General features: G+C 45.3%; 1 protein-coding gene across 4 annotated transcripts; it reads right to left on the reverse strand.

The window, feature by feature from the left end:
• Positions 1-49,329: 49,329 nt before the first annotated feature.
• LOC103632580 (putative disease resistance protein RGA1) lies at positions 49,330-94,980 on the reverse strand. Of its 4 annotated transcripts, none has more exons than XR_556037.3 (6): positions 94,435-94,980; positions 92,040-93,191; positions 89,936-91,276; positions 89,686-89,848; positions 50,064-50,221; positions 49,330-49,639 (listed from the first exon to the last, which is right to left on the reverse strand). XR_556037.3 is itself a non-coding variant. In XM_020540874.2 (5 exons), exons 1-5 carry the CDS (start codon positions 94,747-94,749, stop codon positions 49,617-49,619), a joined length of 2,991 nt encoding a protein of 996 aa, XP_020396463.1. In that variant the 5' UTR covers positions 94,750-94,932; the 3' UTR covers positions 49,330-49,616. The 4 variants fall into 4 exon arrangements, 2 of the variants coding, with proteins under 2 accessions (XP_020396463.1, XP_008652568.1); XR_556038.3 differs by having other exon boundaries at positions 89,686-89,845; positions 94,435-94,932; XM_020540874.2 differs by lacking the exon at positions 50,064-50,221 and having other exon boundaries at positions 89,686-89,845; positions 94,435-94,932.
• Between the last annotated feature and the right edge of the window lie 49,199 nt (positions 94,981-144,179).

The raw sequence follows: 144,179 nt of genomic DNA on the forward strand, positions 1-144,179 counted from the left end.
ACTCCTCACACCGGGTAAGTCTAGCTGAGTATTAGTATACTCAGCCTTGCTTGTGGCATAATTTTACAGGTTCTCTGGTGGACATGGTTGCTGGAGTGACTTGGCCGTCCATCTTGCCACTGGGTTGGACAGTCGAGTGGGACCCTACCTCGGCTGAGGAGGATCATGAGGAGTGATGGGACGGGCTTCCCCATCCCTCCACTTGTTTATCGTTAGTTTGATTCCGCTGCATTCCGAACACTGATCACTACTTTTGAAAAAACTCCGATGATGTTGTAATAAATTTAATACTCCTTAATGTTGGTTTTATGTTTTATTATATTTTCTCTATGCCTCACCATCGAGTGAGTACGTGGTACTTGATCCTATTAGTGGCCTCGTCGGACTAGATCCGAGGGACTGACGTGTTATTCCTATTTAAGTGTGGTCTAGCCTCCAAGGTGGGACTTATGCACTTAAGTTGGAATAATTCGGGCGGTTCCGCCACAGCTGGTATCGGAGCTCGTACCACCATAGAGGAATCAATAAACCATAAATACCATCCTTTTCAAGAGTAAAACTTGTTAGAAATAAATGTTGGATAGATCGTCAGGACGATAAGGCTAGACCTAGGACGTGAAGCCTTAGAATAATAGAGGGGTAGCTAGGTGGCTAATTGAGTTAGCCCTACAGGCTACTATAAGGGATGATAGTTTTTCCCTATTCCCTCTAAGTTGAAATAAGATCGTTTAGGTCAAGCATGCATGCATCCTTTACTTAAACTACCTGATAATTAGGTAAAAACCTTAATACGAGATAATGACAGATTAAGTACATTCAGTGACCTTATCGTAACCTTCGAGAGGCCAAGCTCTGATTCCCTTTTTATTTTATAATTCTTTTTATTTTTCACTTACACTTAACCCTACACAAATGACTTCTCACAGATCCTCGGACGAAGGGAACGCACAGTCCCACACGGATGGACTTGCACGAGAGGGTTTTCCTCGTATCTTGTGAGAGGTACTTTAGGGAGCCGGTTACACGACGCCTCCCCAGTACACGGTGCAGCTGCTCGAGAAGCACCGAGTGCCCTGCTATAGGGTGAGGATGACCCTAGAGCCTCATCCCTTACAGCCAGGCTGGCGTTCATTGGACTCCGGGTCTTTCGGATACCGGGCTAAGGATACTATCGAGGCGATTGCTCTCCACGGGCTGACCACCTTCTATGGTTTTCACCCCTTGGAGCTGTCTACTCATCCCATTGGCTTATTCCCTGCTGAAAACGAGGATGACCCAATGTGGAAAGACTGAGTGGAGCATGCCAAGGATATATGGGCTCTTTACCCAGGGTAGACTGCGCACTTGACGGTGCGATGCATGGATGCTCTGTATCGTCTGCAGGTGAGGCGAGGAGAGGCAATGTCTCATCTGATGGCATTGTTGGAGGCTACCAAGATTACCTTGGATAACATAGAGGAACTTGTGGTAGATCTGTCCACTGAGATGGTGGAAAAGGACCTACACGTGGAACAGATGTCCAATGAGATCCAAGAGCTGGAGGAACTAGTGGGAACCAGGGAGAACACCATTGAGGTTCTTGAGGATCAGTTAATCAACACTCAGCAATAACTTGCGGAAGCTAACCAACATTTGGATATGCACCACCAGGAGATCTAGGACATGGAGGCCAACGAGGATGTTGACATCGAGGGAGGAGAGGAGCCGGAGCCTGCATCCAGCTTGGACACTGCTGGCTCAGGGAGACCACCTTCCCCCCAGTCGAGCGTTGCCTTGTTTGCTCACTAGGTTGCAGGGATAGAGTTAGAAGTGTGTGGCGGTAGAACTCCTCGAAGCTAGCTTAGCTTTTGCACCCTTGGGGTACTAGGCTAGATAGAGTTGAGTATTTTGGGTCACTGATGTAATCATAACAAACTCTTTTGGAAGTATGGATGATGAATGATGTCAGCTTTAATTTATGAAGAAAAGTTTTATGCCTTGTGGAATCTTTTATGAATTATGCAAGAAAATAGTGGTTTTACCCTTGCAAATCTTTCACCATGTATGAACCCTGACATCAGAAATGTGATATTGAGAGCATTCTTGATTTTTCAGATGGCTGGAAGAGCACGTCGTGGATAGAATGAACGCATTCCTACACCACCGCCTCCTACCCTGCAAGAACTGATGGCTCAGCAGAATGAGATTCTGCGACAGTTGGCTCAGCGTCAGCCGCCACCTCAGCATTATGGTGGTGGTGATCATCAGCGTCACCCAGCAGCAGCCACTTATCAGGAGTTCCTCAGTACGCAGCCGCCGTTGTTCACTCGGGCTGAGGATCCGCTGGATGCTGATGTATGGCTTAGGGTAGTGGAATCCAAATTCCCACTACTCAATGGAGTTTGTTCAGATGTGACTAAGGTCAGGTTCGCCACCCAGCAGCTTCGCGGACCCACGCGGACATGGTGGGACCACTTCCTTGCTATGCAGCCAGTTGACCATGAGGTGGAATGGAGAGAGTTCAAGGCAGCTTTCAGGGGGCATCATATACCAGCAGGCATTATGGACCGCAAGCTCAATGAGTTTTTGGCACTTACTCTAGGAAATCGCACTGTGTTGCAGTATGCTCAGGCCTTCAGTGACCTGTGTCAGTATACCGGGTACCACGCAGACACTGATGAGAAGAAGACGGACAGGTTCAGGAGGGGCTCAGCACTAAGCTCCGCGACCGTCTCAACACAGTGAGGGTCAACAGCTATAATGAGTTAGTCAACATGGCCATTTCTCAGGAGGACTGTATCACAGCCCGTCAGGCAGAAAAGAAGAGGAAGACCCCTGTGGCAGGATCATCAGCTCAGCCCCAGTGCTTCCGGATTGTATCTGATACTCAGAACAGGGGACCTCAGCAGCAGCAAGGACGTTGGGTGATCCGACCACAGCAGCAGCAGCAGCAGCAGGCAACCAACCGCTCTTAACCCCCAGTTCAAAGGAACAATCAGCCACAACAGCAATACCGTCAGGCCAATGACAATAGGTGTTTCACTTGTGGTAACACGGGGCACTATGCCAAGAATTGCCCCAGGAACCAGCAGAGGCAGGGACAGAATTCCAACCATAACCAAGGCAAGAGGAAGAAGGTGCAAGTGAGGCAGGGCAGGCTGAACTTCACCACCATGGCTGATATTCCAGAGGGAGCACCCGTCTTGACTAGTATCTTTTCAGTTTTGAATTATCCTGCAATTATTATTTTTGATTCTGGTGCATCACATAGTTTTATCAGTGCCAAATTTAGTGCCAAGTGATAGTTACCTTTTCACCACACCAATGGGGGTATTACGATTTCAACACCAGGAGGCAGGGTTGCCACCTATCAAATCAACAGGCAGGTGCCTATAAAATTTGGTAGTCTTATGGTTAGAACCACCCTCCTCATCTTAGGTTTGGATAGTGTGGACATCATATTGGGAACTGATTGGTTATCTAGGCATCAGGCAGTACTTGATATTGCAGCAAGGGCCATTGAGATTCATTCCCCTACTTGTGGCGAGACTACATTATATTTACCTAACCAGGGATGTACCCGATCCTGTGCCTTCACTATGATAGAGTCGCCTGTTGAGAAAATCCCAGTGGTCTGTGACTACCCAGATGTTTTTCCGGATGATTTACCAGGGATGCCACCCGACAGGGACATAGAGTTCGCAATTGAGTTGCAACCCGGGACTGCACCTACATCCAAGAGACCCTATAGGATGCCTCCGACAGATTTGGCGGAATTGAATAAGAAACTAAAAGAATTGTTGGACAAGGGATTCATTTGCCCAAGTACTTCTCCATGGGGATGTCCAGCCTTGTTCGTAAAGAAGAAGGATGAGAGTCTGAGGTTGTGTGTTGACTACCGCCCTCTCAATGCGGTGACCATCAAGAATAAGTATCTATTGCCCCGCATTGATGTATTGTTTGATCAGTTGGTGGGAGCCAAAGTATTCTCCAAGATAGATCTTCGCTCTGGGTACCATCAGATCAAGATACGGGCCAATGATATTCCGAAGACGGCCTTCTCTACCAGATATGGGCTTTATGAGTACTTGGTGATGTCTTTCGGGCTGACCAATGCCCCGGCTTATTTCATGTATTTGATGAATTCAGTCTTTATGCCAGAGCTGGACAAGTTTGTGGTGGTCTTCATTGATGACATTCTGGTTTATTCCAAGAATGAAGCCGAGCACACTAAACATTTGCATACCGTACTTCAGAGACTGCGCGACCATCAGTTATATGCTAAATTATCCAAATGTGATTTCTGGCTGAGGGAGATTAAATTTTTGGGTCACACCATTTCTCAGGATGGGGTATCAGTTGATCCTGAGAAGGTACAAGAAGTGATGGATTGGAAACCTCCTACCACAGTACGGCAGATCCATAGTTTGCTGGGATTGGCAGGGTATTATCAACGATTTATTTCAAATTTCTCTAGGATTGCCAAGCCAATGACTGAATTGTTGAAGAAAGGAGTCAAGTATGAATGGAGCTAGAAGTGTGAGGATGCCTTTCATACACTAAGGCAGCATTTGACAACAGCACCCGTGCTAGCTCAGCCTGACAACACCAAACTCTTTGAGGTTTATTGCGATGCTTCTGGTACTGGATTGGGATGTGTCTTGATGCAAGACAATAGAGTCATTGCTTATGCCTCCCAAGCACTCAGACCCCATGAGCAGAACTACCCCACGCATGACCTGGAGTTAGCAGCCGTAGTTCACGCTCTCAAGATTTGGAGACATTACTTGATGGGAGCTCATTGTAATATTTACACTGATCATAAGAGTCTCAAATATATCTTCGCCCAGGCTGATCTTAATATGAGGCAGAGAAGATGGTTAGAATTAATCAAGGACTATGATTTGGAAGTGCATTACCATCCTCGCAAAGCCAATGTTGTGGCAGATGCCTTAAGCAGGAAAGCCCAGTGCAACTGTGTGAATATGGATGCAAAAATCACCACCCTATGTGATGAGTTGTGCAAGCTGAACATAGAAGTCGTTTCCTCCGGTGCTTTAAGTTATATTTCAGTAGAGCCCACCTTACATGAGCAAATAGTCATGGCACAGATTGGTGACAAGGGTGTTCAAGTCATTAAGGAAATGATCGAACATAAGGTGGATAAATACAAATGTTTCTGTCAGGACAGCAAAGGGATTCTATGGTTTGGAGACCGATTGGTTGTTCCCAAGAACCCCGAGCTCAGAAAGAAAATATTGGATGAAGCTCACCTTTCAAAATTCCCAATGCACCCCGGCAGTAACAAGATGTATCATGACCTCAGATCCTTGTACTGGTGGACCAGAATGAAAAGGGAAATTGCTAAGTATATATCTGAATGCGACACTTGCTAGAGAGTCAAGGTCAGTCATTTGAAGGTAGCAGGCACCTTACAGCCCCTTCCCATACCATCTTGGAAATGGGAGGATATTTGCATGGATTTCATTGTGGGATTGCCCAATACCTCCCGGCACCACGATTCCATTTGGGTCATTGTGGATAGGTTGACCAAGACCGCTCATTTCTTGCCAGTGCGTACCACCCACAAGACAGAGAAATATGCAGAGATCTATGTTGATCAAATAGTGCGTTTGCATGGAATTCCGAAGACTATTGTATCTGACAGAGGAGCACTATTTGTGGCACGCTTTTGGGAGCAGCTCCAAAAGTCACTTGGGACCCATGTAATAAGAAGCTCAGCATACCATCCGCAGACTGATGGTCAGACAGAAAGAGTGAATCAAATTCTCGAAGACATGTTGCGAGCCTGTGTGCTACACTATGGTAAAAATTGGGACAAGTGCCTTTCCTTGGCGGAGTTTTCATATAACAACAACTACCAGTCCAGTCTAAAGATGGCACCTTTCGAGGCCTTATATGGGAGAAGGTGTAGGATACCGCTAAATTGGTCTCAAGCTAGAGAGAGGGAAATATTTGGGCCTGACTTGGTACTTGAAGCAGAGAAGAAGGTCAGAGTCATTAAGAAGAACCTAGAAGCTGCTCAGGCCAGGCAAAAGAGCTATCATGACAAGAGGAGGAAGCCAATACAGTTTGAAGTGGGAGATCATGTTTATCTTAAGGTGTCACCCACCAAAGGTGTTCAGAGGTTTGGAATCAAGGGCAAGTTAGCTCCTCGCTACATTGGGCCCTATGAGATCATAGAAACTTGTGGGCCTGTAGCATATCAATTGAAGTTGCCACCCCATATGTCAGCAATTCATGATGTATTCCACGTATCTCAGCTGTGAAAGTGTGTTCGCTTACCCACAGAAGTACTACCTGAACCAGAATTGGAGATAGAACCAGACTTGTCTTATCAAGAGCACCCCGTCAAGGTATTGGATCAATAGGAGAGATCAACGCGGGCAAGGTCGATCAGGATGTATAAGGTTCAGTGGAGTCACCATTCAGTGGAAGAGGTTACATGGGAGACTGAGGATTTTCTACGTTCTCGCTTCCCCGACTTTCTGCCCAAAGGAGTCGGTAAGTAATTCAAAACCCCACCCCCACCTGCCCTTTGAATCTAAATATAAGAAAAACTTAGATGTTAAAGGTATTGTAAGCTTTGAAAATGATTTTAAAAAGGGGTTCCTTTTGAAGTTGCAAAGAGAATGACATTCGAAGAGCAGTTAACTAGAGAAACTTGGATAAAGGAAAATGCAACACCCCAACACACCTCCATGGTACCTCTCTAAAGGACCTCTACCCAAAAATCTCGGGACGAGATTCCTTTAAGTGGGGAGGGCTGTAACACCCAGGTGTTACTTAGGGTTTTCACTCAAGCCTACACTATTGAACCCATCAACACATGTGGTTTAGTTTGAGCAAAAGACACCAAACTTGGGTGTCAAGATCCTAAGAAGGTGTAACCCATCTTAGAAGTCATGCCTTGGCCTTATCATGCACCTAAAGAGGAGAGAAGTGTAACACCCCAGGTGTTACCTTGGCTAGAGCCACCTTGACACTAGAAGCTATTTTCACAAAGGTAGAAACTTAGGGCACCACATGAGAACTTTGGAGCTCTTGTGCTAATCAAGTGGCCAATGACATAAGAAGCATTACCTTAATCCTTGCACACTTGCTAACCCTAAGTAAAAAGGGGGGGGAAGAGAGTGAACAAGGGTGCAAGTGTGTGTAACTTTTGCCCAAACCCTAAGCAACATTGTAACCATCAAGTATGGGAGGGAAATATTGCAAAAAGGCCCCTGGAGAAACCTCATTTCAAATCTCTAAGTGGAGAGAGAGCTAGAGCTCTCTATTTCCCTCTAAGTCACAATTTAGCCCTAACCCAAAGACCAGCCGTGTTCACTTTGAAGATGGCGCCAAAACCACTTGGGTTCTATACCAAAAATGTGCTATACCACTTAAGGCACCCCCTGGAAAAATTTGAGACCGAGACTCGGACGTTTGACAACACTTGACATCAGTTTTGTCGCTAAGCGGGCAGGGAGACAAGCCAGATTTGGCGCCCGTCTATCTCCCTATCTAGGGCGTATCATCCCTTGGAACTCACACATGTGAGATAGCCCTAGGTGCCAGGAGGAGGTCTGCGCCAGATTCATGGCGAGATTCGCACGTTTGCGATCTCTGGAAGCGTTTGAACATTGGAAGAAACTCACTGCCACGTGTTCGACGCCTTCTGCCCGCGCCAGAGCACGCTCGCGCGCGCCCTCGCATGCCCCGCGCCGTGGCCCGCGCCCGAGCTTATAAATCCCTCCCAGGCTTCCGCTACACCCTTCCGCACACCCTCCACACCTCACCGGAGTTAGCTCGTCGCCGTTTGCCCGTGCGCAGCGAGCCCGCGGCCGCTCAACCCCTCTGCCACCGTAGACCGGCTAGCAGAGCCATCCCCAACCCCGTCCTGCCCTCGGAGAAGCTTGTGCACACCTCTGTGAAGCTCCCCGAGCAAGGAATCGGAGTTCCCTTCGCCGGAGAAGCCAGTCCGCGCTCGCCGGAGCTCTCACCCCCGCCGGAGCACGTGGACCGGGTAAACCACTCCACCATCCTTCGATTCCTTGTGCACACAGTCGTTGCGTGACCCCGTGATGCTCACCGTGCCCTCGGATTGCGCCAGTTCGCCGTAGTTTGGCCGGTATACTCGCCGCCGACGAGGACACCCGCCTGCACGCGTGGACCGGGCGATTCCGGCCACCTCCGACGCCGAGCCGTACCTCGACGTGACCACCAGAGTCTCCCCAAGCCGACCCCACCCTTCGCCGGACCTCCCTCGCCGCCGGTAAGCCGCGCCGCCCTTTTCTTTCCCGCGGTTACTATTTCAGTGAGGGGAAGGACTGCGGGTGAGAGGGAAGAAAGGTCAGGGGGTTTTGTGTAATGTCAGCGACACAGGGGAATAGTGGCGTGGGGGTAGATTTGTGAAGGTGGATTTAGTTTAAACCCAGGGACCCCGGTGTAAACTGTTTTTCCAGAAAACCTTAATTAAATCTGTTTTAAATTGAACAGCAACTTTGAAAATGCATAACTTCTGTTTAAATCATCCAAATTTGGTCAAACCAATTTTGTCAGACTCAAATTAATGTAACCTATTTAAGAAAAATATAAAACCCCTTGGTACTGTGGAAAACTTAAAAGTTCTAATTTGATGTTAGTTTTGGCCAAAAGCTAAATAATAGTAAGAAAAATAGTTAGGCTATTTGACTAGGGTTAGGAAAATTTGGAGAAGTTTATATTTACCTACTAACCTGTTTAAAAATGTTAAACCTCTCTGTCCACTCCATTTAAGTTAGTTTTACCCCTTATTCTATAATATGCTTAAGGATAAGGAAAATAGAAAATGTGATTTAATTAATGAACCAGAGAGTACCTCTATTTTTGTTAGGTTACTTATTCAATATAGTTCACTGGAAAAATATATTATACCCTGTTTTAGTGTAAAATAAGTAAGATCCCTGTTGTTTTAATAAAACAAGTGAAACTTAGAAAAACTCTACAAAAATAACCCCAAGATAAAAACACCCCCACCCTTGGGATAACTATTGTTTTATTAGAGAGAACTTAAGAAAAATATGAAATCTGCTATTTGACATTTTTCAAATAATAATGTAGTAGAAAGTGCCTTTTTGGCATTAAACTTAAGAAAAGCATAACTAAATAACCACCCCTTAGTTTTCTGTGATTTTTAGCCCAGAGGCCTATTATTACCATAGGATGCCAACAAAAATAACCTTTAGGGCAGAACCTACCCCCAACTAAGAGGTGTAGTGTGAAGTGGCCCATTTTGCCTAACTTTTGTTATTTTTGTTTAAGCCTAACTTTTATACTTTAAGCCTCAAATTCTTAAAGCAAGCTAGAATAGCCAGTGGTAGCCCACTGTAATTTTTACAGAATTTTTGAAAATTATTAAAACCCTGTTGTAGTTCAAACCTACCCTAGAAACCCTAAATGGAAATCAAGGAAAGGAAAATGAGTAATGTGAATAAATGTTATCCCAAAACCCTTGTAATCTGTTCACTAAAATGTATCAAGGTAATACCAATCCACTATGTTATCCTCACTGAAAACCCAAGCCTAAGGAGTATTAAACCTAACCCACTGGAAGCCCCGCATAACTAAGAAAACCCTAAGTTACTTTTTAACTTAGTTTCTTTAGCTTATTGTTCTTAAATCCTGCATAATCATGACATACATGTTCATTGCATTTCGATAGACTGTAATCTTGCTGACGGAGAGTACATCCTCGTGCCGGAGCAAGGAGCTGCTCAGGAGGTAGCCCCAGATCCAGCACCCGAGCCTGCACCAGAGGACCTGCCTGCCACTGCTTTAGAAGGCAAGCCCCGGTTTTATGCATAACCGTTTATATATGCTATTTTACTTCACTCAATGATTGTAGGGTTGATTGTGCACTTAAGTGTAGGAGTTGTATGAAACCCTAGTTGCATGATCTCAGGAATCCCATGGAGATGAATACTAGTATGCTAGGTCGAGTAGCTGCTTATTTAATTAGGATCTCGGTAGAAGTCGAGTGATTTTTCTAGCACTCGCGCGAGGTCAGGACATTGATTGTACCCACTTTCATATCGTACTGATGCTGGTTTGTGGGCAACAATCCATGGGGATTGGTTGTTCACGGGATGAAAATTTGAATAAGGATTAAGGTGTGGTACCGTGAGTCAAGCGTTTGAACGTACTAAGCACATGCCGAGAAATATGGTAAATCGGTAAGCCTAGTACCTGAGTGAACCTGCCCGCAGATTGCCCTCCTCACGCGACCTGAGACGAGGTCTCCCATTCCGGTTATGGTGGGTACAAGTGCGGTCACTGCACGACGGCCAGTCGGGGTCAGTGAGGCATTGTACGCCAAGGCGGTGAGCCCCTTTCTGTTGCCAGGGAATCGATGGGGACGGTTGATGTGTGTGGGGATGGAGTGCGCCTGCATGTCGTGTGTTTAGGTTTACCTTGCAAGGATAAAAACTCGATTCGAATCGTCTGCTTCTCGCAGCTAATGAGACTGCTTGATCCATGCTGCTACATTGAGTAACAAGTGGAATGATTCGGAGATGATACAAGATGTTGATTGCTAAAATGTTTGCTACTTTGTATGAATAGATAGTACATCTTTAGCCTTAAGAGAGTCACACTTAACTTTGACTAAGTTAAAATCTTGATTTAGAAACTCAGCTAGTGCTTTTGGCAACCAAACCCCACAGCCAAACAGCTGCATGTCTAGAGGTAGAGGAGTAGACTCCTCACACCGGGTAAGTCTAGCTGAGTATTAGTATACTCAGCCTTGCTTGTGGCATAATTTTTACAGGTTCTCTGGAGGAGATGGTTGCTGGGATAACTTGGCCGACCACCCTGCCACCGGGTTGGACTGTCGAGTGGGACCCTGCCTCGGCTGAGGAGGAGCATGAGGAGTGATGGGACAGGCTTCCCCATCTCTCTGTTTAATTATCGTTAGTTTTATTCCGCTGCACTTCGAACAATGATGGTTACTTTTGCAAAAACTCCGATGATGATGATGGTGATGTAATAATTTAACATTGTGGCATGTATGGTTTTATGCTTTATTGTATTTGCTCTGTGACTCACCTTCGAGTGAGATTGTGGTACTTGATCCTGTCAGTGGCCATGTCGGACTAGATCCGAGGGATTGACGGGTTATTCCCATTTAAGTGTGGTCTAGCCTCTAAGGCGGGACTTGGACACTTAAGTTGGAATAATTCGGGCAGTTCCGCCACAGCTGGTATCGGAGCTTGTACCACCACAGAGGAATCAATAAAATGTAAATACCATCAATTTTCTAAATAAAACTTGATAGAAACAAGGTTGGATAGATAGTAGGACGAGCAGGATAGACCTAGGACGTGAAGCCTTAGGTTACTAGAAGGGTAGCTAGGTGGCTAAGTAACTAGGCCCTACAGGCCACTTTTACGGGATGGGAGTTCCTCCCTATTCCTTTTATCTTGTTGTGAGGCCGTTCAGGACGAGCATGCATGCATTCATAATTAAGCAATGGATAACTGAGTAAAGGACTTAAAAATAGGATAACAACCAATTAGGTCCCTAGTGCCTTTCTACTTAACTAGAGACAGGCTGAGTTTTACTTTTCCTTATTTTTTTTTATAATTCTTTTTCTTTTACTTACGCTTAACCGTACACAGATGACTTCCCACGGATCCTCCGATGATGGAAATGCACTGACCCACACTGACGGACTTGCACGAGAGGGCTTTCCCCGCATTTTGTGGGAGGTACTTCAGGGGGCTGGATACACGACACCCCCTCAGTACGCGGTGCAGCAGTTCGAGAAGCACCAGGTGCCCCGCTGTAGGGTGAGGATGACTTTGGAGCCTCATCCCCTGCAGCCAGGCTGGCGCTCCTTGGACTCAGAGTCTTTCGGGTACCGGGCAGAGGACACGATCGAGGCGATCGCTCTACATGGATTGACTACCTTCTGCGGATTCCATCCCTTGGAGCTGGCTACCCACCCCATTGGCTTGTTCCCCGCTGAGAAGGAGGACGACCCAATGTGGAAGGATCGGGTGGAGCATGCCAAGGATATCTGGGCCATCTACCCAGGTCAGACTGCGCATTTGACAGTACGGTGCATGAATGCTCTGTACCGTCTGCAGGTAATGCGCGGTGAGGCAATGTCCCACCTGATGGCACTGCTGGAGGCAACAAAGATCACGCTGGATAACAGAGAGGAGCTCGTGGTTGACCTATCTCAGGAAATGGTGGAGAAGGACTTGCAGGTGGAGCAGCTATCCACTGATATTCAGGAGTTGGAAGAGCTGGTAGGTACCAGGGAGAACACCATCGAGGTCCTCGAGGATCAGCTCATTAACACTCAGCAGCAGCTTGCTGAGGCTAACGAGCACCTGGACATGCATCACCAGGAGATCCAGGACCAGGAGGCCAACGAGGACGTCGACATTGAGGGAGGAGATGAGCCTGCCTCCAGTGTGGACACCGCTGGCTCGGGAAGACCACCTTCCCCCGAGTCAAGTGTTGCCTCGTTCGCTCACTAGGTGTCCAGGGTAGGCTTAGAAGTCGGATAGTCGGACTCCTCGCAGCTAGCTTAGCTTTTGCACCCTTGGGGTACTAGGCTAGATAGAGTTGAGTCATTTTGGAACAATTTGATGTAATCGTGTTAAACTTCTTGGGAGCTTGGTTGATGGATGCTTTTATCAGTTTAAAATTTGGAAGGAAGAATTTATGCCTCTTAAAATCCCTTTTGCTGAAGTCGGAATCTATCATGATGTATTAACCTTGTCCCCGTAATAAAAATCTTGAAATTTGGAACTGTGGTGTTAAGTAAGTATGTGGTTTTTCAGATGGCCGGGAGGCAGCGTCGTGGCCAGAACGAGCACGTTCCACCGCCGCCCCCACCTCCCACTCTGCAGGAGCTCATGGCTCAGCAGAATGAGATCCTGAGGCAGCTGGCTCAACGTCAGCCACCACCCCAGCATTATGGTGGTGGAGACCACCAGCGTCACCCCGCGGCGGCCACTTATCAGGAATTCCTCAGCACCCAGCCTCCACTGTTCACAAGGGCGGAGGACCCACTTGACGTAGATGTATGGCTGCGAGTGGTGGAATCCAAATTCCCACTACTCCATGGAGTTTGCTCAGAGGTCACCAAAGTCAGGTTCGCCACCCAGCAGCTTCGCGGACCTGCAAGGACTTGGTGGGATCATTTTCTTGCTATGCAGCCAGAGGACCGAGAGGTGGAGTGGAGGGAGTTCAAGGCAGCTTTTAGAGGACACCATATACCAGCCGGGATCATGGACAGGAAGCTCAATGAGTTCTTGGCACTCACTCAGGGCAACAGGACAGTGTTGCAGTACGCCCAGGCCTTTAATGACTTGTGCCAGTATACGGGATATCATGCAGATACAGATGAGAAGAAGAGGGACAGATTCAGAAGGGGGCTCATCACTAAGCTCCGGGATCGTCTCAACACCGTCAGGGCCAACAGCTACAATGAGTTGGTCAACATGGCTATCTCCCAAGAGGACTGCATTACAGCTAGGCAGGCAGAGAAGAAAAGGAAGACCCCTGTGGCAGGACCTTTAGCTCAGCCACAGCGCTTCAGAATTGTGTCCGACACCCAGGGCAGGGGACCCCAGCAGCAGCAAGGGCGATGGGTAATCCGACCTCAGCAGCAGCAGCAGCAGGTACCCAACCGCAACCAGTTTCCAGCACAGAGGAATAACCAGCAGCAGCAGTACCGCCAGGCAAATGACAATCGATGCTTCACATGTGGCAACACTGGGCATTATGCTAAGAATTGCCCCCGGAACCAGCAGAGGCAGGGGCAGAATGTCAATCAGAACCAAGGCAAGAGACAGAAGGTGCAAGTGAGGCAGGGCAGGCTGAATTTCACCACAATGGCTGACATTCCAGAGGGAGCACCCGTCATGACTGGTATCTTTACAGTTTTGAATTATCCTGCTATTGTTTTATTTGATTCGGGTGCATCGCATAGTTTTATCAGTGCCAAGTTTAGTGCCAAATGCCAGTTGCCCTTTCACCATACCGATGGGGGCATTACAATTTCAACACCGGGAGGCAGAGTTGCCACTTATCAAATCAACAGGCAAGTGCCTATAAAATTTGGTAGTCTGGTGATTAGAACCACCCTTCTCATCTTAGGATTGGATAGCGTGGATATTATTTTGGGAGCTGACTGGTTGACCAGGCATCAGGCAGTATTGGACATTGCAGCCAGAGCCATTGAAATCCATTCCCCTGCTTATGGCGAGACTGTGTTGTATTTACCCAACCAGGGTTGTACCCGATCTTGTGCCTTTGTTATGTTAGAGTCCCCAGTGAAAGAGATCCCAGTAGTCTGTGACTACCCGGATGTGTTTCCGGAAGAATTACCAGGGATGCCACCTGACCGAGACATTGAGTTCGCAATTGAGTTGCAACCCGGGACTGCTCCGATCTCCAAGAGACCCTATCGGATGCCTCCCGCGGAATTGGCAGAATTGAAGAAGCAATTGCAAGAGTTGTTGGACAAGGGGTTTATTCGTCCCAGCACTTCACCATGGGGATGTCCAGCATTATTTGTGAAGAAAAAGGACGAGAGTTTGAGGATGTGTGTTGATTACCGCCCTCTCAATGCGGTGACTATTAAGAACAAATACCCGCTGCCCCGCATTGATGTTCTGTTTGATCAGTTGGTTGGAGCCAAAGTCTTCTCCAAGATAGACCTTCGCTCGGGATACCATCAGATCAAGATCCGTGCCAGCGATATTCCCAAGACGGCTTTCTCTACCAGATATGGGCTGTATGAGTTTCTGGTGATGTCTTTTGGGCTGACCAATGCCCCGGCTTATTTTATGTACTTGATGAACTCAGTATTCATGCCAGAGTTAGACAAGTTTGTGGTCGTTTTCATTGATGATATTCTGGTTTATTCCAAGAATGAAGCCGAGCACACCAAACACTTGCATACTGTACTTCAGAGACTGCGTGACCATCAATTGTATGCTAAGTTATCTAAATGCGAATTTTGGCTGAAGGAGATCAAGTTTTTGGGTCATACAATTTCTCAGGATGGGATATCGGTTGATCCTGAGAAGGTGCAAGAGGTAATGGATTGGAAACCTCCGACCACAGTAAAGCAGATTCGGAGTTTTCTGGGATTGGCAGGGTATTATCGACGATTTATTCCGGATTTCTCCAGAATTGCCAAGCCAATGACTGAACTGTTGAAGAAGGGAGTCAAATTTGAGTGGAGCCAAAAGTGTGAAGGTGCATTCCATACCTTGAGGCAGCATTTGACAACAGCCCCAGTGCTAGCTCAACCTGACAACACCAAGCCATTTGAAGTTTATTGTGATGCTTCTGGTACTGGTTTGGGATGTGTCTTGATGCAAGAGAACAGAGTGATTGCTTATGCTTCCCGGGCACTCAGGCCCCATGAGCAGAACTACCCTACACATGATCTAGAATTGGCAGCTGTAGTTCATGCTCTTAAGATATGGAGACACTACCTGATGGGAGCTCACTGTAACATCTACACTGATCACAAGAGTCTCAAGTACATTTTCACTCAGGCAGATCTGAACATGAGACAAAGGAGATGGTTAGAGTTGATCAAGGATTATGATTTGGAGGTGCATTACCATCCAGGGAAGGCCAATGTTGTGGCAGATGCCTTGAGCAGAAAGGCCCAGTGTAATTGTATGAGCATGGATGTGGGAGTGACCACCCTGTGTGATGAGTTGTGCAAGCTGAACCTGGAAGTTGTTTCTTCAGGCAACCTAAGCTATATCTTGGTGGAGCCCTCATTGCAAGAACAGATAGTCAGGGCACAGGTTGAGGATAAGGGTGTTCAGGTTATCAAGGATATGATCAAGCAAAAGGCAGAGAAATACAAGTGTTTCCGACAGGACAGCAAGGGAATTCTATGGTTTTGAGATCGATTGGTTGTTCCTAAGGACCCTGAGCTCAGAAAGAAGATACTAGATGAAGCTCACCTTTCCAAATTCTCCATGCACCCTGGTAGCACCAAGATGTACCATGACCTCAGATCTTTATATTGGTGGACTAGAATGAAAAGAGAAATTGCCAAGTACATATCCGAGTGTGATACTTGCCAGAGAATAAAGGCTAGTCACTTGAAGGCAGCAGGCCCTTTGCAACCCCTTCCCATACCATCTTGGAAATGGGAGGACATTTGCATGGACTTTATAGTGGGATTACCCAATACTTCCAGGCACCATGATTCTATTTGGGTTATCGTGGACAGGTTGACCAAGACTGCTCATTTCTTGCCAGTGCATACCACCCACAGGGCAGAGAAGTACGCTGAAATTTATGTTGATCAAATAGTAAGGTTGCATGGTATTCCCAAGACCATTATATCTGACAGGGGAGCACCATTTGTGGCACGATTTTGGGAGCAATTGCAAGAGTCACTTGGGACCCATGTCATCCGAAGCTCAGCATATCACCCCCAAACAGATGGCCAGACAGAAAGGGTGAATCAAATTTTGGAAGACATGTTGCGAGCATGTGCACTACATTATGGAAAGGATTGGGACAAGTGTCTGTCTTTGGCGGAGTTTTCTTACAATAACAGCTATCAGTCCAGTTTGAAGATGGCACCTTTTGAGGCATTGTATGGGAGAAGGTGTAGGACCCCACTGAATTGGTCTCAAGCAGGAGAAAGGGAAATTTTTGGGCCAGACTTGGTACTCGAGGCAGAGGCAAAGGTCAGGGTTATTACCAAGAACTTAGAAGCTGCTCAGGCCAGGCAAAGGAGCTATCATGATAAGAGGCGGAAGCCTCTACAGTTTGAGGTGGGAGATCATGTCTACCTGAAGGTATCACCCACCAAGGGTGTTCAGAGATTCGGGATCAAGGGCAAGTTAGCTCCTCGCTATATTGGACCCTACGAGATCAAGGAAGCTTGTGGACCCGTAGCCTATCAAGTGGAATTGCCACCCCACATGTCAGCAGTTCATAATGTGTTCCATGTATCTCAGCTGCGGAAATGCGTTCGTCTACCCACTGAAGTACTCCCAGAACCAGACATTGAGATAGAACCAGATTTATCCTACCAAGAGTACCCCGTCAAGGTGCTAGATCAAAAGGAAAGATCAACTCGGGCAAGGTCGGTCAGGATGTATAAGGTTCAATGGAGTCACCATTCAGCAGAAGAAGCTACATGGGAGACTGAGGATTTTCTACGCTCTCGCTTCCCCGACTTTCTACCCAAAGGAGTCGGTATGTAACCCCAAAACCCCACCCCCACCTGCCCTTTGAATCCAATTATAAGAAAAACTTGGGTAACAAGGATAGTCTAAGTTGTGGATTTAACTTAAGAAGGGCTTCCTTCTGAAGTTGCAAAGAGGATGACATTCGAAGAGCAGTTAACAAGAGAAACTTGAGTGTAAAGGAAAAACAGCACCACCACACTTTCAAGCACCCTCCAAGGGACTCTACCTAAATCTTGGGACGAGATTCCTTTAAGGGGGGAGGGCTGTAACACCCCAGGTGTTACCTTGGCTAGAGCCACCTTGACACTAGAAGCTATTTTCACAAAGGTAGAAACTTAGGGCACCACATGAGAACTTTGGAGCTCTTGTGCTAATCAAGTGGCCAATGACATAAGAAGCATTACCTTAATCCTTGCACACTTGCTACCTTGGGTAATAAGGGGAGAAGAACCCTAGGCCTCTCAAAGGCCCTACCTTCCAAAACCCTAAGTAAAAAGGGGGGGGAAGAGAGTGAACAAGGGTGCAAGTGTGTGTAACTTTTGCCCAAACCCTAAGCAACATTGTAACCATCAAGTATGGGAGGGAAATATTGCAAAAAGGCCCCTGGAGAAACCTCAATTCAAATCTCCAAGTGGAGAGAGAGCTAGAGCTCTCTATTTCCCTCTAAGTCACAATTTAGCCCTAACCCAAAGACCAGCCGTGTTCACTTTGAAGATGGCGCCAAAACCACTTGGGTTCTATACCAAAAATGTGTTATACCACTTAAGGCACCCCCTGGAAAAATTTGAGACCGAGACTCGGACGTTTGACAACACTTGACATCAGTTTTGTCGCTAAGCGGGCAGGGAGACAAGCCAGATTTGGCGCCCGTCTATCTCCCTATCTAGGGCGTATCATCCCTTGGAACTCACACATGTGAGATAGCCCTAGGTGCCAGGAGGAGGTCTGCGCCGGATTCATGGCGAGATTCGCACGTTTGCGATCTCTGGAAGCGTTTGAACATTGGAAGAAACTCACTGCCACGTGTTCGACGCCTTCTGCCCGCGCCAGAGCACGCTCGCGCGCGCCCTCGCATGCCCCGCGCCGCGCCCGAGCCAAACCCGCGCCGTGGCCCGCGCCCGAGCTTATAAATCCCTCCCAGGCTTCCGCTACACCCTTCCGCACACCCTCCACACCTCACCGGAGTTAGCTCGTCGCCGTTTGCCCGTGCGCAGCGAGCCCGCGGCCGCTCAACCCCTCTGCCAGCATAGACCGGCTAGCAGAGCCATCCCCAACCCCGTCCTGCCCTCGGAGAAGCTTGTGCACACCTCTGTGAAGCTCCCCGAGCAAGGAATCGGAGTTCCCTTCGCCGGAGAAGCCAGTCCGCGCTCGCCGGAGCTCTCACCCCCGCCGGAGCACGTGGACCGGGTAAACCACTCCACCATCCTTCAATTCCTTGTGCACACAGTCGTTGCGTGACCCCGTGATGCTCACCGTGCCCTCGGATTGCGCCAGTTCGCCGTAGTTTGGCCGGTATACTCGCCGCCGACGAGGACACCCGCCTGCACGCGTGGACCGGGCGATTCCGGCCACCTCCGACGCCGAGCCGTACCTCGACGTGACCACCAGAGTCTCCCCAAGCCGACCCCACCCTTCGCCGGACCTCCCTCGCCGCCGGTAAGCCGCGCCGCCCTTTTCTTTCCCGCGGTTACTGTTTCAGTGAGGGGAAGGACTGCGGGTGAGAGGGAAGAAAGGTCAGGGGGTTTTGTGTAATGTCAGCGACACAGGGGAATAGTGGCGTGGGGGTAGATTTGTGAAGGTGGATTTAGTTTAAACCCAGGGACCCCGGTGTAAACTGTTTTTCCAGAAAACCTTAATTAAATCTGTTTTAAATTGAACAGCAACTTTAAAAATGCATAACTTCTGTTTAAATCATCCAAATTTGGTCAAACCAATTTTGTCAGACTCAAATTAATGTAACCTATTTAAGAAAAATATAAAACCCCTTGGTACTGTGGAAAACTTAAAAGTTCTAATTTGATGTTAGTTTTGGCCAAAAGCTAAATAATAGTAAGAAAAATAGTTAGGCTATTTGACTAGGGTTAGGAAAATTTGGAGAAGTTTATATTTACCTACTAACCTGTTTAAAAATGTTAAACCTCTCTGTCCACTCCATTTAAGTTAGTTTTACCCCTTATTCTATAATATGCTTAAGGATAAGGAAAATAGAAAATATGATTTAATTAATGAACCAGAGAGTACCTCTATTTTTGTTAGGTTACTTATTCAATATAGTTCACTGGAAAAATATATTATACCCTGTTTTAGTGTAAAATAAGTAAGATCCCTGTTGTTTTAATAAAACAAGTGAAACTTAGAAAAACTCTACAAAAATAACCCCAAGGTAAAAACACCCCCACCCTTGGGATAACTATTGTTTTATTAGAAAGAACTTAAGAAAAATATGAAATATGCTGTTTGACATTTTTCAAATAATAATGTAGTAGAAAGTGCCTTTTTGGCATTAAACTTAAGAAAAGCATAACTAAATAACCACCCCTTAGTTTTCTGTGATTTTTAGCCCAGAGGCCTATTATTACCATAGGATGCCAACAAAAATAACCTTTAGGGCAGAACCTACCCCCAACTAAGAGGTGTAGTGTGAAGTGGCCCATTTTGCCTAACTTTTGTTATTTTTGTTTAAGCCTAACTTTTATACTTTAAGCCTCAAATTCTTAAAGCAAGCTAGAATAGCCAGTGGTAGCCCACTGTAATTTTTACAGAATTTTTGAAAATTATTAAAACCATGTTGTAGTTCAAACCTACCCTAGAAACCCTAAATGGAAATCAAGGAAAGGAAAATGAGTAATGTGAATAAATGTTATCCCAAAACCCTTGTAATCTGTCCACTAAAATGTATCAAGGTAATACCAATCCACTATGTTATCCTCACTGAAAACCCAAGCCTAAGGAGTATTAAACCTAACCCACTGGAAGCCCCGCATAACTAAGAAAACCCTAAGTTACTTTTTAACTTAGTTTCTTTAGCTTATTGTTCTTAAATCCTGCATAATCATGACATACATGTTCATTGCATTTCGATAGACTGTAATCTTGCTGACGGAGAGTACATCCTCGTGCCGGAGCAAGGAGCTGCTCAGGAGGTAGCCCCAGATCCAGCACCCGAGCCTGCACCAGAGGACCTGCCTGCCACTGCTTTAGAAGGCAAGCCCCGGTTTTATGCATAACCGTTTATATATGCTATTTTACTTCACTCAATGATTGTAGGGTTGATTGTGCACTTAAGTGTAGGAGTTGTATGAAACCCTAGTTGCATGATCTCAGGAATCCCATGGAGATGAATACTAGTATGCTAGGTCGAGTAGCTGCTTATTTAATTAGGATCTCGGTAGAAGTCGAGTGATTTTTCTAGCACTCGCGCGAGGTCAGGACATTGATTGTACCCACTTTCATATCGTACTGATGCTGGTTTGTGGGCAACAATCCATGGGGATTGGTTGTTCACGGGATGAAAATTTGAATAAGGATTAAGGTGTGGTACCGTGAGTCAAGCGTTTGAACGTACTAAGCACATGCCGAGAAATATGGTAAATCGGTAAGCCTAGTACCTGAGTGAACCTGCCCGCAGATTGCCCTCCTCACGCGACCTGAGATGAGGTCTCCCATTCCGGTTATGGTGGGTACAAGTGCGGTCACTGCACGATGGCCAGTCGGGGTCAGTGAGGCATTGTACGCCAAGGCGGTGAGCCCCTTTCTGTTGCCAGGGAATCGATGGGGACGGTTGATGTGTGTGGGGACGGAGTGCCCCTGCATGTCGTGTGTTTAGGTTTACCTTGCAAGGATAAAAACTCGATTCGAATCGTCTGCTTCTCGCAGCTAATGAGACTGCTTGATCCATGCTGCTACATTGAGTAACAAGTGGAATGATTCGGAGATGATACAAGATGTTGATTGCTAAAATGTTTGCTACTTTGTATGAATAGATAGTACATCTTTAGCCTTAAGAGAGTCACACTTAACTTTGACTAAGTTAAAATCTTGATTTAGAAACTCAGCTAGTGCTTTTGGCAACCAAACCCCACAGCCAAACAGCTGCATGTCTAGAGGTAGAGGAGTAGACTCCTCACACCGGGTAAGTCTAGCTGAGTATTAGTATACTCAGCCTTGCTTGTGGCATAATTTTTACAGGTTCTCTGGAGGAGATGGTTGCTGGGATAACTTGGCCGACCACCCTGCCACCGGGTTGGACTGTCGAGTGGGACCCTGCCTCGGCTGAGGAGGAGCATGAGGAGTGATGGGACAGGCTTCCCCATCTCTCTGTTTAATTATCGTTAGTTATATTCCGCTGCACTTCGAACAATGATGGTTACTTTTGCAAAAACTCCGATGATGATGATGGTGATGTAATAATTTAACATTGTGGCATGTATGGTTTTATGCTTTATTGTATTTGCTCTGTGACTCACCTTCGAGTGAGATTGTGGTACTTGATCCTGTCAGTGGCCATGTCGGACTAGATCCGAGGGATTGACGGGTTATTCCCATTTAAGTGTGGTCTAGCCTCTCAGGCGGGACTTGGACACTTAAGTTGGAATAATTCGGGCAGTTCCGCCACAAGAAGGGCTCAAACCCTAATTCAAATCCCTTTAGGCAAATGGAGCCCTAGAGGGGATTCTAGAAAAAGGGCTATGTAAACCACATTAACATGACTTGGGCTAATTATAAAAGTTGTAGTACACTTAATACCCTACAAAAATTAGTAAGAGAGAGACCCCAAAAATAATTCAGAAAAACCCCAAAAAGGTCACCAAAGAGAAGGACATAAAAGAAAAATAAGATTTTTCTCACTTTCAAAACCAACCCTCTTTCAAAGATCAAACATGTTCACCTTTTTCCAAACCTCAAAACCATGGGGCCCAAATAACAAAATGGCGCATAAAGACCTCTAGAATACCCTAGAAAAATTTGAACCCAACCCTAAGTCGTTTGACACGACTTGGCACGATTTTAGTCTCGGTCTGGACAGCTCGGACAGAGCCAACTTCCCACTCCCATATCTCTCAACCCCGACCATATCTTTGCTTGGAAATCACATGGAAAAGATAGGATATGGTGCAGAGAAGAGACCGTACACGGGATTTTTGCTGAGATCTGCACGCTAAGGCGACCAAACAAGCCGTTGAACACTAGCAGAAGTAAACCACCATGTGTTCGACGTGGGCAGGCACTCGGGAACGCGCCCAGAGCATGCCCGCACGCGCAACCCCGCGTGCCCTTGGCCGCCCCCGTGCCCACGCCCGTGTCGTGCCCGCGAGTGGTTATAAAGCCCGCCCTCATGCACGGCCACCTTTCATGTTACCCCCTCCGCACCCCGCCTAACTTTCCCGAGCTCGCCCGCAGCTCCGGCGACCTCCCCGCGACCCACCAGAGCCGCCCGAGGACGCCCACCGTGATCAAACCACCCCCGCCCACCTCCGCTCGATCCGAGCCCTCGGATAGCTTCCTCAAGAGGTCGTGAAGCTTGCCCGAGCTTGAGCCGAGGACCACCCCCACCGGAACAGTGCAATCACGCTCGCCGGAGTTCGTGAACCCACCGGAGCACGTGAACCGGGTAAACCACTGGACCATTTTTCGATTCCTTGCGCGCATAGCCTCTACATCACCCCGTGGAGCTCCTTGTGCACTTTGATTCAACCCTACCGCCGTTTTGGCCGGAGCAGGAGCCGCCGACGACCTCCGCCGCCTGCGCTAATGGCCAGAGCAGCTCCGACCACCTCCGACGCCGACCCGCACACCGACGTGACCATTGTGACCTCCCCGACATCACTAACCAACCCACCGGAGCTCTCCTGTTGCCGGTAAGCCTCGCCGCCGTGATCTTTGCCTCGGTTACTGTTCCAGTCAGCCAAGGATCGCGGGTTAGATTTGGGATAAGTCTAGGGGGTTATGTGTAAGGTCAGTGACTCATGCAAATAGTGGACCAAGGGCTGATTTGTGAGAGAAAAGGGGGAAGAAAACCCAGGGACTTCAGCGCAAATCTGTTTTCTTTTCCCATTTCGAATTTACTTTTCTTTTAAATATTGCAGAGAACTTGATAAATACATAACTTGAAGAATAATCATCCAAATTTAGTCAAACCAATTTTGCTAGACTTTGTGAAATATAAACTATCAAGCAAAAATAGTAAACCCCATGGTTTCTGTAATGTTTTCTAGAGTTTTGATTTAAATAAGAAAACTGCCCAAAACTTAATAATAAAGGGAAAATTAGAAATGTTGTTAGACCAGGGTTGAGAAAAATAGTGGAGACACTAACCTAGTAGTTACACTGTTTAAAATTAATAAACACCCCAGTATACAAGGTTAAGGAAGGTTTATTCACTAAAACTTGTTTATGCTCAAACTTAGGAAAATGAAGATGAGGGATTGAAAATGGAAACCAGAGGGCAACCATATTTTTCCTAGCATGCCTAAGTTATGTAGTTCACAAGAAAAATATGTTGAACCATAGTCCAGTGAAAAGAAATTGCACTCACAATTATTCCTGAAAAACACAGAAAACTTTGAAAAGTCATAAGAAAATAATCCTAAGGAGAAAACACCCCTACCTTTGGAATGATTGTTCTTGTGCTAAGAAGAACCTAGGAAAAATACAAGTTTTGTTGTTTGATATTTTTCAAATAGCAAGTTAGTTATAAGTGTCTTTGTGGCATTAAACTTTAGAAAATCATAACTACATAACCACTAAATAACCCTCTGTGATTTTTGGCACCGAAGCATGTTATTACCCATAGATACCAGCAAAAATAACTCTTGGTACAGAACCCACACCTAGGTAAGAGATGTAGTGCAAAGTGACCCCTCTGCCCCAACTTTTGTTATTTTTGTCCAGGACATATTCTATTTATTTCGGACCTCAAATTTATAAGACAGACTAGAGTGACCAATGTTAACCCACTGTAATTTTTACAGAATTTTTGGAAAATTTAAAATCATTGTGTAGTTCACACCCACCTTAAGAGCATAAATAGAAAATAAAAAGGGGAATTAGTAGTGGAAATTAATGTTACCTAGACCAAAACAGCAAAACCCCTTGAGGACCTTGAAAGGATCACGATGCCCAAGAGGGGGGGTGAATTGGGCTTTTCTAAAAATCAACACTAATTAAAACCTAAGCAAGAGCTAAACAAGAGCCCAACTTCACCCCAACAACTAGCACTAAGAAAATAATACTAGAAATGAACAAGGCTAAAACAATGCTTCAAATACTTGCTAAACAAATACACAAAGTAAATAGCTTGAATTAAGTGCGGAATGTAAAGCAAAGTTTAGAAGACTCCTCCAATTTTTTCCCGAGGTATCGAAGAGTCGGCACTCTCCACTAGTCCTCGTTGGAGCACCCGCGCAAGGGTATCGCTCCCCCTTGGTCCTCGCAAGAACCAAGTGCTCACTACGAGATGATCCTTTGCCACTCCGGCGCGGTGGATCTCTCGAGACCGCTTACAAACTTGAGTCGGGTCACCAACAAGATCTTCACGGTGATCACCGAGCTCCCAACGCCACCAAGCCGTCTAGGTGATGCCGATCACCAAGAGTAACAAGCCATAGACTTTCGCTTGACCAAGAGAAGCCTAATGCAAGTGGTGTGTGCTCTAGGTGGCTCTCACTAGCGCTAATGAGGAACAAGCGCGGATTATGATTCTCTAATCTCCTCACTAGGCTTTTGGTGCTTGCAATACTCTACCAAGGTGCTGGAATAAATGTGGAGTGCAAGACATTGAATATGGTGGGTGGAAGGGGTATAAATAGCCCTCAATCACCAACTAGCCGTTACAGGAAACTTGTTGCGCGATGGCGCACCGGACAGTCCGGTGCGCCACCGGTGCGCCAACGGTCACTTCCAACGGCTAGTTCTGACACAGAGCCGTTGGACTCATGGCGCACCGGACAGTGAACAGTCCACTGTCCGGTGCACACCGGACAGTCCGGTGCGATGTCCGGTGTGCCACTAAAATTCATCTCCGAAGGCAGCGCTCTCGGGTTTCTGCGACTGGGAAGGCTCTGCTGTGAACCAGCCTGGTCCCACCTGGCAGAGGGTGCACCGGACAGTCCGGTGCACACCGGACAGTCCGGTGCCCCAAAGCCAGAAACCCTAAGTCTTGTTTTTCAGCTGATTTTCAAATCGGTTTTCGCTCTAACTTGTATGTGAGTTCTAGAGTGACACCTAGCACTGTGTATGAGTGTGATTGTGCACCAACACTACACTAGAACTCTCTTGGTCAAACTACTCATCGACAACCCCTCTTTATAGTACGGCTAAAAGATAATAAAAGACCTAACTAAATCGCGAGTGTCCACATCTCCTTGACACTCGGACTCCGTAGACCTTCACCTTTTGTTCCGTCGTTTTAGCCGTCGCTTCGAGTTCTTATCTCCGGGATTGCTTTCACATTGTAGTGCTTTTACCTGTCATGTGACCTAACTTACCATTTGTCTCTGCAAAATACACGTTAGTCACATATAATATTACGTTGTCATTAATCACTAAAACCAACCAGGGGCCTAGATGCTTTCAATCTCCCCCTTTTTGGTGATTGATGACAACCCTACAAGTTTTGTGAGAGCAGTTTGTTTTGAAGATTCTGTCAATAGAAAGAATGGTTAGTTATACTCAGTAATTTTTGACAGAAGAAATGTGTACCATAATAATAAGAGTGAGCGCATACACATCATAAGATTCTTGTTCATATAAAAGAGAAAGTAAATTAATGAAACAAGAGCTAGAAGACTGGTGATTTGAAATAAGGTGAAAACGTAATACACACAGTCAACCAAAAGCAACGAGAGTATATGACGAGTTTGTGAGCCAAAAACATAAAGCTAGTACAGAGAGTAGCAGGCACAAATATTACATCAAAAGAACACTGACTCTCTCTCTAACTCCCCCTAGCTCTCACAACTCATATCTCTCCCCCTTTGGCGTCAAACACCAAAAGGGACCTAAACATCGGATGCAGGAGGAGGCGACGGGGGCGCATCCGGTCGAGGTCGAGGTAGCAGAGCAAACGCCGACGGAGGGTCAGAGTCAGGCTCGGATCCAGGATCTGCGGTAGAAGCTGGAGCTGGTACTGACTCGGACACAGGCAGCGCTGCAGGAGCTACCGGAGCAGAAGCAGTCACAGATACTGCCACAGCGGTAGTGGAAACAGCAGATGCTGGTGGCACTGGCGGCTGCGGGCAGACAGAGCTGAGAACTGGTGAAGTGAACGCCAAGGTGACCGGCCGGAGCGGAGAGGTAACAGCAGGGGGTGCAGACAAGATCGAAGGCACTACTGGAGCGTGAAGCGAAGAAGGCGGAGCAGACTGAACTGGAGACGCTGAGATACCAGAGTGCTGAAGCATGAGGGCCATGAATGCCCTATTCTCTGCCCTATCCTGAATAAGCTGATGCTGAAGAGCATCCTGCCTGTCCTGCATGCTCTGAAACATCGAGAGCATACGGTCAGATAAACGGGCCTGCTCGGCTGCCAGGAGAGCCTGCTGCTGGGTGAGAGTCTGCTGCTGCTGGGTGAGAGTCTGCTGCTGCTGGGTGAGAGTCTGAAGAATCGAAGCAAGAGCAGGGTCCAAAGCTGGAGGAGCAGGGGCAGCACGGGAACTCCCAGCCTCATGATCATGTGAGCGTGGAGGCATAGGAGGCGGAGGCGGAAGAGGAACCCCAAAATCATCATCATCATCATCATCATCATCAGCTGCTGCACCCTGGGAGTCAAACTGTTGAAGTGCAGCATCCTCGGCCTGAGTGTCAAACACAGGAGCATAAGCTGGCACTGGAACCTCAGGAGCAGGACGGTAAGATCCAAATACAAGGCGTGAGGCCTCAAGGGTACTCTGAAAACGAGGTGGCTGGATCAGCTGCGCAAAGATGTGGCACAAGTAGTGAGCATAGGGCAGCTGTCGTCGAGCACGAATCCCATCCAGAACAGTGTCCTCAATCTCACAGATCAGAAAGTCCACAACATCAAACTCAGAGTGGGATACCAGGGCACCAAGGAGCCAAAGCTGAATATGAGTGGTAGCCTCCCTGTATCCCATCCTAGGCAGGAGTGTCCGTCTGACGAGCTCATATAAGTACTTCGCTGCAGTAGTGAAGTCTGCTGGAGAACGTCGCGACCCATCTGTGAAAGGCGGGCGGAACAGAGCCGCGACGTGAGCTGTCCCGGGAGCCACACCGCCGTGAGGGCGACGTGGAGGATCTGAAGTGCCATAGCAGAGACTGTGCAGGCGAGTCGTCGACACAGGGAAGCCAAATAGCTGTCGGATCTGATCGGCAGTGATTGTGACATCCTCGCGCTCAAAGCGGAACCTCATCCAATGATGATCCGGGTCAATCCAAACAGAGGCATAGAAGACGCGGACCCACTCCTCAACGTATCTGCCGCTGATAGTCAGAAAGGACAGAAGCCCTGGCAAATAGGTGAGATGAGCCTCAGACTCAGCACCGGCTGCTAGCAAGAAAGCTGGAAGATCCAATAGGCGGTGCACTCGCAGCGCAATCTGAGCTGACATCTGTGCCCTGAAGAAAGACTCCTGAATCCGAGTGCTGAAAAGAACTCCTGCTGCTGGGTCTCTCTGAGCTGGCAGCCAAGACTCCACGGGTACGTACCTGAACCGACGTACCCGGGCTGCAGTGGCACGCTGAAGATCAAATAGACGAGGATCCGAACCCAGTGGACGGACCTCAGTCTCATCGCGCTCCCGGAAGCGAGGTGGAGGGACAGGTGGAGCTGAAGCGGGAGCGGGGGCAGGGGAAGCAGTGGAAGCTGGCGTGGTGCTGGTAGTGGGTATGGCGGTGGAGGTGGATGGAGCAATAGGAGTGACTGGAGCAGGCAGAGTGGGTGGCGGAGTGGAAGCGGAGGTGTGAGTGGAGGAGCGAGACCGGGAGGCGAGACGACGAGCACGGAAAGCAATCTGATCTGATGGAATATCCGGCTGATCTCCAAGTGCTGCCTGTGCAGCGGCTGCGGCAGCTGCTGCTGCTGCGCGAGCCTCTCTGTCTGAACGCCGCTTCTTGCGGCCTTCCTGCTGCTCCAGATACACAGTCTTGCCCTTCACCTGCCTGAAGGGGCGACGAGGGTCCTCATCGTCGCCACCCCCTGATGCCGACGCATTCTTCGTGCGCGGCATCCTGAACTAAAGTCTGCAAACGAGATAGAGAGACTAAGCACAGAGCAAAAGTGACCGATATATTTAGCAAAGAGTGAGATGTCTACCTGGAAAGGTCACACGAGAGGTGACGATCCAGGCAGGACGGGAGACGGCACACGGTCACACAAGGTCACTGAAATGACAGAAGAGGTGAGCACGTATTAGTCACATAGTCATAAGCATATGAAATGTGAATAAATACATACACAAAGAGATATGGCACGAGATGGGACGATCGATAAGTCAAAAGCCGTGAAAACGACGTTTGACGGACAAATAGAGACATAGGATGATTGGAATTCAAATTAAGGCACAAAACGATATGGGATTGAGCCGATACTTCACGAATAGGTTTATATAGGTCAATATGAGTGAAGTGTGTGCTTGGTTTGAATTTAGGCGAAGAAATAGGGTTTTGGGCACTCGGCTCGGAAACGATCGTGCAAAACGAGAATTTTGGTTAAATTTAAGCCTGGGATCTCAGATTGGCGTGAAATTTGGCAAGTAGGTTACTGGAAGTGTGGTGAAGGTGCCTGAAAAATTTGGGTTCAATTGGAGCAAGTTTGGCTGGTTTGGGCATTTCACCGAGCACTTGGTGGGCGGGGATTTAGGGTTTTAGGTATATGGCCATTTGAGGTGGGAATGCCCTCCCGAAGGAGCTAAGAGTTTGCAGGGATACACAACAGAGACATTAGAGCACAAACCACCAATTGGATTCACAGGATTTCACAGAAATTTGAGTTAACCACAAAAGGAGAGAGGGAAGAGCTTTACTGCCCACCAAGAACAGAGAAGAACTGAGAGAAGGGGAGAGGAGAAGCTGCTCACCGAGGGGGAGATGGAGAGAGGCGAGGTCGCCGGCGATGATGGCCGGAGATGGTGGCCGCCGGAGAGGTCGCCGGACTACCGCAAAGCAGAGACGAGGCGCCTGGAGACAGAGAGCTTGCGGCTGGGAGAAGAAATGAGACAGAGCCCCTGGCTCGGTCGGGCTGGGGGCGATTTTTTAAAACGCGAGATGGGCACACCGGACAGTCTACAGTGGCTGTCCGGTGCACACCGGACAGCGCACAGTAGATGTCCGGTGAACCACCGGACAGCGCACAGAAAAAAAAAGGAACTTCGCGCGTGGCTGCCGGTGCACCGGACATTGCACAGTGTAGTGTCCGGTGCACACCGGACTGTCCGGTGAGCCCAGACAGAGGGGAGTTTGGAAAATTTTGAATTTTTCTATCTAACTCCTAACCAAACCAAATCCCAACTTATAATCACACAAAAGAACACTTGTTGGGACAGGTATTGGCACCCTCATATACTTTTCAAAATATTTTGCCATAGGCTAGATAATTTTTAGAGAAAATAGGCAAATGGTGAAATTTGCATTTTGGTTTGCACTAGGGGTTTTTCATGAGTGATTTGAGTTTTGAATACTCCCCCTAAGTGCAGTACCTCATGCATATTTCAAGAATCAATAATTGCTTGAAAGTAAGAATTTAAGTGCTAAAAGCTTAAAACTAAGACTTGTCAAGTTTGACCCGAGTTAAGCTTTTTCACTCGCTTTATTGGCGGTTATCTCAACTAGGTTAGACAAGCCCTAGATGCAATACAAGGAATTTAAATATGCAATGCAAGTGACAACACCATTTGACATTTCACATAAAATTTCTGAGATCAAGGATATTTAGTTCATTCCTCAACATGCAAAAGCGGGTCTTATCAAGTGGCTTAGTGAAAATATCCGCTAATTGATCTTCCGACCTCACTCCTTCTAAAATAATATCTCCTTTAGCAACATGATCTCTAAGGAAGTGATGACGGATATCAATGTGCTTGGTGCGAGAGTGTTGTACAGGATTATTAGCAATTTTAACAGCACTCTCATTATCACACAACAAAGGTACTTTTTCTAGAACTACACCATAGTCTAGAAGAGTTTGTTTCATATATAAAATCTGTGTGCAACAAGCACCTGCGGCAATGTATTCCGCTTCGGCAGTTGACAAGGCAACACTATTTTGCTTTTTGGATGTCCATGAAACTAGTGATCTGCCAAGCAGATGGCATCCCCCAGAAGTACTTTTCCTATCAATCTTGCAACCGGCATAATCCGAATCGGAATAGCCAATTAAATCAAAAGTAGCTCCTTTGGGATACCACAGACCAACGCTTGTGGTGTGCTTGAGATACCTAAGAATTCTCTTAACAGCGCGAAGATGAGCTTTCTTAGGATTCGATTGAAATCTAGCACACATGCAGACACTAAACATAATATCGGGCCTAGATGCAGTAAGGTATAATAAACTACCAATCATAGAACGGTAGAGAGTTTGATTAACCGGGTTACCTCCCTCATCTAAGTCAAGATGTCCATTTGTAGGCATGGGGGTCTTGATTGGTTTGCATTTCTCCATGTTGAATCTTTTCAACAAGTCTTTGGTATACTTCTCTTGAGAGAGAAAGTTACCATCTTTCATTTGCTTGACTTGAAAGCCGAGGAAGTATGTTAGCTCACCAATCATTGACATCTCGAACTCCTTCGACATCAACTCACCAAATTCCTTGCAATGACAGTCATTTGTCGAGCCAAAGATTATATCATCAACATATACTTGACAAATGAAAATATCACCGTTATGTTTCTTTGTGAAGAGAGTTGTGTCGACGGTCCCGATTTTGAAGCCCTTTTCGATGAGGAAGTCGCGAAGACGCTCATACCAAGCCCTTGGAGCTTGCTTTAGCCCATATAGCGCCTTGGACAACCTGTAAGCATGGTTAGGATATCTAGGGTCTTCAAATCCAGGCGGTTGCTCAACATATACAAGTTCATTTATGAAACCATTTAAAAATGCACTTTTTACATCCATTTGATAAAGTTTTATATCATAGCATGATGCATATGCAAGTAGGATACGGATGGCTTCCAGTCGAGCAACCGGTGCAAAGGTCTCTCCAAAATCTAAGCCTTCAACTTGAGAGAATCCCTTTGCGACAAGTCTTGCCTTGTTTCTTACAATCACACCTTGATCATCCTGTTTGTTTCTGAACACCCACTTTGTTCCAATGATTCTTGCATCTTGTGGGGGCTTCTCCAGGGTCCAAACTTCGTTACGGGTGAAGTTGTTAAGTTCTTCATGCATGGCATTCACCCAGTCCGGATCCTGTAGCGCCTCATCTATACAAGTAGGCTCAACACAAGAAACAAAAGAGTGATGTTCAATAAAATTAGCATGTCTATGTGATCGAGTAATAACCCCTTGTGAAGGACTCCCGATGATTTGGTTTTGAGGATGAGCTTGAAGTAGTGATGAGTTTCTCCTGTTAACCACTTGGGAAGAAGATCCTGGAGCATCAACATCTTCGGCTTGTACCCTTGCTTGTTCATGAGAGACAAATGTATCTTCATTTGCATGCCTCTCATCTTTTTCATCATCTTGTGGTACATTTGATGAAGAAGGCCTGTCAATGATTCGCACCTCTTCTTCATCTTCTTTTGGTTTGATAGCTCCAATAGGCATGTTCTTCATTGCTTCCCTAAGTGGCTCATCACCTACATCATCAAGATTTTCAAGTGCTCCTTGGGAGCCATTAGTCTCATCAAATTCCACATCATATGTTTCTTCTACCACGCAAGTGGCATGGTTGAATACTCGATATGCTTTGGACTTTAATGAATAACCCAAAAGAAAACCAATATCACAACGTCTTTGAAACTTCCCTAAATGATGGCGTTTTTTGTAGATGTAGCATTTGCACCCAAACACCCGGAAGAAAGAGACGTCTGGCTTTTTCCCATTTAGCAGTTCATAAGGAGTCTTCGCAAGTAGCCGGTGAGGAAATAGCCTGTTTGATGCATAGCAAGCAGTGTTGACAGCTTCGGCCCAAAACCTCTCCGGTGTGTTATACTCATCAATCATTGTTCTTGCAAGAGTGATCAAGGTCCTATTTTTCCTTTCAACAACTCCATTTTGTTGAGGTGTATATGTGGCAGATACTTCATGCTTGATCCCAATTTCATCACAGTACTCATGAATGTTGGTGTTGTCAAATTCTTTGCCATTGTCACTTCTAATCTTCTTAATCTTGCAATCAAATTCATTTTGAGCTTTCTTGGCAAACTTCTTGAATATAGATGCAACTTCAGATTTGTCATGGAGAAAGAACACCCAAGTGTATCTTGAGAAGTCATCAACAATCACTAGACAGTAGAGGTTGCCACCGGCACTGACATAATTTGTAGGTCCAAATAAATCCATATGAAGTAGTTCCAGTGGCCTTGATGTTGACATGAAAGCTTTAGTGGGATGTGTATTAGCAACCTGCTTTCCAGCTTGACATGCACTGCATGGCTTGTCCTTTTCAAATACCACATCCTTTAATCCTCTAACCATATCTTTCTTTAATACCTTCTTGAGTGTGCTCATCCCAACATGTGCAAGCCTCCTATGCCAAAGCCATCCAAGAGAAGCTTTGGTGAAGAGGCAAGTTCTTAAGTCTGCATCTTCTGAAGTGAAATCCACTAAGTAGAGGTTGTTGTATCTAAAACCCTTGAATACCATTGATTCATCATCCATTTTTGTTACAATAACCTCTGATGGAGTGAATAAGCATTGAAGTCCAAGATCACAGAGTTGTCCCACTGATAATAAATTGAAGCTCAAAGGTGCAACTAAGAGAACATTTGATATTGATAAGTCATTTGAGATTGCCACCTTGCCAAGTCCTTGTACTTTTCCTTTTGAGTTGTCTCCAAATGTGATTTTATCTTCACCATCAACATTCTCATCTAATGAGGTGAACATCCGTGGGTTGCCTGTCATATGTTGTGTGCATCCACTGTCAATAACCCAATGGCTCCCACCGGTCTTGTAGTTCACCTTTCGTTCACCCTTAGCCATAAGGCACAGGTGAGAAGTGGATGATGGCGATGGTGGTGGTGAAGAGAAGTCCCCGGCGATGGCCGCAACTTTTTCATCATCCTCTTCTTCACTTGAAGAAGATCCACTTGATGATTCGACGTCGGTGAGCCAGTCACCAACAATATAGGCCTTTCCATTCTTCTTCTTGTGGAACCTCTTTTGCTTCCCATCCTTCCTCTTGAAGAATTTCTTTTCCTTCTTTTCATCATCACTGTCATCTTCTTTCTTGCCCTTGAACTTGTTCTTCTTGGGCTTGTTGCATTGATGAGCAAGATGACCAAGCTCACCACAGTTGTAGCAGTCCATCTCAGAGATGGGCTTTCTTTTGTTGGAAAAGAACTTCTTCTTCCTTGAATCAAATTTGATGCCTTCTCTATTTAGCTTCTTCAACATCTTGGTGGTCTTCCTTACCATCAAGGCAATGTTTGCATCAAGGTCATCATCACTTGAGGATTCTTCCTCAACTTGTATTTTTGCTTTTCCTTTTCTTTCATGATTTGCTTTGAGGGCCAAATCCTTTCTTTTGGAAGATGATTCTTCTTTGTCGTTGATGTGCATGTACATTTCATGGGCATTGATCTTTCCCAAAATTTGTGTAGGTGTGGTAACCGAAAGATCCATTTGATGTAGCACAGTGACAATGTGTCCATATTTGTCTATTGGGAGGACACTGAGAATCTTCCTCACAACATCCGGTTGTGAGATTTGAGTAAGCCCCAATCCATTGACTTCCTCTACAAGAATATTAAGTCGTGAGTACATAGCGTTTGCATTTTCATTAGCAAGCATTTCAAAAGAATTTAACTTTCGCATAGCTATGTGATATCTTTCCTCACGTTCACTTCTAGTTCCTTCGTGTAGAGCACAAATGTCCATCCACAAATCATGAGCATTTTTATGATTCCGAACTCTATTGAACACATCTTTGCAAAGGCCTCTAAAAAGGGTGTTTTTGGCCTTCGCATTCCATTTCTCATAATTGAACTCATCACCTACAAGATTTGTGGGATCTCTAGGTTGGGGAAACCCTTGTGTGGCGGCTTTATAGACACCAATGTCTATAGCCTCTAAGTATGCTTCCATACGAATTTTCCAATAAGGAAAATCGTCACCATCAAAAACGGGAGGAGGTCCATCCCCACCGGACATCGTAACTCTAGCGGTTAAGCTAATCTATGAGCAACAAGGCTCTGATACCAATTGAAAGGATCACGATGCCCAAGAGGGGGGGTGAATTGGGCTTTTCTAAAAATCAACACTAATTAAAACCTAAGCAAGAGCTAAACAAGAGCCCAACTTCACCCCAACAACTAGCACTAAGAAAATAATACTAGAAATGAACAAGGCTAAAACAATGCTTCAAATACTTGCTAAACAAATACACAAAGTAAATAGCTTGAATTAAGTGCGGAATGTAAAGCAAAGTTTAGAAGACTCCTCCAATTTTTTCCCGAGGTATCGAAGATTCGGCACTCTCCACTAGTCCTCGTTGGAGCACCCGCGCAAGGGTATCGCTCCCCCTTGGTCCTCGCAAGAACCAAGTGCTCACTACGAGATGATCCTTTGCCACTCCGGCGCGGTGGATCTCTCGAGACCGCTTACAAACTTGAGTCGGGTCACCAACAAGATCTTCACGGTGATCACCGAGCTCCCAACGCCACCAAGCCGTCTAGGTGATGCCGATCACCAAGAGTAACAAGCCATAGACTTTCGCTTGACCAAGAGAAGCCTAATGCAAGTGGTGTGTGCTCTAGGTGGCTCTCACTAGCGCTAATGAGGAACAAGCGAGGATTATGATTCTCTAATCTCCTCACTAGGCTTTTGGTGCTTGCAATACTCTACCAAGGTGCTGGAATAAATGTGGAGTGCAAGACATTGAATATGGTGGGTGGAAGGGGTATAAATAGCCCTCAATCACCAACTAGCCGTTACAGGAAACTTGCTGCGCGATGGCGCACCGGACAGTCCGGTGCGCCACCGGTGCGCCAACGGTGCGCCACCGGTGCGCCAACGGTCACTTCCAACGGCTAGTTCTGACACAGAGCCGTTGGACTCATGGCGCACCGGACAGTGAACAGTCCACTGTCCGGTGCACACCGGACAGTCCGGTGCGATGTCCGGTGTGCCACTAAAATTCATCTCCGAAGGCAGCGCTCTCGGGTTTCTGCGACTGGGAAGGCTCTGCTGTGAACCAGCCTGGTCCCACCTGGCAGAGGGTGCACCGGACAGTCCGGTGCACACCGGACAGTCCGGTGCCCCAAAGCCAGAAACCCTAAGTCTTGTTTTTCAGCTGATTTTCAAATCGGTTTTCGCTCTAACTTGTATGTGAGTTCTAGAGTGACACCTAGCACTATGTATGAGTGTGATTGTGCGCCAACACTACACTAGAACTCTCTTGGTCAAACTACTCATCGACAACCCCTCTTTATAGTACGGCTAAAAGAGAATAAAAGACCTAACTAAATCGCGAGTGTCCACATCTCCTTGACACTCGGACTCCGTAGACCTTCACCTTTTGTTCCGTCGTTTTAGCCGTCGCTTCGAGTTCTTATCTCCGGGATTGCTTTCACATTGTAGTGCTTTTACCTGTCATGTGACCTAACTTACCATTTGTCTCTGCAAAATACACGTTAGTCACATATAATATTACGTTGTCATTAATCACTAAAACCAACCAGGGGCCTAGATGCTTTCAGACCTAATAGAACCTTTAAGGGGCAATCCAAGTCTTAATCCACTATGTTTACCTCCAAGCAAAACCTCAAACGTAAATTGCTAAGCATAAACCACTAAGAGCTTCTTATAACAAGGAAACCCTAAGTTATCGACTAACTTAGTTTTTATTCACTAGGCATAATGGTTACTAAATTCTACATATCATAGCATACATATATCTTATTCATTGCATTCGATAGATTGCAACCTCGCTGACGGAGAGTACATCCTCGTGCCGGAGCAAGGAGTTGCTCAGGAGGTAGCCTAGGATCCAGCACCAGGACCTGCCATCGAGGATCTGCCTGCCCCAGCTTTGGAAGGCAAGCCCTAGTTTTATGCATAACTAGTTCTATATATTATTTTACTACACTTAATGATTGTAGGCTTGTATGGTGCACTTAAGTGTAGGAGTTGCCTGAAACCCTAGTTGCATTACCTCAGGAGTTCCTTTTGAGATGGATACTAGTATGCTAGGTCGAGTAGCTGCTTTACTAATTAGGGATCTCGGTAGAAGTCGAGTGATTTTCTAGCACTTGCGCGAGGTCAGGAATTGGTTGTCTCCACTTTCTTATCATAATGATGTTGGATTGTGGACAACAATCCATGGGGATTGGTTGTCTACGAGATGGAAATTGGAATGAGGATTAACGTGCGGATACCTGTGTCAAGCGTTTGAATGTACTAAGCACATGCCGAGAAATATGGTAAATCGGTAAGCCTAGTACCTGAGTGAACCTGCCCGCAGATTGCCCTCCTCACGCGACCTGAGACGTGGTCTCCCATTCCGGTTATGGTGGGTATAAGTGCGGTCACTACACGACGGCAGTCGGGGTCAGTGAGGCATTGTACGCCAAGGTGGTGAGCCCCTTTCTGTTGCCAGAGAATCGATGGGGATGGTTGATGTGTGTGGGGATGGAGTGCCTCGCCACGTCGTGTATTTAGGTTTACCTTGCAAGGTTTAAAAACTCGATTCGAATCGTCTGCTTCTCGCAGCTAATGAGACTGCTTGATCCATTGTACTGCATTGAGTAACAAGTGGAAATGTGATGATTTGGCAAAAGATGTTGATTGCTAAATGTTTGATACCATGTATGATTAGATAGGTACGCATTTAGTCTTAAGAGAGTCACACTAAAACTTGAAAAAGGTAAAACTTGATTTTAGACTCAGCTAGTGCTTTTGGCAAACCAAACCTCTTAGCCAAACAACTGCATGTCTAGAGGTAGAGGAGTAGACTCCTCACACCGGGTAAGTCTAGCTGAGTATTAGTATACTCAGCCTTGCTTGTGGCATAATTTTACAGGTTCTCTGGAGGACATGGTTGCTGGAGTGACTTGGCCGTCCATCTTGCCACCGGGTTGGACAGTCGAGTGGGACCCTACCTCGGCTGAGGAGGATCATGAGGAGTGATGGGACAGGCTTCCCCATCCCTCCACTTGTTTATCGTTAGTTTGATTCCACTGCATTTTGAACATTGATCACTACTTTTGCAAAAACTCCGATGATGTTGTAATAAATTTAATACTCCTTAATGTTGGTTTTATGTTTTATTGTATTTGCTCTGTGCCTCACCATCGAGTGAGTACGTGGTACTTGATCCTGTTAGTGGCCTCGTCGGACTAGATTCAAGGGACTGACGTGTTATTCCTATTTAAGTGTGGTCTAGCCTCCAAGGTGGGACTTATGCACTTAAGTTGGAATAATTTGGGCGGTTCCGCCACACAGTCCAAGCGATTGGCCAGACTCTAGCAGCCATGCAGCAAGTGCAGCAGCAACAACGCCCACCTCAATCTCAAATGCAAGTGTAGATGTCGCAGATGCCCAGGGACAAGCATGCGGAGTTCATGAGGGGTCATCCCCCTGTGTTTGCCCATTCTGCAGACCCCATGAACGCCGAAGACTAGTTGCACACGGTGGAGCGAGACTTGCATACCGCTCAGTGCAACGATCGTGAGAAGGTTCTGTATGGTCCCCGCCTACTAAGGAGAGCAGCATAGTCTTGGTGGGAGTCCTACCTCGCCACCCACGTCGACTCTGAAGCTATCACCTAGGAGGAGTTTAAAGACAACTTCCGCCGATACCATGTGCCTGAAGGATTGATGATAGTAAGGAAGGAAGAATTCCTGGCACTGAAGCAAGGTCCCCTGTCTGTTAGTGAGTACAGGGATAAGTTTCTACAGCTATCTCGTTACGCACCTGAGGATGTCAACACTGATGCTAAGAGGCAGTACATGTTTTTGAGAGGTTTGGTTGACCCCCTTTACAACCAGTTGATGAATCATACCTTCCCTACCTTCCAACATCTAATCGATAGAGCCATCATGACTGAGAGTAAGCGTCGGGAGATGGAAGAAAGGAAACACAAGATTGGTGGATCCCAGGTCAGGAGCAGCAGCCGTCCCCGTTTCTCAGGCAACCCATCCCAGCAGTTCAAGCAGAGTCACTCTTAAGGGCATCAGCACCGACAGCATCCCTTTTTAGGCGTCACATGTTTCCTTCACAAGGGAAGGCAACCAAACAACAACCGTTTTGAGACTCCGCGACTGCAGGTGCATGTCCACGCACTGCAATCAAATGGACGGTATGTAATCAGAGTGTGCTTGGTTCGATTATGTGGCCACCGTCGTGTGGTGCTTTTTTGCTTTTTTCCTACTATGGAACACCAGCACATTTTAACGAAAGTTGATGGAAACGGCACCGAGGGATGACACTGATGCCAGTTTGGTCGCCAAGGGGGAAAATTGAGCATAGAGTAAAATTAAGGGTAGCAACGAGGAGAGGGTCCCAAGGGGTGGGAGTGGGACGTAAAAAACTCTCTTTATTACTCCCTCCTTAGGTTTCTTCCTATAGACAGCTACTACAAATTTATCCTTGTCCCCGAAGTGTTGTCCATCCTTGCTTCTCTTGTATATGATATCCTCTTCTTGTCTGGTAGCACTGTTTTTTTCCTTACACTGCAATTTTTACGGCGTCATGTTTTCACAGCGACATGTTTGGGCAATATCAAACAAGAACAAACCCATTCGCCTGCGACATGTTTTTGCAGCGACATGTTTTGACAACAACATTTTGTGTGGCCGAAGTGTTCAGTTTTAGTCTCAGTCACTACCGGACTCAGCTTCTTTGCCGAGTGTCGCAGACACTCGGCAAAGACTATTTTACACTCGGCAAAGGCTTTGCCGAGTGTAGCACTCGGCAAAGAACGCTCGGCGAACTGTACATCGGCAACAACCTCTTTGCCGAGTACTTTTTGTCGGGCACTTGGCAAAGATTTTGCCGAGTGCCATTTGACACTCGGCAAAGAAAAGTCACCGTCACGGCACCAAGTGACGGTGACAGATCCTTTGCCGAGTGTCTTCTTCGGCACTCGGCAAAGACGGGTCCAGTGGGCCCCACAGCCAGTCCCTGTGCCGAGAGCGCTCGTAGGCACTCGGCAAAGGAGGCTACTTTGCCGAGTGTCTGGTGGACAGGCACTCGGCAAAGAAGCCTCCAGTGGGCCCCTTTGCCAGTATCTTTGCCGAGTGCCTTGGCAACAGCACTCGGCAAAGATGGCTTTGCCGGTTCCCAGGTTTCCTTCTTTGCCGAGTGCCATGGTCAGCACTCGGCAAAGATTGCTTTACCGGTTCCCAGGTTGCCTTCTTTGCCGAGTGCCATGGTCATAGCACTCGGCAAAGCGACCCTTTGCCGAGTGTTACACTCGGCAAAGTGACCAGGATGTCCCTTTTTTATTTGTTTTTGCTGTTCCATCCAAACAAACAAAAGATATATATCATTCACATCACATTATATATCAATCGCATCACAGAATGAACACATTTATCATCAACACCATATATATCACAAAGTCTCACTAATATAAGTCTCACAAAAATAAGTCAGGATCATCACAAAACAGATATAAGTCTGGATCATCACTAACATCACCAAGTATTTCACAAGACCAAGTCTAGCCAAACATCACCAAGTATCTCACAAGACCAACACTCACAAGACCAAGTCTGGATCATCAACGAGGTGGGCATCTGGACCAGTTCGGCGAAGGGCTGGACGAAGCATGAGGGTTGTTCGACGCCGTCGATTGACCCTGCACAGAGAAGAGATTGTATGTGTGAGAACATATGAATATATATCATGCAGTACTAAAATTTTGATACTCACAGGAGTAGTGAAGTCAGCAGGGTCAGCTGCAGGGAACAACGGAGGTGGTGGAACATGACCCTGTGCGGCGCCAAGGCTCTACATGTACGCGAACATCTCCGCCATCCTCTTCTCCAGGTCCTCACGTTGCCTCCTCTCATCATCTAGCTGAGTCTGTAATATTTCGCCCTAATGTTACGATAATGCAAAGAGAAGATATATAATAATCAATGAACGATGAATAGATAAGGAATAACCTGGAGTTACTGGATACGATGCTGTGAGCTGTCCTGCCGAGGTCATATGGCTGGGCTCGCGCTCGTGCTCCTTGCTCGCACCTGAGTGAGAGTGGGAGTGGAGGACGAGTCGATTGCCCCGTCGGCAATCCAGTACCGCCCATGCCTCTTGCCTCCTCCGACCCTCATGAGGACATCTCCGTCGATGTCCTCGGTCCTCGGATCGTAATCTGGCCCATGGACCTCCTTGGCCATGGCGGTGTACTCACTGAGGCGGCTGTGGATGGCGGGGTTGGTGTACGCCTCGGGCCCGTCATCCGGGTTGTAGGTGACGTCGGACGTCGCCTTCCCCTTGTGGGCCATAGCGTATGCCGAGAACGTGGAGCAAGGCGCGCCACCATGTGTCGCCGACTGCGAGAAAACCAACGAGATGGTTAGAAATCATGTCTAATCGAAAGTTATATACCTAAATAAAAAAGAGCGCGTACCCATGCTTCCGCGTATTTGCCCAGGCTGCGGCTGCCTTGATGGTGGGAGGGACCTTGCATCAGCAAACGCCGTTCCCGGCTAGCGTTGTGCGCCTCATCCCACTCAGCCGAGCACCACCTCTGCACCATCTTCTCCCAGCACTCAGGATGCGCGACGCACCAATGAGGAATCATCTAAAAAAATATAAGTACACCGCATATCAGAAGATAAACATAAGCATATTTAGTACCAATAATAAAGTTTTGTATTTACCTGCAAGTACTGGTCCGGAGTCAACGACATGGTTCGGGCGTCCTTCTTGTTCACCTTCTCCCCAAGGACGGAGCCGTGGTAAGTGACGATGGCCTGGATGCGCGCATCGTAGTGCATGTCCACGACGAGCTTCTTACAGCACGTAGTAGACACCACATCCGCCCTGGCCTCGTATCCAGCATCGCATCTGAAGAAATCCTACATACAAAAACGATGTATCCATACATTATTTCAAGAATATGCAACAAATGCGACTTATTAAACAATATAGTGCGAGGAAGACTTACCCACAGCTCTTGCTTCACCCGCTCCGCCTTGTTGTTGAATTGTCTGCCGTCCCGATCTACTGCATCGGGGGCAACGGTGTAGTGGTCGAAGGTGTATGCTGGGCTCGTCACTCCGGCGTACTCGACAAGTCCAGGGAAGTGTTCCCTGCATAGAAGGCCGAGGATGCCATTGGGGTTGCGGTCGTGACCCCCTGCAGTCTCCAAAATCATCCAAGACCTGTCCAAGTGATTAAGATGAAGTATTAGTTTCTATTATTAATTTGAACATATAATATGAAAAAGCAGCAACAACATCTAAAGTTACCTACCTCTCTCCATCGGGTCGTATCAGCGGACGTCTGTCACGAAGTATGGGTCGCTTAGGGAGACTCGCGGGACCTCGCAGGTAGATACTCCTCGAACCTGAGACGTCCTGCTGAGCGGCGTCGTCGTTGTCGTCATGCTGCGCTGCATCGTCGTCGTCCTGCTGTGCCGCATCGACAGCGGCTTGCTGCTCCACCTGCTGCTGTACGACGTCGTCCTGCTGCGCCTCCTCCTCCGTCCTATGGGTGCTCCTCCTCCCCCTCCCCCTCCTCGTCCTCGTCCCACCGCCCACCATCTTTGTCCAACAACCTGCAATTAAGACTAAACAATTAAGCACAGATAAAAAATATGTATTTAGAAACATATGCAAAATAAATGAAATATAGCATTACATCGATTAAAAATAATCTTCATATGTGTCCGGGTTAGCCGGATCATAAGTGTCATCATCACTATCAACCATTTCATAGTCAACGCCATCTGAAGGCGCAATTTCGTCATTGGCATTGCCTTCAAGCATTTCTAAGTCATTCTCATTTTGCACCTCATCATCCTCCTCATCAACAACCATTTCAATATCTACTTCCATTCCGATCGCTTCGGTTAAGTCCATCTTCTTGGAAGAACTCTCCGTCATATGTGTCCGGGTCTAAGTTATAATCTTCATCGTTTGGAACAGGTAATTTAGCGTGCGGTGATACCTTATACACAACATCCCAACCCTTAAGATGTTGTTTCGTTTGGCACGCATATGGAAGATAATACACTTGTGTGGCCTGTTGGGCCACAATATAGACATCGTCTCCTGGTAAGGTGGAATCCTGTCGAATTTCGACTAGCCCAAGATTAGAATGTGTCCGTCTCGTAACTTCAGGGTCAAACCAATGACATTTGAATATCACTGGAGTAAGAGGTTTGGAACCATAAAAATTGAGTTCATATATTTCTTCAATTCTTCCATAATACTCGACCTCGTCAAGCCCGGGCGTAAAGACTCCAGAACACGTGGTTTTTCGATTGGGCCGACTTTGGTCGTAGCTTGTTGTGCGAAAACGGTATCCATTGACGTCATACCCAGAAAATTTCCTGACCCTATAAGCAAAGCCATTGGCTACTTGTCTCAACTCGGCACTCATAGACGGCTCTCTTTGGCCCTGCAAGTTCAAACACGCTAGATTGTTATATTATTCGCACGTAAGAGCAACTTCAAATGACAAACTAAGCATGTACCTTACGTTTAAACCAGGAAATGAAATCGGGCAATCCATTTCCCGCACCCTTTCCAAGAAGGGTATCATATTGCTATGGAGTTGGGTCCCTTGATCGACGCTAGAATTCATGAAGAAATTGCTCCATGTATGGCGTCACCTCTTCAAGGTTGGTCAATACATATAGCATGATATGGCGCCACTCTTCATGTCTTAGGGTCTTGGTGGTCGAACCACTTGCGCTTCCGAGTTGCCCTCGAAAAATGCTGAGGTTCGATTCATTGTCGCCATCATTGTAACGAGGGGGTGGATTATGCACGCTCGGTAGTTTGTCACCATAGTAAGTTGTTGTGAAGTTTGACACCTCCTCCAGTATGTATGCCTCTGCAATGGAAGCCTCGATTTTGCATTTATTTCTACATTTCTTTCGGATAGTCTTTAGACATCTCTCGATTGGATAGCACCAACGTCCCTGCACGGGCCCCCCCATTCGTGCTTCATACGGGAGATGAAGAATCAAATGTTGCATCGGATTGAAGAAGCCGGGTGGAAAGATCTTCTCCAGCTTACATAGTAACACGGGTGCCATCCTTTCCAAGTCTGCAATCATGGTCCGAGCTAACTCTTTTGCACAAAGCTGGCGGAAGAAATAGCTCAACTCTGCAAGCGCTAGCCAGACATGCTCAGGGACATAGCCTCGAACCATCGCCGGAAGAATTTGTTCAATCCATATGTGGAAGTCATGACTCTTCATCCCTAAGACTCGCAGAGTAGATAAGTTCACCCCCCCTACTAAGGTTAGCTGCATACCTATCAGGGAACATTAACATCTTGATCCACTGTAGTACTTCCTTCCTCTGGGCCCTGCTCAGGACGAAATCGGCCTTAGGCCTTCTCCATGTCTTACCACCACTAGGCGGCTTCATCTCTTGGTTTGGTCTATCACATAACTCTGCCAGATCCACTCTTGCCTTTACGTTATCCTTTGACTTATCAGGAATCTCCATAATTGTTGCCCAAAGTGCCTCGGCGACATTCTTTTTAGTGTGCATCATGTCAATGTTGTGTGGAAGGAGCAGGTCATCATAATAGGGGAGCCGAGTCAAGCCCGACTTATGTGTCCACATATGTTGCTCACCATATCCCACAAAACCACCTTCTGGGTTGGCCACGAGACCATCTATCTGTTCGCGAACTTCGGCACCAGTCATCATTGCAGGTGGCTGGTCTGTCACCACGACACCTTTCGTAAAGTTCTTGATGTCTAGTTGGAATGCATGGTCAGGAGGGAGAAATTGTCGATGTTTATCGAATGACGAATATTTGCCACCCTTCTTCAACCAAATGAACCTAAGAGCTTCCTTGCAAACTGGGCATGGGAACTTACCGTGAACACACCAGGCGCAAAATAGCCCATACGCCGGAAAGTCATGCATGGAGTACTGGTACCAAACATGCATTTTGAAGTTTGTCTTCGTAGCTTGGTCGTACGTCCATACCCCTTCCTCCCAAGCACGGACCAATTCATCAATCAAAGGCTCCATGTACACGCCCATTTTATTCCTCGGGTGTCCAGGAATTATCAACGACACGAATATGTTCTGTCTTTGAAAGCATACGCTGGGGGGGAGATTGATGGGGATAACGAACACGGACCAACATGTGTATGGGGCAGCGGTCATTCCATAGGGATTGAAACCCATCTGTGGCCAGCACAACACGAACATTACGAGCCTCTTTGGCTTTCTCATGGTTAATGGCATCAAAGTGGGTCCATGCTTCACCATCGGATGCGTGAACCATCTTGTCAGGATTGTATCGTTTGCCTTTTTTGTGCCATGTCATCTGTTTCGCGGATTCCTCTGTCATGTATAGACGCTGGATCCTCGGTATGAACGGAAGGTGGCGTAGGATTGTCACGGGGATGTGGAGCTGCCTCTTCTGTCCATCACCAGAGTCTACCTCCATGAACCTAGATGATTTACACTTCGGACAGTACTTTGCCTCAGTGTGTTCTTTCCTAAATAGGACGCAGCCCTTCGGACAAGCATGTATCTGCTCATACGTCATCTTGAGTGCACGAAGGAGTTTCTGTGCCTCGTACATGCTCTTTGGCAGAACGTGATCCTCCGGAAGCAGGCTGCCAATAACTGTCAACAAACCATCGAAGGCGTCTCGACTCATGCTATACTGCGACTTGAACGCCATTATACGCCCAATGCCATACAGTTGAGAAACCTTTGTCTTGCCGTGAAGGGGTTTCTGTGCCGCGTCAAACATGTCGTAGAATGCCTTTGCGGTCGCCTCTGGCTCGTCCTCCGTACGTCCTTCGGCGAACTGTGCCTCGTGATAGTCGTTCAACATGTCTGCTACCCCGGCATCAGCATCGTAATCCTCGACGTGTTGTCTCACCACCTCCTCTCTCGTGCGATGCGCTTCACCATGGAAGATCCACCGAGTATAGTCTGGCGTAAATCCATTCTTCCAAATATGTTCTACCATGGCCTTCTTTGGTTTTCTTTTCCGGTTGTCACATTTACTGCACGGACAAGGGACTAGGCTAGCTCCTTTAACAGCTTCGCCATATGCCCGTTCCACGAAAGCATCGGTCTTCCTAATCCATTCTGGGGTGACATCATTACGTCGAACGCGGCCCGTGTACATCCACTCACGGTCCTCCATCCTCTAACATATATAACCGAGTATAGTTTAATATAGACATGTAATGCATGTACACTACGTTCCTACCTTCTAATAGGTGATGATAGGTCCTAATCCCACCCGTGGTTGCGTAGATGGAGTTAGTTTCCATGCTCTACTCTGATCCGAGATAGAATTTCGGCAGCACCTCCCCGCTGTTCTCCGGATACACGTCCTGGCAGGGAGAGTGTACTGTCCGGAGAACAACAGGGAGGTGACGCCAAAACTCTATCTTGGACCGGAGTAGAGCATGAAACTAACACCATCTACGCAACCGCGGGCTGTCCAAAAAACGTGGACAATTCGAAACTGATACATTTGTAGATATGCAAAGATCTGCATATCTACACCGTATCACTTTCGAACGGGAGACGCCTAACTGGGTTACGTGATGTACGACCATGATGCGGAAATAGAGGTTATACCTAGGGTGGCGGTGGAGTCAGGCTAGTGGGGCTGTGGCGGGTCGGTGCAGTGGCGACGCGACGCGGTGCAGGCAGACCTGCAGCGGCTAGGAAGACAAGTATCTTCTCTGTAAAAAAGAAACACAAGTCTGTTAATACAAAAAAAATCGACAGCACCTCCCCTGTACGTTGAGGTTTTTAAAACCTGCAAATAAAACTAACAGCACGATGGCTGACATGCACACAGTAACAAGTTTATAAATGGTTGGGTGACATCGGCTTACGTGATTTATACATTCTATCATCTAATCAATAATAAATATAAATTGACGCATAAAAAGTTTATACCTCGCGTGGCCGGGAGGCGGTGGCGGCGCGCGAGGAGGTGGCTTCCGGCGGCGGTGGTGGCGCGCGGCGTTGGTGGCGGGGGCACGGCGGCGCGAGCGCGGCGGCGTAGAGGGCGCGCGGCGGCGAGGGCGTGGAGGGCACGCGCGGTCGGGCGAGGGGCACGGACGCGGTCGGGCGAGGGTGTAGAGGGCGTGCGTGGTCGACCGAGGGCGTAGCGGGCGCGGCGGCGGCGGTGCGTGAAAGTGAGAGGGCGAGGGCGCGGCGGCGGGCGGGCGGGCGCCGGCGAGGGCGCGGCGGGCGGACGGGCGGGCGCCGACGAGGGCTCGGGCGCGGGCGCGGGTGGCCGCGGCGGGCGCGGGCGGACGCGGCGTGGAGGAGGCGCGGCGGGCGGCGAGCCGGCGACGGCGCGGAGCGGCGGCGGCAGCGTAGGGAGACGGGGCGGGCGCGACAGAGACGAGAGAGCGAGAGCAGAGAAAGAAGGAGGAAGAAAGGCGTGGGCGAAGTATATTCGCCTTCTTTGCCGAGTGCCCGTGATCTGGCACTCGGCAAAGTTTTTTTTTAATTTTTAAAATAAACTTTGTCGAGTGCCAGATCGGTGGCACTCGGCAAAGGATCCTTTGCCGAGTGTCTATCATCTGACACTCGGCAAAGATTAACTTACACATCTTTGCCGAGTGTCACCCTGGGGGCACTCGGCAAAGGCGGCTTTGCCGAGTGTCATCTCTAGACACTCGGCAAAGTATATTTTTATTTTTTTATTTTGTCTCCCAAAATTTTTGTGGTATGTTCCTACACTATGTAGACCTACATGTATCATTTGTGCACAATTTTAACAGAGTTTTCAATCGTTAGTAGATTTAGTTCGTTTATTTGAATTTCTTCGGAAAATTTAGATTTGAACTGCAGGTCACTCGAAACTTGGAAAACCGTGCATGCAAAAATGATATTCATGTTACTTAGCATAAGTTACGACCGATTCCAGGAGCGGACCGGAAACTTCGAGCAACATGCTCACTAAACATGGCCGTGAACTTGTCATCCACATGTTTAAAAATTATATAAAACACAAACAAAGTCAGAAAATCCTGAAACTTGTCCACGTGTCATGATATCATATGTACAGGCTGCGATAAAAATTTTAGAATGTTTGGAGAAAGTTGTGGGACACTATGTGTAGAAACCTAAGAGAACTACACATGAAATCATAGAGTTTCAATGTGGATCTCTTAGGTTTCTACACATAGTGTCCCACAACTTTCTCCAAACATTCTAAAAATTTTATCGCAGCCTGTACATATGATATCATGACACGTGGACAAGTTTCAGGATTTTCTGACTTTGTTTGTGTTTTATATAATTTTTAAACATGTGGATGGCAAGTTCACGGCCATGTTTAGTAAGCATGTTGCTCGAAGTTTCCGGTCCGCTCCTGTAATCGGTCGTAACTTATGCTAAGTAACAAGAATATCATTTTTGCATGCACGGTTTTCCAAGTTTCGAGTGACCTGCAGTTCAAATCTAAATTTTCCGAAGAAATTCAAATAAACGAACTAAATCTACTAACGATTGAAAACTCTGTTAAAATTGTGCACAAATGATACATGTAGGTCTACATAGTGTAGGAACATACCACAAAAATTTTGGGAGACAAAATAAAAAAAATAAAAATATACTTTGCCGAGTGTCTAGAGATGACACTCGGCAAAGCCGCCTTTGCCGAGTGCTAACTTTGTGGCACTCGGCAAAGACTAACGACCGTCAGCTTTGGGACGGCCGTTGACGGTCCTTTGCCGAGAGCCCCTTTTGCCGAGTGTTTGACACTCGGCAAACTTGTCTTTGCCGAGAGCCCCCTGTGCCGAGTATTCAGCACTCGGTAAAGGGGCTCTTTGTCGAGTTTTTAACTTTACCGAGTGCGGCACTCGGCAAAGCCTTCTTTGCCGAGTGCCCGACAAAAGGCACTCGGCAAAGAGTACAGCACTCGGCAAAGCCCGCGATTCCGGTAGTGAGTTGTTTTTCCTCAAAAGAAACACATCTTCTCTATAGAGGAACTGTTTTATCTTCTTATGAATCATAGACTCTAATGTCATTTTTTCAACTTTACATGTCTTATGATTTGGATAATGTTATCGGCCTATAAAGATCTATACTTCATGCTATAGTAGTATGTCATATATATAGTTTATTTGGTGCTCAGAAGATCACATGTGTAGACATTATAAGGTCATGTGTGAGCTTCATCGCTTCATTGTGCATCTTTCACCGTTTCGAGTTAATTGCCAGTTTATTTTCCATGAATCAACCAATAGCATCACTGTTTGTTTTTTTAGTATCTTACATAAAGAACTTTTCTCCTTTCAGTAAAGATGCCACCTAGACACGGAATACTTTTGTGCTCCTAGAAACTAATTGATGCTTGTTCATTCTACTTCTGCCTTCTGTCCATGAAACTTTGTGCTTTTGCGTACATTACGACGTTGTAGAGGACATAGTTCGCCTGCTTCTACTTTGTCCTATGTGGTTACGCTTGTCTTGTATAGCTGGAACATCTTATTGATCCCCCTGGACTCTGGGCCTTTAGTGGTAGTATCGGGACCCTAAAATAATGTATTGTATCTTGCTTTGGTTGACAACCAGCTAGAATGCACAACAGGTACCCAAATAGGAGGGTGCACGAAGTGCGCCTCCTGTTCTAGTATTCTAATGGTCTGGTCTTCTCTGGGCAATTTTGGGCAGTCATTCTGCAGAAGCTGGGGCTGGTTTTCTTGCATAATAGAACTGTTCAATAACACGAACACAGATATAACGGCTACTATTGAGACATATGCTCGTTTGCACTTAGTCTCGTATAAATTTAGTAGTCCATCATGTATCACGAAAGATCTCAAATAATCAACATCATAACCAAGATCATACATAATTAAACGTCAACATACATCCAACACAATTTATTTTATAAGTTCAGATTCACATGTACAGCTAGTATATTACATTTATTTTATAAGTTCAGGTTCATAAGTAGCTAGTATATTACATGTTCCAAATCCGATAGATAAACAACATATTTAAAAAGTCTTACAACAAGATAAGTCCAAATATAGCTAGTTTGATAACCATCTCAGTTCACCAAAAGCATAAGAGGGATTTAACTGAGTCCACCAGCCTCTACTCAATCACTATTCACTACGGGACTGAAGAAGTGATGCACTAGCCATGGTAGATAGTATCACCTGCAACAAAAGGAATGAAACCATGAGTAATCAATTGTTTTCATCTAGACTTAGCCAATAAAGAGAAAATAAAAGACTCCAAAAATTATGCTAGGTTTATACAATAGAGCTGAAAGATAGCATAGAACACGCAAAAACAGCTTACTAGTATCAGTCCTTATTTTCATGATTTTGGCTGCAAGTCAGATATAGCTATTTAGACTATATTTGCATATCATTAATTGAACACTTGATTAGAAGTACAACGAGTAAAGATTCCATTCATAATTGCATTAGAGGAAGGACAATTTATACAAATTGCCAAACTTAACTACTAGTATGCTAGTTTTCACTTTAAATATCAATTTGCAAGATGTTTTTTTATCAATTTCTAAATGGATTTTTACCGTATAGTGTATATAATGAAAATTTTGACGTGGCATACCCTATAGTCAAATTCTAGATCCGTCACCCATTGGGTTACCACTCCCTCTATTCAGCGGTGAGTCTGGACTGAATCACAAACCATATGTTTGGTTACCCGCATCGTCTCGTCTTAGACCACCGTATGCGTTGACTCTGTCTGAGGTCCTGTTTGATTGCCTGCACAAGAAAGACGTAAGCTGCATGAGCGGATGCAAAACAAGTTATTTTATAGTCATTTGATTGCATCCACTCGTACGCAGAAAACTACCGTATCAGGTCAGCCAGGGTCACCCGAGTCTGCACGTCCGGATACAGGCATCCAATCAGGCACAAAACTTATGAACGTGACCTCACCTAAATTGCTAAGCCTAACAAATAGGGCCTTGGGCTCAACCCCTCCCTACCATTCTCTCCTCCCATCAATGCTATCAACCCAATGTATTATAGGTCACCCCGAATAGGGTACTTAGTTCCATGGTCAGACCAATTTTACCGATCATTACGTAAAGGTGCGTTCAATTCTAATTTCTAACCAAGGTCCACACTGTTACTAACCTGGAATCAGAGGATAATAACATAACTAGTCTCCAAGACTCTACATGTATATATACATGCACACAGCAGTGCCTTTTGGCAGTGCAATATAATAATATATGGAGTTGCAAAGAGAGGCACTTGAAACTAAAACTGAACACTCAGTTCAGTCAGAGTTTCAGTTGTGCAAAACTTTGGACTTCATTTTGAAAACCAAAACAAACTCAGGCAAGCTTGGGCTTGGCTTGCTTGTCAAGTTTCCCTATAACACACCAACTCTTAGAAAAGAATTAGGAAAAGTTGTCATGTAAAAAAGGGAGAAAAGTTAGTGTAAACCGGTGAATTCAGATCTGTCATTGAGGGACTTAAGAGAAATTTGGGATCATAAAAACAGCACAGAATTGAAGCTTGATGCTACTGTTTGATCAAGTTAGAAGCTGATCTATGTCTGGGACTTTAAACAAAGCTTGTTGAACAAAACCTAAACTACAACTTTTATTTAAGTTCAAAGGTCATTATTGTATCGTAGACTGCAGTTTTGGTTTGGTCAACACAGCATCAAGAAAAAGGGAGGGGTAGCAAAAACAACACTTCAAAGCATATTTGTGCTATCTTGTTAACATAAATCCTATTTCATCCCTGATCCTAAGTTGTTCTAGGTTGCTTAGGTGAGCAAAATATCAAGCACTTGGGTTAACACTAGGACCATACAAACTTTGGCATGAAAAGCAAAGCATTTCAGTTTCTGTATCAGACCATTTGGGACCTAAACCTTCTTAATATAAATGACGAATTCGAGAAAAAAAGGAGACAAAGTGCATTAACATGTGAAGATCTTATGTTATGAATAAAAATGCTTATGCTCATGCAATAAAATGCAAGGTGCTAGCTTAACACCTAGGGTGTTACAACTTGTCCCCTCAACTGTATGATATTCATTTCCCTAGCTGGTGGTGTAAGTTCATAAAAAGGCTTGCCTAAAGATCCTAAGGGCCTAAATAGCCTGATAATTCTGGTGGCCTGGGAACTTCGGAAGCACAGAAATTTCTGTGTTTTTGAGGGCAGCTTCCCAAGTACTGGTTCTCCAAAATGTGAAAAAGGGAGTGTGGACTATGATGTTTGGCTGGTGCTCGAAGCGCCTCCAAGTTGGTCTCCTCAAGTTTTCCGTGCTAGGTCAAGGGGAATCATTTTGCTTAATCATACCTTGTTCATGTTTAGGTGTGTGCATTTATGGCTGGGTCTCTTGGCCTCTCATGTGTAGCCCATTAACTGTTCTTGGTTTTTTTTTGGTTATGTTCTGACTTCTAACCTGCTATTTCTTTTTAATGAAATAACACGCAGCTCTCATGTGTCTTTCAAAAAAAAAGTAGATCCATTTATATTTCAAGTTCAAACCTGAAAATAACATATTTTAGAAATACATTTATTAAATGTTGCATTTTTTACATAGTGAAAAGTATTTTGAACTAGGAGGACCATCCCATTCCCATTTGGTACATTAAGATATCTCTATATGACATGTTATTCAAAGTTTCAAATGTTTAGATTTCTAAGCATATCAAGGAGGAATTAAAACAATTATCAAGAATGCGCGACCAAATGGTTCTCCTTGACCCTTCTCCTATCACCTCCCCTCCCGACGTCTCCTCTCCTCCCCACTAGCTCACGCCGGTTACTATTCCGGAACCGGCGGCCACCAACACCGCCGCTTCACCTTTTGCGGTGGCCCCCTTTTCTCTCGACGTTGGTTTCCACCTCCCCTTTGTTCTCTGAGCCTGGCCCCTTTGGTTCTTGTGGCCGCTTCCATTTTGAGCGGTGGAAGGACTCCAGTCTGACCTCATCACCCTCGCCGGATTCTGGAAGGAGCAGGCTCCAGAAGGCCAAACCTCCTCTTACCTTCCGCGATGCGGTCCTTGATTCCTGGCCGTCAGCCATGTGGCGATTCCGGGGACGTCCAAGAAGTTGGTTGTTGTTCCGGCGCCCCCGCAGCCATTCGCCTTCAAGTTTGTTGTTCCCTCTTCCGTGCCGATCGCTGGCTACTGCACGATCCCTGCTCAGCCCGCTGGCGTCTTGGCAAGCGGTCTCGCAGGCGACATTTGAAGAAGTTTAGTTCTCAGCGATTGGCGCCTTGTGACCTGTCTTGGAAGTGCTTCAACTATTTCTCCACATCCCACCTTGCATCTCGTTGCTGTTCCAGCACTCGCTGTTTTTTGATGTCTTGGTCTGGATCACCGCTTGCTGCAGTGTCCGCGACGGACTGTTGGTGATGCTTTCCCTCGGCCAGGTGCTACAACCTCTGACTGGAAGCGTCTTGTGCTGTCGTCTATCTCATTTGCCAGTAATGGAGCTGATAGAGAGCCTTCTCGACCTGAGACAAAGCTCTCAGTCTGGAGGAGGCTCTCCTCTACTGCTATGGCTTGGGCGACCAAGACGGAAGCTCCTGCTCCATCAAGGAAGACAGTGTCTATGTGGCGGCGAATTCTTCAGCCGGATAGCCAGGTTTGCCCTTCTGGCATGGCTGAGTCTGGCAAAGGCAAAGCCATGGATGCACTAAAACCTGATGAGGTTAGGGTTTAGGTCTCGCTAAAACCTGATGCACCATATTCATCATTTCTAAGTAAATGATACTTCAATTGGTATTTTCATATGTCATATCCTAAAATTGATTTGCTTCAATTGGTATCATTTAACATATATGTGCCAAAGTTCGAATTATAGATAATTTGCCCCTCTTGATCTCAAAATCAAAGTGCATGTCTCCTACAAGCATTCAAAACTTGTATGCACTCTTTCAGGGGGAAATTACTTTATAATCTAAGTCTTTGAGACTAATACTTGTTTTCAAGTCTATTATGTAGTAGTCTCATTGAAGGAAAATGGAGTCCCCGGAGAAAGATAATAAGCTTCCACTGCAAATCTACAAGAATTTTCATTTGGTTCCACAAGTGGTTCCATCCAACAATTGGTATCTTTTACATGTCTTCTCCAGACTTTGATTAGACTATAATTCATATTTTATGCTTCCCATGTTGCTATAAATGCATATGTTGTCAAAATATATCTTTTACCTATGCATAGGGGGAGTTAGTCTAATCAAACCATAGTTTGCACCTCTCTTTCTCATATGCTTTTCCTAAGTAGAGGATCTCTGTCAGGATGATTATTTCTTCGTCTATGACAAAGAGGGAGAATATTCTTTCAAAAAAAGAGAATACTCTTGTGGGGAGAGTAATCTTTAGAGGGCAAGTCATATTTGCTTTCTACATGCTTTTAATGTCTTCCTTTTCGGTGGTTGATGCCAAAGGGGGAAAAGTTTTAGGATCCAAAGCATCGAAAAATATATCAAACACCAAACAACACAAATTTAAATTTTTATCTTGCAAGTGGTTTTGGTTCTTCAAGTATCTTTGGTCTAAAATTGGAAGCAGGTGAATTATGGAGTTAGGGGGAGGCTTAAATCCATAATATCACCTTATGGGACTTTTATGCATCCTAGTAATTAGATTGCATATTTTCATCAAAATGTTTGTTATATTTGCTTGCTTTGGTTGTGTTGTCATCAATCACCAAAAAGGAAGAGATTATAAGGAAAATGGACCCCGGGTCATTTGGCCAAAGGGATTTTGGTGTTTGATGATCAACATAACCTGAGGACTAATATGTTTGCTAGTGTTTGTGTTTATAGTTCACAAAATATGAAGAGTGTTGGACTAAGGCACTGAGGATGCAACACCTCAAAAGAAGACATAAAAGAAGCATAAAAGTCCAAGACTCAATAACAAAAGAAGCCTAAGGAAACAACGAAGAAATCCATGAAGTGAGCAGTCAGCCAGTGCACTGGTGGCGCAACGGACAGTGAACAGTAACCTGTCCGGTGGGACACCGAACAGTCTGTGCAGAGAGCCTCACAACGGGCGCTCTCGGGCTGTAGCACCAGACTGTCCGGTGTGCACCGGACAGTCTGGGTAACGGTCGGATCCAACAGTCGACTGCTACAGTCCCAACGGTCAGCTGACGTGGAAGGGCACCGAACAGTGAACAGTCATGTCTGGTGTGCACCGGACTGTCCGGTGCGCCCGTCGACAGAAAGCTGTTGCTTCTGTCCAACAGCTATAATTGTGGGGGACGCTATAAATACCCCCCCAACCGGCCATTTCAAGGTGTGGGAGCCCAAGCAACATACCAATGTATATTGTAGACATTTCCAAGTGCTCAAACACATAGGTGCTTAATAGAATCACTCGGTGATTAGCGTAAGTGCTTTGCGAAGTGCTTAGGTTAGTTAGACCGCATTAGCGCTTGCTTTAGGTAAATCTTAGTTAGTTGAGTGAGTTTAGAAAAACCACACAACCCCTCGATTCTTGCGTGAGCCGTTGTAATTGTACCGAGTGGGGCGAGAGTCTCGCGAGACCGTGACAATCGAGTTTGTGTCACGGCCGCTACCGTGTACCGGAGGGAACAAGGCCCGCGGCGTTTCGGCCGGAAGCTCGATAGTGGAGACGGCGGGGAGCGTCCAGGAGGAGCCGAAAGCGGAGCACCACTTGCGCGTGGAGAAGGCCCGCGACTCTCTATGGAGTTACTGGACCAAGGTGCTTGGCCCTTGCATGGGTTTCTCTTTGCGTAGGAGCACCAACGAGGATGAGTCGAGACCTTGCGTGGCTCCGGATACCTCGGTAAAAATATCGGCGTCATCCACGAGAGTTTACATCTCTACCTTGCTCTCTACCTTCCGCATTTACATTAAGTATTTAAGTTTCAATCTTATCTTTGTGATTAGATTACTTAGATTGGAACTTAGCCTTTTGCGGTACATATAGCAACACTTAGATAAAACCTAGTTTGCACATTCTAGATTGTTTATTTGAATAGGTTTTGCTCTAGAGATTTATTTGTGGCCTAGTTTAGAGATAGTTTTTAGAAGTCATAATTCCCCCCTCTTAGGCATCACTGTTTCCTTCAATTGGTATCAAAGCCTGGTTTGGCTTATTGAAATGTTTTAGCCTCACCGCTAATCGAGCCGACGCTTTTTAGAGAAAGAGAACAGATACCCATAGCCCACCATACTTTAACGGCACTAACTTCCCATATTATAGTGCTAGAATGGCTTGTTACATAGAGGGCGTTGATCTAGGTGTTTGGAGAGTCACTCGTGACGGGATGAAACCACCTAAAAATTCCGAGAAACCTACCATGAGTGAGGAAAAAGAAATTCATTTGAATGCTAGAGGCAAAAATTGCTTGTATGAATCTCTTAGCATGGAAATTTTCAATCAAGTTTTTACATTAAAAACTACAAATGAGATTTGGCTAAAATTGCATGAGCTCCATCACAGCACATCCAATGTCCGTGAGCAAAAACATTGTCTAGCTTTAAATGAGTACAATTCTTTTGCCATGAAATAAAATGAGCTTGTTAGAGACATGTATTCTCGTTTAAATTTAATCATCAATGAGCTTAATACTATTGACATTAATAAGCTAGGTGATGCGGATATTGTGAGGAAGATTATCTCCCTAATACCACAACAAAGATATGGGAGCATCATCACCATTGTTCACAACATAGAGGACTTGAGTACAATGACCCCGACAATTGTGATCGAAAAGAATGCGACATTTGAAATGTCGCGAAAAATGGGTCGACAAGAGGAGCCAACCTTTTCAAGGCCATATGCTTTTGCAGAAAAAGGCTCTCCAAGTTACTCAAGTGAAGAAGAGCAAGAAGAAAGTGATGATGAAGAAGATAATCAACCATCAACATTATCCTCCGAGGATGAAGAAACAATCCGACGCGTCGGAAAGGTAATGGGGATGATCCGCAAGATCAATCTAATGGGTGTACCTCTACAGGTCGTGGATCTTCTATTTAACATTGACAGGAAAAAACAAAGAAAGAGAGGATGCTTTGCATGCGGGGAGAAGAGCCATTTCAGGGATAGCTATCCAAATCTGCTGAACCCACAAAGGGGAGGAGCAAAGGCAGGCGCTTACAAGTGTCAAAACTTGGGATGACTCTTCAAGCGAAGATGAACCTACAAGGACACGCAGTCATCGATCCTCATCACGCTCATCACAGTCATCACGCAAGTGCCTTATGACAAGAGGTAAAATAAGTATTCCATCCTCTAGTGATGATGAAGGTGAGGGAAAGCAAAGGAGGGGGATGATCAAGTAAAAGACTTCAGACCAATTAGCTTGGTGCATAGCTTCGCAAAATTGATCACCAAGCTGCTAGCTAATCGCCTAGCTGGGAGGTTAAATGAGATGATTTCACCCATTCAAAGTGCTTTTATAAAAGGTCGTTTTATTCAAGATAACTACATGTTAGTTCAGCAAACTGCAAGGTTCCTTCATCGACGAAGACAAGCCCATTTGCTTCTAAAATTGGATATCACAAAAGCCTTTGATTCTATCTCCTGGCCTTTTCTCATAGAGGTATTGCAAAGGATGGGATTTGGACAGATTTGGAGGGATATTCTATGTGGGCTGCTTGCAACCTCTTCCACTCAAGTGATGGTAAATGGGTTTCCGGGCAAACATATTGTTCATCGTCAAGGACTACGACAGGGTGACCCCCTCTCACCGATGCTCTTCATTATAGTCATGGATGTGCTTGGGCGAATGGTCACTACAGCTGAAGAGGCAGGACTTCTTCAACCTTTTGCTACAAGATCTGTACAACACCGAGTCTCTATGTATGATGATGATGTAGTCCTCTTCTTGCGACCAGCTGCCGAAAATATAGCAACCATAGTGGATATTTTTCACCTATTCGGCGTGGCTTCCGGGCTGCATAATAATGTCAAGAAGTCTAATGTATATCCCATTCGTTGCGACGAGAGTGACATTGCAGTTGTGCAAGGTTTGCTGTCGTGTGGAATTTCGTCCTTCCCTTGTAAATATCTTGGACTTCCATTAACGCTGCGGAAGATAACCAAGGAACAGGCGCAGCCAATTATAGACAAATTTGCAAATCAGCTTCCTGGATGGAAGGCAGACTTGATGACAAGGGCTGGGCGAACAGTTCAAGTGCGGTTTGTGCTTACTGGGATGCTCATCTACTTAGCAATGGCAATTGATCTCCAACTTATATCACAAAAGCAATCGATAAAATCCAAAGATGCTTTCTTTGGAGAGGTCACAAAGAGATAAATGGGGGGCATTGCCTTGTTTCTTGGAGCAAAGTTCGTCGACCTCTTGATTTGGGTGGTCTTGGTATTTCAAGCATCAAGGAGCTGAGTTGGGCGCTGCGGATGCGTTGGTTATGGCCGCAAAAAACGGAACCTAACCAACCTTGGTCATCCTTGACTATCCAAGTTCCTGACAAGGTTCAGGCCTTCTTCAGTATGGTGATGCAAACGGAAGTTGGAAACGGTGCCAATACTCTTTTTGGAAGGATCGATGGATTCAAGGACAGAGGGTGGCTGATATTGCGCCAAGACTTCTTCAAGTTGTTCCGAAAAGAAAAATCAATACAAGGACAGTGCAAGAAGCTATAACTGGAAGAGCATCGATGTCGGATATTCGAGGGGCCCTATCTGTGGGGGCAATTGTTGATTATCTTCACCTCTGGAACTTATTGTTAACTGCTGAATTAAGGCAGAACGTTGAAGATAAGCACATTTTTAGGCTGGCTGCCAATGGAAAATATTCAGCGAAATCTGCCTACGAGGGGCTTTTCATTGGCTCGATTCCTTTTGAACCGTATGAGAGGATATGGAAAACCTGGGCGCCTCCTAAATGTCGGTTTTTCTGTGGTTAGTTGCTCAAAAAAAGGTGTTGGACAACTGATCGCCTTGCAAAAAGAGGATTGGATCACCCTGATAGCTGCCCTCTTTGTGAACAAGAAAGTGAAACAATAGACCATCTACTGGTCTCTTGTGTTTTCTCAAGGGAGTGCTGGTTCCTTTTGTTGAGAAAATTTGGACTGCATACTCTGTCCCCTCAACCAGAAAATGATTGTTTCCTGGACTGGTGGAGGACAATAAGTGAAATGGCAGCTGGACAAATGAAGATGGGGATTAACTCCCTTGTTTTGCTTGGTGCTTGGACCTTATGGAAGCACCGTAATCAGTGTGTCTTCAAGGGCGGCAATCCGAGTATTGCTGCTGTTCTGGAGCAGGTTGGAGAAGTGCGAAGGTTGTGGGAGATGGCAGAGGCCAAGGGGCTTATTTTCCTAGCAGCTAATCTTCCTCACGGCTAATTTCTGTTTTTTTTTCTAAGGCAGTTCAAGGGTTGTTTACTGTTTTGAGGGGTTTAAACCTCAGTTGTAAGGGCTTCGGCCCAACTTTTTTCTTCTTAAATATAATGATATGCAGCTCTCCTGCATATTCGAGAAAAAAAAGATGACCTTGTGGAAGCCGTTAAATTTTTTGAGGATGTATGCATTTACATTAAGTATTTAAGTTTCAATCTTGTCTTTGTGATTAGATTACTTAGATTGGAACTTAGCCTTTTGCGATAGAGATAGCAACACTTAGGCAAAACCTAGTTTGCACATTCTATATTGTTTATTTGAATAGGTTTTGCTCTAGTGATTTATTTGTGGCCTAGTTTAGAGATAGTTTTTAGAAGTCCTAATTCCCCCCCTCTTAGGCGTCACTGTTTCCTTCAGCCTATTATGCCGAAGATCACTCATTAGGCAAAGATCACTTATCTAACATGTTGCTTCGACATTAACAAGTGTATTTCAGAAATGTTCTCACTGACGGACGAAGCTAAGCTTCGGCTAAAACAGTGTACAAAGGCACTTCGTCTATACACAAGGAACAAAGATGATGGCCGAAGGCAGCAGCTACGGGCGCAAGTCAAAAAGGAAGGCTACCGAACGACGAGGTGTTAGACTGTGTGTGTGAGTGTGTGTGGGCCGACACCACTGTTGGGCTGCCGGTCCATTAGGGTTAGGGTTGAGTCTCTATATATATGTACCACATCTCCTATCAATACATCCACTTCATTATTCTACATGGTATGAGACTAGGTTAGGGCTTCTCCCTCTCCACCCCACTGCAACAGCTGCCACCACCTGAGCCGCCGCCGCCCCCGAGAGGCTCCTCCCTCTCATGGCAGCAACTGCCCACCCGCGCCCGCTGCTTCCCCTGCCGGCGGCCGTTCGCGCTCGGCGTCCGCGGCCTTCCTGCGCGCCGCCGCCCCTGCGCGCAGCGCCCGCCTCTCCCCTCCCGCCGGCGGCTCCCCTTCCCCAGGCCGCGTTTGGAGCTCCCATGGCGCCCAGCTTCCTCCGGCTCTGCTCGGCTACGCTAGGCCCTAAGTCGAGCTCCTGTTCTCCGTCCATGGTGTCTCCCCTGCGAGCTCCTCCCTCAACGTCGACCTTCCCCCTGCTCTTCCCAGCCCTTGGCCAGGGAGCGCCCAGGTCCGGCGACCTCCCAACTCCATGGACGCAGGGACCTCCTTCCACCGGCCGCGTCTGCCACCGGCGCGCCCGCCCCTCCCCTCCCCGCTGGCGCACGGCCGCGCGACCGCCCTCCCTTCGTCGGCGTTGCCGCCACGGGCGCAGCCGCGGGATCCGCCGCCTCAGCCCCACCGGATCCGCGTCCAGCGACGCCGCCGACGAGCCCGGCGCTGCAGGCGGCGTACGCGGCGCCCCGGCCTCCGCAGCCGTCGCTGGCTCGCCGCGACTCCTCGCTGCCGTCGACCTCCGGATCAGCACCGCCGGCCCCCCATCCGAGCTCCCCAACAGGCGGGACTCGCCTGCGCCACGCGACGAGGATGGAGAGGAAGCCGTCACGCGACCCTCAATAGCGGCCACGCGCCGACGGTGGGATGTGCATCGTGGTGCCGCTGCAGGGGTGGTCCACGCGCCGCCCTCCCCTGGCGGCCACTCCTCGCCACTGCCGGCCATGCCCGGCGACCCCTCCTCGACGTTTGCGCCCCCAGTGCAGCGCCCTTCCTCGGCGTCCACGCTGTTCCCGGCGTCCGCGCCCCTCCTTTGCGTCCTCCGCCCCCACGCGGCGCCCCGCGGCCTTCCTGCGCGCGCCACCATCCTCACCAGTGTCGGCCACCTCTTCCCCGGCATGGATACCCTGCGCTCCTCTCCCCTGTGTCGGCATCTTTGCCCGTGCAGCCCCTTGTCATCGCGCTAGCCACCTCCTAATTGCTCGCGCTGACGCCCCAGCAGCGCCTCCCTCTTCGAGCTTCTCCCATCGCCGGTGCCGTCAACACCCTTTGCCAGGTCCAGCGCCAGCCCCTGTCCGGCTGGACACGCCCCGCCACCCACCCCCTTCTTCGCCTTCGCTGGATCCGTCGCTGCCGCGGCCTTCCCGGCCGGATCCACGTTGCTGCGACCTTTCCGGCTCGATCCGTCGTCCCTTTGGCTGGATCGCGTCTTCCCGTCCGGATCCGTCGCTGTCGTGGCCTTCCCGGCCGGATCCGACATTCCCCTTCTTTTCTGCCGCGGGCGCGGACACCATGACCGGCGCAGACGCGTGCGCTGTCGTCGGCCTCCCTGGCGGGGCTCCTTGACGCTTGGACGATCGAAGAAGCAGGAAGGTCGGCCTGCTGGTGCCCTTTTGTTGTGTCGCCCTGCTGATCGTTGACGCTCGAGCGTCGACCCCTCCCGAAGATCAGGTTCTGCTGCGTGTCTCCCGACCGCGACCACCTCGACTTCGGCTACCTCGGCATCTAGGGGCTATCGTCTTCCTGGAGCACACATTGGTCTCTACTCCAGCCTCAACATTCGCACCATCACGACGCTGCGACTGCGGGGGGATTTCAACCCGTCGGCTCCTACCTTCAGCCTCTACTCCAGTCTCATCGTGTGTGGTGCCCCCGTTGCGACTGTGGGGGGATGTTAGACTGTGTGTGTGAGTGTGTGTGGGTCGACACCACTGTTGGGCTGCCGGACCATTAGGGTTAGGGTTGAGTCTATATATATATGTACCACATCTCCTATCAATACATCCACTTCATTATTCTACACGAGGGTTGGAATATGCGGAGCTGAGAATGGAGAAAATACATTATTGTTCTGATGCATTTGTAAACGGCCATTCTTGTTCGAAGACCTTTGTCCTTCATACTTATACTCCGAAAGAGTATCAACCTCAGGGCGAAGGTCCTCATTTCTTGACCCGTGTTGACATGATTTTCGACACCTTCAGAGGATTGTAATCAAGTATACAACAACATCGTCTTTTGTTAAACATTAAAACCTTCGCCCTCAAGCTGTTACTCCGAAGGTGTATTACCTTGAGGACGAAGGTTCTTGTTTTTTAATTTTGTGTTGCCTTGTTTTTGATGCCATGTAGCCATTGAAAACAAGACTTGAACATTGGCGCCCACCTTCAGTGATCTTACGACCACGACGAGCTTCATCACAACGAAGAGCATGGCAAGCCATCAAGCTTCGTCAACTTCCATGGAGAAGCTTATTCTCTCCATCACTGGGGGTTCAAGCTTTGAACCCAGCAATAAATAGCAGAAGAAAGAGGCCCAGAGAAGGGTGCGGCATGTAGGTGTCCAAGGACCCTACATCCCATATTCCTATTACCTTCTCTCAGGACGATCTTCGTCTTAAAGATTACCCGCACAGAGATGCCATGGTTATCTCTTGTGTAATCAAATGTTTCGTAGTCCACAATGTTTTGGTTGACATATGCGGTGCTGCAGACATCATATTTGTCAAGGCTTTCAGGCAAATGCAGGAGCCCAAAGATAAGCTCCAAGACTCAGCTTTTCCTCTTTGTGGCTTCGGAGGACAAGTGATGGCACTAGGGAAGCTAGTCATGCCCGTCACCTTCGGCTACATCAATAACACAAGAACAGAAGATGTCATGTTCGATGTTGTTGATATGGAATTCCCATAAAATGATGTCATCGAAAGAGGAACTCTCAATGTCTTCGAAGCAGTTTTACATTCAGCTTATCTTTGCATGAAGATATCCAGCAATCAAGGAGTGATATCAGTTTATGGCAGCCAAGAGACAGCAGAAAGGGCAGAAGTGACCCTACAAGAGCCAAAAATTGTTTACAATATAGATGAAGTCGAAGCACAAATCCATGATTCTGAAAAATCAGTGAAGGAAAAAGCATCTTCGGCGGATCAGCCGAAACTAGTGCTTCTCTGTGATGATGTTGCAGAGCAAAGGGTATTCTTCGGCAACCAACTAACTTCGGAGCAAGAGTCTAGCTTACGAAGGTTTCTGTTTCATAACAAGGATGTCTTTGCCTGGTCAGCAAATGACCTGTGTGGAGTGAATAGAAGTATAATAGAGCATGCCCTGAATTCGGTCGCTCTTTCCACCGCCGAAGCCGAGTACATTGCCGCAGGCCATTGTTGCGCGCAATTGCTTTGGATGAGGCAAACCCTGCGGGACTACGGTTACAAATTAACCAAAGTCCCTTTGCTATGTGATAATGAGAGTGCAATCAAGATGGCCGACAATCCCGTCGAGCATAGCCGCACTAAACACATAGCCATTCGGTATCACTTTTTGAGGGATCACCAACAAAAGGGAGATATCGAGATTTCTTACATTAATACTAAAGATCAATTAGCCGATATCTTTACCAAGCCTCTTGATGAACAATCTTTTAACAAACTTAGGCATGAGCTAAATATTCTTGATTCTAGGAATTTCTTTTGTTAACTTGCACACATAGATCATTTATATACCTTTGATCATGTCTCTTTCATATGCTATGACTAATGTGTTTTCAAGTCTATTTCAAACCAAGTCATAGCTGTATTGAAAGGGAATTGGAGTCTTCGGCGAAGACAAAAGCTTCCACTCCGTAACTCATCCTTCGCCGTCACTCCAAGCAACTCTCCATTCTTGGGGGAGAAAAGCATGAGCATCAAAGAAAAGGACTTTGTCTTTGGGGGAGAAAGTAAGAGCCCAAAGCAAAAGGACCGGATTTCGTCTTTGGTATAATCTTAACTCATTTATTTATGACCAAAGGGAAGAAAAGCACTTCGAGGGCTCTAATGATTCCGTTTTTGGCGATTCATGCCAAAGGGGGAGAGAGTAAGAGCCCAAAGCAAAAGGACCGCACCACCACCAATTTCAAAAACTTAGTGTTGAATATTTTCAATTGGTATTCTATTGTGTTCAAATGGGGGAGAAAGTAGTATTTCAAAATGATATACCAAAACCCTCTTGAACACTAAGAGGAGGATCTCATTTAGGGGGAGTTTTGTTTAGTCAAAGGAAAAGCATTTGAAACAGGGGGAGAAAATTTCAAATCTTGAAAATGCTTTGCAAAATCTTATTCATTTACCTTTGACTATTTGCAAAAGAACTTTGAAAAAGATTTACAAAAAGTTTGCAAAAACAAAACATGTGGTGCAAGCGTGGTCCAAAATGTTATATAAGAAAGAAACAATCCATGCATATCTTGTAAGTATTTATATTGGCTCAATTCCAAGCAACCTTTACACTTACATTATGCAAACTAGTTCAATTATGCATTTCTATATTTGCTTTGGTTTGTGTTGGCATCAATCACCAAAAAGGGGGAGATTGAAAGGGAATTAGGCTTACACCTAGTTCCTATATAATTTTGGTGATTGAATTGCCCAACACAAATAATTGGACTAACTATTTTGCCCAAGTGTATAGATTATACAGGTGTAAAAGGTTCACACTCAGCCAATAAAAGATCAAGTTTTGGATTCAACAAAGGAGCAAAGGGGCAACCGAAGGCTCTCTGGTCTGGGCGCACCGGACAGTGTCCGGTGCACCAGAGGACTCCAACTCGAACTCGCCACCTTCGGGAATTTCCAGGGGCACTCGCGCTATAATTCACCGGACTGTCCGGTGTACACCGGACAGTGTCCGGTGCGCCAAGGAAGAGCGGCCTCAGGAACTCGCCAGCTTCGGGAAAGTCCAACGGCTAGTCCGCTATAATTCACCGGACTGTCTGGTGTGCACCGGACTGTCCGGTGCAACTCCGGAGCAACGGCTATCACCGCGCCAACGGCTACCTGCGGCGCATTAAATGCGCGCGCAGCGCGCGCAGAAGTCAGGCGCGCCCATACTGGCACACCGGACAGCAAACAGTACCTGTCCGGTGTGCACCGGACACCCAGGCGGGCCCACAAGACAGAAGCTCCAACGGTCAGAATCCAACGGCAGTGATGACGTGGCGGGGGCACCGGACATGTCCGGTGTGCACCGGACTGTCCGGTGCGCCATCGAGCAGACAGGCTCCCAACGACCACTTTTGGTGGTTGGGGCTATAAATACCCCAACCACCCCACCATTCATTGCATCCAAGTATTCCACTTCCCAACTACTACAAGAGCTCTAGCATTCAATTCTAGACACACCAAAGAGATCAAATCCTCTCCAAATTCCACACAACGCCATAGTGATTAGAGAGAGTGATTTGCTTGTGTTCTTTCGAGCTCTTGCGCTTGGATTGCTTTTTTCTTTCTTGATTCTTTCATTGCGATCAAACTCACTTGTAATTGAGGCAAGAGACACCAAACTTGTGGTGGTCCTTGTGGGAACTTTGTGTTCCAAGTGATTGAGAAAAGAAAGCTCACTCGATCCGTGGGATCGTTTGAGAGAGGGAAGGGTTGAAAGAGACCCGGCCTTTGTGGCCTCCTCAACGGGGAGTAGGTTTGCGAGAACCGAACCTCGGTAAAACAAATCCGCGTGTCACACTCTTTATTTGCTTGCGATTTGTTTTGCGCCCTCTCTCGCGGACTCGTTTATATTTCTAACGCTAACCCGGCTTGTAGTTGTGTTTATATTTGTAAATTTCAGTTTCGCCCTATTCACCCCCCCTCTAAGCGACTTTCAATCACTACAATCTTAGAGGCCACTTCTGAGGAAAGGGAGAAATGGATGGTTGCAGGAGCTAAGGGTCTTTCCTTTTTAGCTGCTCCCAGTACCATTGTCTTAGATAAGTTGTATCTTTTAGCTGTGTATGGATTGTTTCCTTTATGCTTGTTTCTGGCCTCCATAAGGAGGTCCTGTATTCGGGTCCTTTTTGACCCTTTTTTTTCCCTACCTAATAAAATGAGGCGCAGTTCTCCTGCGTTTTTCGAAAAAAAAACAATTGCCAAAGATGTGCAAGAGACCAAAAGCAGCCTTCGTCCCTAACCCAGTTGATACAACCTACTTCGCCCTTACAAAGATGAGGAATGGATATAATTGGCCCAATGCCAACTACCCAGGATGATAGAATAAGTCATGTGGTCTTGTGTGGAGAACAACATTTCTGTTTTGTGGTGAACATGACAGCAGCACAGCAGCAACAACCTTTTTGACTGCTGCAGAACAGCAGCAATGCAGTTGGAGACAACACCTTTTGACTGCTGCAGAACAGCAGCAGTGCAGTTGGAGACATCTTCTTTTGACTGCAGCAGCCAGCAGGACAGTAGCAGTTGGAGACAGCAGCAAGACAGCAGTTGCAGTTTTGACTGCACTTTAGCACTTTAGTATCTAGAGGACAGCATCTGTGTGCTGCGGTGTGTAGTGTAGTATGTAGTGCAGTGTAGTGCTTCTAAACCCTTCTAAGGGTATGGCATTGTGTAGTGCTTGAGGAAATAAACAGAAAATTGCCCCAACTCATAGTGTCATCCTCTAGATGAGAGTAAGAGTCCCTCTACTTACAATTGGTATCAGAGCCAAACTATCCTGCAGCCTAAACATCTCTTGCTCATCTCCTTCTCGCGCCTCTCCCCACACTCAGTCGGCAGCAAGAGCTCCAACTGTTCCTTCCTCTCCTGCTCAGACAAGCAACCTTTCGTCTGAGACAGCCTCTTCCACACGCGGCGACCCCTCACTAGCCCACCATGTCCCTACGCTCGGTCACTTCAAGTGCGCGGCGCCAGCAGGAAGCCGAGGTCGCCGCCGCACAAGAACGCGAGCGAGCAGCAGCAGCGGCTGCAGCTACAGCGGCAAGGGCAGCACGGCTGGCGGCAGCGAAACTGGCAGCAGCGAAAGCGGAAGTAGAAGCAGCGGAGGCGGCGGATGCTGCACATGCGGCGGCAGCAGAGCTCGAGATTCTGCGCGGCAGTAGAGCTGGAAGCTCTGCTTCTGTCGACGACAACACTGACGAAGAGCTCAAGCTGGCGAGGGAAGCAGCGCGAGAGCAGGCGGCACAGTGGGTAGTCGCGCATCCCCATGGGGGCGCGCGTGGCGGCAGCCCAGATAGGCGCCGACGCGCTGACGACGCTCCGGGCGAGGGCGCACGCGGCGGCAGCCCAGACGGGCGTAGACGCGCCGGCGGTGCTCCCGGCGGCGGCGACCGAGTCGACGGAGATCACGGCCTCTACAGGCGGCGCGACTCTCCCTCCCCGGATCGGTACCATGGTCGCCGCATGGCCCAGGCCATTGTCAGGGACATCGGTCCCGGCGGTGGGTGGCCTACCCTCACCAAGACCAACTATGTCGAGTGGGCTGTGGTGATGAGGGTACGGCTCCAGGTTCGCCACATGTGGCAAGTAGTTCGGTATGGCGACGTCGACTACCACGAGGATCGGCGGGCGCTGGATGCCCTCATTGCTGCAGTCCCGTCCGAGATGCAGTTTTCGCTTTCCTAGAAGCGGACTGCCAAGGAGGCCTGGGATGCCATCGCTGCGACCCGCATCGGCAACGACCGTGCCCGCAAGACCACACTGCAGGCACTTCGCAAGGAATGGGAGAACCTGGCCTTCAAGCCAGGTGAGGATGTTGATGACTTTGCTCTCCACCTCAACACTCTGTTGCAGAAGATGGTGCAGTTCGGCGACGACACCTACGATGAGGAGAGAGCTGTTGAGAAGCTTTTCCGTTGCATCCCCAAGAAGTACAAGCAGATTGCTCGCTCGATCGAGTCTCTGCTAGACCTCTCCACGATGACAATCGAAGAGGCGATAGGTCGTCTCAAGGTGGTCGACGGCGACGAACCACAGGCTCCCTCTGGGCCTATCACTATCGGCGGGAAGCTACATCTCACTCGGGAGCAGTGGGAGGCCTGCCAGGGTGACAAGAAGGGGGAGTCCTCGACACGAGGCCGCAAACGCGGCAAGCCACGCAAGGCGCGTGGAGGCGCCCAGGCAGGGGCGCGAGGACATGCTGAGGGTGGTGCCCGTGGAGGTGCCCAAGGCGGCGCCGTCGGCAACAAGAAGCCGGCACGAGACGACGGCTGTCACAACTGCGGCAAGCTTGGCCACTGGGCCAGGGACTGTCGACAACCACGACATGGCCAGGCCAACGTCGCACAGGCGTTGGCGGAGGAGGAGGCCCTGCTCCTGGCACATGCAAGCATCGAGCCATCTCCAGCGGCACCGGCCGCAGCGGCACTCCTCCACCTTGATGAGTCGAAAGCACGCGCTTTCCTCGGTGACGGCTCCAACAAGGACATGATCGAAGGGTGGTGCCTCGACATCGGCGCCACTCATCACATGACCGGCCGACGGGAGTTCTTCACCGAGCTTGACTCTAGCGTCCGAGGCTCCGTCAAGTTTGGGGACGCCTCCGACGTAGAGATCAAGGGCACCGGCTCAGTCGTCTTCACCGCCGCGTCTGGTGAGCACAGGCTGCTCACCGGAGTCTACTACATCCCCGCGTTGAGGAACTCTATCATCAGCTTGGGACAGCTGGATGAGAACGGTTCGCGCGTGGAGGTCGAGCACAGAGTCATGAGGATCTGGGACCCCTCTCGTCGCCTTCTTGCCAAGGTACGCAGGAGTCCAAATCGGCTATACATCCTCAATGTGAAGGTGGCACAACCTTGCTGCCTTGCTGCTCGTCGAGACCCTGAACTTCGGGCACCTTAACTTCGAGGCCCTGAAGCGGCTCAGTGCCAAGGAGATGGTACGAGACCTGCCGTGCCTTGACCATGTGGAGCAATTCTGCGATGTCTGCGTGTTGACAAAGCAGAGGCGGCTCCCCTTTCCCCAGTAGTCGAGCTTCCGAGCCAAGGAGAGGCTCGAGCTCGTGCATGGGGACTTGTGTGGCCCGGTGACACCAGCCACACCAGGAGGACGATGCTACTTCTTGCTGCTCGTCGACGATCTCTCTCGCTACATGTGGGTGATGATCCTTGGCAGCAAGGGAGAGGCTGCGAACGCCATCAGGCGTGTGCAGGTCGCTGCGGAGGCGGAGTGCGTCCGCAAGCTGCGCGTGCTGCGCATCGACAACGGCGGCGAATTCACGGCGGCTGAGTTCGCGTCATACTGCGCGGATGAGGGCGTTCAGCGCCACTACTCCGCGCCGTACAGCCCGCAGCAGAACGGCGTCGTCGAGCGGCGCAACCAGATGGTTGTGGGGATGGCTCGTGCTCTCCTCAAGCAGAGAGGAATGTCGGCTGTCTTCTGGGGAGAGGCGGTGGTGACTGCGGTTTACATCCTAAACCGCTCGCCCACCAAGGCTCTCAACGGGATGACACCGTACGAGGCTTGGCATGGGCGCAAGCCGGCAGTCTCTCACCTACGAGTCTTCGGCTGCCTCGCGTTCACCAAGGAGCTTAGCCACATCAGCAAGCTCGACGATAGGAGCACCCCGGGGGTGTTCATTGGCTACGCGGAGGGCTCGAAGGCCTACCGTATCCTTGACCCAGGAACACAACGTGTGCGCACGGCGCGCGACGTAGTGTTCGACGAAGGGCGAGGATGGGCGTGGGACAAGGCGGTGGATGACGGCACGACTCCGACGTACGACGACTTCACCATCGAGTACGTCCACTTTGAGGGAGCTGGGGGAGTAGGCAACTCTTCTCCGAGCAGGTCTACCCCAGCCCCCAAGTCTCCACCGACTCCAGCGCCACGCTCTCCAGCTCCGGCTACAACGAGCTCTTCACCACCACGCACTCCAGCCACGACTCCGGCTACAGCGAGCTCTTCGCCACCACGTACTCCAGCACCGACGGTACCCTCTCCGGGAACGTCCTCTCCGACACCAGCTCGTGTCGAGCACGACCCAGTGGAGCTCGTGACCCCGCTCTCCTGCGACGAGGAGCGCGTCGACGCGTGCTACGACGGCGAGCCGTTGCGGTATCGAAGGGTGGAGGGTCTTCTTATCGACCCGTCGGTGACGGGCCCTGCTTCTCGCATTCTGGCAGGAGAGTTGCATCTTGCATGCGACGATGGTGAGTCTCGGTCTTTTGCGGAGGCCGAGAAACATGCGGCTTGGCGTGCCGCGATGCAGTCGGAGATGGACACGGTTAAGACGAACCGCACTTGGGAGCTCGCTAAACTCCCTCATGGTCATCGCGCGATCACCCTTAAGTGGGTGTTCAATCTGAAGAGGGATGAAGCCGGCTCCATCGTCAAGCATAAGGCTCGCTTGGTGGCACGCGGTTTCTTGCAGCAGGAGGCGATCGACTTCGACGATGCCTTCGCCCCTGTAGCACGGATGGAATCCGTGCGACTCCTCCTCGCTGGCAGCCCAAGAGGGCTGGCATGTTCATCACATGGATGTCAAGTCGGCGTTTCTTAACGACGACTTAAAGGAGGAGGTCTATGTACACCAGCCACCAGGTTTTGCGATACATGGCAAGGAGGGCAAGGTGTTGCGCCTGCGCAAGGCCCTCTACGGCTTGCGACAGGCACCAAGGGCGTGGAATGCCAAGCTGGATTCCACGCTCAAGAGGATGAGCTTCATGCCAAGCCCGCACGAGGCGGCCATCTATCGGCGGGGCAATGGAGAAAATGCCCTGCTGGTGGGTGTCTATGTCGACGACTTGGTGATCACCAGCGCCAAGGATGCAGAGGTGGCAGCGTTCAAGGAAGAGATGAAGGCCACCTTCCAAATGAGTGACCTGGGGCATCTCTCCTTCTACCTGGGGATTGAGGTGCACCAAGGAGACTTCGGGATCACACTTCGCCAGACCGCTTACGCCAAGCGCATTGTTGAGCTGGCTGGTCTCACCGACTGCAACCCAGCTCTCACTCTGATGGAGGAGAGGCTGAAGCTGAGTCGCGACAGCACGACGGAGGAGGTGGATGCTACACAGTACAGGCGTCTTGTGGGGAGCCTTCGCTACCTCGTCCACACACGGCCTGACTTGGCATACTCCGTCGGCTACGTTAGTCGGTTCCTCCAGCGACCGACGACGGAGCATGAGCAGGCTGTGAAGAGGATCATCTGCTATGATGCGGGGACTCTCGACCACGGTCTCTACTACCCGAGGTGCCCTGGGGAGGCACACCTTGTCGGGTACAGCGACAGCGACCACGCTGGTGACATCGACACTAGCAAGAGCACAAGCGGGATCCTCTTCTTCCTCGGCAAGTGTCTCATTAGCTGGCAGTCGGTCAAACAACAGGTAGTGGCCATGTCCAGCTGCGAGGCCGAGTACATAGCGGCCTCCACTGCTTCGACTCAGGCGCTCTGGCTGGCTCGACTGCTCAGTGATCTCCTCGGGAGAGACACTGGAGCGGTGGAACTCAGAGTGGACAGTCAGTCCGCTTTGGCATTGGCCAAGAACCCCGTATTCCATGAACGGAGCAAGCACATTCGGATGAGATACCACTTCATCCGAGACTGCTTGGCAGAAGGGAGCATCAAGACGCGTTACATCAGCACCAAGGATCAGCTTGCAGACCTGCTCACCAAGCCCCTTGGGAGGATCAAGTTCCTTGAGCTTTGTTCTAGGTCCGGGATGACCCAACTTTCCCACAAGACGACGCACAAGACTTAGGGGGAGAATGATAGAATAAGTCATGTGGTCTTGTGTGGAGAACAACATTTCTGTTTTGTGGTGAACAGGACAGCAGCCTTTTTGACTGCTGCAGAACAACAGCAGTGCAGTTGGAGATAGCATCTTTTGACTGCTGCAGCCAGCAGGACAGTAGCAGTTGGAGACAGCAGCAAGACAGCAGTTGCAGTTTCGACTGCACTTTAGCATTTTAGTATCTAGAGGACAGCATCTGTGTGCTGCGGTGTATAGTGTAGTATGTAGTGCAGCCCCTAGGGCTATAAATATGTGTCCCCAACCCTTCTAAGGGTATGGCATTGTATAGTGCTTGAGGAAATAAACAAAAAATTGCCCCAACTCATAGTGTCATCCTCTTGATGAGAGTAAGAGTCCCTCTACTTACACAGGAAAACTTAAAATACACAGTGGTCGCAGTTGAGTATTTTTCAAAGTGGATCGAAGCAAAGGCTCTGGCAATGATAACTTCGGCCACCATTCAAAAGTTCTTTTGGCAAAACATCATTTGTCGTTTCGGGGTGCCAAGTCCATCACTGTCGACAATGACACCCAGTTTGACTCCAAAGCATTCAGAGCATTTTGCAATCAGGTAGGGACAAACATACACTTTGCTTCCGTCAGGCATCTAGAATCCAATGGGTTAGTTGAAAGAGCAAATGGAATAATCCTACTGGAAATTACAAAGTCATTGATCGGGTTACCGAAGGAGAAATGGACAAAAGAGCTCAATAAAGTTGTGTGGAACCATAACACCTCTATATCAAGATCTACGAATTCACATCATTCAAACTCCTATTCGGGGACGAAGCAGTTACCCTCGAAGAAGTCAAGTTGGTCTCAGCAAGAGTTATAGCTTCGGCACAAGATACAGATAATAAATTTTTTTTGAAGGATGTCATAGAGGAATCGAGGCTCGAAGCAATCGAGCATATAAAGAAATATCAAGCAGAAACCCTGAGGCGGCGAGATAGAAAAGTAGAACTCAAGAACATAGCGCCGGGCCATCTTGTCCTCCGAAGGATAGCCAACTCGGACATAGCAGGAAAATTACAAGTAAAATGGAAAGGTCGTTTTCTTGTCTCAGCTTCGAACAGCCCAGGTTTCTACAGGCTCAAAGACATGGAAAGAAACGACATTCCAAGATCATGAAATGCCGATAAGCTCCAAAGGTATAACCGTCAAACTTCGGCACCCTTTTTCCTTATGAAGGGGCATAAGGTTTTTTAATGGGGTCGAAAATGTAATCTCTCATAAGAGTGCCTAAAAAGCTAATATATGTACTTTATCCCCCAGATATGACCACATTGGTTATCTCCAAGGTCTATACACTGAAGCTAAAGTTTTATCACCAAGTAAAGGTGAAAAAGCTCTGAAGTCGTTCTAAGGGAATGCAGAGCTAAAGTCTTATCACCAAGTAAAGGTGAAGATGCTCCGAAGTCGTTCCTAAGGGATTGCAGAGCCATGGTCTAAAGGAAAAGCTCTGAAGTCGTTCCTAAGAGAATGCAGAGCTATGCTTTGTTCTGGGTGAAAAGAAGGAAATGTATTTTTCGCCTTTGGCTCAAAATACCAACAAAATGTTCAGTTTCACACGTAACAAAGCATATAGACATAAGCGGGCAAAATAACGAAGAGCCAGACATTATAATACAAAAAATAAGGCATTAAATTTTAAGAAAGTAGCATTTCAACTACACTAAGAGTTTGTTTTACAATCAAATCTCTCCAACCTAACGACCTAACTAAACTTCGGCCTCCTTATTTCACTATGTTTTCTTCGTTTTCCTCAACTCTTTGTTTTGCAGAAAAAGAAACGAAAGGAGACATGGTAACTAACTAGAAAAATTCATAAACAAAGCTTCGGAAGCACATGTTTAAAGACAAACCTTCCTAGTGTATTCTTCGACCTCCAAAGCAGCCAGCTGTCGGCCCCCTTTCTTCCATAATTCGAAGAAGAATCTCTTCGTGGCTTTCAGCACATTCTTCGAAGGGTTTTTTATATCATCAACGCTTATGCCGAAGCCAGCTTCTCCAACAATTTTGGCATGATCGCAGCCGGCTTTTTCAAGCACTGAGGTCATTCCACGAGACCCAATCATATCGCAGTAGTCACTGCGTGCGGTAATTATTGAATCGACCTCTCCTATTTCTTTCTCTATCCAGCTGAGTGCTCCTTCGGTGTCCCCGCTGGCGTACAAAATTGCTCTTGAGGTAGCACCAATAGAAGAAAAAAAAATCTTGAGAATATTACAACACCGCGAAGCAACAACAAATGAGTATCAAACAAAGTTTTGAAAGTCAACGCCTACGACGCGCCTAGTCGCTAGGCCATGCCCTCCCGCCTGGACTAGGAGGGTAGGCGGGCCCCAAGTCGCTCTGGCCGCCTAGGCGGCGACTTGCAGTGATCCCGCGGCGATTCCACGACGCCCAGGTGCCTCAGGCGACGTGGAGGCAAGCTAGGTGCGCGCATGAATAATGACCGTGCGGCGCGCGGGGGAGGGGATAAGGGCGCGCGCGGCTGCAGCTCCTCCCGCCGGCGACGCGGCAGCAGCCCTCCGCCGACGACTGCTTGTTTCCTCCGTATGTTTCCTCCTCCCTTGCTTCTCTCCTCTCCTCTCATCTCCTCTGTTTCCTTTCTTTTCTATATATTTCCCGCCGACGACAACCCCAAGGTCCAAGGTCCGTATGTTTCCTCCTCCCCTGCTTCTCTCCTCTCATCTCCTCTGTTATTCGCATATTCAGTTTGTAATTTGTTGATTGATGGCTTGAACTCAGATGACAGAGGGTCAATCTGAAACTGCAAGTGCACCAGAGGGAGTTAGTGGCCTTAGAAGAAATTCAGATGATGTGGGATGGGAGTATGGGGTTCTTGTTGATCTAAACAATAAGGACAAGGTAAAGTGCATAATGTGTGACAAGCAAATGTGTGGAGGGGTTTATTGGTTGAAACAACATATCGCCCACGAAGGAAAGAATGCAAAGAAATGCTAGGGCATGAAGACCACCTAAGGTATGTCTACTCGTCCTTCCCTATTTTTTATCTATAAATGTATATATTATATAAGTGGGCAAAATGCCTAGAAAAACGCCTAGCATCGCCTAGGCTAGCCTAGGCTGGACTAGGCCCTAGGCTAAGGGTCATCGCCTAGATTCCGCCTAGCGCCTAGCAAAACTTTGGTCTCAGAGCTGCTTTAAAATTTCCAATAACTTTTGATTTTCCATATCTTAATCGGCATTGATCCTTTTTGAAGCTTCAAGGTTGGCCTGAAGCTCTTTGATAGATTCATCTTGTTTCTGTATCTTCGAAATGTCAACATTATGTATCTCTGTTACTTCGTCATTCTCCTTTTCAACTTTTTCTGCCTTTTCCTTCAAAGACACTATCTTTGCATCTTTTTCCTACAAAGATTTACGAAGTTCGGCAACTTCGCCTTGAAGAGTGGAAAGCCCTTTTTCTTTTTTTTCTTGTTACATTCTTAAGGCCATATCGTTGGGGCGTAACCCTCTTAGCGACGCGCCATATCAGAACCCGGGTATGGTGTTAAATGAGCAAGGGCCGGGCCGTCACCCCTTAAGTGACGCACCGTCTCTTGATCTGGAGCCGGTGATAAGTGAGCAAGGATCGGGTCGTCGCATCCTTAGTGGCGCGCTACATCCACTTGGTCTTTGCATCTTCCTCGGCGGGTGCGAAGGGTAAGGAAGCTAGTCGAGCCAGCTAGGGTCCGTGTAGGTAGTTGGAACGTAGGTTCCTTAACAGGTAAGTTACGAGAAATAGTCGACGTTGCGGTGAGGAGACGGGTAAATATTTTATGCGTTCAAGAGACCAAGTGGAAAGGACAGAAGGCGAAGGAAGTGGAAGGTACAGGCTTCAAGATGTGGTACACGGGGACTGCAGCAAACAAGAATGGAGTAGGCGTCTTGATCGACAAGAGCCTTAAAGATGGGGTAGTAGATGTTAAGAGGCTAGGAGATAGAATCATCCTAGTCAAACTGGTCATTGGGGACTTGGTTCTCAATGTTATCAGCGCATATGCTCCTCAAGTAGGCCTTAATGAGAACTCAAAGAGGGAGTTCTGGGAAGGCCTGGAGGACATGGTTAGTAGTGTGCCAGTTGGCGAGAAGCTCTTCATAGGAGGAGATCTCAATGGCCATGCGGGTACATCTAGCACCAGTTTCGAAGGTGTGCATGGAGGCTTCGGCTCTGGGACTAGGAATCAAGGAGAGGAAATCCTGAACTTTGCCCTAGCCTATGACATGTTTATAGCAAACACTTTCTTTAGGAAGAGGAAATCCCACCTGGTGACCTTCAGTAGTGGCCAACATACTAGCCAGATTGATTTCGTCCTCTTGAGAAAAGAGGACAGGCATGCCTGCTTAGATTGCAAGGTTATACCTGGAGAGTGTGTGATAACCCAACATAAGCTTGTCGTAGCTGACTTCTGTTTTAAGATTCGTTTACAACGGAATAAGCATAACAAGGTCACTAGAACAAAGTGGTGGAAGCTTAAAGGGGATGTGGCCCAAACTTTCAAGGAGAGAGTTATCGAGGAGGGCCCTTGGGCAGAAGAGGGAGACGCAAACATCATGTGGAGGAAGATGGCGACATGCATCTGAAAGATAGCTTCAGAAGAGTTTGGGTTGAGTCAAGGAAACAGAAGGGAAGTTAAAGACACTTGGTGGTGGAACGAAGATGTCCAAAAGGCTATCAAGGAGAAGAAAGATTGCTACAAACGCTTAATCATGACAAGTGTGCAGACAACATAGAGAAATACAGAATAGTGAAGAAGTCTGCAAAGCGAGCGGTTAGTAGAGCCCGGGGTCAAGCCTATGACGACCTTTATCAACGGTTGGACACAAAGCAGAGAGAAAAGAATATCTATAGGATGGCCAAGATTCGTGAAAGGAAGACAAGAGATGTCAACCAAGTCAAATGCATCAAGGATGAAGCAAACCAACTATTAGTGAAGAATGAAGAGATCAAGAACAGATGGAAGGAGTACTTCAACAAATTGTTCAATGGAGGGAATGAAAGTTCTACAATAGAATTGGGCGAACCATTCGATGACAACAACAGGGGTTTTGTACGAAGGATACAAGAATATGAAGTTAAGGAGGCGCTAAAAAGGATGAAGGTAGGAAAGGCGATGGGCCCTGATGGTATCCCTATCGAGGTATGGAGATGCCTTGGAAACATAGCGATAGTATGGCTGACTAAGCTTTTCAACACTATCTTTCGGACAAACAGAATGCCCGATGAGTGGCGGCGGAGTACGTTAGTACCAATCTTCAAGAACAAAGGAGATGTTCAAAGTTGTACTAATTACCGTGGAATTAAGCTCATGAGCCATACAATGAAGCTATGGGAGAGAGTCATTGAACACCGCCTGCGGAAGATGACGAGCGTGACCCAAAATCAGTTTGGTTTCATGCCTGGGAGATCAACTATGGAGGCCATTTTCTTACTAAGACAACTTATGGAGAGATTTAGAGAACAAAAGAAAGACCTGCATATGGTCTTCATAGACTTGGAGAAGGCTTATGACAAAGTACCTAGGAGTGTAATGTGGTGGGTGAAAGGGAATTAGGCTTACACCTAATCCCTAATTAATTTTGGTGGTTGAATTGCCCAACACAAATCTTTAGACTAACTAGTTTGCTCTAGTGCATAAGTTATACAGGTGCTAAAGGTTCACACTTAGCCAATAAAAAGACCAAGTGTTGGATTCAACAAAGGAGCATAGTGGCAACCGAAGGCCCTCTGGTCTGGGAGCACCGGACTGTCCGGTGTACACCGGACAGTGTCCGGTGCACCACCGGACAGTGTCCGGTGCACCAGAGGACTCCAACTCGAACTCGCCACCTTCGGGAATTTCCAGAGGCACTCGCGCTATAATTCACCGGACTGTCCGGTGCACACCGGACAGTGTCCGGTGCGCCAAGGAGGAGCGGCCTCAGGAACTCGCCAGCTTCGGGAAACTCCAACGGCTAGTCCGCTATAATTCACCGGACTGTCCGGTGTGCACCGGACTGTCCGGTGCAACTCCGGAGCAACGGCTAGTCGGCGCCAACGGCTACCTGCGGCGCATTAAATGCGCGCGCAGCGCGCGCAGACGGCAGGCGCGCCCATACTGGCACACCGGACAAGGAACAGTAGATGTCCGGTGTGCACCGGACACCCAGGCGGGCCCACAAGTCAGAAGCTTCAACGGTCAGAATCCAACGGCAGTGATGACATGGCGGGGGCACCGGACATGTCCGTTGTGCACCGGACTGTCCGGTGCGCCATCGAGCAGACAGCCTCCCAACGGCCACTTTTGGTGGTTGGGGCTATAAATACCCCAACCACCCCACCATTCATTGCATCCAAGTTTTCCACTTCCCAACTACTACAAGAGCTCTAGCATTCAATTCTAGACACACCAAAGAGATCAAATCCTCTCCAAATTCCACACAACGCCATAGTGACTAGAGAGAGTGATTTGCTTGTGTTCTTTCGAGCTCTTGCGCTTGGATTGCTTCTTTTCTTTCTCGCTTGTTCTTGAGATCATAACTCCATTGTAATCAAGGCAAGAGGCACCAATTGTGTGGTGGCCCTTGCGGGGAAGTTTTGTTCCCGGCTTTGATTTGAGAAGAGAAGCTCACTCGATCCGAGGGATCGTTTGAGAGAGGGAAGGGTTGAAAGAGACCCGGCCTTTGTGGCCTCCTCAACGGGGAGTAGGTTTGCGAGAACCGAACCTCGGTAAAACAAATCCGCGTGTCACACTCTTTATTTGCTTGCGATTTGTTTTGCGCCCTCTCTCGCGGACTCGTTTATATTTCTAACGCTAACCCGGCTTGTAGTTGTGTTTATATTTGTAAAATTCAGTTTCGCCCTATTCACCCCCCCCCTCTAGGCGACTTTCAATTGGTATCAGAGCCCGGTGCTTCATTAGAGTCTAACCGATCGAAGTGATGTCGGGAGATCACGCCAAGAAGGAGATGGAGACCGGCGAAAAGCCCACTACAAGCCACGGGAGCACTTCATCGGAAGAGTCCCGCACCAAGAGGAAGGAGAAGAAATCTTCTTCTCACCACAAAGAGAAGAAGGAAAAATCTTCTTCCCACAAGCCGCATCGGAGTGGGGACAAGAAGAAAAGGATGAGGAAGGTGGTCTACTACGAGACCGATTCTTCATCGGCATCCACCTCCGGCTCCGACGCGGCATCCGTCACTTCTAAGCGCCAAGAGCGCAAGAAGTATAGTAAGATCCCCCTACGCTACCCTCGCATTTCCAAACATACACCTTTACTTTCCGTCCCATTAGGCAAACCACCAACTTTTGATGGTGAAGATTACGCTAGGTGGAGCGATTTAATGCGATTTCATCTAACCTCGCTCCACAAAAGTATATGGGATGTTGTTGAGTTTGGTGCACAGGTACCATCCGTAGGGGATAAGGATTATGATGAGGATGAGGTGGCCCAAATCGAGCACTTCAACTCTCAAGCAACAACGATACTCCTCGCCTCTTTAAGTAGAGAGGAGTATAACAAAGTTCAAGGGTTGAAGAGCGCCAAGGAGGTTTGGGATGTGCTCAAAACCGCGCACGAGGGAGATGAGCTCACAAAGATCACCAAGCGGGAAACGATCGAGGGGGAGCTCGGTCGGTTCCGGCTTCGCAAAGGGGAGGAACCACAACACATGTACAACCGGCTCAAGACCTTGGTGAACCAAGTGCGCAACCTCGGGAGCGTAAAGTGGGATGACCATGAAGTGGTTAAGGTTATTCTAAGATCTCTTATTTTCCTTAACCCTACTCAAGTTCAATTAATTCGTGGTAATCCTAGATATACTAAAATGACCCCCGAGGAAGTAATCGGGCATTTTGTAAGTTTTGAGTGCATGATCGAAGGCTCGAGGAAGATCAACGAGCTTGATGATCCATCTACATCCGAGGCTCAACCCGTCGCATTCAAGGCGACGGAAGAAAAGGAGGAGTCTACACCAAGTAGACAACCAATCGACGCCTCCAAGCTTGACAATGAGGAGATGGCGCTCGTCATCAAGAGCTTCCGCCAAATCCTCAAACAAAGGAGGGGGAAAGACTACAAGTCCCGCTCCAAGAAGGTTTGCTACAAATGTGGTAAGCCCGGTCATTTTATTGCTAAATGTCCTATATCAAGTGACAGTGACCGAGGCGACGACAAGAAGGGAAGAAGAAAGGAGAAGAAGAAGTACTACAAGAAGAAGGGCGGTGATGCCCATGTTTGTCGGGAGTGGGACTCCGACGAAAGCTCTAGCGACTCCTCCGACGACGAGGACGCCGCCAACATCGCCGTCACCAAGGGACTTGTCTTCCCCAACGTCGGCCACAAGTGCCTCATGGCAAAGGACGGCAAACGGAAGAAGGTTAAATCTAACTCCTCCACTAAATATGAATCTTCTAGTGATGATAATGCTAGTGATGAGGAGGATAATTTGCGTACCCTTTTTGCCAACCTCAACACGCAACAAAAAGAAAAACTTAACGAATTGATTAGTGTCATCCATGAAAAGGATGATCTCTTGGACACCCAAGAGGACTTCCTTATTAAAGAAAACAAGAAGCATGTTAAGGTTAAAAATGCTTATGCTCTAGAAATTGAGAAATGTCAAAAATTATCTAGTGAGCTAAGCACTTGCCATGAAACAATAGACAACCTTAGAAATGAAAATGCTAATTTGTTAGCTAAGGTTGATTCTCATGTTTGTAATGTTTCAATTCCCAATCTTAGAGATAATAATAATGATTTGCTTGCTAGGATTGAAGAATTGAACATTTCTCTTGCTAGCCTTAGAGTAGAAAATGAAAATTTAATTGATAAGGCTAAAGAACTAGATGTTTGCAATGCTACCATTTCCAATCTTAGAGACAAAAATGATATTCTTCATGCTAAGATTGTTGAACTTAATTCTTGCAAACCCTCTACATCTATTGTTGAGCATGTATCTATTTGTACTAGATGTAAAGGTATTGATGTTAATGTTATTCATGATCATATGGCTTTAATTAAACAACAAAATGATCATATAGCAAAACTAGATGCTAAAATTGCCGAGCACAACTTAGAAAATGAGAAATTTAAATTTGCTCGTAGCATGCTTTATAATGGGAGACGCCCGGGCATCAAGGATGGCATTGGCTTCCAAAGGGGAGACAATGTCAAAATTAGTGCCCCTCCTAAAAGATTGTCCAACTTTGTTAAGGGCAAAGCTCCCATGCCTCAGGATAACGAGGGTTACATTTTATACCCCGCCGGTTATCCCGAGAGCAAAATTAGGAGAATTCATTCTAGGAAGTCTCACTCTGGCCCTAATCATGCATTTATGTATAAGGGTGAGACATCTAGCTCTAGGCAACCAACCCATGCTAAGTTGCCTAGAAAGAAAACTCCTAGTGCATCAAATAATCATAACATTTCATTTAAAACTTTTGATGCATCTTATGTTTTGACTAACAAATCTGGCAAGGTAGTTGCCAAATATGTTGGGGGCAAGCACAAGGGCTCCAAGACTTGTGTTTGGGTACCCAAAGTTCTTGTGTCTAATGCCAAAGGACCCAAAACCATTTGGGTACCTAAAGTCAAGAACTAAACTTGTTTTGTAGGTTTATGCATCCGGGGGCTCAAGTTGGATACTCGACAGCGGGTGCACAAACCACATGACAGGGGAGAAGAAGATGTTCTCCTCTTACGAGAAAAACCAAGATCCCCAACGAGCTATCACATTCGGGGATGGAAATCAAGGTTTGGTCAAAGGTCTTGGTAAAATTGCTATATCTCCTGACCATTCCATTTCCAATGTTTTTCTTGTAGATTCTTTAGATTACAATTTGCTTTCTGTATCTCAATTATGTCAAATGGGCTACAACTGTCTTTTCACTGATATAGGTGTCACTGTCTTTAGAAGAAGTGATGATTCAATAGCATTTAAGGGAGTGTTAGAGGGTCAGCTATACTTAGTAGATTTTGATAGAGTTGAACTCGACACTTGCTTAATTGCTAAGACTAACATGGGTTGGCTCTGGCACCGCCGACTAGCCCATGTTGGGATGAAGAATCTTCATAAGCTTCTAAAGGGAGCACATTTTAGGACTAACCAATGTTCACTTTGAGAAAGACAGGATTTGTAGCGCATGCCAGGCAGGAAAGCAAGTTGGCACACATCATCCACACAAGAACATCATGACGACCGACAGGCCGCTTGAGCTGCTCCACATGGATCTATTCGGCCCGATTGCTTACATAAGCATCGGCGGGAGTAAGTATTGTCTTGTGATTGTGGATGATTATTCTCGTTTCACTTGGGTATTCTTTTTGCAGGAAAAATCACAAACCCAAGAGACCTTAAAAGGATTCTTGAGAAGGGCTCAAAACGAGTTCGGCTTAAGGATCAAGAAAATAAGAAGCGACAACGGGACGGAGTTCAAGAACTCTCAAATTGAAGGCTTCCTTGAGGAGGAGGGCATCAAGCATGAGTTCTCTTCTCCCTACACGCCGCAACAAAATGGTGTAGTGGAGAGGAAGAATCGAACTCTATTGGACATGGCAAGGACCATGCTTGATGAGTACAAGACTTCGGATCGGTTTTGGGCCGAGGCGGTCAACACCGCTTGCTACGCCATCAACCGGTTATATCTACACCGAATCCTCAAGAAGACATCATACGAACTCCTAACCGGTAAAAAGCTCAATATTTCATATTTTAGAGTCTTTGGTAGCAAATGCTTTATACTTGTTAAAAGAGGTAGAAAATCTAAATTTGCTCCTAAGACTGTATAAGTCTTTTTACTAGGATATGATTCAAACACAAGGGCATATAGAGTCTTTAACAAGTCCTCGGGACTAGTTGAAGTTTCTTGTGACGTTATGTATGATGAGACTAACGGCTCTCAAGTAGAGCAAGTTGATCTTGATGAGATAGGTGAAGAACAGGCTCCGTGCATCGCGCTAAGGAACATGTCCATTGGGGATGTGTGTCCTAAGGAATCCGAAGAGCCTCCAAATGCACAAGATCAACCATCCTCCTCCATGCAAGCATCTCCACCAACTCAAAATGAGGGTGAGGCTCAAGTTGATGAAAAAGAAGATCAATCAAATGAGCCACCTCAAGATGACGGCATAGATCAAGGGGGAGATGCAAATGATCAAGGCAAGGAGGATGAAGAACAAAGGCCGCCACACCCAAGAGTCCACCAAGCAATCCAACGAGATCACCCCGTCGACACCATCCTCGGCGATATTCATAAGGGGGTAACCACTAGATCTCGTGTTGCTCATTTTTGTGAACATTACTCTTTTGTTTCCTCTATTGAGCCACACAGGGTAGAGGAAGCACTTCAAGATTCAGATTGGGTGGTGGCGATGCAAGAGGAGCTCAACAACTTCACTAGAAATGAGGTATGGCATTTAGTTCCACGTCCTAACCAAAATGTTGTAGGAACCAAATGGGTTTTCCGCAACAAGCAAGATGAGCATGGTGTGGTGACAAGGAACAAAGCTCGACTTGTGGCCAAGGGATACTCCCAAGTCGAAGGTTTGGATTTCGGTGAAACCTATGCACCCGTAGCTAGGCTTGAGTCAATTCGCATATTATTAGCCTATGCTACTTACCATGGCTTTAAGCTTTATCAAATGGACGTAAAAAGTGCCTTCCTCAATGGACCAATCAAGGAAGAGGTCTATGTTGAGCAACCTCCCGGCTTTGAAGACAGTGAGTATCCTAATCATGTCTATAAGCTCTCTAAGGCGCTTTATGGGCTCAAGCAAGCCCCAAGAGCATGGTATGAATGCCTTAGAGATTTTCTTATTGCAAATGGATTCAAAGTCGGAAAGGTCGATCCTACGCTCTTCACCAAAACACTTGAAAATGATTTGTTTGTATGCCAAATTTATGTTGATGATATTATTTTTGGGTCTACTAACGAATCTACATGTGAGGAGTTTAGTAGGATCATGACACAGAAGTTCGAGATGTCTATGATGGGGGAGTTGAAGTATTTCCTAGAATTCCAAGTCAAACAACTCCAAGAGGGCACCTTCATCAGCCAAACAAAGTACACTCAAGACATTCTAACCAAGTTTGGAATGAAGGATGCCAAACCCATCAAGACACCCATGGGAACTAATGGGCATCTCGACCTCGACATGGGAGGTAAGTCCGTAGATCAAAAGGTATACCGGTCGATGATAGGCTCTTTGCTATATTTATGTGCATCTCGACCGGATATTATGCTTTCCGTATGCATGTGTGCAAGATTCCAAGCCGACCTTAAGGAAGCTCACCTTACGGCCGTGAAACGAATCTTGAGATATTTGGCTTATACTCCTAAGTTTGGGCTTTGGTATCTTAAGGGATCCACTTTTGATTTAATTGGTTATTCGGATGCCGATTGGGCGGGGTGTAAAATCAATAGGAAGAGCACATTGGGGACTTGCCAGTTCTTGGGAAGATCCTTGGTGTCTTGGGCTTCAAAGAAGCAAAATTCGGTCGCTCTTTCCACCGCCGAAGCCGAGTATATTGCCGCAGGACATTGTTGCGCGCAATTGCTTTGGATGAGGCAAACCCTGCGGGACTACGGTTACAAATTGACCAAAGTTCCCTTGCTATGTGATAATGAGAGTGCAATCAAAATGGCCGACAATCCCGTCGAGCATAGCCGCACTAAGCACATAGCCATTCGGTATCATTTTCTTAGGGATCACCAACAAAAGGGAGATATCGAGATTTCATACATTAACACTAAAGATCAATTAGCCGATATCTTTACCAAGCCTCTTGATGAACAATCTTTTAACAAACTTAGGCATGAGCTCAATATTCTTGATTCGCGCAATTTCTTTTGTTAGATTGCACACATAGCTCATTTATATACCTTTGATCGTATCCCCTTCATATGCTATGACTAATGTGTTTTCAAGTCTATTTCAAACCAAGTCATAGGTGTATTGAAAGGGAATTGGAGTCTTCGGCGAAGACAAAAGGCTTCCACTCCGTAACTCATCCCTCGCCGTCACTCCAAGCACCTCTCCATTCTCGGGGGAGACAAGCATGAGCATCAAAGAGAAGAACTTTGGGGAGAGAGTAAGAGGCCAAAGCTAAAGGATCGGACTTCGTCTTTGGTATAATCTCAACTCATTTATTTATGACCAAAGGGGAAGACAGTATTTCGAGGGCTCAAATGATTCCGTTTTTGGCGATTCATGCCAAAGGGGGAGAGAATATGAGCCCAAAGCAAAAGGACCGCACCACCACCAAATTCAAAAACTCAGTGTTTAAAATTTTTCAATTGGCAACCTATTGTGTTCAAAAGGGGGAGAAAGTAGTATTTCAAAATTGTATATCAAAACCCTCTTGAACACTAAGAGGAAGATCTCTTTTAGGGGAAGTTTTGTTTAGTCAAAGGAAAAGCATTTGAAACAGGGGGAGAAAATTTCAAATCTTGAAAATGCTTTGCAAAATTCTTATTCACTACCTTTGACTATTTGCAAAAGAACTTTGAAAAGGATTTACAAAATAGTTTGCAAAAACAAAACTCGTGGTGCAAACGTGGTCCAAAATGTTATATAAGTAAGAAACAATCCATGCATATCTTGTAAGAATTTATATTTGCTCAATTCCAAGCAACCTTTGCACTTACATTATGCAAACTAATTCAATTATGTACTTCTATATTTGCTTTGGTTTGTGTTGGCATCAATCACCAAAAAGGGGGAGATTGAAAGGGAATTAGGCTTACACCTAATCCCTAATTAATTTTGGTGGTTGAATTGCCCAACACAAATCTTTAGACTAACTAGTTTGCTCTAGTGCATAAGTTATACAGGTGCTAAAGGTTCACACTTAGCCAATAAAAAGACCAAGTGTTGGATTCAACAAAGGAGCATAGTGGCAACCGAAGGCCCTCTGGTCTGGGAGCACCGGACTGTCCGGTGTACACCGGACAGTGTCCGGTGCACCACCGGACAGTGTCCGGTGCACCAGAGGACTCCAACTCGAACTCGCCACCTTCGGGAATTTCCAGAGGCACTCGCGCTATAATTCACCGGACTGTCCGGTGTACACCGGACAGTGTCCGGTGCGCCAAGGAGGAGCGGCCTCAGGAACTCGCCAGCTTCGGGAAACTCCAACGGCTAGTCCGCTATAATTCATCGGACTGTCCGGTGTGCACCGGACTGTCCGGTGCAACTCCGGAGCAACGGCTAGTCGGCGCCAACGGCTACCTGCGGCGCATTAAATGCGCGCGCAGCGCGCGCAGACGGCAGGCGCGCCCATACTGGCACACCGGACAAGGAACAGTAGATGCCCGGTGTGCACCGGACACCCAGGCGGGCCCACAAGTCAGAAGCTTCAACGGTCAGAATCCAACGGCAGTGATGACGTGGCGGGGGCACCGGACATGTCCGGTGTGCACCGGACTGTCCGGTGCGCCATCGAGCAGACAGCCTCCCAACGGCCACTTTTGGTGGTTGGGGCTATAAATACCCCAACCACCCCACCATTCATTGCATCCAAGTTTTCCACTTCCCAACTACTACAAGAGCTCTAGCATTCAATTCTAGACACACCAAAGAGATCAAATCCTCTCCAAATTCCACACAACGCCATAGTGACTAGAGAGAGTGATTTGCTTGTGTTCTTTCGAGCTCTTGCGCTTGGATTGCTTCTTTTCTTTCTCGCTTGTTCTTGAGATCATAACTCCATTGTAATCAAGGCAAGAGGCACCAATTGTGTGGTGGCCCTTGCGGGGAAGTTTTGTTCCCGGCTTTGATTTGAGAAGAGAAGCTCACTCGATCCGAGGGATCGTTTGAGAGAGGGAAGGGTTGAAAGAGACCCGGCCTTTGTGGCCTCCTCAACGGGGAGTAGGTTTGCGAGAACCGAACCTCGGTAAAACAAATCCGCGTGTCACACTCTTTATTTGCTTGCGATTTGTTTTGCGCCCTCTCTCGCGGACTCGTTTATATTTCTAACGCTAACCCGGCTTGTAGTTGTGTTTATATTTGTAAAATTCAGTTTCGCCCTATTCACCCCCCCCCCCCTCTAGGCGACTTTCAGTGGGCCTTGGAAAAACACAAAGTATCAACAAAGTACATTAATCTTATTAAAGATATGTACACTAATGTTGTCACAAGTGTCCGAACAAGTGATGGAGACACCGATGACTTTCCAATTAACATAGGACTACATCAAGGGTCGGCTTTGAGCCCTTATCTTTTCGCTTTGGTGATAGATGAGGTCACAAGGGACATACAAGGAGATATACCGTGGTGTATGCTTTTTGTCGATGATGTGGTACTTATTGAGGAGAGTAGGAGTGGTGTTTCGCAAAAGTTGGAATTGTGGAGGCAGACGCTGGAAGCAAAAGGTTTTAGGCTTAGTAGGTCTAAAACAGAGTATATGAAGTGTGATTTCAGTGCCATGGGGTATGAGGATGGCGATGTTAGTCTTGATGGGCAAGTGGTACCCAAGAAAGACACTTTTCGTTACTTAGGATCAATGCTTCAGAAGGAGGGAGACATCGATGAGGATGTCAGTCATAGAATTAAAGCTGGATGGTTGAAGTGGCGGCAAGCTGCGGGTGTCTTATGCGACCCCCGGGTGCCACACAAACTAAAAGGCAAATTCTACAGGACAGCAATCCGACCGGCTATGTTGTATGGAGCAGAATGTTGGCCCACTAAAAGACGACATGTCCAACAACTAAGTGTGGCAGAGATGCGTATGTTGCGCTGGATATGTGGCCACACAAGGAGAGATCGAGTCTGGAATGATGATATACGAGAGAGAGTAGGAGTGGCGCCAATTGAGGAGAAGCTTATGCAACATCGTTTGAGATGGTTTGGACATATCCAACGAAGACCTGAAGAGGCACCAGTGCATATCGGAATAATTAGGCGTCCCGAGAATGTGAAGAGAGGTAGAGGTCGACCAACCTTGACGTGGATAGAGGCTGTGAAGAGGGACCTGAAGGAGTGGAATATTGATAAAGAGCTCGCCGTGGATAGGAAGGGGTGGAAGTGTGCAATTCACGTGCCAAAACCCTGATTTGTAGTTTCGCTTTTCCTCCTTAATCGTTTGACCTTTTCTTGTGCCCCTTTAGATCTTGCTGGTTCTTGTGGGTTTTATTTATTTTTATGTGTTTCCCCGTTTCGTCGTTTTTCGGTTCTCCTTTGCCTTTGTCTCCCTTTTCTTTTCTTTGGGGGTTGAGCTCTGAGGTTTTCATATGGGGTTTCATCTCTAGCCTACGCCAACGTGCTTGGGACAAAAAGGCTTTGTTGTTGTTGTTGTTGTTGTTGTACATTCTTAAGGCTTTACTTAGCATTAGTCCCAGCATTAAATAAAAAATGACTTAGTCAAAATGCGAAAGTTTCCCGAAGCTACATCAAAATAAAAACTCGTCATACCTTGATACTAGTATAAGCCAAACTATTGGAGAGGTTCCTCTTCTTGACCTGATAGAGTTTCTCCTCGATATTCGAGAAGTCGATGCTTCGGGTAATATTCCGAACAATCTTTGATTCATCAGGATCTGGTACACACTACACACATTAGCATTCGGTCTTCTCCGCCAAAGAGTAAAGCCCCAGGACCGTAGCCCAAAGCTTTGCCTTTGTTTCACAGTTCCGAAACTTCTTTTTCACTCAATTCTTCGCCGCTTATATGCCTCGTGAAAAACCCAAGTTCCTCATCCTCGCTAGTGGTTTGTGTAGCTTCAGCTACCTGTCTCAAACATAGTATCCTGCCCTTTTTGCCCCTCTGTCCACTCACGCCCCAAAGGACCACCACCGTCGGCGGATTTGGTTGCACCGTTTTTTCCAGAAGATGGTGAACCTCCGAAGGCAGCACTATCGAGGCCCAAAATGCGTGGGCTCTCCACTTCTTCGTCAGAATCCTTCGAAGTCGGCATAAACCGAGTCAAAGAGGGTCCCAAGGGACTTAAAGGGAAAAACAGCAGCGGTCGGGTCATCATCTCAAAAATTCGGTTGCAGTTCAGCGACGAAGTTGTGGTGCTGCTTCCCTTCTCCTATTCTTCAGCAACTGCATTTTTCGTTGGAGCCGAAGCCTTTTTCGCGACTGCATCCTTCTGAACAAGAGTTTTGGCCTTCTTCTTCACCTGGCCCGAAGACAACACTTCGGCCTCATTTTTCGTAGCCCCTTTTCTTTTTTCCCCAGCCCCAGTATTGGTCGAAGGATCTTCATGGTTCGAGTATTCAAACCCTAAGGCATCCATAACCCTGTTGAGCCAAAGTTTCCTTCGGCCTCCGAAGGCAGATCACATATCTTCATGCTCCCTAGCAAGATAGTTACCACACATTTCGTTGCATCTCTCTTTAATAAACTTCAACGGCCTTAAGATGCAAATTCTTTTATGGTTGGCAATCAAAAACAGGGTTTGGACAGCTGATAGACTGGCAAAAAGAGGTCTACCCCATCCAGTTGCTTGCCCTCTGTGTGATCAGGCCGAGGAAACCATCCAGCATATTCTTGTCTCCTGCATGTTCGCTCGACAAATATGGACGTCCATACAGCACAATTTAGGCCTTCTAGCCATTGTACCTCAGCCTGGATGCACTCGTTTCTCAAATTGGTGGTGCCAAAGTATCAAAAAAGTGGAGAAGAGTCTAAGAAAAGGTCTTAATTCCTTGATCATTTTGGTCGCTTGGGAGATTTGGAAGCACCGTAATGCTTGTGTGTTTGAGGGGGTTGTGCCCTGCACCCAGCGAGTTCAGAGTGCAGTGATTGAGGAGGGCAGCGTTTGGTGCTTGGCTGGTGCATCAGCTCTGCAGGACCTCCTCCTGCGCCAGCTCCCTAGGGGACCCTAGCAGTTTGCCTGCTGGTGGTCGTTTTGGTCGGGTTGTTGCTTTGTGTGCGTGGCGCGTTGTGTTAATGTCAGGGGGGTCTCGGCCTAGGGGCCTTTGTATTAGGGGTTGACAAGTCTTGTCTCTCCTATGTTGTTTTTCTTCTTAATATAATGACACGCAACTCTCCTGCGTTTGTTCAAAAAAAATTAATAAACTTCAACGATCCAGCTGAAGGAGTTTTGTATGTAGACTGTTCTTTGAACTCAAAAGCTAAAGTAATAAGTTCTTCGTCATTACATTCCACCTTGGGTTTGCCATGAAGGGATTTAATTCTTTAATCACCCTTGGGTTTTGGACCCTCTAGAATCATGGAAATGGATGTGTTTTTGACAGAATTACACCCAACCTAGAGGCAGCTATCAGAAGTGCTGAAGAAGAAAGAGAGTTATGGGAGATTGCTGGAGCCAAGCATCTGGATCTTCTTACTGCCCCCATTACAGAGATCCAGTGGGGGGTCTAGCAGTAGAAGTTTGTTATAACTGATATGGGTATTTTTATGTATAGCCTTGAACGGCCTTTTGTTCTGTACTGGTCCCTGTTGGGACCTTTTTTCTATTCTTCTTAATAATGATATGCAATCTCCTGTGTGTTCGAGAAAAAAAAGATTTATAAGCATCAAACCTGCTTTGTCATTGGACACTGGATTGTAAGTTATCGAGACATCTGAAGAGGAGCCAGATGCAAATAGTGCACTAGAACTTGATGCAATCGAAGAAATACGACATGTAGATGATGGGAACTGGTGCCTGGGGGTTAGTTGTACCGTCTCTGTAGTTGAGTTCTGCTACAAAAAGAAATAAGAACATTGTAAATAACTATCATTACTCTATGACAATTTTGTAGAAACATAGGAGGTGCATTGCACATTTACCTTGGTAATGAAATTAGGCTCTTCACTTTTATGTCCATCCATATGATAAGATAATGTCAATTTTTGTTTCAGATTATTATGTGGATAACCAACTTCATCAATTTCTGGAAAACTTATTCCTAATGCCACATCTCTGTTTGCAGACTCCTTTAGAATGGTATCTGAGATATCACTACTTGATCCAACTTCCTTGACTTCTTGTGAGCATGTATGGGACTGTGGGCTTAAATAACATGACTGCACTATGCAATCCTGGCACCCAAAAACCTCAATTTGGAGATTTTTTTGGTTTGAAAGTGACTTAGGTAATGCTTTGAGTCCAGCACATTGTGATAAATTAAGATACTCCAAATTACTAAGTTTGTCAAAAGATGGCAGATATTCTACATTATGGCAGTGTGATAGATTTAGAAACTGAAGAGAAGAAAGGTACTTAAAGGACTCTGGGAGTTTAAGATCAGAACAAAATGAAAGGTCCAGACCTTTCAAATATGCAAGCTGACCAAATGATTGGGGGAGTAGCTCAAGTTTTGAGCATTTTGACAGACTCAAAAACTGAAGTGAACAAATGTTGCCAAAAAAGTCAGGTAGCATTTGGAACTCAAATCCACTTAAGTTTAAATCCACAATGGAAGAAAAACTAGAGAATGATTGCAATAATTCATCAGGTAATGTTGGAAGCTTAGAACATTGCGAAAGGTTCAGAAAACGAAGTTTCCTAAGATTTTTCAGAGATGCGGGAAAACTTCTAACTTCCAGGCAACGTGACAAGTTTAGGTAATGTAACTCATGCAGCAAATCTAGGTTATTCAACTGCTTAAGTTTCTTGCAACCTTGGAGATTCAAATAATTCAGTCTCTTTAAGTTGGCAATGAAGGCTGGTAGCTCAGTTACTTCAGTATCAGACAGATCCAGTGTCTGTAGCTTAGGAAAGCCACTAATTTGGGGAGGCAGATCTGCAATGGACAATGTTGAAGCATCAAGATATCTCAGTTGTTTCATCTGAAAAATTGGAGCGGGCATCTCCTTCACAGAACACCCACTGATATCCAAAACACGCAAATATTTGTTCACTGAAAGAACTTCGCTGACATGCTGCAATTCTGCACTTGACTTGAAAACTAGTGACCTTGCCTTGGAAGGCCAAGCCTTGCTATCTATTGATTGTAAGCTAGAAGTTGACACTTGTGCATAACGGTAATCATAATTTCTATTGCAGCGTACATTCTCAGCATCTAAGATCACAAGGATATCTTCACCAGCAACTGACCTAGCAAGATCATGTGCCAAATTATTCATGTAGAGCTTTTCTTCAGAAGTATTGGATATTTCTGCATCAATCTGAAAAAGGAAACAGAGTTAATTAGTTATCTTACTCCACTAAACCAAATAAATTTCTATGGTGCAAGAACATTTTGACTGGTCTTAGGGGGAGAATAAAAGGATAGAAGAAACAGACTACCTCAAAAGAGAAATAATGCAAGGTTCACAATAAGGGCTTATTTCCAAATGTATTGATATCATTTCAGGTTATGCAAACTATTGAAGAGGGTGTGTGCAATATATACTGTGCAATAGTAGTTACTGTTATTAATACTACTGTTATGGTCGCTACATCGGTGAGGGATTGGAGAGGGGTATCGATGGGCAGGAACGTTGGCCGAGGGCCTCTGCCCACGGCCGAGCAAGAGGAGGGTTTCTCCCTTCTAATTCTTGCCTACTTTATTTCTCATCCATTGATTACATAAATAGGCCGGCTAGCCGCCCCTGTCTAGCTAGAGATTCTTATCTCCTTAAAACTCTCCTAAAAACTCTCAACAAACTAACTGATAACCTTCCTAGATAATCTCAACTAATCTTCTAATCTTATCTCTAACTATCCTTATCTAATCCCCCTTGGAGGGCCTATGGCTGCTGCTGCCGTAGCCCCTCCATGGTCCTCCTTAGGCCCTAACAACTACAGTTTTCATATCCATTATAAAGGACATTACTATGTGAACCTTCTTTCGTGAAATGTATTTACTAAAGTTTATTGAAATGGATGTTACTATGGTGCTTGTAGAAAAAAACAAGAAATATTTTAAGTAAAAACTGTAGAGCTTACCTGATGCCTCTCTAAAACTTGAAGGAGATAAATATCTTTAAGTTCATCAATGTATTTCTCAGCAGTAACATCAAGCGGCAAGGTTCCATGTTTGGATTCAATCATGTCAAGTGCAATCCATTGCTGAATAAGTTTTTTCTTATCTATGACATATCCTTTAGGAAAGATTGAACAGTAGACAAAGCATAACCTTAGCTCATGGGGCATACTGTAGTATACTATCTTGAAAGATGGAAACATTGGCACAATTTTGTTTTCAGGGTAGTCTTCCTCTATCTTCCACATGTCTTTATCCCTTGCAGCTTTCCATATCTCACGCCTCTGTCTTTGAGCATTCACCACAGATCCAAGAAAATTGGCTACCAAGGGCATGCCTTCACATCTCCTAACAATTTCTTCTCCATATTCCCTGAAAAGTGGGTCACTGATAGACTGACCTGCAATTGCCCTTTGACAGAATATAGCTGAACAATCATCTTCTGACAACAAAGACAGTTTGTATGGTGGCACAGTGGATATCAGCTCTGCTACTTTACTGCTGTGAGTGGTCACTATGACCTTGCTTTCAGTCTTTCTACCTGTAAGCAACATCTGCTTCAGCTCATTCACTTCTTCATCTTTTCCCCACAAGCTATCTAACACTATTAAGCAACTATACTTATTAAGTATGTCTTGAACAACATTCTTGATTGACTGCATCTGCATGTTTCCCTCAATTTTTTCTGTAGTTTGCAAAACTATATCTCTCCCAATTTTTTGGAGGCTGACATTGCCCATGGAGACATGAACCCATATTCTGAATCTGAATGTCTCAGCTCTTGCATCATTGAAAATAAGTTGTGCAAGGGTTGTCTTCCCAAGGCCCACAGGCCCAACTATGGAAATAATGGTAAGCTCTTTCAAATTTATCTGCATTAACATGTACATAAGATGCTCCAAGTCTGGACCCCTCCCAACAATTCTGATGTCACAATTTCTGTATGATGTTGTCTGCTTCTCATCATAATTTACCACTGAGTTAATATGTGAGATGAAATGATACTGGGTCGGTAAATTTTGCCTTGTCTGTAACAACTCCCTCTTGGATTTCATCTTATGAACCATGCTAACCTTCGAAAGCATGGGATTGGATAAAGAGCAGAGTAAAGATCCCTGAAAATTTGCAACCACATTTACTCTGTAAGTTTGCATTCACTGTTTTGGCAGCAAAAAAACAACTGAAGAAGTGTTGGTGCAATTATTAAGAACAGAAGTCCAAGGTCCAGCTGTATTAAAATTTAGGATGGCATGTCCATTTATTATTTTTAGATTGGTGATAAGTGGTTAATGTATATAGGTGTAATCCGCAGGTCATGAGTCCAAAACCTGGAGAATCACATTGGAAAGTTCAACTAAACAACGCACTCAAATAACCTGTGGGTGTGAATTTAATTCTGGTCTTTGGTCAAAGAGGTGAGGTGCCACGTTGTTACACTATGCAATGGTAGGTATTCTAAAGCCAGTTCATAGAGATAATGGGGATATATCTTGTGTAATCGTTCATTTGGTGCACACGTGCAATCCAAGAAAAATTTAACTTTCTGTTATCATTTAGGGGTGAGTGGCAAATAAAATATCATGTCAGTGAGGTTAAAGTGTCATCCGAAAAAGTAGTAAAAATTCGAAAGCCCTACAATCCAACAATTCAGGGTATCCAATCTAGATCCAACGATGTATGACGTTTTTGTATGTCTACCATTCTACATCACCCTCTACAACCTCTATAGAGAAAATAAACAACTGGTATTGTGGAAGGGTAGAAATGCAAAAACGACAGACATTTGATTGTAAGGTTGCACTTTGTATATGATTTGCATCTTCGTCACTCAGGCTATCCACGCTAGGCTACTGCATAAGTTACTCTAACTAGCAATAGCGTTCAAACAAGCTGCAGCGGCGTACTCGATCACCACGCTATCATTCAGTAGGGCAGCAGAAACGCTAGCAATAACGTTGTACTACATCAACGCCATCGATTCTCAGTGCGTCCTCGCATGCAGCCGGATGAAAGTAGCAGAGGCGTACGGTAGTTGAAGATGGTTGAATAAAATATATGGCAATTGGTACAGGGTACATATTTAGGGTGAATATGACTGCAAAGGATTGTGGGATGGAGTACAAAATCTCGCTGACCAGGATAGAATATTCCTTTTTCCAAGGAGTCGGCAGAAAAAAACTACCACAGCAGATCTATAAACTATAAAATACAAGTGAGTAGAAAAACAATATAACCAATAAAATTCCAGCAACCAAATGACCATCACAGATTCACGCTACTGTGATTGTAATCCTTGACTACGGGGGTTAAATTCAAGCTGTATAAGACTCCAGCAGCCAGATCAGCATTCGTTCTTACCTTCTGAGCATAGTTGCTTCCCTCATATTGCTCCTTGGAGGAGTAGTAGCCATCAACAATGTCTTCGATATCGTAAGCCAGAGACTTGATCTGGCCCAGCCAGTGCCGCAGGTTCGCCCTATCGCTCCCAAAGGAGTTGCTCTCCGCGTTCTTGAGGAGGCCTTCAAGGTATACCAGGGTGTCCTTGATGCCCTCGAGGTCGTCGCTGAAGCTGCAGCACAGCTTCGTCTCGCCCTGCGCGACGCCGATGATCTCGTTGATCTTCCGAACGACCTGGTTCACCGTCGCGGCGACGAGCATCTCGGGGCCGACCATGGCTGGACTGGATGTCGTCCCGTGGACCGTGGGCAGAGGTGGGAGGACAGGGAGACGACTATGATCCTAGCAGTAGCGGTGAGACGGTGTCCACCAGTATGGTCACTTAAACTTTGCACCGTTTAATTCGAGTATTTTAGTCTTATTTAATTACTAAATCACCAGTATGGTCACTTAAACTTCGCACGGTTTAGTTCGAGCATTTGTCTCATTTAATTACTAAATTATCAAACGGTGAAACTAAAATATGAACTAAATTGTTTTAGTACTCTTATGATTTATTTAATGTTTTTGAATAGTTTTAGTCTCTAAAACCAAACATGGTAGAGACTAAATTTTAGTCTCCTAACTAAACTTTAGTCCCTTTAAAGAAACCAAACGGGACCTTAGTAGTTGATGGACACGAGATAGAATATGAGTCTCGAGAATGCAAGTAGTTGATGGATTTGTCCATAGTAGATCATGTAAAATAGAGAATTTGCACGATTGGTCTCTGCCAAGTTATCGGGTCCATACGAACATGTCCTTGTCTCAAAGATCACAGATAGCTATGCATGTGCACTAAATAACTTAACAGGATCTAAATCTTCTTCCTCCTTCAACATCCCAAGAGCGAGTAACCTATCTGACAGACATAACATACATATCGGAATAGGAGAAATAGCAGAAAAGATTATAATAACTTAATTCACATTCATATGTTTAAGTAACAATATAGGAAGAAAGTAATTATTACAATATAGGTGTTCGAGTGCAAGTAAACACCTTCCACGAGTTCATACCTAAGTTTCTTCTTCATGCTTTGGAACAACCTTTATGCAGAAATAGCAAAATTTCGTAGGCTCTTCACCTACATGGGTTCAAAGAACCCTGAGTACGAAGGTACTTTCACAAGTCTTACACGACTAAATAAAAGACTCAACGATATGCTTGCCTTTAAGGTAAGGTTTAATAAGAATCAATGACTCTTTTGTATAGAAGCTTACTGAAGTCCGTCCTTATGCTTTCATTGTACTTGGCAATTTAAGTAATTTTCTAAATCTATATTTGCCTGATCTAGATCAATCACTTGGCATAATCTATCTTTCTTGTATCAAATCCTAGGTTCACTTGTTAACTATGATACAGAGCAGTGGCCAAGTCTTCATGTTCGAGAAGTACCCAGCTTGGGATCTCCAACCACACGACATATGTAACACTTAACTCTTGCATATGTCAACCCGCACCTAGGTTTCTCAAGACCACACGAATTCCCGCTACCCGAGAGCACAGTTACTCCACCGTCCAACCTCTTGCCACGGAGGTTACACGCTACACTCGTCATCTCTCACGCCCAGTGCCGGCGAGCTGTTCTGGTATTGGTCCGGTCGAGACAAAGCTTACCCATGACGAGGCATGTGGCCAGTTAAAAAAGTCCTCGATCATCAAGCCTACACCGGCTCGGTCCTTAAACGACTCAGACGAAGACACTACACCGAGACTCCCTTCTCGTGCAAGTCACCCGCCCAGTCTCATCTTATAATCTCATAACCCAAAACTTGACACCTGACAGAGGTATTCTTTTAAAACAAAAGCCTTTTATTATCTAAGCAGGGCTAAAATTCATTAAAATCCCTTTTAAGTAAATTAGGTAGCAAGGAATGATATTCAATATTCCAAGGAAGGAAATGCATCAATAATTTAGTCACACAACTCCTATCACTTAATGCATCATTCAAAGGTGATAAAATTTGTAAAAAACAAGAAAAAGAGATAAATGCATCGGGCTTGCTTTGTGTTGTAGGAGTATCTGGTTCTTTCCTACAGATGTCAAAATAAAGAATGTTGTCCACAGAAGGATCTTTAGACAGAGGAATCACTTCTTCTTCTACAGCAAGTTCACCTTCGTGTTCTACATGTAACAATGAGTATGAATGTTTATGTTATGCCATGAACATGCAAACTTGTGTAAAAGACAATCATAAGAACTCCAACATCAGAAAATAGTTTAAACTAGTTCTCTAATATGTAAACCTATTCTTATTTCTTATTAAAAGGTTATTCTTTTTGGGCTAGAACATGTTCTCTGTCCAAACTATCTCCAAATAAGTTTAAACTTTACTCAGAGGCTAGAACAAACATATTAAGTCTACTCAAAAGTTTTTATGATTTTTGGAATTTCTATTGTATTTCTAAAATTCAAATAAACCTAAAATAGGTAATCTTTAATTCAAGGTAATTTATGTTAAACTACTTGATTTTAGGAATCTAGCAAAATTGGTTTCGCTATTTAACCATTTTTCTACTGTTTTTTGGCAAATTAAAAAAAGTCATGAGGTAAAATAAAAGGAAACTAATGAACAGCCTTGGGCCGAAATTGGCCTGCCATGACCCACGAATAGAGGAATACGCTTGCGCCCGCGCCCGCACTACACACTTTGCGCAAAGGCCCCTGGCGGTTCAAACAACCAGAGATAAGTCCACGACACTATTCACTTTGTCACTGACATCTTCACTTAAGCCCTTCCCTTTTCTGACCTTCGTGAACTCAAGTCCACGGCGACACTGCGCTCGCTAGCCAGGCATCCCTCGCTTGGACTCACCGCGGACGACGATAAGCGACGAAATTGAGCACCTGCCGGCCATCCCTAAGCCTAGGCAACACTATGCCCAAAACTAACTGAACCAAACCGACTCGGGAAGCCCTCTACGCACGACAACGGTGGAGCTAGAGCTCCAACGAGGTCGTTCCCCACGACACAGCACGGTAGCGTTCAATCACAAAGCATGGCTAGCTTCAATAACTTATGTGACAACTATAACAACTAGCAAAAAGACCAGAAAGGGAACAGAAATAACCGGCCACGTTAAGGCGATCTACGGCGGCGCTCACGGACGACAAGATGGTGTTCCCATCAACACACCGTGGTAGAGTTCAATCGACAAGGTTCATAAGCAAACAGAGATCATAGGGATACTAAAACACGAGACAGGGAGGGTCAAGCTCACATGAGGAGCTTTGGCCACGGTGGAGCACCTCACGGCGGCAACGGTGACCGATTCTAGGGAAATCCGATGACTTCGAGCTATGGTGGACGAGAAGGGATGGCTGAGGATGGACTGGGCGCGTATCAGAGGGGCAGAGTAGGGAGAACACTCAATTTAAAGTGATCGGCTATGTACACCACAAATTTAGATGAGATCGACCATGGTGGCGATGGGATATTTCACTAAGGCTTGTTCACTATGGCGCACGGTAGTGCGACGACTCAGGGATGACATTTAACTGTTTGCCACAACCACAACAACGTGGTGAAACCAAACTCTACGTGGCACAACAAGGGTGAATGGATAATTCACGATGGTGAGCTCACGAGCATGATGCAGGGCAAGTGGCATGGTGGTCAGTGCCCAAATTCACCACCCTCGCGATCTTTTCATCCCTTTCGGTGTTATCCGCTTCAAACCATGCACGTATCTCCACTGCGAGCTCGGATCATGGCGCAAGATCACCAGCGGTGATGTACACTGAATCTATGCAGATTTTGTTCAGTTACTGAAAAGTCTGAACTGCCCCCCTTCGAACTGACTGGCAGATAGAGTTTGAGGGCATTTTACTCTCATTCTTGCACAACACCAAGTCCAACTCAGTATAGAGAACTTGTGCACCAATGTATGGTCTTCAACTTTACTATAACGACCATGGTATCTAACTCACTGGATCAACCATGGAAAAGCTCTAAAGTTGGGTAAAATTCACTGCAAATTTCAGTTTCAAAACACTTCTTATCTAACAACCCCACTTTGAGTGCGTTTTCACTAATTTCCATGTAGTTTTAGGTCTAGGCCACTTAATCAAATTGGTACTACTATAATGGCTCTACAACTTTTCTATGGTGACTTTTTACAAAACACTTACGACTTATAAGTTACAAGGGTTCAAACTTTGCTCACAATCACTATTTTTCAGAGCTCAAACTTGAGGCTCTTATGAACTCTTGCTATTTTATCCAAAATTTTCCACAAAACATGGAAATCCCAAATGGGAAAGTTGGTGGGCTCTAAAAACTCTACAATTTTGGTATATGGTCCTTTTGCAAAAAGTGGCTAGATCTTAAAATCCTCTTTTGGGTACCTAATTACGGTGTTTGGAGCTTTCAATCATCTTTAAGTGCCCTAACCTCTTCTAATCCTCACCCCTTAAGTATGACTACCCAACTCAAATAAGATCACTCCTTTATGCTTAACTCACAAGACCATATGTTAATAACCCATGAGGTGCTTCACCCTACTAGCTTAAGTAATACTCTTACTAAGTCCTATACTTCACTAACATCACATTACATGTTTTCTTGAAGTTTTAGCCTAGTAAATGCATTCTAGGTGTATCACCACAAAATGATGCTAGTGCATAAGATGATATGCCAGGTTTTAGTTGTCACAACTTTATTTTCCATTTACTCTTACATGGCAGGGGGTGGGTGTGTGCCTCTGATGACTTACATTGAAATATACAAGACTTAAGGTTTACAAGAAGCTAAAAACTCAGGAAAATGTTTCTCTACATATTATTTGGATTCCCAAGTGGCTTCCTCTTTTGTGTGTTGGTTCCATTGCACTTTATAGAACTTGAGGGTCCTTTTTCGGGTGATTCGGTCCTTCTGGTCCAAAACTCGTATCAAATATTCCGAATAAGTTAGACCTGGTTCTATGATTTTTTTTGCGTACTCGGAGACATTTTTTTAATTGAGACACATGGAACACATTGTGCACCGCGAACAAAGACTCTAGCATTTGGAGCTTATATGCAACATGCCCGCATCGCTCGAGAATCGAAAACGAACTGATATGATGAGGTGCTAATTTCCCTTTGACAGCAAAATGAGTAACTCGTTTTATAGGTGACACCTTCAAGTATACAAGTATACGTGATCCTCAACTTGAAAAGTCAATGATCGGCGTCATTTATTAGTATAATTATTTTGTCGCAACTGGGCCACCTTCAAATTGTGCCGAATATGTTGAACGTTTTGTTCAGTTACTTTTACTAAATTAGGTCTGAAGAACCATTGCTCTCCTGGCTCTGACCAGTTTAAAGGTGTTCTACATATTCCACCATATAAGGCTTCGAATGGTGTCATCTTGATGCTCTCTTGATAATTGTTGTTATAAGAAAACTCCGCAAGAGGCAAACAATTGTCCCACTTGTCTAGAAATTCTAGATTGCTTGCTCTCAACATATCTTGCAGTATTTGATTCACTCTTTCCGTTTGTCCACTAGTCTAGGGATGATAGGCTGAGCTACAGATCAACTTGGTACCCAAATACTTGTGTAGGTCTTCCAAAAACTTAGACATTAATTGTGGGCCTCGGTCCGACACTATGGTCTTGGGCACCCATGCAGACTTAGGATACTGTCACACCCGGATTTGAGGGGCAAACCCGGGTGCGAATCAAATGTGTGCTAGGGTCAAGTCTCACACATATGATGACTCATGGTACAGAAACAAATGTCACATCTTTACTACATAATAGGAGTTCTGTACAAAATAACTAAATAATTACATCATATGAAGACGACGATCCAGCAACCGTAGTTGACTAGGAGACGACGACTTAGACCTCTCACGAACTCATCGCGGCATCCTTCATGCTCTTTGTCTTGTGGTACCTGTCCTTGAACTAGGGGGAATGTGAGTACAGAAAGGGTGAGCTCACATACGTTCATCGCTCAACAAGTTGTGGGGAATAATGTGCATGAGCTCACTTATAGTGGGGCTCATGTGAAGTGTAAGGCTTACCAAAGGAGATGGTTAAAGTTGAGCATTGCTTTTAAAGTTGGTCAAAATTTTATCAGCAGTTAATAAGTGTAAGTAGATACCAACCCAATTAAATAAGAGACCACAATTAATAATAAATCTGCAAAGCAATGCATATGACAAATTAAGTTTGGTTCCACAAATTACTCATGTGAGGGTCCGAGCTGCTCATGACCTTGAGCATGGTTGATTGTAACACCCCGCCCAATCCCTGGACCGGCGGTACTTACTCCTGGCAGCTCTCTAGGATCATATATTGTCCCCACAGACCAACACGAGTCTTTTGTGCGCACTTTGTCCTCACTCATGCGCACCCGAGAAAACTTCCCGGTTGGTCACCCATCCCAAATTACTCCAAGCCAAGTGAAAGGCGCCTAGAGGGGGGTGAATAGGCAAATCTGAAATTTATAAACTTTAAGCACAACTACAAGCCAGGGTTAGCGTTAGAAATATAATCGAGTCCGAAAGAGAGGGCGAAAACAAATCACAAGCAAATAAGATCGGTTGACATGGTGATTTGTTTTACCGAGGTTCGGTTCTTGCAAACCTACTCCCCGTTGAGGTTGTCACAAAGACCGGGTCTCTTTCAACCCTTTCACTCTCTCAAATGGTCACCTAGACCGAGTGAGCTTTTCTCTTCAATCAAACGGGACACTTAGTCCACTACAAGGACCACCACAACTTGGTGTCTCTTGCTTTGATTACAATTGAGTTGAGAACAAGAAATGGGGAAGAAGAAAAGCGATCCAAGCGCAAGAGCTCAAAAGAACACAACAAAACTCTCTCTTCTAGTCACTATTGCTTTGAGTGGAATTGGGACTTGGAGAGATTTTGATTCACTCTATTTGTGTCTTGTATTGAATGCACTAGCTCTTGTATTGAATGTGTTGGCTGAAAACTTGGATGCCTTGAAGTGTTGGTGGTTGGGGGTATTTATAGCACCAACCACCAAAGTGGCCGTTGGGGAAGGCTGCTGTCGAAGGGCGCACCGGACAGTCCGGTGCGCCACCGGACACTGTCTGGTGCGCCAGCCACATCACCCAACCGTTAGGGTTCGACCGTTGGAACTCTGACAAGTGGGGCCACCGGACAGTCCGGTGGTGCACCGGACAGGTCCTGTTCACTGTCCGGTGCGCCATCTGGCGCCTGCTCTGACTCTACGCGCGCAGTCCGCACTGTTCACTGTTCACTATTCACTTTTGCAGTCGACGTTGGCGCTGTAGCCGTTACTCTGCTTGGCACACCGGACAGTCCGGAGCTACACCGGACAGTCCGGTGAATTATAGTGGAGGGCAATTCCAGAAACCCGAAGATGGCAAGTTCGGAGTGATTCTCCCTGGTGCACCGGACACTGTCCGGTGGCACACCGGACAATCCGGTGCGCTAGACCAGGGCAGCCTTCGGTTGTCTTTTGCTCTTTTTATTTGAACCCTTTCTTGGACTTTGTATTGGTTTGTGTTGAACCTTTGGTACCTGTAGAACTTATAATCTAGAGCAAACTAGTTAGTCCAATAATTTGTGTTGGGCAATTCAACCACCAAAATCATTTAGGAAAAGGTGTGAGCCTATTTCCCTTTCAATCTCCCCCTTTTTGGTGATTGATGCCAACACAAACCAAAGCAAGTATATAAGTGCAGAATTGAACTAGTTTGCATAAGGTAAGTGCAAAGGTTACTTGGAATTAAACCAATTTACATTTCATAAGATATGCATGGATGCTTTCTTCTATTTTAACATTTTGGACCATGCTTGCACCACTTGTTTTGTTTTTGCAATTTTTTTGGAAATTCTTTTCAAAGCCTTTTTGCAAATAATCAAAGGTATATTAGTAAGATTTCGAAAAGCATTTTCAAGATTTGAAATTTTCTCCCCCTGTTTCAAATGCTTTTCCTTTGACTAAACAAAACTCCCCCTCAATGAAATTCTCCTCGTAGTGTTCAAGAGAGTTTTAGATATTAATTTTGAAAGGGGTCATACCAATTTGAAATTATATAAAAATAAGGTATCAATTGAAAAACTTCTTTAATACAAATTGAAAGAACACATTTTTTGAAATTGGTGGTGGTGCGGTCCTTTTGCTTTGGGCTAATACTTTCTCCCCCTTTGGCATGAATCGCCAAAAACGGATACTTGTGAGTGAAATATAAGCCCTTTTACTTTCTCTCCCTTTGGCAAATGATGTATGAGTGAAGGTTTATACCAAAGTGAAGAGCGGTCTGGAGTGATTGCGAAGGATGAATAATTCGATGGAGTGGAGTGGAAGCCTTGTCTTCGCCGAAGACTCTATTTCCCTTTCAATCTATGACTTAGCATGTAATACACTTGAAAACCACATTAGTCATAGCACATGAAAGAGAGATGATCAAAGGTATATAAATGAGCTAGGTGTGCAAGGAATCAATCAAAGTTCCTAGATCAAGAATGTTGAGCTCATGCCTAAGTTTGGTAAAAGTTTTCTCATCTAATGGCTTGGTAAAGATATCGGCTAATTGTTCTTTGGTGCTAACATATGCAATCTCGATATCCCCCCTTTGTTGGTGATCCCTTAAAAAGTGATATCAAATGGCTATGTGCTTAGTACGGCTGTGCTCAACGGGATTATCCGCCATGCGGATTGCACTCTCATTATCACATAGGAGAGGGACTTTGGTTAATTTGTAACCATAGTCCCTAAGGGTTTGCCTCATCCAAAGCAATTGCGCGCAACAATGGCCTACGTCAATGTACTCGGCTTTGGCGGTAGAAAGAGCTACATAATTTTGTTTCTTTGAAGCCCAAGACACCAGGGATCTTCCCAAGAACTGGCAAGTCCCTGATGTGCTCTTTCTATCAATCTTACACCCTGCCCAATCAGCATCTGAATATCCAATTAAATCAAAAGTGGATCCCCTGGGATACCAAAGACCAAACTTAGGTGTATGAACTAAATATCTCAAGATTCGTTTCACGGCCCTAAGGTGAACTTCCTTAGGATCAGCTTGGAATCTTGCACACATGCATACGGAAAGCATAATATCCAGTCGAGATGCACATAAATAGAGTGAAGATCCTATCATCGACCGATATACCTTTTGATCTACGGATTTACCTCCCGTGTCGAGGTCGAGATGCCCATTGGTTCCCATGGGTGTCTTGATGGGTTTGGCATCCTTCATTCCGAACTTGGTGAGGATGTCTTGAATATACTTGGTTTGGTTGATGAAGGTGCCCTCTTGGAGTTGCTTGACTTGAAATCCTAATAAATACTTCAACTCCCCCATCATAGACATCTCGAATTTTTGAATCATAATCCTACTAAACTCTTCACAAGTAGATTTGTTAGTAGACCCAAATATAATATCATCAACATCAATTTGGCATACAAACAAATCATTTGCAATTGTTTTAGTAAAGAGAGTAGGATCGGCTTTTCCGACTTTGAAGCCATTAGCAATAAGAAAATCTCTTAGGCATTCATACCATGCTCTTGGGGCCTGCTTGAGCCCATAAAGCGCCTTAGAGAGTTTATAGACATGGTTAGGATACTCACTATCTTCAAAGCCGGGAGGTTGTCAACATAGACCTCCTCCTTGATTGGTCCATTGAGGAAGGCATTTTTCACGTCCATTTGGTAAAGCTTAAAGCCATGGTAAGTAGCATAGGCAAGTAATATACGAATTGACTCAAGCCTAGCTACGGGTGCATAGGTTTCACCGAAATCCAAACCTTCAACTTGTGAATATCCCTTGGCCACAAGTCGGGCTTTGTTCCTTGTAACCACACCATGCTCATCTTGCTTGTTGCGGAAGACCCACTTGGTTCCTACAACATTTTGGTTAGGACGTGGAACAAGATGCCATTCCTCATTTCTCGTGAAATTGTTGAGTTCCTCTTGCATTGCCAACACCCAATCCGAATCTCTTAATGCGTCTTCCACCCTGTATGGCTCAATAGAAGACACAAAGGAGTAATGTTCACAAAAATGAGCGACACGAGATCGACTAGTTACCCCCTTATGAATATCACCGAGGATGGAGTTCACGAGGTGATTTCGTTGTATCGCTTGGTGGACTCTTGGGTGTGGCGATCTTTGACCCTCATCATCTTCCTTGTCTTGATCATTAGCATCTCCCCCTTGATCATTATCCTCTTCTTGAGGTGGCTCCTCTTGATCTTCATTTTCATCATCTTGAGCTTGATCCTCATCTTGGGTTGGTGGAGATGCTTACATGGAGGAAGATGGTTGATCTTGTGCATGTGGAGGCTCTTCGGATTCCTTAGGGCACACATCCCCAATGGACATGTTCCTTAGTGCGACGCACAGAGCCTCTTCATCATCTAGCTCATAAAGATCAAATTGCTCTACTTGAGAGCCGTTAGTCTCATCAAAAAACAATGTCACAAGAAACTTCAACTAGTCTAGTGGACTTGTTAAAGACTCTATATGCCCTTGTGTTTGAGTCATAACCAAGTAAAAAGCCTTCTACAACCTTAGGAGCAAATTTAGATTTTCTACCTCTTTTAACAAGAATAAAGCATTTGCTACCAAAGACTCTAAAATATAAAACATTGGGCTTTTTACCGGTGAGGAGTTCATATGATGTCTTCTTGAGGATTCGGTGAAGGTAGAGACGGTTGATGGCGTAGCAAGCGGTGTTGATTGCTTCCGCCCAAAACCGATCCGAAGTCTTGTACTCATCAAGCATGGTCATTGCCATGTCAAGTAGAGTTCTATTCTTCCTCTCCACTACACCATTTTGTTGTGGCGTGTAGGGAGAAGATAACTCATGCTTGATGCCCTCATCCTCAAGAAAGCCTTCTATTTGTGAGTTCTTGAACTCCGTCCAGTTGTCGCTTCTTATCTTTTTTATTCTCAATCCGAACTCATTTTGAGCCTGTCTCAAGAATCCCTTTAAAGTCTCTTGAGTTTGGGATTTATCCTGCAAAAAGAACACCTAAGTGAAGTGAGAATAATCATCCACAATAACAAGACAATACTTACTCTCGCCGATGCTTATGTAAGCTATCAGGCCGAATAGGTCCATGTGGAGTAGCTCAAGCGGCCTGTCGGTCGTCATGATGTTCTTGTGTGGATGGTGAACACCAACTTGCTTCCCTGCTTGACATGCGCTACAAACTCTGTCTTTCTCAAAATGAACATTGGTTAGTCCCAAAATGTGCTCTCCCTTAGCTTGTGAAGATTCTTCATCCCAACGTGGGCTAGTCGGTGATGCCGGAGCCAACCCATGTTAGTCTTAGCAATTAATCAAGTGTCGAGTTCAGCTCTATTAAAATCAACTAAGTATAGCTGACCCTCTAACACTCCCTTAAATGCTACTGAATCATCACTTCTTCTAAAGACAGTAACACCTATATCCGTAAAAAGACAATTGTAGCCCATTTTGCATAATTGAGAAACAGAAAGCAAGTTGTAATCTAAGGAATCTACAAGAAAAACATTGGAAATAGAATGGTCAGGAGATATAGCAATTTTACCAAGTCCTTTGACCAAACCTTGATTTCCATCCCCGAATGTGATAGCTCCTTGGAGATCATGGTTTTTCTCGTAGGAGGAGACCATCCTTTTCTCCCCAGTCATGTGGTTTGCGCACCCGCTATCAATTATCCAACTTGAGCCCCTAGATGCATAAACCTACAAAACAAATTTAGGCCTTGTTCTTAGGTACCCAAACGGTCTTGGGTCCTTTGACATTAGAAACAAGCACCTTGGGTACCCAAACACAAGTCATTGAGCCCTTGTGTTTGGCCCCAACATATTTGGCAACTACTTTGCCTGATTTGTTAGTTAAAACATATGATGCATCAAAAGTCTTAAATGAAATGTTATGATCATTTGATGCAATAGGAGATTTCTTTTTAGGCAATTTAGCATGAGTGGATTGCCTAGAACTAGATGCCTCACTCTTATACATAGAAGCATGATGAGAGCCAGAGTGAGACTTCCTAGAATGAATTCACCTAATTTTGTGTTCGGGATAACCGACAGGGTATAAAATATAACCCTCGTTATCCTAAACCATGGGAGCCTTACCCTTAACAAAATTAGACAATTTCTTAGGGGCATTAAGCTTGACATTGTCTCCCTTTTGGAAGCTAATGCCATCCTTAATGCCAGGGCGTCTCCCACTATAGAGCATGCTTCTAGCAAATTTAAATTTTTCATTTTCTAAGTCATGCTCATTAATCTTAGCACTAAGTTGAGCTATGTGATCATTTTGTTGTTTAATTAAAGCTAGGTGAGCATGAATAGCATCAACATTAATATCTCTACATCTAGTATAAATAGTAACATGCTCAATGGTAGATGTAGAGGGTTTGCAAACATTTAATTCATCAACCTTAGCATGTAACATGACATTTTCATTTCTAAGATTGGAAATAACATAATTGCAAACATTTAATTCTTTCTCCTTATCAATTAATTTTTCATTCTCAATTTGAAGGCTAGAAAGAGATGCATTCAACTTGTCAATCTTAGTAATCAAACTAGCATTATCATTTCTAAGACTAACAATTGAATCATCACAAACATTTGATTTTTCAACCTTAGCAATCAATTTAGCATTTTCACATCTAAGGTTGGAAATAGTGTTATGGCAAGTGCTTAACTCACTAGTCAATTTTTCTACTTCCTGAGCATAAGCATTTTTAATCTTAACATGCTTCTTGTTTTCTTTAATAAGGAAGTCCTCTTGGCTATCCAAGAGTTCATCCTTCTCATTAATGGCACCTATCAATTCATTTAATTTTTCTTTTTGTTGCATGTTTAGGTTGGCAAAAAGGGCAAGTAAATTATCCTCATCATCACTAGAGTTCTCCTCATCACTAGATGTTGCATATTTAGTGGAGGCTCTAGATTTTACCTTCTTTTTGCCGTCCTTTGCCATGAGGCACTTGTGGTCGACGTTGGGGAAGAGAAGACCCTTGTTGACGGTGATGTTTGCGGTGTCCTCGTCGGAGGAGGAGTCGGTGGAGCTCTCATCGGAGTCCCACTCCCGGCAAACATGGGCATCGCCGCCCTTCTTCTTGTAATACTTCTTCTTCTTCTCCTTCCTTCTTCCCTTCTTGTCGTCGCCCCTGTCACTATCACTTGATAATGGACATTTTGCTATAAAGTGTCCGGGCTTACCACACTTGTAGCAAACCTTCTTGGAACGGGGCTTGTAATCTTTCCCCTTCCTTTGCTTGAGGATTTGGTAAAAGCGTTTGATGATTAAAGCCATCTCCTCATTGTCGAGCTTGGAGGCGTCGATGGGAAGCCTACTTGACGTAGACTCTTCCTTTTTCTCCTCCGTCGCTTTGAAGGCGACGGGTTGCACCTCGGGTGTAGAGGTGGCGCCTCGCTCGATGATTTGCTTGGAGCCTTTGATCATAAGTTCAAAGCTCACAAACTTTCCTATCACTTCCTTGGGAGACATTAGTTTATATCTTGAATCACCACGAATTAATTGAACTTGAGTAGGATTAAGAAAAACGAGAGATCTAAGAATAACCTTGACCATTTCATGGTCATCCCATTTGGTGCTCCCGAGGTTGCGCACTTGGTTCACCAAGGTCTTGAGCCGGTTGTACATGGCTTGTGGCTCCGCCCCTTGGTGAAGCATGAAGCGACCGAGCTCCCCCTCGATCGTTTCCCTCTTCGTGATCTTGGTCACCTCGTCTCCTTCGTGTGCGGTCTTTAGTACGTCCCAAATCTCTTTGGCACTCTTCAACCCTTGCACCTTATTATACTCCTCTCGACTTAGAGAGACGAGGAGTATAGTGGTGGCTTGGGAGTTGAAATGCCAGATTTGGGCTACCTCGTCTGAGTCATAGCCTTCATCCCCCACGGATGGTTCCTGCGCACCAAATTCAGCAATGTCCCAAATACTAGCGTGGAGTGAGGTTAGATGGTGCCTCATTTTATCGTTCCACATACAATAATCTTCACCATCAAAAACCGGTGGTTTGCCTAGTGGGACGGAAAGTAAAGGAGTGTGTTTGGAAATGCGAGGATAGCGTAAGGGGATCTTACTAAACTTCTTGCGCTCATGGCGCTTAGAAGTGACGGACGGCGTGTCGGATCCGGAGGTGGAAGGCGAAGAAGAATCGGTCTCATAGTAGACCACTTTCTTCATTTTCTTCTTCTTGTCGCCACTCCGGTACGACTTCACGCGGGGAGGTGATTCCTCCCTCTTCTTGTTGCCGGATTCTCCCGATGGAGCTTTCCCGTGGCTAGTGGCGGGCTTCTCGCCGGTCACCATCTCCTTCTTGGCGTGAGCTCCCGACATCACTTCAAGCGGTTAGGCTCTTAATGAAGCACCGGGCTCCGATACCAATTGAAAGTCGCTTAGAGGGGGGTGAATAGGCAAATCTGAAATTTATAAACTTTAAGCACAACTACAAGCCGGGGATAGCGTTAGAAATATAATCGAGTCCGAAAGAGAGGGCGAAAAAAAATCACAAGCAAATAAGATCAAATGACACGGTGATTTGTTTTACCGAGGTTCGGTTCTTGCAAACCTACTCCCCGTTGAGGTGGTCACAAAGATCGGGTCTCTTTCAACCGTTTCCCTCTCTCAAACGGTCACCTAGACCAAGTGAGCTTTTCTCTTCAATCAAACGGGACACTTAGTCCACTACAAGGACCACCACAACTTGGTGTCTCTTGCTTTGATTACAATTGAGTTGAGAACAAGAAATGAAGAAGAAGAAAAGCGATCCAAGCGCAAGAGCTCAAAAGAACACAACAAAACTCTCTCTTCTAGTCACTATTGCTTTGAGTGGAATTGGGACTTGGAGAGATTTTGATTCACTCTATTGTGTCTTGTATTGAATGCACTAGCTCTTGTATTGAATGTGTTGGCTGAAAACTTGGATGCCTTGAAGTGTTGGTGGTTGGGGGTATTTATAGCACCAACCACCAAAGTGGCCGTTGGGGAAGGCTGATGTCGAAGGGCGCACCGGACAGTCCGGTGCGCCAGCCACGTCACCCAACCGTTAGGGTTCAACCATTGGAGCTCTGACAAGTGGGGCGACCAGACAGTCCTGTGGTGCACCGGACAGGTCCTGTTCACTGTCCGGTGCGCCATCTGGCGCCTGCTCTGACTCTGCGCGCGCAGTCCACACTGTTCACTGTTCACTTTTGCAGTCGACCGTTGGCGCTGTAGCCGTTACTCCGCTTGGCACACCGGATAGTCCGATGCTACACTGGACAGGCCGGTGAATTATAGCGGAGGGCAATTCTAGAAACCCGAAGGTGGCAAGTTCAGAGTGATTCTCCTTGGTGCACCGGATACTGTCCGGTGCGCCAGACCAGGGCAGCCTTCGGTTGTCTTTTGCTCTTTTTATTTGAACCCTTTCTTGGACTTTTTATTGGTTTGTGTTGAACCTTTGGCACCTGTAGAACTTATAATCTAGAGCAAACTAGTTAGTTCAATAATTTGTGTTGGGCAATTCAACCACCAAAATCTTTTAGGAAAAGGTGTGAGCTTATTTCCCTTTCACCAAGCATGCTTAACTTGGAGGTTCTTTCAAAATAGGCTTCCAAAAAAGAAGATGCACCTTGTTGGTATGATTACACTATTAATTCTATTAAGCCTTGGGCCAGGAAATCACCATCTCAGGGGCCAGGATATCACAATCCACCCCCTTAGAAGACCGACGTCCTCGTCGGTCAACCCCAATATAGGAACCTCCCCTCTTAGCCATGTTTGTGTGTCTAGTGTCGCCATATGCCATGCCATGTGACCACTCCAGGCCCACATGCGCCATATACCCGAACCCCCTAGCCCACACACGCCCGTGAAACCTCGAGAGTCGGCTCTTATACCACTTGTAACACCCCGTCCAATCCCTGGACCGACGATACTTACTCCTGGCAGCTCTCTAGGATCATATATTGTCCCCATAGACCAACATGAGTCTTTTGTGCGCACTTTGTCCTCACTCATGCGCACCCGAGAAAACTTCCCGGTTGGTCACCCATCCCAAATTACTCCAAGCCAAGCACACTTAACTTGGAGGTTCTGTCGAGATAGGCTTTCGAAAAAGAAGATGCACCTTGTTGGTATGATTACACTATTAATTCTATTAAGCCTTGGGCCAGGAAATCACCATCCCAGGGGCCAGGATATCACACTGATATACCAGTTTTACACTCTATAGAGGTTGCACATCTTTACCCACAAGTCATGTTACCCATTTGGCAAGGGATCATGACTTCTCATTCATCTATGTCGAGGAGATGAGGCAGGGTAGCACTACAAGGCCTTTACAAAGTTCCACTAGCTTCAGAAAACCCGCTACGGTTTCTGAGAAGGGCAATATAGGAATCCCTTGTCCAAAAAGCCATCGCAGCATGATCGACCCGAGAACCTCCCTATAATGCAGCTCCTCTACCGCCCTTGCGTCTTTCGGGTAAGGTAGTCATCCACTAGCTTTCCTAATTAATCAGCCAAGGGCGTCCCATACCACCCTTGTGGTAGCACTGTTTTCTCGGGTGGTCGCTCCATGTTCCAATTAACACAATGATCTTGTCATGAACAATAATAAACCAGCAATAATAGTGAAACATGATCGTAATTCAATATATAATTAATCCCAAAACCAGGTAGAGCAATAACAATACTACCCAATAGTTCATTTGTTTGCAACGTGTAGGATAAACAACACTAGAGAAACCTATTAGGTCCTGTTGGGGGCCTTCGGCTTCCGAAGGTCCTCAAAAACATGATTTAACAATGTTTCTGGAGTATAATGTGTGAACAGGTATCTTCGGACTTGAATCAGAAAGGGAGAAGCTCAAAAGATACGAAGGTTGACACAGTGCCGAAGCTGTGAAGCAGGAAAGCTTCGGCATGTTCGCAGAAAGGGGAACCGACTTAAAGATGAAAAGGCCATTTAGACCTCGATAGAATGCTATTATCACCAAATGTAAAGGGCATGTATGTAATTTTGTATGGGTTGTAACCCGTGCCTATAAATAGGTGAACAGTACCCCCGTACTGTTCACGCTGACTTGGCATTTGCTTTTGCGTCACACTTGTATTTTCATCTCCTTCCAAGCCGAAGGTACATTTATAATTCAATATTGTTTCTATTTCTTTATGATGAGTTAATAAAGTTAAATGAATAATGTTATATGATTATTCACGCTATCTTTTATGTTTCATATGCTTCGTCTTTTACTAATGTATATTGTAGTGATGAAGGTTAATCCTTCATGACCTTCGTCCGGAGATCGTTATATCCTAAGGGAAATAATGCTTCGAAGGACGAAGGATCTTAATGTTTAACATTTTCTGTGTTGCCTTGTTCTTAACTCATAGCATTTGAGAACAAGTCCCCAACATTGGCGCCCACCTCCGGTGAACTCACTTCCACTTCGAGTCTTCGTGAACACCTTCGGAAGCTATAGACCTTCGCTATGGCGCCGAAGAAAGCTTCAGCGGCTGGGGCTGCAGCACTACAACCGCTGGACCACAACCAGGAGACCGTCTCTCTTCGGGAGGCCAGAAGCCAGAAGAGAAAAGCTGTTAGCCCGACGCTTGAGGAAGAAGAGCTAGACCAAGAAATCAGAGAGATGGAGATGCTACATCAACAAGTGCAGAGGAAGAAGGAGAAGATGGCCCGCCTAGCTGAGTTGCAAAGGCAAATTGACGAAGCTTCTGAGGAAGTTCGCCATCTCACTCACGATGAGCAGAACAGAAGGCCTCATCAGAAAGACCTTCATCAGGAGGGCTTCGTCAACGAAGACGACTGGTATGATAATTTCCATCAGGGAAATTTTGTTTTTGATGATGCTTCTCCTCTGTCTGCTGAGCTGCAGGCTACTCCTTGGCCTCCATCCTATAAGCCACCCCAGCTCCCCATGTTTGACGGCCACTCCGACCCGAAGCAATTCTTGATGAGCTACGAAGCAACAGTGTCTTCGTACGGGGGCAACGCTGCAATCATGGCGAAGTCTTTCGTCATGGCCGTCAGGAATGTTGCTCAGACCTGGTATTCCTCCCTTCGGCCAGGAACAATCACTTCATGGCAGAAGCTGAAGGATATGTTACTGACCAGCTTTCAAGGATTTCAAACGAAGCCGGTTACAGCTCAAGCCCTCTTCCAGTGTATTCAGGATCACGAAGAATACCTTCAGGCGTATGTCCGAAGGTTCTTACGATTGAGGGCGCAGGCACCAACGGTGCCCAATGAAATCGTTATCGAAGCCATGATCAAGGGGCTTCGTCCTGGACCTGCAGCTCAATACTTTGCTCGGAAGCCTCCTCAGACCTTGGAGAAATTGCTCCAAAAGATGGATGAGTACATTCGTGCTGACAATGACTTTCGCCAAAGAAGGGAGGAGGCCTTCAGATTTTCTGAGATGACCAGGGGCTTCGGAGGAAGATACTACCCGAGACATGTCCGTTCCATTCACAGCACTCAGAATGATGATAAGGGGAGTCAGCAAAACAGGCCGCAGTGCTCCTCACAGGCTTCGGGGCAACAACAAACTTCCTTTCGGCCACCAGCTCCAAGAGGCAGAGGCGCCAGGGGCTTCGGCGGAAGATTCGGAGATCAGCCAAGGAGACTGTTTTGCCTATTCTGTGGAGAGGGCAAGGGCCACACCACTAGGACGTGCCATGTTACAATCCAGAAGCAAAAGGAACTAGCCGAAGCTGCATCTCAACAAGCTCAGTCGAAGCAGGTTATGCATACTGCTTCGTTTCATCCGCCTTATGTCCCACAATACATAGACAACCACCCTGCGGCTTCTGTAGCTTCGGCAAGTCAACCTCAAGCTTCCTGGCAGCAGCTTCCGCCTCCACCTCCATTGCAGCAAGGTCAACAGCCAGAAGGGAGTCAATACGCTCCACAGCAGAGGGACTTCAGAGAACAGTCCGAAGCTCGCACAGTCAACAGCACTGTGCCAGAGTCGAAGCACATTTATTGACATATCCTACCTTTGATAGCAGTCTTTTCTATTCAGTTTTATTTTCTGTGAAGCAAAAAACATTGATAGTTTCCATGTAATAATTTCGTTGTTTCCACGAGAAAAATTTATTTGATTCACAGGCCTAAGTTGCCGAAGCCTAAAATTTCTTCCGTTACCAAGAAGGACCTTCGGACTAAAAATCCTTCGGAGTAACAAAAAGTCGTTCTAAGGAACGCAGAGTAAGTTTATAAAGTCACAAAAAGTCGTTCCAAAGGGAGCGCAGCGTAAGTTTTCTGCTCAGAAGTCGTTCCTAAAGGAATGCAGAGCCTACAGCGAAAAATCAACGCTGATACCGTCTAAGTAAAAGACGAAGAAGCTCCTAAGGGAGGCTTACAGCGAAAAGTCAACGCTGATACCGTCTAAGTAAAAGACGAAGAAGCTCCTAAGGGAGGCTTACAGCGAAAAGTCAACGCTGATGCCGTCTAAGTAAAAGACGAAGAAGCTCCAAAGACGTTCCTAAGGGAATGCAGAGCTTACGAATATATTTTATGTGTATCTTCGGAACAAATGTCACATGCATAACATAACATCATCACATCATTTTGCATAGCATAAGCATCATACATCATATCGCATTTGGCAAGAGAAGGGGACACTCTCAACCTTCGAAGGGATGCTTTGAAAAAGTGACATTGAAATTGTATAGCTTCGGAATACAGTTTCGGGGAATATTTTCACGAAACATGGGCGAACTTTATCAGATCAATATCAAAGTTGCATAGCTTCGGAAAATAGCTTCGGAAAATGTTTTCACGAGGCATCGATGTCATTCATCAGAATAATTTTGACGAAGGCTATCTTCTTCACGACGCATGAAAAGAAGGGAAGGTGTTTTTTTCGCCGAAGGCTCAAAAGTGGTATGTATTTAAAGTTTCATGCATCGTAAAGAATTCAATAATGAAAAGAGACTTGTATATTACATTCAAATGTACAAAGTGTTGCATAGATTACACTTTAAATGTTTTTTCCAAATAGCACCTAATCTTCCCTCAATACTGCTTCGGCGGCTTCATTCAGAAGTTGGTCAACAACCTTGTCCATGATAGTTTCGGCCATTTGATTAATTTCTTCATCCCCTTTTGTGTGGGGGTCGGCAGATCGTCCAACAGTTTCTGAGCGAAGAGAACACTTCTTCAGTACTTTTACAAATCGCGACCAAAGTTTAAAATGAAAATTACAACGCAACAAGAACGACTAGTTGGTACCTAACTGTCTTTCGGGCTCCCTACTCCTTTCGGCAGCGTCTGCTACTCTTCTAGCATCGTGAATGCCTTTTTCGCTTCTTTCAATGATCTCTCGCGCCATTCCTCGGCCGCCGTCGTTCCAGATATCAGTAAAAAATTTGCCACCAACCACGCTTGCTTCGGCCGAGGGGTCCTTGACGTCTTCGGAAGATAAGGTAGCTTCGGATTGAGCTAAAAATTTTACATGCCCGCAACCTTTCTTCTCTAAGACAGAAGCAATTCCTCTGGCGCCCGAAAAAGCGCATATGTCGCCACGACTGTTCAGAATCTCTTCGAAGGCCTCTGCTTCGTGGCTAATCCATTCCAGCGGACCTTCGGGATTGCCTCGAGAGAAATTCTCTTCGCTGGAAAAGGCGCCTACGCTGGCGAAGCTGGATTTAATTTTATTCACACATTCTACAGATTTGACATAGCATTTCCCCTGAGATGTGCGAAGCTCCTTAACTTTTGATTCCAATTTGTTGACCATAAAATCACTAAGTTCTCGTTTCGTTTCCTCAAGCGCGCGCTCCTCTTTAGCTCTAGCCAGCTGTTTCTGAAGATCTTTAATCTCGCGTTTTTGAGCTTCGGCCTGGGCCTTTGAAGCAGCTTCGTCTTTTTTCACTTTATCTACCAGTGTAAGCAGAATTTTATCTTTTTCCAAAGCTTCGTTTCTCAGTCTGATAACTTCGGAGCGTAAATTATTAAACGCAATGTCATAGCTTTCATCTTCGGCGCTCTTTTGGGCTCTTAGTGCGTTGCTTAGGATCAGGCCCTATACGAAAAAGAATTCATATAAGAAAAAAGGAATGAGTTGCGTAAAAATAAGGGGGTTTTTCAAGTGTTTAATTCCTATACCTTCAGGCTGTTGTACGCAAGACTGTCTGCGAGATCTTCTTTCGTCATGGCGCTTAATCCAGATTCAAGCTTCGGGAAACCAATACTTCTGGCCATTTCTCGGCAGACAGATAGCTCTTTGTTGTCAGGCAGGCAGTATAAGAAGTCATCTTCATTCGTTCCATTGAATATTATTGCCCCCTTCGGATATTTTAGTTCCTTTGCATAATGGATGGCTTCATGAGTTTCTTCTTCAGATAGCTTCTTCCCCGAAGCATGTCGTATCATGTAATCACGCGTGCTGGCAGGTGCTTCGGGGATGGCGGTGTCAGTTTCTTCAACTAATACTGGTTCTGGAATTTTTATTGCTTCGGTTTCAAAAGGTTGCTCCTTGTAGGGCTCTGAAGGCCCAGCTTCAGCTTCAGCTTGTTGAGCCGAAGCTTCAGTAGAAGCTTCAGCAACTTCAACACTCTTTTTTGGAATTGTGCTTGAAGACTTAATTGTCTCCAAGACGTCTAGTACATTTACCATTCTTTTCCTTTTTGGGGTCACTGATGGCCCCTTTTGGTTTTTTGCTGTCCCAATGATTGCTGTAGGACTCAAAACTTCTGATGTTTTGGAGCCCTCAGTTGCTTCTCTTACCTCCTCAATTTTTTCTGTGAGCGGCGCTTCGGTTTTCTCTGTTGTTTCTGACAACAAAATGTTTGATTGTTCTGATTCTATCTTTGGTGGCACTTCGGCCGTTTCTGCGATCTCTGGCAACAAGGCTGGCTCGATTAGTTTTTCAGCTTCGGTGGCTGAAGAAGTTTTCCCGGTAAACTCCGACACCGAAGCTGGTTCAATATAACGCGGCCGTTGCGTAAGAACCTTTATCTTTTTCCTTTTCGGTTCTGGCTCGCTAGGAGCAGCTGCAGCTTCTTCTTTTGCAGAGATTGTGTTTTTTCTCTTCTGCCTTCGAATGGGATAGCAGTAATCAGGGTAGACAAACCCAATGGCATCAAATACCCGATTCAGTCTCTTCTTTTTTCGGCCTCCGAAGGCTGCTGACATTGCATTATCTTCAGCCTTCGAGTAGGTCCCGAGTAGCTCATCACTTAAATTGTCAATGCTTTTCAACCACTCATCATCTGGCTCAATAAATTTATCTCCAAATTTGAAGGTGTACTTCAGTCTCACAAGCTCACCTTCGTCGGCCTCTTTTATGGTTTCTTGTGGCATTTCCCATTTCTCAGCAAGCGGCCACACCCTGAAGGCGATATGTTCTTGTACTAAGTCCCTTGTTCCTATAAAAGAGCAGACAACGCCGAAGGCTCTTTGGCACTCTTCGGCGGCTTCGTTCATTTCAACCTTCGGCCTCCGAAGGCCGAAGCTTTGCCAAATAGGACGCATAATTATACCTTTGATGTCTTCTCGTGCTGATAAGTCATTCTTCACATAAAACCATTCTGTCATCCAATCCCCGGGCCATCTCTTCCGAAAGGTTGGTACGGGACAGCTTGCCCCGGACCGAGAAACAAAGCTGTAGCAGCCAAAGTTGTTATGGTACTGTTCTTTGCCCCAAGGCTTTGTTTCATATAATAATTCATGAACATTACAAAAGCTTCTTGCGTCAGGCTTCAGACCTTGACTCCTCGCGGCCCACACGAAGATATTTAGCCTTATAATTGCCTCGGGAGTAAGTTGATGAAGATAGACTTCGAAGATTTTCAACACCTCCACGACGAAGCTGCTCAAGGGGAATCGCAATCCAGCTTTCAAAAAGCTTCGGTACACCACAACTTCATTTTCTTCAGGGTGTGGACAAGTTTTTTCCCCTTCGTCCGCCCTCACAATGGACAGATCCCGGAAATACCTTCCTCTCATATTAACAAGATGATTCTCTTTGATAGTTGATTTACCATAAACTGAATGGCTTGGTCGCCAGGGGCGATCTTCGGAGTCTTCGCCACCGCTGTCCATATCATAACTTTCACTGTCACCAGTATCTTCAGACAGCCCCTCCAGAATTTCCTTGGTAATCTTTTCTGTGTTGGACTTCGACATCGCTATAAGAAACCCTAGGTTCTTCTCTTCATCAAGACTCAGCTTCATCTCAGCAGCAGCCTTCTTAGCAGCTTCAGACATCTTCGGAAGCGCTAAAAAACTGTTTCTAAAAGCCGAAGCTTCAAAGCTAAAAACTTAGCAGATCACAGTGCACAAGAGCTAAAAAATGAGTGAGCAGGAGTGGTTGGCCAGAAAGCGTGCAAAATAAGTTTGCGGTATGGCCGTATTTATACGCTTGATGCGTTGAAAGTTGAAAGACCCCACTTGTCATTGAATGTTGCTATTCTAGCAAAGGGAAGGTGTTTTTTCGGACCTTCGGCATAAAGCCTTCGTTCATATCGCAATCTGAATTTATTATTTCAAACAAATTAATATTGCGAGGGGCTACTGTTGGGGGCCTTCGGCTTCCGAAGGTCCTCAAAAACATGATTTAACAATGTTTCTGGAGTATAATGTGTGAACAGGTATCTTCGGACTTGAATCAGAAAGGGAGAAGCTCAAAAGATACGAAGGTTGACACAGTGCCGAAGCTGTGAAGCAGGAAAGCTTCGGCATGTTCGCAGAAAGGGGAACCGACTTAAAGATGAAAAGGCCATTTAGACCTCGATAGAATGCTATTATCACCAAATGTAAAGGGCATGTATGTAATTTTGTATGGGTTGTAACCCGTGCCTATAAATAGGTGAACAGTACCCCCGTACTGTTCACGCTGACTTGGCATTTGCTTTTGCGTCACACTTGTATTTTCATCTCCTTCCAAGCCGAAGGTACATTTATAATTCAATATTGTTTCTATTTCTTTATGATGAGTTAATAAAGTTAAATGAATAATGTTATATGATTATTCACGCTATCTTTTATGTTTCATATGCTTCGTCTTTTACTAATGTATATTGTAGTGATGAAGGTTAATCCTTCATGACCTTCGTCCGGAGATCGTTATATCCTAAGGGAAATAATGCTTCGAAGGACGAAGGATCTTAATGTTTAACATTTTCTGTGTTGCCTTGTTCTTAACTCATAGCATTTGAGAACAAGTCCCCAACAGGTCCCATCAAATTAACCTGAGCATGTCACAGTGATTAACAGGAACATTATTAGGTAAAGAAGAGTGATCAAGGGCACAACTTGCCTTATACTTGCAACTCCAGGTACTTCACCAAGTTGGTCTCCGGGTTCCTCGTGACCTCACTGCTACTCGTAGTAATACATACAAATAGACAAGGAGTATATAAAAATAACAGTACACCAAACATAAGAACAAACAGCATAAGAATATTTTATGTGTTGCTACGGGATCGTAGGTTTGAGAATCACCAAAATCGGAGTTGCAGCGAAGAAGATATGATTTTTAGAAGACCTATGTGATTAGATATGAAAATTATGTTCTATGTGGATTAACATAAGGCATGCGATAAAATGTAACTGACTTCATTCAACTTTTAATCTAAGTGGCCACTAATTCATATTCTAGTCAACTTATAGATGATCTAATTTGAACTGTTATCTTCGAATAGACAAGTTAATCCAATAAACAAGGGTTAAACAAATCAGTTACAAAAGTATGTGTTATGCTATAAACAAGGTTGTTACTATATAGACAATTTTATTATGAAGTTAACACAACTTGAACGTACTAATTTGGAGTTAAATCACAAAAGTTATGAATTTTCTATGTTTATAGAATTACCTTATACCCTAAAACAGTTTTCTGATTTTTATTTTGTAATACCCAACGAGTTTGGACGACGGAAACAAAATCCCGAGAGCACAGGGGCTGTTCTAAAAATATTAGGACTTAAGTTTAATACCTTAACACTACATGTGGTATGCGGGTTGAATCTGCAAACTACCGAGGTTCTTATGCAAAATAGGCACGACTGAAGGTGTATCCTTGAGTTCTGGCCATTGGATGCGAAATCAGCCACACCGATTAGATTCTAATTGAACCCGAACTGGTATGCATTCGTGGTCACAGGATCAGAGATCCACGCCCTACAACCCTCCATGCCTCAATCACATCGGAACGGCCCGATCACCATTCAATGGTGACGATAGGATCCAAGATGAAACATTTTCTTCATTGATCTCGACCGTCCACCGGACGACTAACGTGTCTTGCTTCATCTCCTCCCCTAGTGGCTGAGCACGGCGGTGCCCATAGCCCATGCGGTGGCTCCCACCGGCGAGCAGCGCACCCGGTGCCTTGGAGCCCTATTCTTAAAATAGATTGGTGCAACGTGTTCTACGGAGCAGAGCGAACTGATTATGGTGGAGCTTACTAGTTATTGGGCTACAAAGGATTCTGGCGACAGTGGATGGTAGCCCGGCAGCGGTGATGCACCCTAGTGGCGAATTCCAGTCATTCGAGGTGGACCCACCCTAGGTTGATAGCCGCGCACCCACAGAACATCTCGGCTATACACCTTGGCGAGTCACGGGATAGCACGGGCCTGCTATGGCGGATGTTTGGCGGCACCTTCTCCATTGTGTACCTCTCTATCCATCTTCTCTATTCATGGCGGTGGAATCTCCTGAGTTCTTAGGTTCTCGGCTAAGCGCTACAATCCGGTGGCTGAGGGGGTGCAGGGTTTCGCTTTTATGCCTAGGCGAGTACGGTCTCGGCCAAAGGGAGGAACGGTCGCGAGGGGATTCTAGGCAGAATCTGCTGTGAGCTAGTAACGAACTTGAGCGTAGGGACGATGCTGACCAAGGGGGCCCACAGGCATGGCTCAGCAGACGCGCCCGCGAGCGCGCGTGATGCGGAATTCAGGCGAAGAGCCCATGCGATAGAGATCGGAGCAAGCGCACGCGCGGCCACCCGAGTGACTGATAGAGCTGGTCCACCAGCCGGCGTGCGGGGTGAGAGCCCAAGCATGTTGGGCTGCAGAGCTGTTTTGGCCCAACACTCAGGTATCTTCTTATTTTTTTAGTTTCCTTTATTTTATTTTTGTTTTTCATGTTTCAAATTCTACCTTAGTTTGAGTTCAAATTGTAAATCTATATGCCCACTCAAAAATCCAGCATGATGCAAGGTCACATATTTTATTTGTATATTAATTTTTCATTTAGATAAATAGTTCTAAATTTAAATAATCCATGAAAGGAGTAATCCACCCAAACACTTAAAGAAAGAAAAAATCTTCTTTGTTTATTTAGCTTTGAGCTTTTGAATTCATAACCTAGTCTATACATTTTTGAATATCCAAACTTTCAATATTATCATTTATTTAATCTAGAAGATTAATTCGAGATGCTTAATTTCTTCCTTAGATGATATCACAAATTTAAAACTCTTGATATTCTTCCTAGATCACCGTAATAGACTTTTAGGGTGTTACAGATACATGCAATATACACTTGAGCATATATGACCACCAGATACTTAGTTTTAACCGGGAGAAAATGGGCTGACTTGGTAAGTCGATCCACTATAATCTGGATAGAATCATAACCTTCGGATGTCTTGGTAATCCAACAATAAAATCCATAGTAATGTCGTCCCATTTTTGAATTGGGATGGGCAACAACTATAGAGGACCAACAGTCTTCATGTGCACCGCCTTTACCCGTTGACAAGTATTGCACTTTGCCACATATAGAGCAATTTTTATTTTCATTTTGGTCGACCAATAGTGTTTCTTCAAGTCTTGGTACATTTTAGTACTTCCTAGGTGGATAGAATACCGAGAGAGATGAGCTTCATCTAGGATCTGTAGGTGAACTCAATACCTTAGTAGGTAGAGCATATGGCTTAGTGAGTGGCTTAAGCTAAGGTGTCGTTCGGTTCACGAAATGTAATGTAACTGGTAATGATAATGATTCACACTCGAATACCGGTGGTAACAAATTTAAATAAGGCGATATTCATTTGTAGTGTGGTATCAATACATTTAGACTTAAACAAACATGATTTAACATTATCGGTTACCCATTACGTTACCAATATGTGAACCAAACGACAACTAAATGAGAATATGTAGAATCAGGTTGCTTCTAGGTTGGGCTGGATAGGTCATACAACCCACTATGTAGGTTAGGTTGTTTATCATGTTAGACTTGGTCTAAGGTACTGATATAGGTTAAAACATGTTTATAGGAGTAGGGTCTAATTTATTTCACCACTATTAACTTGTTAAGTGACTGACCTGAGATTAGGTCGTATTTAGATTAGATGGGTTCTAGATTAGTTTGGCATGACTAGATAAGGTCTGATTACTTTATTTTGGACTAGATCATGGTTGTTACTCTAGGGTGGGATAAGTATGCTTATTAAGACAAGATGAATCTATAAGGATCAGATAAAATCTTTTAATATGAGGTGGATCTATTAAGGTAGATGTACTTTAATGGGGAATAATCTAAGTTGAGTAATTTCTCTTATAAGTATATTTTTATGCCTAAGTATATGCAGATGCAATTGTGGACATTACTCCACAACTCATTACACTCAATCAAAGAACCAAATCATACAAGTATCATAAGGACAAGCAATCAAGCGTATAAATACTCATAAAAATAGTTTTGTTTTTGTTCCTAAGATTAGGTCTCCTATTCCTAAGGGTCACTTTAGGTACAGGGTTTTAAAGTGTGAAATCTACTTTTGTCTTTAGAAGAGAAAAGGTAAGAGTAAGCAGAGTATATCAGCAATATATGAGAAAAGATTTGAGGAAAGTTTAGAAAGAATCAGAGTAGTAAAGGTAAGTAGGTAAGGATTGTCCCGTTCTATCTAGGTTACGTCCTACAGTCAACATTCCTCTGATACCACTTCTGTCACACCCGGATTTGAGGGGCAAACACGGGTGCAAATCAAATGTGTGCTAGGATCAAGTCTCACACATATGATGACTCATCGTACAGAAACGAATGTCACATTTTTACTATATAATAGGAGTTCTATACAAAATAACTAAATAATTACACCATACGAAGACGATGATCCAACAACCATAGTTGATAGGAGATGATGACCTAGACCTCTCACGAACTCATCGCAGCATCCTTCATGCTCCTTGTCTTGTGGTACTTGTCCTTGATCTAGGGGGAATGTGAGTACAACAAGGGTGAGCTCACATACGTTCATCGCTGAACAAGTTGTGGGGAATAATGTGCATGAGCTCACTTATAGTGGGCTCATGTGAAGTGTAAGGCTTACCAAAGGAGATGGTTAAAGCTAAGCATTGCTTTTAAAGTTGGTCAAAATTTTACCAGCAGTTACTAAGTGTAAGTAGATACCAACCCAATTAAATAAGAGATCATAATTAATAATAAACCCACAATGCAATGCATATGACAAATTAAGTTTAGTTCCAAAAATTACTCATGTGAGGGTCCGAGCTGCTCATGACCTTGAGCATGGCTGATATACCAGTTTTACACTCTATAGAGGTTGCGTTTCTTTACCCACAAGTCATGTTACCCATTTGCTAAGGGATCACGACTTCCCATTCATCTCTGCCGAGGAGACGAGGCAGGGTAGCACTACGAGGCATTTACAAAGTTCCACTAGCTTCAGAAAACCCGCTACAGTTTCTGAGAAGGGCAATATAGGAATCCCTTGTCCAAAAAGCCATCACAACATGATCGACCCGAGAACCTCCCTATACCGCAGCTCCACTACCGCCCTTGCCCCTTTCGGTTAAGGTAGTCCTCCACTAGCTTTCCTAATTAATCAGCCAAGGGCATCCCATACCACCCTTGTGGTAGCACTGTTTTCCTGGGTGGTCGCTCCATGTTCCAATTAACACAATGATCTTGTCAATGAACAATAATAAACCAGAAAACTAGTGAAACATGATCATAATTCAATATATCATTAATCCAAAAACCAGGTAGAGCAATAGTAATACTACCCAATAGTTCATTTGTTTCCAAGGTGTAGGATAAACAATACTAGGGAAACCTATTAGGTCCCATCAAATTAACATAAGCATGTCACCGTGATTAACAAGAACATTATTAGGTAAAGAAGAGTGATCAAGGGCACAACTTGCCTTATACTTGCAACTCCAGGTACTTCACCAAGTTGGTCTCCGGGTTCCTCATGACCTCACTGCTACTCGTAGTAATACATCCAATTAGACAAGAAGTACATACAAATAATAGTACACCAAACATGAGAACAAACATCGTAAGAATATTCTATGTGTTGCTACGGGATCGTAGGTTCGAGAATCACTAAAATCGGAGTTAGGGTGAAAAAGATATGATTTTCAGAAGACCTATGTGATTAGATACAAAAACTATGTTCTATGTGGATTACCATAAGGCATGCAATAAAATGTAACCGACTTCATTCAACTTTTAATCTAAGTGGCCACTAATTCATATTCTAGTCAACTTATAGATGATCTAATTTGAACTGTTATCTTCGATTAGACAAGTTAATCCAATAAACAGGGGTTAAACAAATTGGTTATAAAAGTATGTGTTATGCTATAAACAAGTTTGTTACTATGTAGACACTTTTATTATGAAGTTATCGCAACTTGAACGGACCAATTTGGAGTTAAATCGCAAAAGTTATGAATTTTCTAAGTTTATTGAATTACTTTGTACCCAATGAGTTTGGACAGCGGAAACAAAATCCCGAGAACACATGGGCTGTTCTGAAAATGTTAGGACTTAAGTTTAATACCTTAACACTACGTCTGGTCTGCGGGTTGAATCTGCAAAACTACCGGGGTTCTTATGCAAAATAGGCATGACTGAAGCGGTATCCTTGAGTTCTGGACATTGGATGCGAAATCACCCTCGCCGATTAGATTCTAATTGAACTCGAACCGTACGCATTCGTGGTCACAGGATTAGAGATCCATGCCCTACAACCCTCCATGCCTCGATCGCATCAGAATGGCCCGATCACCATCCAACGATGATGGTAGGATCCAAGCTGAAACGTTTTCTTCGTTGATCTCGACCGTCCATCGGACAATCAACGTGTCTTGCTTCATCTCCTCCCTTGGTGGCTAAGCACGTCGACGCCCATAGCCTGTGCGACGGCTGCCACCGGCGAGCAGCGCGCCCGGTGCCCCGGAGCCTTATTCTTAAGATGCAACATGTTCTACGGAGTAGAGAGAACTGATTATGGTGGAGCTTACTAGTTATTGGGCTACACATGATTCTGGTGAAGGTGGATGGCGGCCCGGCAACGGTGATGCACCCCAGTGGTGAATAGGGGTGAAAACGGGTCGGGTATACCCGCCGGGTACCGGATACGGATAGTGTAAATACCCGTTTTTCGGATACAGATTCAGGTATTTTTATATTCGGAACGGATACGGGTAGTACCCGGATAGTGCAGCTTCGGATACGGGTCGGATACGGAGCGAGTACTACCCGGTAAATACCCGGATATTCGGGTCGGATACGGGTACCCGGAATTCGGGTACCTGTTTTTTCTTTTTCTGCATAATAATATAGTTATAAAATCATAACTTTTACATATGAAATCGGATGAAGATAAAGTTTATATGAAAATTGTAGAGCTCGAAGGGATCTATAACTTTGTAGTACGTCACATTTTTGTTTAAACATATCCTTAGGCCAAAATCATTGAAATAATGTCTAAATTTATATCAAAATAATAGACTTTATCATTTTCATGTGGGAACTTAAGATTATCTCCATGTGGGAACTTAAGATTATCTTTTTATAAACTATTTATTAATATTGGTAACTTATTTGCAATTTTTTGGTCGACGCTACAATATTTTTATGAATTTAATTGTATTTTGATGATTTTCTACAACAAGAAATTAATAATACACCAAATAGCCTAAAAATCATGAATTTTTACGGGGACACAACATATATCCACATATAGTTCTCAAAAACATTTGGACTATAAAATCCACAAGATGTTGGTGTTTCTTCCATTCCACTCCCACTTATTGCGTGAGTTACACGTGAAATTATTTTATGTATCGAAGTTTCAACATAATCAATATTTCACTTATCATTTTCATGTGGGGACTTGAGGTTATATTTGAATAGAATGTTTATTTGTTTTGGTAAGCTGTTTGCAATTTTGGGTCAAAACTAGTGTATTTTATGAATTTTAATTATATTTCGATGATTTTATGTAGAAAGAAATTAATAATGTACAAATAACCTCAGAAATCCATGAAATTATACGAAGGTACAACATATGGCCACATATAGTCATTAAAAATAATGGGACCATAAAATCCACAGGATGTCAACATTTCTTCTAATTTATTTCCACTTATTGCGTGAGTTACACGTAAAATCACTCTAAGTATCCAAGTTTCAACATAATCAATACTTCACTTTACCATTTTTAGGTAGGAACTTGAGATTATCTTCTATTAAATGTTTATTAGTATTGATAATTTATTTGCAATTTCGTGGTCGAACAAGAATATTTTATGGTCACCAATTAATGCATTATCCGACAAGTATCCGATATTCGATCAAATAATATCTGTATCCGTCACTTATGCGCCCGGATAAATATCCGATCCCTGTATCCGTATCCGTCCCATTTCTAACTATCCGTATCCGATCCCGAATCTGTTTTAAATACATTAGGGTAGGATACAGGATGAGCTAATATCCGTCCGTATCCGTCTGTTTTTAGCCCTAGTGGTGAATTCCAGTCATTCAAGGTGGAGCCCACCCTTGGTTGATAGCCGCGCACCCACAGAACATCTCGGCTATACACCCTAGTCAGTCACAGGATAGCACGGGCCTGCTATGGCGGATGTTTGGCGGCACCTTCTCCATTGCGCACCTCTCTCTCCCTCATGTCTATTCATGGTGGTGGAATCTTCTGAGATCTTAGGTTCTCGGCTAAGCGCTACAATCCGGTGGCCGAGGGGGGTGCAAGGTTTCGCTTTTATGCCCTGGGGCGAGTACGGTCTCGACCAAAGGGAAGAACGACAGTGAGGGGATTCTAGGCGGGATTCACGGCGAGCTAGTAAAAAACCTAAGGATAGGGACGACACTGACCAAGGGGGTCCATAGGCAGCGACTCAGCAGACGCGTTCATGCCCGCGAGCGCGTTTGATGCAGAATTCAGGCGAAGGGCCCACGCGACAGAGACTGGAGCAAGCGCACACGCGACCTCCCATGTGACTAATAGAGCGGGTCCACCAGCCGGTGCGCGGGGTGAGAGCCCAAGGATGTTGGGCCACAGAGCTGTTTTTGCCTAGCACTCAGGTATGTTCTTTTTTCGTTTTCTTTTCCTTTTTTTCAAGTTTCAAATTCTACCTTAGTTTGAGTTCAAATTTTAAAACTATAGGCCCACTCAAAAATCCAGCATGATGCAAGGTCACATATTTTATTTATATATATATATATTTATTTAGATAAATACTTATAAATTTAAATAATCCATGAAAGGAGTAATCCACCCAAGCACTTAAAGAAATAAAAAATATCTTCTTTGTTTATTTAGCTTTGAGCTTTTGAATTCATAACCTAGTCTCTAAACTTTTGAACATCCAAACTTTCAATATTATCATTTATTTAATCTAGAAGATTAATTCCAGATGCTTAATTTCTTCCTTAGAAGATATCGCAAATTTAAAACTCTTGAGATTCTTCCCAAATCGCCATAATAGACTTTTAGGATGTTACAGATACGTGCAATATACACTTGAGCATATGTGACCACCGGATACTTAGTTTTAACTGGGAAAAATGGGCTGACTTGGTAAGTCAATCCACTATAATCCAGATAGAATCATAACCTTCGGATGTCTTGGTAATCCAACAATAAATCCATAGTAATGTCGTCCCATTTCGGAATTGGGATGGGCAACGACTGTAGAGGATGAGCAGTCTTCATGTGCACCGCCTTTACCCATTGACAAGTATCGCAGTTTGCCACATAGCGAGCAATTTTTATTTTCATTTTGGTCCACCAATAGTGTTGCTTCAAGTCTTGGTACATTTTAGTACTTCCCGGGTGGATAGAATACTGAGAGAGATGAGCTTCATCCAGGATCTGTTGGCGGAGCTCAGCATCCTTAGGTACCACTATTCGTTCTTTAAACCACATAACTCCTTGGTCATCTTTTCTGAAATAGGTGGTCTTGCCAGCTTCCAACTTCTCTCGAATATGTATCATGCCCTTATTAGTCTTCTAAGCATCAATATTTTTCTACTGGAGAGTGAACTCGAGAAGTAGGTGTGTCACTGTACCATGTTGGACTATTTCCATATTTAGCTTTTCCATCATCTGACACAATGTAGCTTCCAATGGTTTTACACCTGCACAATGGCAATGCGCCTTGCGATAAGAGAATCGGCTCCACATTAGCTTTCCCATGATGATAATGAACTTCGAGATCATAGTCCTTAATTAACTCGAGCCATCTTCTTTGCCTCATATTCAGCTCAGACTAGGTAAAAATTTATTTTTGACTTTTATGATCCGTATAGATATGGCATAGATTGCCCAGTAAACAATGTCGCTGGATCTTAAGGGCATGAACCACTGCTGCCAATTCCAAATCATGAGTTGGGTAATGTTCTTCATGTCGTCTTAATTGTCTAGAAGCATAAGCTATCACTCGACCCTCTTGCATTAGTACGCACCCAATTCCAATGCCTAATGCATCACAATACACATCAAATGGTTTTTCAATACCCGGTTGGGCTAACACTGGTGTGGTGGTCAACAATTTCTTCAACTGTTCAAAAGCTTCATTGTACTTGGAAGACCACTCGAACTTAACATTGTTCTTCAATAACTCCATAATGGGCTTGACTAATTTAGACAAATCTAGAATAAATTTGTGGTAGTAGCCAGCTAGTCCAAGAAAACTCCTGACTTGATGTACCGTAATAGGAGACTTCCACACAAGAATATCCTTAACTTTGCTGGGATCAATCGCAATTCCTTCAGCTGATAAGACATGCCCCAAAAATTGAATTTCCTTCAACCAAAACACGCACTTGCTGAACTTAGCATAAAGTTGACGTTCCCTTAGGCGTGTTAACACAATACGTAGATGTTCAACATGGTCCTCTTTAGTCTTAGAATATATCAGGATATCATGAACGAAAACTACTACAAACTTGTCTAGCTCTAGTATGAATACCGAGTTCATGAGATAGGTAAAATGAGCTAGAGAATTAGTTAAACCAAAGGACATAACAAAGTACTCAAATAGTCCATACCGAGTAGTAAAAGTAGTCTTGTGTATATCCTTCGAGTGAATCCTTATTTGATGATGGCCCAATCTGAGATCAATCTTGGAGAATACTCAGGCTCTAGTAAGTTGATCGAACAAAAGATCGGTTCGAGGAAGAAGATAGTTGTTCTTAATATTAACTTCATTAAGGGGCCGATAATCCAAAACATTCATAGAGTTCGATCCTTCTTCTTTATGAAGATGACTGGACAGCCCCAAGGCGAAGAACTTGGCCTGATAAAACCTTTATCCAACAAGTCTTGTAGTTGGGTTTTCAAATCTACCACCTCATTTGGAGGCATGCGATAAGACATTCTTGAGATGGGAGCAGTACTAGGCTTTAATTCAATCACAAACTCCACATCTGTTTCTGGAGGCAATCTGGGTAGATCCTCAGGAAACACATTCGGAAACCTGCATACTACAAGAATATCTTGCAATTCATGTACCATCGCTTCAAAAACTCTTACGGTTGTTTTGGACGGAGCAGGTACATGAATGAACTATCTAACTTCTCCACGGTCATTGTTCAACTAGACAGTGTGCTGACTGGCATTGATGACTGCTTCATTTTGGGCTAACTAATTCATGCCCAAAATGACATCTATATCTTTCCCTTTTATGACTATCATATCGTTAGGGAAACTATGGCCAACCATTTCTATCACCACCTGAGATGTTATTTCCTTAGTGTACATTCGACCCCCAGGTGACTGTATCACAATACCCCTCTTTGATTCTTCAATAGGCATGTAATGCTTCTCAACAAAAGCTTTACTTATAAAGGCATGTGACGAACCAAAATAAAAAAGAATTACTACAATATGGTTGGCGACAAAGAACGTACCCATTAGCACAGACTCTCTGTCACACCCGATTTTGGAAGGTAAACCGAATGCGAACCATGTACGTGCCAGGATCAGAACTTCACGTACACATCGATTACATAATTGGAAATCATCACACAATGATCAAAATAATAGTGGAAATAAATACTTTATTACATCACATTGTCTGAAACATCCACAAAGTCATAAACTTAAACCATAATCAAAGTGCTGAACGAAACATAGTACGATAAGGCCTACACAGGTAGCTGACTGGGGGTTTGCCGCTAATCTAATCTAGAACTCGTCGAAGTCCTGAAACTCTTGAAAGTCCTCCATGTGGCCTTCATCTTCTCCTGAGCAATGGTTGCAATGGGGACAACCTAGTGTTGGGTGTTTTAAGCAAGGGTGAGTACACATCAACGTACTCAGCAAATGTCCTGTTTGGCTAAGGTGGACTAGTTGTATGTGGGGTGAATCTTAAAGCAGTTTCTTTTAGTTGGTCAGGTATTTATTACTAGTAGAGAGCCAAGTTTTAGCAATAATTCCAAGTTATTAACCCAAAAAGTACTCCCTCCAAGAGGAAATACGAGAATCCATCATCATAATCATCATTATTAAGCCATCATCATAAAAGCATCGAGAGTAACTCTAAATAAAGAAGCTCCCAAGACTGCTCATAACCGTGAGCACAGCTGATATACCAGTTTCTTGAGCACGACTGATATACTAGTTTCTAACCCTCTGCAGAGCTTGCACACTTTACCCATGAGTCATGATCCATTTCCAGCTTGGGTTTCCAAGACCGGATCTTCACTACCGAGGTGAATGGCTACGTATTCACTACATAGCCTTTACAAAGATTCCCAGGAGGTCATAGCTACCCATTAGGTTTTTCTAGTTTGATAAACATAGTACCTCTCCCCGCAGAAGGGGTGACTAACAAAAGCAAAATGAACGAACCTTGGCACCTAGCCTCGGTAGAGCAAGTACTATGCCTAGACCCCATTGACGGCATGACGGCGAAGCCGACTACACCTCAAGTTCCTTTAATTAATCAGCTAAGGGCGTCCCATACTGCCCTCTGGGTTGTACTATTTCCCTAGGTGGTCAACAGGTCCTTACAAAGAGGTACTCAGGAAACAGCTCGAGTCCCCTAAAGTGTTACAAGTTCAACATCATGTCTAGAATAACATTATCGTATCATAAATATTCTCATCATGTTCATTGATTGAGGTAAAGCACTAGCTTGGTATTAATCATAGTAGCCAATTCCCAAAGGATAACCAAGGATAAGAAAACAAAACACTAGTCAATCCTTAGGTTGATCATGGTATGTGGGACAATGAATTATAAAGTAAGTAGGACATAATGGGTTAGAGGACACTTGCCTTCACCAGGTTGCTGCTCAGGGAAATCTCCTGCAACACCCTCGGGAATCACAGACTGCTCATTGTCTACACAAAGCAATCATCCATTCAACGCACTTGGGAATAACAAAAGAATAGTACACCAAACATATGCAATAGAGTAAACACAGGTTCAATAGAAAGGTAAAGACACATAGGTGCTTTCTATGTTTGGGGTAGGTCAGTATGCCAAGTGGTCTATTGATCTCTAACTAAGTCTATCTTACTCAATTACTTACTCAAATAAAGTTATTTCAGGAATGGGATTATACGTTAACTAGGGTCGGGTTTATAGAGTTAGGTACTTGAACATTCATTAGGGCTCCTATCTTTATTTCATTCCTAATAAAGTTATCTATAGCATCAACTTTAACCAAGAGACCAACTATAAATTGAGACATGAAAACAGTGGATGAACATAATTTTAATATATAAACTATAACATAATGACTATTTTGCAATTTGAACCATCCAATTTGGAGTTCATTTGACAAAGTTATGGATTTTGGAAGTTTTAGAACTTGAAATCCCTAATTTAGACACATTCTTCTGATTAAATTAAAGTCCAGGGTCTCTCTCCAAGAATCCATGGGCTCAGGCAAAAGAATCTGGGACGACGGGTTGATTCCTGGGAAGCTGGGGGTCTATTTAACAAAAATACCAAGCGAAGGGGTATCGAGCTCCCTCGGCCATCAGATTTCAGATCAATGGCCAAGAAAAGAACCTGCGGGCGAACGTGCGGCTGACAAGTGGGCCAGGACAATCAGCGGCTTGGGGTTGGAGGGTGGGGGCTGACCGGCCGAGCCCAGCGGTAGAGGCGCGGGGTACAGGGTGATCCAGGTAGTTGGATTTTAAGTGGGCGATCGGGATTGAGTCCGGTTTATTTGAAACAACACTGTCCGTGTGACGGAACCTCTCAAGGTATTAGGCCCACCTACAGTTGTCCTTGAACTAAGGACCTTGGACAACCCTGTAGATGCACATAATCACTTGACAAGTTTGGTAACTGTATCCTCATCATTTCGCCCAAGAGCGCTTCACCCGTCACGCAGATATTACATCATATCGGAGGAAAGGACAAGCAGAAGCAAATTACAATAACTTAATTTACATTCTTAAAATATATAGAGAGAGTATTATTATTACAATACTAGGGTATTAAGAGTGCATAAAGTATTATTACAACCTAGGGAGACAAAACATCTCCTGCACAAAAGTTTAATGTTTTCAAGGTGGGAGGCAAACACCCTCCCGTGATCAACTTCACTGCTAGGGCTCCTCCTTGGGTACCACATTTGAACAGAAACAACAAAACTCTGCTGTTTCCTCACCTACAACAACATGGGTTCGATAACCTTGAGTACGGAGTGTACTTTCGCAAGTCTTACCCGACAAAGGAAAAAGACTCTCAAGGATATGCTGGCTTGAGGGAGTTAGGTAAGGCTAATCAAAAATCAAAGACTTTGTTTGCAGAAATGCTTACTATCAGTGGATCCTTAAAAATCCAGATTTATTGTCAAGTTAAGTCATTACCTATAGCTAGAGTTCTCTCTACCCTAGTTCAAGCACTTGGCCTACAATAGTCATCTTTTATCACCCTTTCAGTTCACTAGAATGCTACGTGTAAGTCAGTGACCAAGTCTTCATGTCCGAGAAGTAACGGCGATCCGAATCGATTAATACTCAGCTGAGGATCTCCAATCACACGATATATGTAGCACTTAACCCTTGCATATGTCAACTAGCCACCGGGTTTCTCAAGACCAGACCGGGTTCACGCCAACCGAGAGCACATATACACCACCGTCCAGCCTCTTGCCATGGAGGGTACACACTACTCTCGCCATCTCTCCACTCCCATTATGTGTTGGCCTCTCTGGTATTGGTCTGCCCGAGGCAAAGCTTAGCCATGACGAGGCATGTGACTAGTTAAAGGGTCCTCGGTCAGCAGGCCCACATCGGTACGGTCCTTAAGCGACTCAAACACTACACCGAGACTTCCTTCTCGTGCAAGTCACCGACCCGGTCTCATCTTTATCATTTTCAATCCCAAAGTTTCATACCTGGCAGAGGTACATCTTTTTCGATGTTGAACCCATCACGACCATGATGGATTCACCATCAAGTTTTATTTTTGAAAACATCCCATTCCATCTGAAACATCTTCTTTTGTTTAAAACAAAACATTTTGTTTTCTAAGCAAGACTAAGCATCAGAAAACTTTTTAAGTAAATCTTGAATATAAATTCTTCATGGTACTCCTAAGTCACTAGGGTTTCCTAGGTTAATACCCTATCAGGGTTAAGCAATTCCTACCTTAGGAAGCTAGGGTTTTGGGGTTTTGGAATCAAACAATGTCCAAAACATATCAAACTTTACCCAAGGGCTCTAATTATCAAATTAAGCTTACCCAAAAAGTTATATGATTTTTGGAGCTATCAAGTAATTTCTAAAATTCCAAAAGACTAGGTTTAGGCCTTCTTAAATGCTAAATAATTCATGGTTGGGGCTAAAAATCTTGGAATTATCTTTATTAAATACTAGGGAAAATTAGGAGTCTAGTAAAATTAGTTTAATGATTTTTATCATTTTTCTAGAATTTTCTACAAATTTCGTAAACCTGGCAGAAAAAGAAAAATAAAAAGAAAAGGAATGAATAGTAACAGGCTCAAACCAGCCCGAGCCGGCCCACGAACGGTGAAACGCGCCCGTGCGCGCGCTCGCGCTGGCGGCTTTGCACAAAGGTCCCTATCAATTTGAACAACCCCAAAAGAGGTCGCGACACTATTCCTATGTTTCGCTGACATCTGCGTAAAACCCCTCCTACTTCTATTTCTTCACAGCGTCAAGTCCACGACGTGAACGGCGGTGAGCGCGCCCTCCGGCGAGCTTATACCAGCCGAGATGCGCGACGACTAACGCCCTAACTCGGTTGACACCTATTCCTACCCCTGGCGACCCTAAGCCCTGCGTTAATTACACAAATCAGGCCCAGAATTCGTATGTTCACGACGGCAGTGAGAACCAAAGATAAACCGAGGTGTTCTTGGTGATTCAGTGAGGTCTAGCTCAATCAAATGGGTCTATGAGCAATAGGAGGCTTGAGGGAGGCTAGAACATCAAACAGAGAAGCTTGAACTAACCTGCAGATAGCTGGCCATGGCGAGACGTTCATGGTGGCACGGAAACCCGATTTGGGGGAAAAGGGAAATTGGAAGGCTATGGTGGACGATCAGGAGCGAGAGCTAGTGCACTGGGTGCGTAATAACCTAGCGGAGCTCACTGGGGCATCAATTTATAGAGTCCATCAGCGGTGGCGTCTAATTTGGAGAAGGCGTGCTGACGGCCGGAGAGAGGGGAGGTTACTGGTGCGAGTTACCATGGCATTCACTAGAGCAACGACTCTGATGATAGACATGCCATCTATTGTGACCTATGACGATGTGGTAACAAGGCAGTAGCGTGGCGTGCTCGGGTTAACGGCGATCATCACCGCGATGACCGCGCGACCACGTCGCAGCGCAAGTGGATGAGGTGATAGAGCGGCCACAGTGCTGCGACCTCATCCTGTGCCAAAGATCTTTCACCCCGAGTCGTTATCCGGGCGTTACCGGGCGCGAATCACAGCGCCAGCGCGAATCCGAGCGTGGGGTCACCGGCGGCGCGGTGCACTACACATGGGATCTTTTTTAGTTACTGTACCATGGGAAGCTCCTTTAGTGCGCCTGACAGAGTGATTTGGAGAGCTCTATTCTCCATTTTTCATGTGACAACTTGTTAATCCATCCATAAAAGAGTTACTGATCTATAATCTAGCTACAATTCAACTATAGAAACCTTGATCATTTACTCGTCCGATCAAGCTTGAATTTACTCCAAAGTTCATTAGAATCCACTGTCAGACCAATTTCAATCTTCAGTGGTGACTGACAGCTAGACTTTGAGTCCATTTTACTCCAATATTTATACAGCACCAATGCCTTGTCACTTAAGCAAAGTTATACTTCTATCATAGCTCTACAAATTTGATGTACTGACCTAGGGAAAAATCCTTATGAATTCAGATATACAAGGCTCCAAAGCTGACCCAATTCCAATGAAATTTAGAATTAACCACTTAAGGTTTCTTGGGTCCTTTTTGCAAATAAGTCCAATTTCCTCCACACTACTTGAAAATCCTTCAATGTGAAAGTTACTTGGTTTGTGGTGTTCTATCACTTTGATATTTGCACTTTGGTCCAAAAGTGAATAGAATTTGAATTCACCCACTAGGGTTCTAATTATGGTTTCTAGGGTTTCTTTTAGGGTTTTGAGTAATTTAGGGTTTTTGTGCCACTCAAACCCATCACTCTTGATATATTGTGAACATTTCTAATGACTTTTGAGACATTGCTCATCTTGGCTTCACTTTCATCCATAGGCCCTAATTCCAGGGTTAAGTACCCTACCCTAGCATTAAGTATACCTTAAGTCACATCATCACAACTTGTTTTGAAATTTTACCTAGTGAATACATTCTAGGTGTAACAAACAACATGAAATGTCAATGCACATGATGTTATGCTCAAGTTTTAGTGCCAATAACACTAGGGGTGTTACATCCTTCCCCCCATAAAAGAATCTCGTCCTAAGATTTAAGGTCCTAGGTTAAGTAGTGGAAAAGGAAACACATCACATCTTTATTTCCTTATTTGTCTTACAGGGCAAGGGGTGGTATGGAGCTCATTCCAACTTTACAATCAAATACACATATCTTACAGGTTACATGAAGCTAAAAACCTACGAAAGTTTTTCTCCAAGAAGTCTCGAGTCTCCCAGGTAGCTTCATCTTCAGTATGCTGGTTCCATTGTACCTTATAGAATTTAAGAGTCCTTTTTCGGGTGATCCTATCCTTCTGATCCAAAACTTGAATGGGATGTTCTGAATAAGTCAAATCTGGTTCCAAAGCAACATCCACAACATCGGTGGTTCGATCAGGAATCGAAAGGCACTTCTTTAATTGTGATACATGGAACACATTATGTACTGCAGACAATGTTTCTGGCAGTTGAAGTCGGTATGCTACTGGTCCGTATCGTTCAAGAATAAGAAACGGGCCAATATACCGGGGTGCTAATCTCCCTTTCACCCAGAAATTGTTTACACCCTTCATTGGTGATACTTCCAGGTATACATGATCATTAACTTGAAAGACCAAAGGTTGGCGTCGCTTATCCGCATAATTCTTTTTTCGAGCTTGTGCCTCTTTCAAGTTGTGTCTTATTCGTTGAACTTTCTCCTCTGTTTCTTTAACCATGTCAGGCCTGAAAAACCACCTTTCTCCGGGTTCTGACCAATTTAAGGGTGTCCGACACCGTCGCCCGTACAGTGCTTCAAATGGTGCCATCTTAATGCTTTCTTGATAGCTATTGTTATATGAAAATTCTGCCAAGGGAAGACATTCATCCCATTTTTGCGGAAACTCCAGGACACATGCCCGCAACATGTCTTCAAGTATCTGATTTACTCTCTTAGTTTGTCCACTTGTTTGAGGATGATAAGCCAAACTATGGAGCAGCTTAGTACCCAAGGATTTATGCAGTTCACTCCAAAATTTGGATACAAATTGTGGTCCACGGTCTACCACTATTGTTTTTGGAATTCCGTGCAAACTGAGAATACGAGCAATGTATAACTGACATAGACAACAACTGAATGATATGTATTAACGGGCAGAAAATGTGCTATCTTGGTAAGCCGGTCAACTATAACCCAGATAGAATCAAATCCTTTAGCTGTCCGAGGTAATCCCACGATGAAGTCCATACTAATATCTTCCCATTTCCAATTTGGGATGGGTAAAGATTGTAATGGTCCAGCGGTCTTCATGTGCACTGCCTTGACACGTCTGCAGGTGTCACATCTTGCCACATAATGTGCAATTTCAATCTTCATTTTTGTCCACCAATAGTGTTTCTTTAAGTCTTGATACATCTTAGTACTTCCGAGATGAATGGAATATCGACTAAGATGAGCTTCATCCAAAATTTGTTGGTGGACCTCAGTATCTTTGGGCACAACTATGCGATCATTGAACCATATTATTCCTTGATCATCTTTTCTAATACAATTTGCTTTACCGGCTTCTATTTTCTCATGATATGCTTCACACCCTTGTCGGTTCTTTGGGCATCAATAATTCTCTGTAGAAGAACTGACTCAAGCTTCAATTGTCAAGGTTCCGTGTTGTATCATCCCCAGATTTAGCTTTTCTATTTCTTGACATAGTGTGGTGTCAGGGGTCCCTACTGTAAGACAATGACATGAAGCTTTGCGACTCAAAGCATCTGCCACCACATTGGCTTTTCCTGGGTGATAATGGATCTCTAAGTCATAATCTTTAATTAGCTCAAGCCATCTTCGTTGTCTCATATTCAGTTCTGACTGGGTAAAGATGTATTTCAGACTTTTGTGATCTATATATAAATGACAAATATTTCCCAGCAGATAATGACGCCATATCTTAAGGGCATGAACAACTGCAGCTAGTTCCAAATCATGAGTTGGATAGTGCTCCTCATGGTGGCGTAGTTGCCTTGAAGCATAAGCTATGATTCGGCTCTCTTGCATTAGGACACATCTGAGTCCACTGCCTGACGCGTCATAATAAACATCAAAAGGCTTTTCTATGTCCGGTTGGGCCAATACCGGAGCAGTGGTTAATAACACCTTCAGCTGCTCGAAGGCTTCATTGCATTTGGAGGACCAATCAAACTTGGTACCATTCTTCAATAAACCTGTAATAGGTTTAACAATCTTGGAAAAATCCAGAATGAACCTGCGGTAATATCCAACCAGTCCATGGAAACTTCGAACTTGATGTATTGTAGTAGGCGGTTTCCATTCTAGAATATCCTTGACGCTGGGATCAACCGTAATCCCTTTTGCAGATAATACATGTCCAAGAAACTGGATTTCCTCCAACCAGAACGCGCATTTGATGAACTTAGCATACAACTGGTGCTCCCTTAAGCGCGTTAGCACGACCCGTATGTGCTTAGCATGCTCCTCTTCATTTTTGGAATAGATCAGAATGTCATCAATGAAGACCACCACAAATTTAACTAGCTCGGGCATAAATACCGAGTTCATTAAGTATGTGAAGTGGGCTGGAGCATTTGTTAATCCAAAAGACATGACTCAATATTCAAATAACCCATACCGCGTAGTGAATGCGGTCTTGGGTATATCCTCAAGTCAAATACGAATACGATGATAGCCTGACCGGAGGTCAATCTTGGAGAATACCCGAGCTCCGGTAAGTTGATAGAATAAGATATCGATCCGAGGAAGAGGGTACTTGTTCTTGATGGTATCCTCATTGAGGGGTCTGTAGTCCATGCACATTCGAAGCGTCTGATCCTTCTTCTTTACGAAAATTGCTAGACATCCCCATGGTGATGAACTGGGCCTAATGAACCCTTTCTCGAGCAAGTCTTGTAGTTGAGTCTTGAGTTCCGCCAGTTCATTAGGTGGCATTCGGTACGATCTTCTAGAAATAGGAGCCGTACCGGGCTTTAGTTCAATCACAAATTCCACATCCCTTTTTGGAGGCAACCCAGGCAAATCTTTAGGAAAGACATCCGAGAATTCACATACCACCAGAATACCTTGGATTTCTTGTACGATAGCTTCATAAACTTGTCCAGATGTTTTGGCTGGGACAACTACATGGATGGACAATTGAATCTCTTCATGGCTATGGCTCAATTTGATGGTTCTTAAGTCTATATTGATGATGGCCTTATGCTGGGCTAACCAGTTGATGCCCAGAATTACATCAATGTCTTGCCCCTTTATAACAATCATGTTGGTAGGAAATTCCCGTCCGGCCAACGTTACTGGTATGTGGAAGGCTACTTCCTTAGTAAATATCCGTCCCCCAGGTGAGTGGATAATAAATCCCTCCCTTGATTCAGTGCAAGGAATGCAATGTTTTCCACAAAATTCTTGCTTATGAAGGTATGTGATGCACCAGAATCGAAGAGAATAACTGCTGGGTGATTGGCAACAAGGAACATACCCATCATTACTGGCTCGCCTTCCGGTGTAGTAGCCACTTGGGTATATTAAATCCGTCCCGTTTTCTTGAAATTCTTGCCCGTTGAAGTATTGGTCGTGTTCCCCTTTCCTTAGTTGGAGTTCCTAAAATTCTGTTGAAAATTGGTTTTATTTTGCTTCGGGTATGGGAAGTCCTTGATGAAGTGTCCGGACTTTCCACAATTGAAGCAACCAGTGGAAGAACTGGGAAGAGCAGGGAAACGAGTACCAGGGGCACTCGGCTGATTGGTAGGAGCGGGGACAGTAGTGGGACGAATAAAGACAGGCTGCTTGAATGGATATGAAGGTGGGCGTCTGGGCGAGGCGAAGAACGATTTTAATTAAAAGGCCGGATCACCAACCTGGTTCTCTTTTAGGCCCTTGATTTGACCTTTCACCTCCAAACCCCTTTGATTTTCCATGTCCCGCATTTTTGGCTTCCACTGCCAGTGATGTACTGACAGCCCTACTGTAGGTAAGGTCCAAGCATGTTGCCATTTTCCGCTGAAGCCTGTCATTGAGTCCCCTCATAAAACAATTCTTCTTTTTCAGATACGTATTCACCTGGTCAATGGCATACTGGGAGAGGTGGTTAAATTTATTGAGATACTGCATTACAGTATCTCCTCCTTGCTTTAACCGAATAAACTCTTCTTGTTTCATATGGAGCACTCCCTCTGGAACATAATGCTCTCGGAACGCTAGCTTGAATTCCTCCCAGGTAATCTGATGCCAAACAGGTTGGATTGCTGAAAAATTTTCCCACCAGGTGCTGGCAGGCCCTCTTAGCTGTTGTGTGGCAAACAGTGGCTTTTGCGTCTCTATGCATCGAATTAACCCAAACTTTTGTTCCATAACTCTCACCATTCGTCAGCTTCTAAAGGTTCTTCTGCTTTGATGAAGAGCGGGGGTTGAGTCTCAGAGAATTCCAAATAAGTAGTATCACGCGGTCGTTGAGGAGGAGCTCTTCCTCCATGCTGTTGGAACTGATTGCCCGCCATTTCGCGCAAGAAGCGCGTATTATCAGCGGTGGCATTGACCAGGGCAGCGATAGCCTTGACCAAAGTCGGTGGTACTGGTGGCGGGTTGGGAGTATCCTCCCTACCGCGGGAAGTCCCCACACCATCATGTGCATGAGTCCGTGATGGCATCTGAGGCAAAAGAAACATTTCGAAAAAATATAACATGCCAACATACACCATCATATTACATTACCAAAATGTAATAATTATACAGACTCAAGTGTACAACTTGACTTCATTACTTATTTTACATAAGTATAATATCTAAACTATACTATTCTAGTCTTCTTCATCCTTTGCTGCTCCATTTCCTGTGGCAGGAGACCGTTCGTCAGCAAGGTTCATGGAAGGAGGGGGCCTAAAAAGGTCCAGCTCCCCATCAAGTCCTTCATTTGTTGTTCCCGATGGTCCGACTCCCATTGCAGCAACATGTGGAGGCACGTCCGGGTGCAGTCGAGCATACAATACATGCACTTCTTAATGTAAAGTATTACAATACATTTGCAGGCTTTCGAGGGATGCACTAAGCTCTGCCACACGAGCTAGAGCTTTCGCTTCGCAGTCCCAAGCAAAAGAACGCGAGTTAATGGCCCAATCAATGGCTGTATCCCGTTCCGAGATTTTGTACTGCAGGCGACTGACTTCGGCTGACAATTCCGCTGTACGACGACTATCCTCCTCACGTGCCCTATTACTGTGGCGTAGTTCTGACCGGAGTTGTTCCACCCTGGCTTAGAGGTCTCCAATTGGGTCATTACTGCCACTACTACTTCCTTCGTGCCTGGAAGCTAGCTGATGTCGTGGCACACCAAGGGGTCCAATCGATTTGCACGCTGTTTTCCTAGTACGCGCCATATCTCCATAAGAGGGGAAGATTTATTAGTATATTCTTAAACATGATGCATGCATAACCTGATAATTATGGAATCAACTTTCGTTGATCCCCAACTTCCTATATATTGCACTCTGTTACCCAACTTTACAAGATAAGAGACTACCAGAAAGTGGTAAGATAAGAATGAAAGAATATTTCTAGGTAAGTGTTTAAAAATTCTTTTCAAGTACTATGTAATATCTGAAGAGATGGGCTTCGCTCCGATACCAGCTGTGATGGAACCTCTCAAGGTATTAGGCCCACCTACAGTTGTCCTTGAACTAAGGACCTTGGACAACCCTGTAGATGCACATAATCACTTAACAAGTTCGGTAACTATATCCTCATCATTTCTCCCAAGAGCGCTTCACCCGTCACGCAGATATTACATCACATCGGAGGAAAGGACAAGCGGAAGCAAATTACAATAACTTAATTTACATTCTTAAAATATATAGAGAGAGCATTATTATTACAATACCAGGGTATTAAGAGTGCATAAAGTATTATTACAACCCAGGAGACAAAACATCTCCCGCACAAAAGTTTATTGTTTTCAAGGTGGGAGGCAAACACCCTCCCGTGACCAACTTCACTGCTGGGGCTCGTCCTTGGGTACCACCTTTGAACAGAAACAACAAAACTCTGCTGTTTCCTCACCTACAACAACATGGGTTTGAGAACCCTGAGTACGGAGTGTACTTTCGTAAGTCTTACTCGACAAAGAAAAAAGACTCTCAAGGATATGCTGGCTTGAGGGAGTCAAGGTAAGGCTAATAAAAAAATCAAAGACTCTGTTTGCAGAAATGCTTACTATAAGTGGATCCTTAAAAATCCAGTTTTATTGTCAAGTTAAGTCATTACGTATAGCTAGAGTTCTCTCTACCCTAGTTCAAGCACTTGGCCTACAATAGTCATCTTTTATCACCCTTTCAGTTCACTGGAATGCTACATGTAAGTCAGTGACCAAGTCTTCATGTCCGAGAAGTAACGACGATCTGAATCGATTAATACTCAGCCGAGGATCTCCAACCACACGACATATGTAGCACTTAACCCTTGCATATGTCAACTAGTCACAAGGTTTCTCAAGACTAGACCGGGTTCATGCCAACCGAGAGCACAGATACACCACCGTCCAGCCTCTTGCCACAGAGGGTACACGCTACTCTTGCCATCTCTCCACTCTCATTGCATGTTGGCCTTTCTGGTATTGGTCTGTCCGAGGCAAAGCTTACCCATGACGAGGCATGTGACTAGTTAAAGGGTCCTCGGTCAGCAGGCCCACATCGGTACGGTCCTTAAGCGACTCAGACGGAGACACTACACCGAGACTTCCTTCTCGTGCAAGTCACCCGCCCGATCTCATCTTTATCATTTTCAATCCCAAAGTTTGGTACCTGGTAGAGGTACATCTTTTCCGATGTTGAACCCATAACGACCATGATGGATTCACCATCAAGTTTTATTTTTGAAAACATCCCATTCCATCTAAAACATCTTCTTTTGTTTAAAACAAAACATTTTGTTTTCTAAGCAAGACTAAGCATCAAAAAACTTTTTAAGTAAAACATGTATCAAGGAGTGGTAATCAATTTCAAGGTAGGAAATGCAACAATTGTGTAGCACTAAACTCCTATAACCTAATGCATCATTTCAAGTGATAAAGAATTTAAAACAACAAGGAAGGGGTAAATGCACTGGGGCTTGCCTTGTGTCGTAGGGGACTCGGGATCTGTTCCACAAATGTCAAAGTAGAAACTGTCCCCGACAGGTGGATTTTCAGTCGGTGGTGCAACTTCCTCTTCAACAACTACTTCTTCTTCGTTTTCTAAACATAACAATATATACACACAAATGCCCATGTGATGCTATGATCATGCAGTTATGATAGAACATAGTAAGTTATATCTTGAATATAACTTTCCTTCATGGTACTCCTAAGTCACTAGGGTTTCCTAGGTTAATACCCTATCAGGGTTAAGCAATTCCTACCTTAGGAAGCTAGAGTTTTGGGGTTTTTGGATCAAACAATGTCCAAAACATATCAAACTTTACCCAAGGGATCTAATTATCAAATTAAGCTTACCCAAAAAGTTTTATGATTTTTGGAGCTATCAAGTAATTTCTAAAATTCCAAAAGACTAGGTTTAGGCCTTCTTAAATGCTAAATAATTCATGGTTGGGGCTAAAAATCTTGGAATTATCTTTATTAAATACTAGAGAAAATTAGGAGTCTAGTAAAATTGGTCTCATGATTTTATCATTTTCTAGAATTTTCTACAAATTTCCTAAACCTGGCAGAAAAAGAAAAGGAATGAATAGTAACGGGCTCAAACCAGCCCGACCCGGCCCACGAACGGGGAAACGTGCCCCTGCGCGCGCTGGCGGCTTTGCACAATGGTCCCTGTGGATTTGAACAACCCGAAAAGAGGTTGCGGCACTATTCCTATGTTTCACTGACATCTGTGTAAAACCCCTCCTACTTCTATTTCTTCACAGAGTCAAGTCCACGACGTGAACGGCGGTGAGCGCGCCCTCCGGCGAGCTTATACCGGTCGAGATGCGCGACGACTGACGCCCTAACTCGGTTGACACCTATTCCTACCCCTGGCGACCCTAAGCCCTCCGTTAATTACACAAATCCGGCCCAGAATTCGTCTATTCACGATGGCGGTGAGAACCGAAGATAAACCGAGGTGTTCTTGGTGATTCAGTGAGGTCTAGCTCAATCAAATGGGTCTACGAGCAACAGGAGGCTTGAGGGAGGATAGAATATCAAGCAGAGACGCTTGAACTAACCTGCAGAGAGCTGGCCACGGCGAGGCGTTCACGGTGGCGCGGAAACCCGATTTGGGGGAAAACTGAAATCGGAAGGCTATGGTGGACGATCAGGAGCGAGAGCTGGTGCACTGGGTGCATAATAACCTAGCGGAGCTCACTAGGGCAAAATCCTTATGCAAAGTTATAATTCTATCATAGCTGTACAAATTTGATGTATTGACTTAGGGAAAAATCCTTATGAATTGAGAGGTACAAGGCTCTAAAGCTGACCCAATTCCACTGAAATTCAGAATAAACCACTTAAGGTTTCTTGGGTCCTTTTGGAAATAAGTCCAATTTCCTCCACACTACTTGAAAAATCCTTCAATGTGAAAGTTACTTGGTTTGTGGTGTTCTATCACATT

This window comes from Zea mays, chromosome 7, assembly GCF_902167145.1.
Source record: "Zea mays cultivar B73 chromosome 7, Zm-B73-REFERENCE-NAM-5.0, whole genome shotgun sequence".
Classification (NCBI taxonomy): domain Eukaryota; kingdom Viridiplantae; phylum Streptophyta; class Magnoliopsida; order Poales; family Poaceae; genus Zea; species Zea mays.

Coding starts and splice junctions, on each gene's coding strand:
- LOC103632580 (XM_008654346.3), bottom strand. CDS start 94,749: ATGGTCGGCCCCGAGATGCTCGTCGCCGCGACGGTGAACCAGGTCGTT. Junction 91,277..92,039: donor AAGTTTTAGAGAGGCATCAG/GTAAGCTCTACA, acceptor TTCCTTTTTCAG/ATTGATGCAGAAATATCCAA. Junction 89,849..89,935: donor AGCCTAATTTCATTACCAAG/GTAAATGTGCAA, acceptor TTCTTTTTGTAG/CAGAACTCAACTACAGAGAC.